The sequence below is a fragment of the Ambystoma mexicanum genome, chromosome 14 (genome assembly GCF_040938575.1).
Source record: "Ambystoma mexicanum isolate Mex_15411 chromosome 14, UKY_AmexF1_1, whole genome shotgun sequence".
NCBI lineage: Eukaryota > Metazoa > Chordata > Amphibia > Caudata > Ambystomatidae > Ambystoma > Ambystoma mexicanum.
The window spans coordinates 586001609-586145787 of NC_090940.1; positions in this window are offsets into that span (position 1 = coordinate 586001609).

Consider the following 144179-nt stretch of genomic DNA (forward strand, 5'->3'; position numbering starts at 1 on the left):
CGGACATGCTGCTTTTTGTTTTTGATTCCCATTGTCATTTGGTTATTTTTAATTCCATTTATGCTGTTTTTAATACATTTTTTTCATCAAACTTCAATGTGTAGGAGCATCTCATTGGTTTCATGCATATCATGATATGGGTTTTGAGATTCACTGACACCCATTGGGTGTATGTGAGGGCCATGTGTTCTTTTCCAAACTTGCTATTGGGGTTCTATCATGTCATTGCCATTTCTAAGTGGGTGGATGCAATACTCGAGTGGGTGTTTTGCATTTGGAGGCTGACCATAAGGGCCAGGGATCTAGATTGTGATGACATGTTGGCTGAGGGACATGTGTGGGGGCCTGCTGGCAGGTGCCCCGCAATGCTGGGTGGTGGGGGTGCAGGGGGACATGAGTGGGACATGAGTGGGGGCCTGCTGGCAGATGCCCCGCAATGCTGGGGGGTGGGGGTGCAGGGGGACATGAGTGGGGGCCTGCTGGCAGGTGCCCCGCAATGCTGGGGGGTGGGGGTGCAGGGGGACATGAGTGGGACATGAGTGGGGGCCTGCTGGCAGGTGCCCCGCAATGGTGGGGGGTGTGGGTGCAGGGGGACATGAGTGGTACATGAGTGGGGGCCTGCTGGCAGGTGCCCCGCAATGCTGGGGGGTGGGGGTGCAGGGGGACATGAGTCGGACATGAGTGGGGGCCTGCTGGCAGGTGCCCCGCAATGCTGGGGGGTGGGGGTGCAGGGGGACATGAGTGGGACATGAGTGGGGGCTTGCTGGCAGGTGCCCCGCAATGCTGGGGGTGGGGTGCAAGGGGACATGAGTTGGTGATCAGTAGTGCAAGGAGACATGTGCCTTTGCTGGGGGGCATGCCCATGTTGGGTGGGCTGCCTGCAGGACATGACCAGGGATGCAGGGTAGTCCCCTGTGGTGTGGGCTGCCTGCAGGGGCCGTGGATGGTGTACAGGGGACACCTGGGAGGACCCACACTGCCAAATCACATGTAGGACTCCCCGGCACCCATGAAATACACGTACCCTGCTGAAATCGCGTGTGAAAATTCTCGCGCACCCCTGAAATACACGTACCCTGCTGAAATCGCGTGTGAAAATTCTCGCGCACCTCTGAAATACACGCACACGCTCCCCCAGGCCCGATCGCGTGTGGAACTTCTCGCGCACCTCTGAAATACACGCACACGCTCCCCCAGGCCCGATCGCGTGTGAAACTTCTCGCGCACCTCTGAAATACACGCACACGCTCCCCCAGGCCCGATCGCGTGTGGAACTTCTCGCGCACCTCTGAAATACACGCACACGCTCCCCCAGGCCCGATCGCGTGTGAAACTTCTCGCGCACCTCTGGAATACACGCGCCCAGGCCAATCGCGTGTGGAACTTCTCGCGCACCTCTGAAATACACGCGCTCAGGCCAATCGCGTGTGGAACTTCTTGTGCACCTCTGAAATACACGCGCCCAGGCCAATCGCGTGTGGAACTTCTCGCGCACCTCTGAAATACACGCACACGCTCCCCCAGGCCCGATCACCTGTGGAACTTCTCGCGCACACCTGAAATACACGCACACGCTCCCCCAGGCCCGATCACGTGTGGAACTTCTCACGCACCCCTGAAATACACGCACACGCGCCCAGGCCAATCGCGTGTGGAACTTCTTGCGCACCCCTGAAATACACGCACACGCTCCCCCAGGCCCGATCGCGTGTGGAACTTCTCGCGCACCTCTGGAATACAGGCCAATCGCGTGTGGAACTTCTCGCGCACCCCTGAAATACACGCACATGCTCCCCCAGGCCAGATCGCGTGTGAGACTTCTCGCGCACGTGTGTTCCCGAAACCCGTAATACACGTTCCCCGCTTTGCGTTTGCTGTTTGCCAGTCCGGTAAACTGGTACAGGGTTGGCACAGCCCTTTGCGATGGTTTTGCGATCTTGATGGCTTTTCCTTGCGCAAGGGCGTTCTTGGGGGCGTAACTGGCGCTGCTGCAGGGTCGCTGCGCCACTCTGCGCCACGTCTGCTTTTGGAGGCGAGAATCCATGAATATGCTGTGCGCGGAAATTGATTTTATCGCACGCGGCTGGCGCAGACATTCGCACGGGCACGCTGTGCGCCAGCCGTGTGCGACACTTTTGTGAGGAATTCCATGAATCGGCCTGTAAGGGCGGTAGTTGAACAACATCCAGTAACTACCATTTCTAGATGTTTTACCGTGCCACCAACGAGTTTTGTTTGGAAACTGTTTTGTCTGCCTTCTTTTGTGTGGTTGTAATTACCAGCTTACAAAAGGATTGCTGCTTGTGGGAATAACCACTTGCATGAAGTACTGCATGTGGTAATTACCAAAATGGGGAACAACAGAAAGGTCTGCTTGGAGTCAGTCCGTTCTGGGCAACCAGTAACTACCACATACGGTAACAGTAAAATGAAATTGCAGCATTACCAGAGATGGTCGAATTTGTGCAGCCATATCAACCCGTCTATTTAAGCAACTGGCTTCTAGCGCTGCTTCAGAGTCACTTTGGAGTCTTTCAGGAGAGGGTGCAGTCTGATATCCAGGTGGTGTTTGAGAAATGCAACATGTTTCTTGGGAGCAAGTCTTTTAATTACAAACCAACTCACACTAAATAAGTGAGCAGGCGCGTTATAAATGACTTATCCTATCATATATGTAGGCTTCAAAATAAATAAATAAATATATATCAAGTCTGAAATTGGTGGCTGGGGATTTGGAACAGAAGGTACATCGCTAGATCTCTGTCTCGTGGACAATCTTTGCAGCAGCTAGAAGCCCCTGAACTAGGATCTTTTAACCCCTGAACGTCTATGCTCGCCCGGTCTTTGTGTTGTCATTTTGTTTCATTCATCAATTCATTCATTCAAAGACCCTGGCCGGCAGCAATTTTGCTGGCAGAATTCCAATTGCATTTTACCACTGGCGGCATAACAGTTGCACCGGCCGTTTCACATACACCACTAGCAATTATAGAGGGTTATAAAAAATAACCCTGACAAGCCACATATCTTCCACTATTATTAGCAGCTGTGATGACACAGGGCGAGCAGCTATTTACCTTCTGTAAATGGGAAGGAAAACAGCAGCCATAATACATTCCATGTTCAGAATCACTAAAGCCATCTTTAATGATGTGTTATGTATGTAGCGCCTTAATCCAAAGTAAACCCATATTTACATACAATATCACCCAATCGCAATTGGTACTCATGTATCGACCTCATTAGGATGAAAGTCTGAGTTGGCCTTGCCGAGATTCGAACCAGCGACCTGCAGATCTCGAGCAAATCGCAGCAGCGAGCGCTCAACCTGCCGAGCTATTTTACCGACTAATGACGACCTAGTGGAACATTTAACAATGGCCGTCTCTTTGCAGCTGTATTGAGACCAGCTCAGAGTTCATTCTATTTTGGCAAGTATTGTTTATGTTTATGGACAGCATTTTTTGTCTGTTTGGGGATTGCTGGCCATAATATAATGATCACTCTATGCATCGCGCCCTGAAACACTTGTGGGCAGTGTGTCTTTCACTGCAGGTGATATTTCCTCAATGTCTGTTATGATTACCATGGTCTCTGTGCCCAATTCCTAGATCACATTGTCTTTCAGCTCTGCAATCCCTTCCGTTCAGTGTTGGCAGACCAGGAACATATGCCCTTTTCAGAAAATGTATACCATGCACTGCGCCACCTTGCCGTCCCTTACTGAGGGTGACGGTGTGTCTATTTTATCGGTGAACATGCTGCTTTAGACTGTTACCCTGCATAACCCCCCGTTTTTGTGCTTCGTTTTTTTACATTTGAACATGTGTTCTTCAGGATGATTTTAAAGGCACGTTAGCTCTGAGATGTGATCATGTATGTGCACTATGCTTTTTAATCTGGCTTAGTTTATGTCATGAATTTACCTCCTCATTGCACTATGCACTTTAACAGCTCAAGTTGCCAGCAGGGCTCACATTGTCTCTGACGTGGGCCACTCACAAAATGTGCATTCATGTAACTTAATCACTGTTTAGCCAATGCTTCCCATTTAAAACGAGGCTCTATGTCTCACAAATATGGACAGCTGTGATTTTAACTCCCCATGTACTCTTTAGTGTGGCTATTTTTTCCTACCTTTAATGACTAACTTTGCACGTTTTAAAATGGCCGATTTCTTCACAGTGAATGCTGTAGGTGCCATACGGACCATGGAGTCTGTGTACACCTTTTAATTTGTCATGTGAACGGGGATTTCATTTTAGTGTGATCAAGTGACTGGTAGGGGACGAAACGTGTTGCTGGCTGCCTCCTAGCCTGTCAATATGTTTACAATTTGAAACCTTAATAAAGAAGGCTTTACTACAGAAAGATACTGCATTTTGTTTACATTTTGCTGCCTATTTTGTGCGACCCGATGTTGTTGTTATCTCTTGTTTTCTTTTCTTTCCATACAGATATATATAGGCCTAAGTCAAGGTCAGCATATCAGTCTAGGGTGTACTGGTGATAGTGAAATTTGACCAACCCCACCAATTTCGCCCTGCACAGGGCGGGGTCTGGCCCTGCGCTATCAGTAGAGGCGGTTTTGGGTGATTGACGATTTTGCGATTGTTGGCTCCAGCTCCACAACAATTGGTGAACAGAAATGTTGGCACAAGGTCAGCATTACAGTCTGGGGTGTACTGGCGATAGTGACATTTGACCAACCCCACCCATTCACCCTGCACAGGGTGGGGTCAGTATGTGCTATCAGTATAGGCAAATTCGGGAGATTGCCGATTTTGCGACTTTTCCAAAATTGGTAAGTTAGGACACAAGATAGGCATACCAGTCGTGGGTGTTCTGGCCATAGTGAAATTTGACCAACCCCACCCATTCGCCCTGTACATGGGTGGAGCGGGTTCCGGCCCTGTCCTATCAGTATAGGTGATTTGGGGAGATTGACGATTTTGCGATTTTTCAAAAATAGGAAGTTATGAAACAATAAAACATACACAATGCTATAGCAGACACCCACGCGCATGTCCGCTACAGACCCATGCAATACCGGGTGGTACCGCTAGTTGACAATAATGGCAAGTGGTTTCAGATATTTAGAAGACTCCTAGGAAACACTGTTTTAAGCATACCGAGACCACCGTCCCCTCGCTTGTGGGCACCCTTTCCTCTGAATGCTTTGCATTTATTTTAATTCATAGCTTTGCAGCATTTAGTGAAATGCATAGCTTTACAGCACAATTATTATAATGATTGCTTCTTTGATAGCCCAAGACAAGCATAGTTGGCAGAATTTGCCAAACTAAATGCCTCCTGCCAAGCGTAATTGAGAAAAAACATTAAAAAGTGAAGCCAACCTGATTGAATATCAGATTGCCTCATCTTAACTGCATTACAGGTATTTGGAGCAGGCTGTTTTAATTAGCTGCCATTCTCCACCGTGCAGCTACTCTGCATTTGCCCTCATCAAGATTTCATGGGCACAGGCCATTCCACTTAGTTGTATGAGACGAGGATGAAGCACTTTCCAGACCGTTCCAACTTGTCGATTCAGCCGCACTGAAAAGGAGCTGACGTCTCCTATCAGACATGCTCTTTTCAACGTTTGATATGACTCCACCCTATACACGAAGTGGCAGATATCGCCAGGTCAGATTCAAAACACGCTACAAAAGAACAGCTGCGTTTACTGGCCGTGTTTGTGGTTTCTGGGTTAATTGCTTCGTCAATGCCTTCTGGATGGTCGCTTGTTAATTTAAGACTGCACCACTGCTCTGATATTGTTCTTGAGAGTGACAGATGTACTATTTACGGTAAACAGTGAACAGGTAGCCAACACAAATGTAGTCGGGGGGAAACATTTGAGGTGAGAATGCAATGGAAAGGATGCCAAACAAAAAGCAGTCAATAAATGCAGCTGAAAAGAAGCCACAAATGTAGTGCTGACAGGGTTAATTGTTAGTATTAAAGAAAGAATAGCGGGGTTGTGAATAGGGTTAGGACAGGGGGTAGGATAACGACAGGGGTTAGAGTAAAGAAGTTGGGGTTTGGTGAATCGTTGGGGTAGATTCAGGGTTAGTGTTAGGGTAGGGGCTTTGGGAAGCCTACGGCTAAGTGTACAAGAAAAGGATAGGGAGGTTGGAGAGGGCTGGTGATGTTGGCGTAGGATAACCTTTAAGATACACCTAATAGATAAGGTGCAGCAAGCATTAGGTAAGTGTTAGAGTTGCAGTTAGGGTAAAGCTAAGATTCGTATTAGAGCAAGGGTTTGGGTTAGGGCACGGGCTATATCATTTGTGGCAAGCTGTGATGGAGTCGGTTATAGTCGGTTATAGGGTCACTGTTCATGTTCTATTTATTTGTAATGGGTAACATGCACATAAAATGATTCAGCTTGCTGCTGGGCTAGCGTTCTCTAAGAGTTCCAGGTAGAATAAGGGTTGTAATTAGAGCTAGGGGACGGTTTAGGAATGGAGTAAGGGTGATTGAGGAGATTTCATTAGCGGTTTGGGTCATATTTAGGGTTACAGCCCTGAACGTCTGTGTTTTTAAAAATATTTTTTTGCCGATCTTGTTACTGGCAACATATTCGCACTTTGGCTTGCTTGTTTTGAATGACTACATTTTTGAAAACGCCTTTTTGCTGGCTACATTTTCACATGACTGCATTTACCTGGGGACATTTTCACGTGTAACCCAATTTACTTTATCACACCAAAAAACCATCTCATGAGTACTTGTAGCCACTATTCTGGCCACAATTATCATTGATCAAAAGGCTAATCTACTAATGCCACCATGTGAGATGCTCTCTAGTGTCTTCTCGCTGTGCTCTTAAACCAGCTTTCCCTACAACAAAAACGTGATGATGGAGCATGACGTTGGAGAAGTGCAGACGGTGGAGGCATTGTACAGTAAGCCAGTGGATGACCCCATCAATTGGCAAAAGAGGAAGATGTCAGTCAAACTTTTATAATGTTGGTGATGGAGCAAATGTGCAGGCAGTTCTGGAGGATGCAGACTTCATTGGCTAAAGGACTTGTGGGCAACCACAAAAGAGGCAATCCTATGCTGGACATACTCTCCACCCTATGCTGGTGGATGAACTAGAGTTTCAACAAACTCTGCAGCTAGGAGCAGATTTGTGCTTCCTAAGAAGCTATTTGTACTTATTCATAACACAAGCATGCATGTGGAGCTGGTGGTGTGTGTCATGTAGCATGAAGCACGTGCCAAATATCCAATCTACATGGCAGGTGATTTCTACTGCATTTTCAAGGAGGAAACCCTGGAGGAAGAATTCTTGAACCCTAAGGAAATGGGTCCTTGACCTCAGCCTTCCATTCCTTTGCTCCAGTACCCCAGCACTGAAAAATATCATGGCCAGCATTCTTTCGACTGACTAACCACTCCATACCCTGCACTTCTGAATTAACTGTTGTGTCAGGGAGTACAGCCAACGACCCCAGGGTGCACGGATGGTAGTGCAAGCTCCAAAAGTGCCTTTGAAGGAGAAACAAAGACATAAAAGAAAGTAACCTCACCTATGTGAGGCCTAACGCGCACCTGCAACAGTGCTTCGTTAGGCAATATCCCAGAGGAGAGGTAAGCTATAAGGGGCAAATCATATACCTGAGTATACACACATAAAAATAACAAATATAACAACATTTAACACTAACAAGTAAATCAGTATGGGGACTAATCATCGTAGCAAAATATTGTAGGATTGACACTAAATGAAAGGAATTAATAATACATAAACTAGGCCTCAAACCAAGCTCAGTCATTTCAGACGCATAGGAATCATCTTGAATTAGCAGAAAATATCATCTGGCCTTTATAAAAGAAAGCACATAAATACCAAGGCAGTAACATTCAACAGTTGGGCTGAATGCCACACAGTGATTGGTCAAGGCTGTTCGTAGAATACATTCTCAAGGTCTGAAGTTCGGCAGAAATGTCATGATAAGACAAAATGGAAGTACCTGTCCTTTAAGGTTAGAGACAGGCATTGCACGCGGACTGGTTAAGACACATCAACTTAGCTTGGTGCCCAGGTATGTGCACGAAAGAAATATAACAAGTTATGTTCTTAGCCAGTGCTTTGGAACTTAACACTGTGAAGGTCGCAATTTGGTGGGAATTAAACCATGGGCAGTGAAAAGCATGTGCGTTACGAAAGTATGATCATTGAACAATACTGCCCCCTGTAGGAAAATCCTCAGTGCAAGGGTCTTAAGCCACTAAGATAGGAACCTTGCGAGACATCATTGCCAATAGAATAAGATCAATTAGGCACTGATGGTCTTTCACAGATATTTGAGAAACCCTAACATTACACAGGTCAGCTCAGAAATATGTTTATATTTTTTTGATTTTCACACAAACATTTTATTGTAAATAAATAAAGTCTGATGCCTTAGTGCCCAGTTCATATGGTTAAAGACATTTGGCCTCATTACGGGTCCAGCAGTAACCCTGCTGCCGCAACCAGCGGGTTGCCGCCAGGCCCGTAATATTTTACCAGCGCCTGACTTCCTGGTGCCTCAGGCTCATTACGAGCCCGGCGACCCGGGAATTCAGGCGCCGGCAAATTGTATGTCCCCATTCCCATAGGGTTCTATAGGACTCTATGGGAGTAGTGACACAGAAGCACTAGAACCGTTAGTAACGGTGCTGGTGCTTCCGTGAACAGTCTGCCTACTGTGCCGCAGCGCCCGGCAAGGTCAGACCTGGCGGGCACAGCAGCCACAGAAGGCAGACCTGGAGTTTGTCGATCCGGAAACAAGGGTGCCAGTGAGTTTACCTCCACCCTTGTTTCGAGACTGGCAAACCACAATGAAGCCCAGTGTCAATGTTGTCATGCGCAAGCCATGAGAAAGGAAATCATAAAAGAGAAGTTAGTCATGTTTCCAATGAAGAGTTGCAATTTTAACTGTCAGTTGAATGGTTCAAAATGGTGGGAGCAGTAAGCCCGATGAAGTCTATGGCGGAAGATGTAAAGTTATCATTTTTGTTCCCACACTGTCACACCTCACATAGAGGTTGGTTAAACCCCATCAAGTCACTCACTCCAAAGATACCCCACCATGAATTAGACAATCAGAAGCTAAGTTTGCATGATACAAGATTAAAAGGATAACATCCAATCAGCATCATGGGAAGGAAGATGGTCCCATTGTTGATTCATTAATAAACTGAAGTCAAGGTAAAGTCACGAAGGGTAGAATCAGCCAATACTGCTTGGTATTGTATAGATTCACCTACAGTGTAAATGACAGTGCCCAATCACAGGCTAGGAATTTGTGAATAACCTGTAACATATGTTATCACCTCACTTTTGATTATCACTATGAATGCATCCATTTTCTAATGTAATATTGAATGTCTTTTTGATTATCCTCCAGCCCGGGCTGTGTGTATTAAACTTTCTGTTTTTCTCACATCTCCTGCATTCATTTTTGGCCCATTGGATACATTTTTATCATTTGGATGTGGGAATTGCCTTACATTCAGACAATGCTCCGACACATAAACCCTTGACATGCATTGCCTATGACAGCTGCACCCACAATTGCTAGGGAATTTGGTACCCCAGTAACCTGAATCCCTCCATGCACTTCCATCCCGGTGTTGCTCACTGGAGTAGCACAAATCCCTCGCTCTTTGACTACAATTAAGAAAAGCACTAGGGCTGGGTTGCCCAGCTAGCCAATGAAAGCATTCATGTGAAGGATGTGCTGATTTCTTTAATAACAAAAAAAAAACTGTCCGGATGAGATATTCTAATACTGTTCAAATAGTTGCTGTGGTAAACCAGAAGAAGGACTCAGACCAGAAGACACAGGCCCTCATTACGACCCTGGCGGAAAGGGGTTTACGCCAGCGTAATGCATGGCGTACCTTTCCGCCTTACTACGAGTTCCCGTAGCGCCATGGTGCTTTTTTCGCCTGGTTTTTCCGGGCGGAAAAATCCATGGCGCTACGGGACCTGTTGTTAATTACGCCACCGAAATTTACGGTGGCGTAATTAAAGCCTTCCCCACTCCCATTATACCCTATGGGGCAGAAATGGGAATGGGGAAGGGTAAATGGGGATTGGGGACTTACCGCCCCGCCAAGGTCGGAATGGGGCGGTAAGTCCGCCAACCCCCATGGCGGAGTTGGCAGCTTTGCGCCATGGACCATGATGCAAATTGCACCATGGTCCTCCGCCAGGGTCGTAATGAGGGCCACAGTATTTAACGAGGTCTGTTAAAATTAAATGAACAACATCCCTTACTATGCTTATTGCTAAAGGAGGATTCCCTGCCTACAAATCTAGACTAAGTTGCTAATTAAAACAATAAATACAGTCTTCTGTTCAAGCCTATCTCTACCTGACCCTACCACTAAAAAAAACCTAACATAGTTAATGCAGACATCGTAATAAAGGGTTTTTAACTTCTGCCATTTCATGAAATAAAACAGTTTCAATAAACAAGCGCCTCACTATCACTACCCTAACGTGGATTTCCCTGCTTATAGTAAACTAAAAGGGAACACTCTAACCAAAGGATCTCTAAGCCCTCATGCTTATAAAACATCAACACAAATAGGTATAATATGGCAGCTCGATTCAACAAATGTATACAACATAGAGCACTCGCTTTGACATCTGTCCAGAGCCTGGTGATGCAGTTTTGAATCATGGCAGAGCCAAACTCGCCTTTCATCCTTCCGAGGTCGATAATGAGCACCACACACTGTGGGTAATAATAAGCAGCGCTCAGATATCTGAGGGTTTGTAACACTAAATAAATGCTATATTATTATTATTATTATTATTATTATTATTATTATTATTATTATTATTATTATTATTATTTGATTATTAAACTGATTCATATTATAGTCAATGTAACTTGTCATGGACTAGGCAAACTCCCCTTTCTCATATCCAAACAAGGTTCTTTTCACAGTTCAAATGAAAACCAAGGAACTATGTAGAACACATTTTTATTAACATTTTCAATATGTGAGGCATTAAACGTAACGTCCCATGCTCGTAGTGTTCAAGCGTGCAACAGTGTGGTTCCATTGGGTCAAGAGCGTATACACAAAGTTCTGCTGTTTCAATTAATTATTTGTCAAAGTCCAAAGCTCTCACTCCTCCTGGAATAAGAACTTCCCCAAAGTATCTTGAAAAGGAAAAGCAAAGAGTTTTCACAGCTCCTGGAATGAGAACTCCTCTGTATCTCTGGCAACAACAAATGGTTTGATCAGAATGATCTGCTTCAAGAATGACTGCGGAAAGAATTGAAACTTTGTTCTCAATAAGCTTTCACAATTCTTCCCTAATGCCACAATTTAATCTGTTGCTTTCCACTAGTACCACTCTTCAGGACTTGCTCCGTCTACTACCTGGCATAACCTTGCACCAGCTTTCTTCTGGGCAATCGCATCTTGGCCTATGGGTCTACTCGCTGCCTGCCTACTTCGTTAGAGCCACAAAATAAGACTGCTTCAATGGTAACTTTTGCAGTAGAACAACAACCACTTCAATGGCCATCTTTGGCATACACAGGTCAACAGCTTTCAGGGAATAGAACATTTAAACTTTTCCTTGTCAGGAGGTCTACGCAAACAATGCTCATCTCCCTCTGGATAACCACCTCCAGAAGGGCAGCCCGTTTGCCCCCTTTCTTTCCCTTCTGCATCAATACTGAAAATAATATTCCGGATCAAGTATTTTCCTGCTTCTATTTTGGAGGTAGCAATCTGCATCTACCTCAATCACAATAATAGGTATCCCCAAACCTTAATGGTAACCTTCATAACCTTGGGGCTCCTCAACATTCCCCTCTTGTGTTTGGCAAACTTTATTGTACTGATAATGCCAGTATCTCAAGCTTTCTTGGATTGGCTAATAGTGGTATGCCTGTGTTTCTTTTATGACCTCCCCACCAGGATGTTGGTGTTTGACCACGTTCACACCTTCGTCCCTGCACCTCGCTGAGTTTAATATCAGCCAATTTTGCAAGTCTGCCACAACTCGGTATTCATAAAATGTGTTAGCTTGCCTGTATAAATGTGCAATGGTTCGGTATTTGCAGGATTTATTAGCTTGCCATTGTAAATGTATAAACGTTTGGTCTTGGGGGTGCTTATCAGCCTGCTTTTGTGTGTTAACAGCAGTTTGGCACTTGTAACATTGTTTATTCAGCCTTTCTCTCTTGCGAGTGATCTCACCTTTGCTCAACATGTGACCTGCACCCGAGCGCCATGGAGTCACTTGTGTGGCTAAGACTCACCTGGTAAATCGCTTCCTGGTGCTCCTCTCTGCAATCTCCTTCTTGCTTCAGTCACCGCCACCTGTGTGGCATTGATTTGGAGTTGCTAGGACTCCCGAGAGTCTCCGGTGCAACTCTGGTACCTCTGGACTGCTTGCACTACACCTGCTTCCTGCTGCAAAAGCTCTGCACAATGTAGTTTTCCTAGGTAAGCGTTTCCTTCACAGGCTACCCACTGGGACCGCTATAGCTTAGGACGATAGAGGCACAGACCTTCTCAGAACTCACAGCAGCCCAGCTTCTCGCAACCCCTCTATTCCTGTCTCCTGCAGCATTCAGGCCTGCACTTCTTCTGCTTCTCCTGTTGCTTGTGCTTCTTCTGCCTCTTCTTCTCTACTACCTGCACCTGGGGGGCTTTTTAGGCCTCCCAGTACCCCTCAGGTGTAGATCCTTCTTGTAAATTTGTTGACCACTTCCACATCTTAGTTTCTCTGTATCCCTCTTACTTGTCCCAGTACTAAGGGAATTATGGGACTTGGAGTCCCAAATGAAAGAGTTTGCTTTCTTTGCTCTTTCTGCATTTCATATTTGATTTCCACTTTCTACAACATTTAACAAAGAGATATTGCAAGAGTCAGTCATGAGGCAGGTTTAAGATGAGGAATATAGTTCTTTGCTCTTAAGACTCCCATTATTATACAACATCCTCTTATTAGGCTTTTGGGAACAAGGGAAATGTATAACCGCATACATTTCTTTGGTTATAACCGGATGTTTGTTACTATTACCACCGCAATGTTTGTAGCTGAATTTTGTTTCCACTCAGAAGGTTTACTTGTGGAACAACAGTCCTGATGGCAAAAAGCCATTACATATTGTGGTATTGGTTGGACGTCCTTCTGAAAAGAGGCTAAATATTGTGTCTCATCCCACAGGTATCCCTCACTCTTCTGACCCTATTCTCCTCCTGGGTGGTCCTCCCGCAGTACAACACCTCCAAGTTCTGGATCAGGAAGCGTCTGCCTTTCCCTGGTCACTGAGGAGGATACTTTAGGTAGGGTTTCAGTGAGGGATCCATTAGATCAAATACATTTTGAAATGCTGCCCTCCGCATGTAGCTGGCTCTGCCAAGAAGCGAAGCCCCACCTCCCCCTGACATGCATAAGTCACAGGTTTGCCTCTGTGGATCTCTTCCCCTCCATACATGGCAAATTGCCTTCTTATCCATATCTCATGACCAGGAATGGGCCTGTGGCACGGGATCAGCTATCACATTGCCACAGTGACCAGCATTGTCTTGAGCCAAATGTCTGTAAATGTCATCAATATTGTTTTGAGTCCCTTGGTTAAATGAAACATCATCTTCCTGAATTCCCATGTATGCAGCTATTGTTTTCTTTACAGGGAGTTCCACACAGGAATGGGAGTCCTTTTCCACCTGGGGCGTGGGGGTGTGAGACACCCCCAATAAGGTCCTGCTTTCACAAACCCCTAGGGAGGGCTTTGCTTAGCAGGCTCAACTTCATAGCCTCAAAGAGGGTGGTTCCCCACTCGGAAAAAGCGGCAAACACAGGTCAGTTTTTTACATTATCGGCATTGGTTTTCTAAAGCTAATTTTGATTGGTTGGACCACAAGACCTCCCGGAATCTGAAGAAGGCAATTTTCTATGAAATGATAAGATCAATTAATTTATCAGGACACAGCTATGGTGTTACGCCTGCCCACCAACGTGCACCCACTGTCACTTAGTACCAACCCTTAGTGAGAGAAGCCTATATCCCATTGTCCTTGAGTCAATATACAACATGACTTGAATCGTCTCTGGCTTTCTAAGGAACACCACAAATCCCCCACCACCTTCATGAGTGCATACCCATATATTACGTACTTCAACTATTATAAAAGAAACTGATGTTAAGTCACTGGAGCCAATATAAGTGAATAAATCAAGAAATAAAGAGTAGAACTCTGGTGTGTTCTTTCTTGCCCCCTGTCTGTAAGCATGAGTGCTAGGGTCCAAACCTGTGGGAAATAAAACAAAAGGTCACATTGCTTGACTTGACTTGATTTTACTAAACACCAAAGGCACAGCAGCTGTGGACGATATGACTATGTGTACACAGATACACGTGGACAGCTTACCACAAAAGTGCCAACAGTGAGAGGAGTAAAACATGGTTACTTGATTGCTCCAGTTTTATTTATCTTATATAAATGATATGCCCAAATATGCCAAAGAAGTCCCCAAACATACCTCTGCCATTAATCGAAAGCCCATCCTGATCCTTCTATACACAGAAGACTCAGTTCTTATTGCACGGACACCTACAACTCTTAGAGCTGAACTTCAGGCAATGGCATCCTATTGCAACACTAAATGCCTAATTTTGAACAAATCCAAATCAAAAGTCATGGTTCTTAATAAACATTATAGTAGAAAATGCACGTTAAGCTAGAAGGTGAACATATCGAGGTAGTAAACATTTTAACCTATCTCGGTGTACCCATAACATCAAACCTTTTCTCGGAAAGACCAGGTGGGGCTTGCAAATAGAAAAGCATCAGTGGCAGGAAGAGCGATCATCTGCTTTGTTCACAAACACATGGTCAATTTCGGTGATAAGGTCGAAATGGTTTATGGAATGAAGTTCAGTTGTTCGGTAGCCTATGGTGCTGAGCTATGGAGCCTAGATAAAAATGTTACCAGAGTTGTCATATGTGAGCGCCAGTTCTGGAAATGGCTCTTAGATCTTCCTGAAAGCTTTTGGAATGCTGGTTTGTAGGCCGATGTGGGCTTTGTGGTGAACCAGAAGAAGGACTCAGACTCAAGGACATGATTTCAAAGGCTGTATTTAACTTAAAAGAAGAGTGCCTTGCTTTCCCTATTGTTAAGGGGGATTTCCCTTCCTATAACCTAAAGTAAAGGTGCTCTTCTTACGTCAAAATAAAAGTTGTCCTCACTGCAAAACCTATGAACTAATTGGCCTTACAACTTTAAGAAAAAGTAAAAGTAAGCCAGAGCAATATGCTCTCAGTTCAGGCTACTTTAGTCCAGTCCCACGCTGGTGTCTCAAGGCTTCTTCCTAATGCTGTATCACACTTCCGATCTTTGTGCTTGACAGTTAATCAAAGAAACGTTCCTCAGTCGTTCCTTGGGCTCCTCAAAGAAAAACTGAAATCTTTAAAGAAACGAAATGCCTTCATGTTCTTAAATGGAGACATGCTACCTTAATCCGTCTCCACCAGTTAGGTCGTTCTCTTTCTCCTGATTTTATTCAAAGGATGTCTCCAAGTTCCCTTTGGCTCTGTTCTTGATTTAACTGACTGAACCCTCCAGGTTCCCTCTGATTTATAGGTCAAACACTTTCCATTTTCCCAATACAGTTCTCCGGACCACTCTGGCCCTATGTCTTTCTTAGCTCTTGGGACTGTTTCTTTGGTGTCTGCCAATGTACAATATTCAGGTTTTTAGGGCTCATGTAACTCTCCTTGGTACTCTCTCTCTCGGGGTTCGACTGGCTTGTATGTGGTTTTAGGCCACTTACTTTTCATTACCCTTTCGTGCTCTGATCGGCTCGCTTTCCTCCACCCTGGGCAACCCATGTACCTTCATTGCTTTTGGTTGTGCTCCAGAGGGGTGGTGTTGCATGGGGAATGTTGTTGTTCTTCCCTCTCTTCAGCGTCTCCATTTGGTAAACGTTTGGCTTTCTCACTCCGCCCATGGCACACCACGGCTGCATCATGGTCATGCCACCAGATTAGACTGGCTTTCTGCAGTCTTTGCCTCAGCGGTATTGCCCTTCTTGAATGCTGTCTCTCTATCACCTCTCTCCCGTGCCTTGGTCTCTCCATGCCACCGCAAGCTTCGTGGTGCAACACAGCTCCACCCCTCAAGGCCGTTCTCATGTCAGCAGTTCACCTTTGCTTAGGACTTCTCATCCTCCATTCAAGATTGATGGTTCTTTTATTATCCCTGCCATATTTCCAAGGGGTGTGTTGTTCCCCATCAGCTGTTGGGTTCATGGGGGGTTCAGCTTTACCTGGAGCAAAAGTTATGGAAGTACTATCAATATGTTTTGGCTTCCAGTCAATGGCTAGAACACCAGTATCTGTTACTCCCGTATAAGCAGACAAGGTATTTTGCACCCAGAGTTCCTGATGGGAATGGGAGTCCTTGTCCCCTCAAGGGGAGTCATTCCCAGTGAGGTCCTGCTTTCCCAAGCCACTAGCGAGGGTTTTGCTGAGCAGGCTCAACTCCCTATAATCAGAGGGTGCGGCTCCAGCAAAGGGAAGAAGGGACACATTGCCAGGATTCATCACAGCTTTCACAGACAACGAAGATGGGTGGTGGTTTATACAGCCAGGTATGCTGTAAACAATTGGGTATCCCAGTCCCGTGGGTCGGTGGACATGGTCCAAGCCTGTGGTTCTCCATACAAGAGTCGAATGTTAGAAGATCTCAACGCTTTGGGCTAAGGATACATTTTGGATCAGCTCTACCACCCTACTGCTTCACATAGGTCTTTGCTGATCAAGCTCAAACATATCCAATTGGCAAGAACAAGAATGTCTGCAGAGGAAGAGTTGGTTCACCCGGCCCATTTGGGATGGGCAGACATTTTCTGCAGCATGTGCTTGCTATCCTCCCTACCTGTCAAATTTTACCAACCCTTAGGTCAGAGCAGATACTCATCCCCTGGTGAATAATATGAAGAGATGAAACAGCACATCTAGTGTAAACATGTGTGATGCAGAGGATGAACATTTGCAACACTGTCTACTCATAGGCCCCAGCCTATGATTCTTTGAGGTCAAGATGTATCAAACCCCATGTACTCCAGAAAATCCGAATACAGCAATGCCGTTTCTTCTGGGGGACTTTGACTGAGATATTGCTAAATCATCAGCAAGTTTTATCTATGGGGTCTGGCATCAAAGATCATTTATCTAGGATATCTGTCGATGCAGGTCCTATGTCACTTTACGGGCTGCAAGAAAGGATGTTTAGGCACAACATTTTCCTCTAACTCTCCCCTTGGCCATGTTTAAATATCCCACTGTCACAGAATTCTTCATCAGGATGGTGGCTACGGTTAATAAGGTTTTAGTCTGTCCATGATGACTATTTTATTGTTGCTACGTTGTTTATTATATTTTGTATTTTTCTATAATGTATTCTTTTAAAATTGTGTTTTTCATATTTGAGTAAATATCATGTGTATACTATTATTTTATTATTGCTGTCCCGAAAGGCTAAATCAGCCAAAAGTGTAAAATAAAAATCTGGTCTGCCTGTGGGAAACTATCCAGGACCCTGCTCTTCTCTGCTTGTTCTATTGAACACCTACCTTCTCAGGAGGACCTCTAGCCAGAATGTGTCCGTTCTGATGCAAGTCTGCACAGCGCCCACAATTCCAACCATACCCAGCCAGCTTTGACAATGCTAAAGAATGCCAGAATTAGCAGGCCAAAATACTGGGAGTTGCAAAGCTTGAGTAAAAACTATGCTCCCTGTGGCTAAATGACTACAGATGAAAATAGAAAACAGTACAACCAGAGCCCTGCCACGCCCTGCCCAGCAAACCTTGCCCTTCAATCTATTATACAGTGAACATGTGATACAACTACCGTCTATAATATGCTCTGTTTGGTCATTGTGGCAGAGCTAGGGTGAATAATTGGTTCTATGTCATATTTTCGCTTTTCGCAGGTCGCCTTACAAAGAGACCAATTTTTTTCTGCCGATTTTATGCGGCATACAAATAGGGAAAATATGCCCTTGCCTTGCCCCCCAACCCCACCCTCTCTGGCTGGATACATTCTAAATCGGGGGTTCCACCTCCAGAACCTCCTTCCACATCCGCCGCCGCCTCCCTCCCCAATACAGAAATCCCTGTTCCCTAAAACACACACACACAAACACTCAACACACACACACATAAACACACGCACACACATCAAAATGTACCTGTTCTCCCGTGCCTGTCAGCCCCTGCACGCACTCCTGTACGGCAAGGGCATCACATTCTGATTTAGAAAGACCGCTCTGTGTGGTCACAGAGCGGTCTTTCTAAATCAATCTTTTTTAAAATGGTTTTTGAAGAAATGATTTATTGATTTTACTACACACTGATGCCTTTTTCATGGTCTCCAGATGCTCTGGCGGATCTGAAAAGGACGGATGGCTTAGTGGGATAGAGAAAGAAAGCACTAGAGAGCTTTGATATGCTGTTGGTACCTTCAGTTTGGTCACTGTGTGTTGGATTTGTTTTTAGTTGGTAAGGGTTAGGTGATGTTTGTTGTATGAGTGTGAGTGGGATAACCTGTGTGTAATTGGTTTAGTGCTCAGCAGGGTGTTGTGTTTAGTTGGGTGTTGCTGAGTATACGCAATTTGTGGTGGTTTTTGGTTTCTGCCGTGGTAGAGATAAGTGAGGCTCATGTGCAGTTGGCTGTTTGTGAACCCAATTTGAGTATTTCTAGTTTTTCTGTCATTGAGTTGATGTGCAATATACATCAAGTGGTGCACTCCATCCACATGCAGGTAAATACCAAAATGACATTACAAAACAAGAATGTTAAAACCTGCATTATTTTGTAGAGGAGAAGCTGCATGTCTCTACAGGAAATCCCGCCCCCCTACCTCCTATGTATTGGAAGCCTGAGATTGTGCCTTTTTTGACACCAGCAGTTGTGCCAATACCACAGCGTATATTAAAAAGAAGATACCCATTGAGACAACCCTATTGAATGTATCCCCGAAGGGACGATAATCTGAGGGAGGAACTCCCTGAAGGAATATGAAAAAGAGCAAAGAAAAAGTCTGTGATGTCATAAGAGAGTATGGACGACATCTCAGGAAATTGGCTGAAGAGGACGTATGGATCCTACAAAAAGTACCCCTCAGGTGTAGATCCTTCTTGTAAATTTGTTGACCACTTCCACATCTTAGTTTCTCTGTATCCCTCTTACTTGTCCCAGTACTAAGGGAATTATGGGACTTGGAGTCCCAAATGAAAGAGTTTGCTTTATTTGCTCTTTCTGCATTTCATATTTGATTTCCACTTTCTACAACATTTAACAAAGAGATATTGCAAGAGTCAGTCATAAGGCAGGTTTAAGATGAGGAATATAGTTCTTTGCTCTTAAGACTCCCATTATTATACAACATCCTCTTATTAGGCTTTTGGGAACAAGGGAAATGTATAACCGCATACATTTCTTTGGTTATAACCGGATGTTTGTTACTATTACCACCGCAATGTTTGTAGCTGAATTTTGTTTCCACTCAGAAGGTTTACTTGTGGAACAACAGTCCTGATGGCAAAAAGCCATTACATATTGTGGTATTGGTTGGATGTCCTTCTGAAAAGAGGCTAAATATTGTGTCTCATCCCACAGGTATCCCTCACTCTTCTGACCCTATTCTCCTCCTGGGTGGTCCTCCCGCAGTACAACACCTCCAAGTTCTGGATCAGGAAGCGTCTGCCTTTCCCTGGTCACTGAGGAGGATACTTTAGGTAGGGTTTCAGTGAGGGATCCATTAGATCAAATACATTTTGAAATGCTGCCCTCCGCATGTAGCTGGCTCTGCCAAGAAGCGAAGCCCCACCTCCCCCTGACATGCATAAGTCACAGGTTTGCCTCTGTGGATCTCTTCCCCTCCATACATGGCAAATTGCCTTCTTATCCATATCTCATGACCAGGAATGGGCCTATTGCACGGGATCAGCTATCACATTGCCACAGTGACCAGCATTGTCTTGAGCCAAATGTCTGTAAATGTCATCAATATTGTTTTGAGTCCCTTGGTTAAATGAAACATCATCTTCCTGAATTCCCATGTATGCAGCTATTGTTTTCTTTACAGGGAGTTCCACACAGAAATGGGAGTCCTTTTCCACCTGGGGCGTGGGGGTGTGAGACACTCCTAATAAGGTTCTGCTTTCACAAACCCCTAGGGAGGGCTTTGCTTAACAGGATCAACTTCATAGCCTCAAAGAGGGTGGTTCCCCACTCGGAAAAAGCGGCAAACACAGGTCAGTTTTTTACATTATCGGCATTGGTTTTCTAAAGCTAATTTTGATTGGTTGGACCACAAGACCTCCCGGAATCTGAAGAAGGCAATTTTCTATGAAATGATAAGATCAATTAATTTATCAGGACACAGCTATGGTGTTACGCCTGCCCACCAACGTGCACCCACTGTCACTTAGTACCAACCCTTAGTGAGAGAAGCCTATATCCCATTGTCCTTGAGTCAATATACAACATGACTTGCATCGTCTCTGGCTTTCTAAGGAACACCACGAATCCCCCACCACCTTCATGAGTGCATACCCATATATATTACGTACTTCAACTATTATAAAAGAAACTGATGTTAAGTCACTGGAGCCAATATAAGTGAATAAATCAAGAAATAAAGAGTAAAACTCTGGTGTGTTCTTTCTTGCCCCCTGTCTGTAAGCATGAGTGCTAGGGTCCAAACCTGTGGGAAATAAAAAAAAGGTCACATTGCTTGACTTGACTTGATTTTACTAAACACCAAAGGCACAGCAGCTGTGGACGATATGACTATGTGTACACAGATACACGTGGACAGCTTACCACAAAAGTGCCAACAGTGAGAGGAGTAAAACATGGTTACTTGATTGCTCCAGTTGTATTTATCTTATATAAATGATATGCCCAAATATGCCAAAGAAGTCCCCAAACATACCTCTGCCATTAATCGAAAGCCCATCCTGATCCTTCTATACACAGAAGACTCAGTTCTTATTGCACGGACACCTACAACTCTTAGAGCTGAACTTCAGGCAATGGCATATTATTGCAACACTAAATGCCTAATTTTGAACAAATCCAAATCAAAAGTCATGGTTCTTAATAAACATTATAGTAGAAAACGCATGTTAAGCTAGAAGGTGAACATATCGAGGTAGTAAACATTTTAACCTATCTAGGTGTACCCATAACATCAAACCTTTTCTCGGAAAGACCAGGTGGGGCTTGCAAATAGAAAAGCATCAGTGGCAGGAAGAGCGATCATCTGCTTTGTTCACAAACACATGGTCAATTTCGGTGATAAGGTCGAAATGGTTTATGGAATGAAGTTCAGTTGTTCGGTAGCCTATGGTGCTGAGCTATGGAGCCTAGATAAAAATGTTACCAGAGTTGTCATATGTGAGCGCCAGTTCTGGAAATGGCTCTTAGATCTTCCTGAAAGCTTTTGGAATGCTGGTTTGTAGGCCGATGTGGGCTTTGTGGTGAACCAGAAGAAGGACTCAGACTCAAGGACATGATTTCAAAGGCTGTATTTAACTTAAAAGAAGAGTGCCTTGCTTTCCCTATTGTTAAGGGGGATTTCCCTTCCTATAACCTAAAGAAAAGGTGCTCTTCTTACGTCAAAATAAAAGTTGTCCTCACTGCAAAACCTATGAACTAATTGGCCTTACAACTTTAAGAAAAAGTAAAAGTAAGCCAGAGCAATATGCTCTCAGTTCAGGCTACTTTAGTCCAGTCCCACGCTGGTGTCTCAAGGCTTCTTCCTAATGCTGTATCACACTTCCGATCTTTGTGCTTGACAGTTAATCAAAGAAACGTTCCTCAGTCGTTCCTTGGGCTCCTCAAAGAAAAACTGAAATCTTTAAAGAAACGAAATGCCTTCATGTTCTTAAATGGAGACATGCTACCTTACTCCGTCTCCACCAGTTAGGTCGTTCTCTTTCTCCTGATTTTATTCAAAGGATGTCTCCAAGTTCCCTTTGGCTCTGTTCTTGATTTAACTGACTGAACCCTCCAGGTTCCCTCTGATTTATAGGTCAAACACTTTACATTTTCCCAATACAGTTCTCCGGACCACTCTGGCCCTATGACTTTCTTAGCTCTTGGGACTGTTTCTTTGGTGTCTGCCAATGTACAATATTCAGGTTGTTAGGGCTCATGTAACCCTCCTTGGTACTCTCTCTCTCGGGGTTCGACTGGCTTGAATGTGGTTTAGGTCACTTACTTTTCATTACCCTTTCGTGCTCTGATCGGCTCGCTTTCCTCCACCCTGGGCAACCCATGTACCTTCATTGCTTTTGGTTGTGCTCCAGAGGGGTGGTGTTGCATGGGGAATGTTGTTGTTCTTCCCTCTCTTCAGCGTCTCCATTTGGTAAACGTTTGGCTTTCTCACTCCGCCCATGGCACACCACGGCTGCATCATGGTCATGCCACCAGATTAGACTGGCTTTCTGCAGTCTTTGCCTCAGCGGTATTGCCCTTCTTAAATGCTGTCTCTCTATCACCTCTCTCCCGTGCCTTGGTCTCTCCATGCCACCGCAAGCTTCGTGGTGCAACACAGCTCCACCCCTCAAGGCCGTTCTCATGTCAGCAGTTCACCTTTGCTTAGGACTTCTCATCCTCCATTCAAGATTGATGGTTCTTTTATAATCCCTGCCATATTTCCAAGGGGTGTGTTGTTCCCCATCAGCTGTTGGGTTCATGGGGGGTTCAGCTTTACCTGGAGCAAAAGTTATGGAAGTACTATCAATATGTTTTGGCTTCCAGTCAATGGCTAGAACACCAGTATCTGTTACTCCCGTATAAGCAGACAAGGTATTTTGCACCCAGAGTTCCTGATGGGAATGGGAGTCCTTGTCCCCTCAAGGGGAGTCATTCCCAGTGAGGTCCTGCTTTCCCAAGCCACTAGCGAGGGTTTTGCTGAGCAGGCTCAACTCCCTATAATCAGAGGGTGTGGCTCCAGCAAAGGGAAGAAGGGACACATTGCCAGGATTCATCACAGCTTTCACAGACAACGAAGATGGGTGGTGGTTTATACAGCCAGGTATGCTGTAAACAATTGGGTATCCCAGTCCCGTGGGTCGGTGGACATGGTCCAAGCCTGTGTTTCTCCATACAAGAGTCGAATGTTAGAAGATCTCAACGCATTGGGCTAAGGATACATTTTGGATCAGCTCTACCACCCTACTGCTTCACATAGGTCTTTGCTGATCAAGCTCAAACATATCCAATTGGCAAGAACAAGAATGTCTGCAGAGGAAGAGTTGGTTCACCCGGCCCATTTGGGATGGGCAGACATTTTCTGCAGCATGTGCTTGCTATCCTCCCTACCTGTCAAATTTTACCAACCCTTAGGTCAGAGCAGATACTCATCCCCTGGTGAATAATATGAAGAGATGAAACAGCACATCTAGTGTAAACATGTGTGATGCAGAGGATGAACATTTGCAACACTGTCTACTCATAGGCCCCAGCCTATGATTCTTTGAGGTCAAGATGTATCAAACCCCATGTACTCCAGAAAATCCGAATACAGCAATGCCGTTTCTTCTGGGGGACTTTGACTGAGATATTGCTAAATCATCAGCAAGTTTTATCTATGGGGTCTGGCATCAAAGATCATTTATCTAGGATATCTGTCGATGCAGGTCCTATGTCACTTTACGGGCTGCAAGAAAGGATGTTTAGGCACAACATTTTCCTCTAACTCTCCCCTTGGCCATGTTTAAATATCCCACTGTCACAGACTTCTTCATCAGGATGGTGGCTACGGTTAATAAGGTTTTAGTCTGTCCATGATTGTTGCTACGTTGTTTATTATATTTTGTATTTTTCTATAATGTATTCTTTTAAAATTGTGTTTTTCATATTTGAGTAAATATCATGTGTATAATATTATTTTATTATTGCTGTCCCGAAAGGCTAAATCAGCCAAAAGTGTAAAATAAAAATCTGGTCTGCCTGTGGGAAACTATCCAGGACCCTGCTCTTCTCTGCTTGTTCTATTGAACACCTACCTTCTCAGGAGGACCTCTAGCCAGAATGTGTCCGTTCTGATGCAAGTCTGCACAGCGCCCACAATTCCAACCATACCCAGCCAGTTTTGACAATGCTAAAGAATGCCAGAATTAGCAGGCCAAAATACTGGGAGTTGCAAAGCTTGAGTAAAAACTATGCTCCCTGTGGCTAAATGACTACAGATGAAAATAGAAAACAGTACAACCAGAGCCTTGCCACGCCCTGCCCAGCAAACCTTGCCCTTCAATCTATTATACAGTGAACATGTGATACAACTACCGTCTATAATATGCTCTGTTTGGTCATTGTGGCAGAGCTAGGGTGAATAATTGGTTCTATGTCATATTTTCGCTTTTCGCAGGTCGCCTTACAAAGAGACCAATTTTTTTCTGCCGATTTTATGCGGCATACAAATAGGGAAAATATGCCCTTGCCTTGCCCCCCAACCCCACCCTCTCTGGCTGGATACATTCTAAATCGGGGGTTCCACCTCCAGAACCTCCTTCCACATCCGCCGCCGCCTCCCTCCCCAATACAGAAATCCCTGTTCCCTAAAACACACACACACAAACACACATACACGTTTTACCTACCTTGTGGGGACTATGTGTGGAAACCAGCCTTGTGGGGACTAACCTTTCCCAATGTTTTAAAAATATGCTAACAGCAGAAATATATTCAGAAAAAAATGCTAATATAGGATCCAGCTTCAAATGTGCAAAAATGCTAATTTTTAATCGCGTGTCCGGTACCATCTCTGTGGGGACCTGAACGCGTGTTACCATCCTTGTGAGGACTTAATTATTCTTATTTGGAATTGAATGTATCCCTATGCAAAAGCTAAATGTTTGTTTCATAGGCATCTTTGCAAATTGCACAATTCTATTTCTACATATGTGTACCTACCCACACCGTAGGTATACACAATAGATGGATTGTAATGGTGGTGTATTTTCCATAAGAACCTCACTAAACGTTTCCTAAATCTGGCATGCGACCATATTACAAAAAACTCAGTGTGTCAGAAAGGAGAACTGGGGAACTGAAATATTAGGTGAATGGCTCAGCATCACACAATGTGGTCAGGTGGAGAAGCAGAGATTTGAATACAGGTTTCATTGTTTCACAGTCACCATCTTGTCCACTGAAACATCTCTCTATGATTGTCTGATGACGAATATGTTACAGTCCCCATTAAAATGGTGTTTGATGTTGGTGATGTTGAAGTCTGAATACAGATTGTCTGTCATGATACTGATTTCAGATCCTCACAGAGATGGTTTGTACGAATAATCGTGTTTAAGACAGCATTCCTATGTTGTTTTATAATACTGTTGTTAAAGACCACACAGAGTTGGTGTGTGATTAACATGATGATAAAGTACTAATACGCATGGTGTTTGATGTTGGTGATGGTGAAGTCCCAGCAGAGATTGTATTTTGTGATACTGAAATCCAGGTCCTCACAAAGATGGTATGTGATATTTATGTTAAAGTCCCCACAGAACTGGTGTGTGTTTATAATAACTTTAAAGGCCCCACAGTGATGGTATGTGATAATAATGATATTAAAGTCCCCACAGAGATGGTGTGTGATTAGCTTGATGCTAAAGTCCCCACAGAGATGGTGTGTGATTATCTTGATGTTAAAGTCCCCACAAGGATGGTGTCTGATTATCTTGATGTTAAAGTCTCTATGGATGTGGTATTTGATGTTGGTGATGTTGAAGTCCCAATATATATTGTATGTCATGATACTGATAACCAGGTCCTCACAAAGACAGTTTGTGATATTTATGTTAAAGTCCCCACAGAACTGGTGTGTGTTTATAATAACTTTAAAGTCCCCACAGTGATGGTATGTGATAATAATGATATTAAAGTCCCCACAGAGATGGTGTGTGATTATCTTGATGCTAAGTCCCCACAGAGATGGTGTGTGATTATCTTGATGTTAAAGTCTCCAGATATGTTGTGTTTGATGTTGGTGATGTTGAAGTACCAATATATATTGTATGTCATGATACTGATCTCCAGGTGCTCACAGAGATGGTGTGTGATATTTACATTAACGTCCCCACAGAGATGGTGTGTGATTATCTTGATGCTAAAGTCCCCACAGAGATGGAATGTGATAATAATGATATTAAAGTCCCCACAGAGATGGTGTGTGATTATTTTGATGTTAAAGTCTCCAGATATGTTGTGTTTGATGTTGGTGATGTTAAAGTATCAATATATATTGTATGCCATGATTCTGATCTCCAGGTGCTCACAGAGATGGTGTGTTATTTACGTTAAAGTCCCCACAGAGCAGGTGTGTGTTTATAATAACTTTAAAGTCCCCACAGTGATGGTATGTAGTAATAATGATATTAAAGTCCCCACTCAAATGATGTCTGATTTTCTTGATGTTAAAGTCTCCATAGATGTGGTGTTTGATGTTGGTGATGTTGAAGTACCAATATATATTGTATGTCATGATACTGATGTCCAGGTCCTAACATAGATGGTGTGTGAGGTTTATGTTAAAGTTCCCACAAAGGTGTGTGTGATAATGATGTTAGTTTCCTCACATAGACAGTGTGTTATTTTCATGATGTTAAGGTTCCCATAGACATTGTGTGAAGTTGGGGATGTTAAAGTCCCAATAGAGATTCTGTGTCCTTATACTGATATTCAGGTCCCCACAGAGATGGTGTGTGATAATGGTGATTCTAAAGTCTCCCTTAAAGGTAGTGTGTTAAAAATAGGACATACAAGTCTCCATAGAATTGTGTGGGTTTGGAAAAGGGGTGATGATGACATTGATGATGTTACAGCCTAGACAAAAATGTTTTCTCTTGGTTATGTTGCAGTCCCAACCGAGATTGTGTTTGTTAATAAGGATGTTGAAATCCCCACAGTAATTCTTTGTGATGAAAATGGTGTTACAGTCCACGTTGGGATGGTATGTGGTTATGATGATGTGAAGGAACCCACAGAGAGGGTGTATCGGCCCTCACAGAGCCAGTGTGATTGAAAATGGCAATGTTGATATCCCCCCAGATACCTTGAATGTGATAATAATATTGTTAAAATTCCCTCTGAGATGGTGTGTGATAGTAATGGTGATCAGGTCCTCAAATGAATAGTGTGTGATAATGGTAATGTCAAAATCATTGCAAACATGGTGTTTTAAGTTTTGATTTCTCTGCATTGATAGCTTGTGATTATCTTGATGTTAAACTTTCAACAGAGATTTTGAGCGAGTTGAGGAGTTCTGTGTCACAAGAGGTATGGAGCGTAATAACAGGAAAGAAGAGAACAATGTAGTATAAGTCAAGATTCAGTGATCCACTATCATCAAATGAGCAAATAAACCATATCTACTACAGAAAGTAGACCACATATTTGTAGCACTTGTTTGATGTTAGTTACATTTCAAAATAGATATACTATGTCATATTAGTGATGTGAAAGGATTATGCACAAAGAGAAAGCACCAACACCTTGAGTTAAACTAAGTTTATTTACACAGCCAAAATATAAGGAAAATAACAACATATAAGTTAAGTCTCTTGAATCACAGTCTCGGGCTTAAGAGTTTCCAAGCACACTTCTTCACCTACCACAAGGTCAATGCCAAGGTTTATTCATCTGGCTTTAATGGGGTTCCCACATTCTGCCAGTAGGCAATTTTGTTCTCTGATCTTCTGTCTGTAATTGTTGCCCAAGTAAACAGGTACATGTGGAGTGTCTCAGATCAGATGTGGTCAAGAAACACGGGGTTGGAGCACCTCTCGGATGGCAAGCCTTATTCTCCTGCCCCTCATCGTTACTCCTCTGCTTAACCATTACCTCCTGATTACTGTGCAATGGTCTCATTCCCCCTTTCACCATGGGTTTAACCCCTTCAGACTGGGATTTGCCCCTACCTCCTGCCTTGGGCCAAGATCTCCCACTCTGTCCTTCATAGGCTGTATAACTATGCCCTTTGTTACCTCCTCCAATGTTTCACTTCTGCCTCCTCCTGATCACCAACTTCTTCCTCCATCTCCTGTTGTACACCTCCAACCACTTCTTGCTCTTCATCTTCAACCGCTTTCTTTTGTTCATCTCCAGCCATCTCATGCCGTACACCTCCAGCCAACTCCTGCTGTTCACCTCAAACCACACATGCTGTTATTTCTCCTCCTCTAGTGGCACTCCCTCCTCCAATTTTTCCAAACACTATCCAATGGGTAATTGGCTGAAGTCCTGTGATTGGGTGTTAAATGATTGACCTGAGTCAAATGGGGACCTGGGAGATTGGGTAAAGTTTGAATATTACACAATACCCATCTTCAAAACCCTTTCACTTTGTGTGCCACACTGCAGACATCCTGGATGTGGCTGTTCTCCAGAGACCAGGTTTATGAGCAGTGAACAGGCATATCAATGGCAAACAATGACTAAAAAAAACATTGGAGCATGGCACTGGTTTCCTGTCAGCTTGTGGCAACTTTGTGTTGCAGGAAACCATGTGTGGAGCCTCTTGAGTGAACAAGCTTTCTGGACAGATGTCAATGAGAACTGCAATATTGTAATGTTTACATTATTGGTCTGTGAACTGAGTGCATAGTGTCAAGACCTTGTGGTCCTTCATGTGTTATTTCCTGTCTCACTATGTCAGAGCCTACAAAGTACTCTGGCGCTTGAGGCAAACATCTAAGAGCCCTTTCCGATCTGGATATCACCACACATGAACATGAAAGAAGTTCCTCTCTGGAAAAGGGATGCCATTGTCCGTTATTAATGGCATGAGGTCCTTTCCTTGAATAGAAGGATGCTTGTCTCATGCAGAAGGGTTGTGACCAAGCAGTTCAGGCTGGACTGACCCTTTTGGTGTGGGGCCAAGCCTGATTTGCATTTGGCTTTCCCTTTTTGTAATGGCTTGGCAGGCGAAGAACGATGTTCTGGAGGGTTGCCCGAGAAATGCCAGATGTTAAGATTAACTCTAAACCTTCCATCACCCCTTTTGTTCTGCTATAGTTACCGTGAGTGGGACAGGTACGCCCAGACATGGGTCTCGTGCCTGTTGGGCCTAGAGACCCAAACAACTCCTCGCTGATGAGACCCAACACGGCTGAAACATGTTTGCAGATGCTCGTGGTCTCGTGCAGAAGGGATGTGACCAAGCCGTTAAGGCTGGACTGCCCCCTTTGGGGTGGCACCAACCCCGATTTTGCATATGGTCTTTCCCCTTCTGTAATGGCTTGGCAGGCGAAGAAAGATGGTCTGGGGGGTTGCTCAGAGCAATGCCAGAGGTGAAGGTTAGTTCTAAACCTTCCAGCCATCACCCCTTTTATTTTGCCATGATGGGTGTGGGGCATGATTCATTACAACATACTTCAGACCAAGAGCAAGTGTTTGCTTCATCATCAATCAGATCTTGCTGTTTAAAATGTTATAGTTATGAGACAGTTAAGTTGTTCTTCTTTATTCCAATGGTGTTGTTATGCTACATCTCACTCGGCCTGTGGTATTAAGACACCATGGTCCATTGGCCATGGAATGTGGCCACTTTGCAGCAATTAGTGATTGGGACTAATGTGTATGCTCCTCTGGCTGTGTTCTAGCAGACATTTAGAAAAGAGTTCCTTGTGTCCCGCTTTTTTATTCTGACAAGATTTACTCATGGAATTTAACCACAAGTAAATATCTCAAGATTATAATTGTGTTTTCCGATTGCTATGAGAATTGCCACAACCTGGCTTAATTATACTTTTTTACAAGACTCCTCAAACTTTACATGTGCACACATCCTCTTTTATTGTCTACCCAGATCCATCCTGAAGGCAAAGTGCCACCAGGCTATCTGCCAATATCATTTTAAGAATGTTTAATCTTGTGATGCACATCCAATTCCTGTGAGAACCCTGCAGTTTTTGTGAAGTGGCAGTGGAAACAGTACATACAAAGCAACAAAAAAGTTAGGAACTAAACATATTTCATAATCCTCCTTAATTTCCTAACTCACCAATTAGACCGGTTTCACCCTCTCCTCATCCACCCTGAAAGAATACATTCCTTTACTTCATTCCTAGTAACATTGTAAGCACATTTCTTTTTCTGTCTTTGCAGGAATTCTTGCGAAAATTTCTCACACTGAAGGAACAAATGTGTGACTTTTCATTTCTGAAAAGTCTTTCTTGCTTCAACGCACCACGGGAGATATTCTGTTATGTTATGTTATTTTGCATTTATATAGCGCCTTATATACCATTGATATGGGCTGAAGGCACTGGTAGGTTGAACGCCCTTGGGAACCGAAGTTCAGATCAGTAGAGAGAGAGTCAACGGTGCGTGTGAGCACCGGGTATGTGTGCAGCTGGTGCGGTATTCGTGTAGTAGCTGCTTCTTAGCGGTAGGTGCGGTGGTTGAGAGATCAAGAATATGTGATCGTTCTGGCAGGATTTATCCAGACCGAGTGTGGCTGCGTTAGGCCTGAGGAGAACGCCTGGCTGGGGGGTGCGTAACCAGCAGTGTTTGCTTAGAATGATGTGTAGTAAGCGGCGGATGTTGGTATGAGAACAGTTATACCAAATGGTGTCATAGTATCTCTGTGTTCTAGTTGAGTGGTGGTGTAAAGAAGAGAGTAAGCATGGTGGTGAGATATGATGGGTTATATGCTTTTTCAAAACGATCTCTGCATTCCAAACCATACTATATACGTCACGCAATTCTATGCGCTCCAGTCTGTTCCATGCACTCCTATCCACTCCATGCATCCTAATCTGCTCCAGGAACTCTGGTTTGCTCGACACACTCATGCACTCCAGTCCGCCCGCGCGCTCCAGTCCGCCCCGCGCACTCCAGTCCGCCCCACGCATTCACTCTTGTCTGCTCCACGCATGCACTCCTGTCTGCCCCACGCATGCATTCTTGTCTGCCACATGCACTCCACTTCACTCGTTCCATCCGCTCTATGCATTCGGCTGCTCTATGTACTCATCCGCTCAACGCAACTCTTCCGCACTATCCGACACGTCCGTTCCACTCTAGTCACTCGTTCCCTCTAGGCATCCGTACGCTCCAGGCACTCGTCCTCTTTATGCCCTCACACGCATTCGGCAGCTCTATGTACTCATCCGCTCAATGCAACTCTTCCGCACTATCCGACACGTCCGTTCCACTCTAGTCACTCGTTCGCTCTAGGCATCCGTTCGCTCCAGGCACTCGTCCTCTTTATGCCGTCACACGCACTATGCTTTCACCTGTTTTGCTCACTCACCCGCTCTACGCACTCGTCCTCTCTACGTACTTGTCCCTTCTACGCACTCGCCCCCTCTACGCACTCAGCCCCCTCTACACTCTCAGCCCTCTCTACGCTCTCAGCCCTCTCTATGCTCTCACCCCTCTCTACGCTCTCAGCCCTCTCTACGCACTCTGCCCCTCTGTGCACTCTGCCCCTCTGTGCACTCTGCCCCTCTGCGCACTCTGCCCCTCTGCGCACTCTGCCCCTCTGCGCACTCTGTGCACTCTGCCCCTCTGTGCACTCTGCCCCTCTGCGCACTCCGCCCCTCTGCGCATTCATCTGCTCTACGCACTCATCTCCTTCTACGCACCCCTTTTTCATATGCACTCTTTCGATCATATGCACTCGTCTGTTCTATATACTTGTCAGCCCTACATACTAGTCTGTTCTATGGAGTCCTCCACTCTATACGTTCTTCCGCTCAGCTCATCCATCCCACTACGCTCATCCATCAGTTCCCGGCACTCATCTGTTCTATATACTCATCTACTATGCATGCATTCCGCACTCATCGGTTCTACATGCTTATCCGTTCTGCGCACTCACATGGTCTATGTAACTCCTCCGCTCTAGGCATTTGTTCGCTTTATCCCCTCGTATGCACCATACCTTCATCTGCTCTATGCATTCATCCACCCGACGCAATCACGTTCTCCTCGCACTCGCTCGCTCCCGGAACTCACCAGCTCTCCACGCACATTTGCGCTCCACGCGCGTCCGCCCTCGACACTCATCCGCTCCCCGCACTCATCCGCTCCCCGCGGTCATCCGCTCCCCGCGGTCATCCGCTCCCTGCACTCATCCGCTCCCCGCACTCATCCGGTCTCCACGCATTCAATAGCAATATGCACCCATCTGCCTTATACAGTCATTCGCTAGTACGCAGTAATCCTGTTCTATGCGCTCTGTACATCCATCCGCTCTGTACACCCATCCGCTCTGTACACTCAGGCGCTCTGTACACTCAGGCGCTCTATACAGATATGTACAGATACAGGAGCACCCCAATATCCATATTTAAACAAAATACTGGATGGATTTGTACCAAACTACCACGAGGTACAACTGCATTGCTTCCTGCCCAACCTGTTTTGTATTTTAAGCAAATCCATGGAGCTCTTTGGGTTCTGAGACTGTTTAATGCAAAAGAGGAAAAGCACCCCTTTCTTCAATGCTTTACATCTTTTAAACCGTTAGATGAATTTGTAAACAACTTTAGGGGGATGGTGGTAGGAAACATATTTGGAAAATTTCACACAGATACATCAAAAGAGACAAGCGTTATTAGCAATCTAAGCCGATGGATCTTAGGGTTCACCCTTATCTTAGGGTGACAAACATTGCTGTAAAAATTATATACAGTTATGGTGAACCCTAAGATCCATCCACTTTGCAAAAATAATATTGCTAATAACTTTTAACTCCTATAGTATTTGTGCACTTGTAGTTCCAGAGAGAGAGAGAATTTTTTAAAAAGCATTTAAATTAAATATACCATTACTCACATACTTTTGTATGACTTCTTTCTCGAAGATGTCCATAATTATTTATATACATATGTATAATGATGGGAGAATTGTGTGCATACCGTGATATTTCCTGCGTGTCCCGTGTCCACCCTGAAACACAAGAGAAGGTACTAATGCTGGAATAAGATCAAACATTGTTTGTTGGTAATATTCAGGGTTGTGAGTGACAGAAATAACCTCTTGTGGACTGTGCAACACACTGCCTCCTTGTTCCTTGTGCAGCTAGCATCACATGGGGTAAAATGTATTACAAAAGTATCTCCAAAGATGGTTTGTGACGGTACTGATTGGCATGCTGATTCAAATCTCTATATCTAGATATTAGAATCAATCAATGGGATTGGTTTCTCACATTTATCCACAGATATTGGCAGATACTTAAGTCCAAATTTAAAACATCTCTCACAACATAGAAATAGTAACTATTCTTGTGCCAGGTACTTATTTAACATATTCTGAAAGATGATAATATCAGAGCATGGGAGGTTTGATCCAAAGAAAGTGATCACATTTTCTGTCCCTATGTTTCAATAATTTAATTTTGAAATAGCACCTCCAACCATGTTAATCCAGCATCTGAGTGCTGCCCAACAGATGATATTATTTTACCCCAATCCCATTGGGCTCAATTTATCAACAGCAGTAATATGAAAGGTTAAATCTGTCCTGGTGGGATTCAAGCCAGTGACTGCACATTTTAAACAGATTTCAAAGACGAGTGCTTAATTGACTGAGCTTTATTCCCAGCTTACATAATAAATCAAAGTTTATGAATATAATATGGAGGCTTCTAAGAAGTGTTTTTAGCAGCAGAATGAGACTAGGATTTGGATATACATATCAATGACCTTTGTTCTTTGAATACAGTTGCTCACGTATATCTATTACCCCAATGTTCTTTGTGAAGTGGTTTTAGGAGGTTTCTCATAAACCCATTTTTTTCACGTGTCCATTCCCAAATGGACCTTTCTGGAAAAAAAGATGTCCTTTGTAATAAACTGACAATTGTCTTATTTTGACCGCTTAATTTAGTACATTTAAATGCTTGCTTCCTAATTCAGTCCTTTTGGCTATTGCTTCAGACTTACCTGCTACTCTATTTATCATTAAGAGTCATTGAATATATGCATTATTGATGTTTATAAAGCACTAAGTACCAAATACCTCAGAAAGAATCAAAGAGGGGAAGATGAAAAGTAAATAATGAGAGCTCTTATCATAGTTAGAGGTCTACACTGAAAGAGGATGAATGTCATTTTGTGAGCTGAGTATATTGAGTTCCTTCCAAAAGATAGAAGAGTCTTGCTTATACGAAGTAGCTATCAATTTAGTAAGGCTGTAGGTGACATCGATGAGAGCTGTTTCTGTGCTTCGTCCTGGACGTAAACCTGTCTGGCAATCTCCAGGCTAGTTTAACTGCGCTAAATGCTTTCTTAACTGAAGGGAGGCAATCTTGTTCATCATTTCCACAAGAAATTAATAGTTGAAGATAGGTCTGTAGCTCGCACAGTCAGTAGGAACTAAACTGTTTTTTTAGAAGGTTATACCAAGTCAAGGGTACTTTTTTTTATTAGCCTTAGAAAAATGATAAACTGTCATTCTTTCCTTATCTGGACCTGTATGTATGTATGTAGGTCATTAATATAGTGTGTACCTATTTTAGGGAGTGGAGCATAGTGGAGTAGGATCATCTTGTCAGTCTATGGCACTCATTGGTTGGTTAAGTGTTCCTTGAAGAATAGGATTTTTAGATTTATCCAGGAATGCAGGAGAGAGGGAGCCAGACTTATGTTAGCAAGAAAGTTGTTCCAGACTGTGGTAGCATTGCACGAGAATTCTTCTTATCTGGTCTTCTCATTCCTACACCTCTTGTATTCCAGTCTGCTGATATCTTGGCTTCTGGTTTAACATTGACACCCTGAGAGGGGGATCTTTGTAGCGAAGTATAATGTTGTTTTGGAGGTTATAGCTTTGTAAGTGATGTAGGCTGTCTTGCAGATGATGCAGGCTTCAGGGTAGACCAGTGTAGTTCCTTTAGAGTGGGGTAAATGTGGCTGAATTTCTTCAGTCCTGCAATGAGTCAAGCAGCAGCATGCTGGACGGCTTTCTGGAGCCAGAATAGCGGTTGGGACATGGGTGGGGGTGGGGCATGGCAACCATCCAGGTTGGTGAGCACTAGGGCCTGGAATTTGTAGCTGATGTCTGAAGCAGAGATGAAGGAGCTGATTTAATGTGAGCAATGCGGGATACATGACACACCCTTAATGTGACAGATTAGGTTCTTTGTAGATGTGTTTTTTACACTTGACTCCTTTCCTGAATATGACCTACCGTGGTCTGTGGGCCTTGATAGTTGGATTTTTCCATTGTGTTTGTGATTGCCAGCCATATTCTACAGGAAAACAGGCAGTGTAACATTCATTGTGGGATGTCCAACCTGCAAATGAACAATCATGTACTCATAAGCATGAACGTTGCTGCCAACCTACAGTAGTCAGATTCTTCACCCTGCATGTAAGCCGTATTAAGGATACTGCTGAACGTCTCCTCCCAGTAAGTCACTTTAGTGGTCTCCTTGTGGTGGAGTGCCAAGAGATCACAGACCATGGCCTTAAGATAAATTCACTGTTTCTTGATCTCCTCTGTGTTAGGGAGAATTCTCCAGAACGGCTAATTTCCTTTACCTGTTGAGTGCCTCAGCAGCTTTGCTGGATTTCTAGGATACATTTTTTCACCTGGTCAGAGTGTGAGCCTTTTTCCCACTCATACATTTGTTTTGCTGTGTGTTTTACATTTTTGTTTTTTGTGTTCATAGACTCTGGAGTCTCCCCTACTCCAAAGGCATCATCTTTTTACTGTGTGTCACACAGCACCTTTAGTGCAGTGACACAGGGTTGTCTTTTTCAGACTTCCCACTCTAAACTCCATTTTATGGGACTGACTACTGTCTCCCAGAACATGTAAAGTTGCCATTGACCTTATTAGTCTTTTTATATTCACAGACCCAGTACAAACTATCTTACATAGAGTACTGGAAAGGGTTAATAGTTATCCCTTTTTGTCTGTTTCTCAGGGAACGTTATTTCGTTCCCCTTTCTTTAAGATTTGGCTGGTGGCAGTGGAATCTACCCTATTTTTCTATGTAAATAGCCTTGGTACTGTTTTAGGCTAAGTTAGTAGCCTCAAACTTAAATCCGCTGGACCCCTTTTATTTTATTTTGGTTCCAGCTGGGTTTATTCACCATTTCTTTTTGTAAAGGTCATTTACTCTGCGCGCCAAACCAGGTTTGGTTCCTTTGTTCGCAGTCCTTTGGTGGGCTTCAGCACAGAAGCCCTCCTTAGGCTTCTGAATGTCTGAGGGGGACAGGATGTGAGGGAGGGGTTTGCGACTCCCTGCACAGGGTCTCCTTGGAAACCCATGTCGCACTCTGTATGATTGGCTGTGGTGACTGTCCCACCAGGAAACCAACCGTGCTGTGTGATTGACAGCCAGGCTGTGTGAATGGGGGAAAACTGCATAAAAACCAGGTCTCTGGGACTGAAAGGCAGAGTCGCCACTGGATCGAGAGAACCGAAGAGAAGCTGAAGGAAGAGGACCACTACCATGACTGAACCTCCAGGTGAAGCCCTGCTGCGGTTCCGAATCGTCAAACTTCGACGACAGAGAAGATCTGCAATGAATCTTCTTCTCTTGTCTTCTTCCCTTGAGCTGGTGGGACCAACCAGTCCACCAAACTCCAAGCCAGGCCTCCTTCCTCAGGTCGAATTTTCTGTGCACAGCTACAGTGAACCGGATAGCCAGGAGGACCGGACCCTGCTTGGGTTTTAAAGAGCGCACCTTTTATTTGTTGCTTTGCCCTGCTGCTGGTTTCTTCCCTGGGCAGTGCAGGACCCTCCATTCTTCCTTCTTCGTGTCAGTCCGACAGTCGCTTCAGGAACCGTGAGCCTGCAGGATCTGCCAGGAACTTCTGCCTCAGCTACAACGTTTCATCCGACCGCGGTGAAAGTGTCTAAAATCTTTTGCCAATTCGAGGGCTTGTCCTTCTCTACTCTTTCAAGTAACTTTTCTTCTGACCAACTTCGTTTCGAACTTTTGGCAAAGACTTAACCGCAAACTACTCTGAACTGTGTGATCCTCTGCAAAGACCCTGAACCACAGACATTGGCCCAGGCCTATTGATTTGAATCCTCATTGTAGTAAGCCTTTTCTAGATTGCCCTGCCTACTCACTTGTTGGTGCTGCTTAATTGTGAATAACCTTGTCTTTCCCTCCCTTTTTAAATTACTGGAGTGCCATTTTGCTCACACTTCGTTTTGAGCTTAACTTGTCCAGCATTCATTGAGTGTGGTGTAGTGTATTAAGATTGTGATTTTCTACTTCTTTACTTTAGTGAGCTGTTTTACAAATGAGGTGTACATAAATGTATATTCTTTTACTCAGAAACCTTGAGTCAGTATTTGCTTGAACCATAGTAACTGCTGTCCTTTGTGTAACTTCTGATACTGCTCACTTTCCTCTTGAGATAAGTCTGGCTGCTCAGCCATCGCTACCACTTTACTGTGTAGTACAGGCTTGTACCAAAGGTGAATTTGTACTGTCACTTGTAGTCTTAATTGTGTGTGGTGTTCCCAAAGGGTACTGCATATGATTCTGCCTAACACTCTGCACCCCTTGGCACCGTCCCAACTGCCACCACCTTTTCATGCAGCCATATTCAGATGGCAGACTTCCTCTGGTGTGTGCTTTTCCACCTTGTGCCACAAATACCTCTAGCACATGAGCCACATCTTCCTAAGTCATTACAGTGAGCTCTCATTCAGTAAACTTTGGCTTCCTTAGCCCAATTTCTGAGATTTTGGATTTGGTCTTGTCCCCTGACATGTTTGCTGTGGATTTCTCCCATAGATGGCATCAGAAAATGGGTGGTTATTCAATGGATTCTATTTTTAAAGATGTTTGCTGCTCAGCTTCCCGTTTCCAATGGAGGAATACCAAGGGTTAATGTTGAAAGTTCTTGGAGGAATTACCACTCAGTAATTCCTCCATGTACAGCTAGTGGTAACGGTAAATCTTCCAATTGATACTTATTCCTCAAGAAGTAATTAAAGTTACTGCCAGGCCGATTGTTGCATGCCCATGGGCCTGTAAAACAATGGTAATTCCATTGGACACTTAGGTGGGTGGTAACAATAATTACATTTGGAAGAATTAACACCATAATTACTGCTAATATTGTAATTAAGTCCTATGTAACAATTTGCAGTCATTTGTACATTCCAAGTATCTAAGTAGATTGGGGGGAAGGGTACAAAATCCTGGGACCAAAGACAAGTAAAGTGTGGCAATAATAGCGAAAGTGCACAAGAGATTCTGGGAGAACAAAACAGGGAGAGGCAATTGGAGAATAGAAAAGATATTATGAAGCAATACGTTTGTCATGCATCTATAGATTTTATGTGTGAAATTACTAGTAAATAGGAGGACATAAGATGCCTGGCGATCAGGACACAAAAATCTTTATAAAAAGGTCTGTAGTTTTTACCTGATAAACAGGTAGTTTTCCACATCTCCAGGTGCCATGGGTAAATCTTTCACAGCGCTGGCAGCTCTACTGGCACCGTTAACCCCCTACCGCCTTCCTCGTAATGAGGCCTATAGGCTTGACCGTGCAGTGGCATAATGAGCCCCCACCAGGGGTATCCAGACCTTATTCTCCTGGAGGAATGGAAATTAGAGCGGGCAAGGAAAAGACGATGGGAACGTGTGAAGTAGATCTTTCACTTTGACAAAGTCGAATCAAGATACAAATCATGTTGTGTGCACTATTTAAATAGGTGTCTCTCCACATTATGCCCCTCCGTGGCCTCACTCGACCTCCATCCCCCACTGGCACCTACCAGCATTCGAGCGCTGCATCTACCATCCAGCAACCCGCTCCCACCACCGACCACAACACTAAGTTTTGATCAGGGTGGCCGCCACAGGACTGCATCGCCAAGCCTCCCCTGCTGGAATGTTCCAGAAAGCTGCTTCTGCCTCCCAGTATTGCCGTTGGCCGCATCATCGACGTAAAACCAGCTTCCCAGTGGCCACATTGTTGCTGTGACCCCACCAACTACCCCAGCCCCGACATGAGGCTCTCCCCTTTCTGCCCCTCAGTGGCCTCACTCGACCTCCATCCCCCACTGGCACCTGCCAGCACATGGGTACTGCATCTTCCATCCAGTAGCCCGCAACCACCACCGACAGCAACCTTGTGAGCTTTGAGCAGGGCGGCCACCACAACAATCCATCTCCCTGCCTCCCCTGCTCTATCACACCAGACTGCTGCTCCTGACTCCCAGCACCGCCATTGGCCGCATCATAGCTGGAACCCCAGCACCACCATTGGCTACATTGTCACCGGCAAACCCAGCTCCCTGTTGGCTGCATTGTTGCTCTGACCCCCCCCCAACTACAACCAGCCCTGTGGTGAGGCTCTCCCCATTCTACCCCTCTGTGACCTCGCTCAACCTCCATCCCCCGCTGGCACTGCACATAGAGCAACCCACTCCCACCACCGACTGCAACACAATTAGTTTGAGCAGGGGAGCCGCCATAGGACTCCATAGGACCCCATCTCCCAGTCTCACCTGCACTGTCACTCCAGACTGATGCTTCTGCCTTCCAGCACCGCCAGGGTCGCATTATTGCTGGAAACCCAGATCCCCATTGGCGGCTCCCCATCACTCCTACCATTTTACCTCCTACCTTTGGGGCAACCCTAGCCCTGGGGTGTTCCAGCAAAGGTCCAACATCTAAGAGACATTATTCCAGTCTTCCTGCAGCCTCTTTGCTTACGAGCTATTGCTATACTCTACCCTCCAACTGTTCTATAGGTTATACCTGCACCTCTCCCCTAACCCTACCATCACCATGTTCTGCTCTTCCTACCCATTCCTCTGCTTCCTACATCTCTCCTCTGCCCATTACCAGTTTACCTCCCTCCGGATTCCCATCACCACATTTGCTCGACATCACCCCCTCCTCTCTCTCCTCTGCTCTCCCTATCCACCACTCATCTCCTCCCTAATCCCAAGTACCCTCCCCTTCCCCATCTACCGGCATCATCTCTTCACCTCCCAATCTCAACATCTCTATGGTTCTATGTCTCACTCTCTTTCTATTCCTCTCTGAAATGCTCAATATGTCTGCAACAAAACTTAGCGCTGATTTCCTTCGTTCTCAATCCCACTCTCTTGACCTTATTACCCATCATTGAAACCTGGATCTCTCCCTCTGACTCTGCTACACTTTCTGCCCTTCATGACGCTGCATACACCTTCACCAATTCTCCTCGCCTTACTGGTAGGGTGGTGGCATAGGACTTTTCTCTTCCAACAAACTACCCATCTCCACCACTCCTCCATTGTCTGCTGTCTCTCCCTCTCTTGAATTCACATTATCCACTACCCCTATGGAATTCATGTTATCTCCCTTTTTTGGCCACCTGGCCCACCTGGTCTATTCTTTGATCACATCTCCTAGCTAATTGGTTCCCTCTGCCTAACCACCACCTTAAACATTGGTGACTTCAACCTATCCTCTCTCTCCACTACTCTGTCCATGAAATTCAGCCTTGGCCTCTCCAGCCATGCACTAGTGTCTCCCCACAGCTTTCCTGCACTAGTGGCAACTCCCTCAACCTTATTCTCATCTCCTCCCAACTCTCTGCCTCCAATATCTCTGACCACTATCGTCTTTGCCTCTGTCTTCACTACCACCTTCTCCTCTCTCTCCCAACCCACTGTTATGATTACCAAGCACAGGTTTCCCTCCTCCAAACTCTCATCATACCTATCCGGCCTACAACACTCTCTCTCCTCTTTTAAGGACACCGACCACTGACAAAGCCTTCAATCATTTTAACGTGGCCCTCCATGCTCCCTTCTCCTCTCACTTCCCTCTATCAACAATTACTCCTAAAGCCTCCCTTCCTCGTCCTTGCATTACACCTTTCATTTGCATCTTGAAAACAACAATGAGAAAAAAACCCTTACACTTGGCAAAAGACTAGCATGCCATTTGATCTCCAACTCTATCTCATCTCTCTCCAAAGCTTCACCTCTACTCTCATCACGGTCAAACTTGATTTCATCCCAATCTGCTCAACCTAAGCTGCCCCAGAGATCGCTAACATCTATTCTCTCTCCTCCCAAGCCCTGCTTCATCCTATCTACTCTATTTGCTACTGATCTTGCGACCTACTTTGCCTAGACAATTTCCACCATTCAAACTACCTAACTACGTATCTGGCCTCCTCCCCCACATGTACTTCTCTTCTACTCCCCTACCCTCCTCTCCCGCCATCATGTTGTTCTTCACCCCCACAAATGCAGAAGAAATTCCTACCCTCCTCTTCAGGTCTAATCCATCCTGCATCTCCATCTGGTCAAAGTCATAGCACCAAATGTTACTCCACTATTTCCTTCCCTCTACAACACCTCTCTAAACCATGCCAGCTTTCCAGACTCGTACAAGTCTGCAACTGTCATCCACATCCTTAAGAAACCTGACCTTGATCCCAACTACTCTCAGATTGGAGAAGATTTCTCTGGTATTCAAATTCGCTTTTTTTGATTCTGTCATTAAAGGTCTCTTTTTTAGCCTGAATGATTTGTTTTTTGTAGCTGTTAGTGAGCCCAGTGAGAAGGTCTTTGTTATGGGGAGAGGGGTTTTTTCTCCAACAGGCTTCTGCATGTCGTTTCTCTTTGCGTAAGGCTTTTAGGGCTGGGGTGAACCAGGTGTTCAGATGGGCAATAGGTTTTGATTTAGTGGGTTTCAGCGGCGCAATGGCGTCGATCGCCGAGTTGATGGTGTTGTTGTACAGGTCGACTAGATCGTTAGGGTAAGAGGACTGGCTAGAGTGATTAGTGATGGGTTGGAACAGGGGGAGAAGATTAGTGAGTGTTATATTTTTTTTGCAGCGGGTGAGGGCCGGTGCAGTATGAGGGTGCGCGTACAGCCCTAAATGCGTAATCGTAGCTTCAGGAGGAAGGGTTCGGAACACGGTAGTGTACTCACAGATTTTTTGCCAGTGATATTGGTCGACGGGCCGGAGCATGGTTATGTGAGTCCATCATGGCAGCGGGCAGGGACCTTGCAGCAAACTTCAGGGAGCAGGATCAAGGGAGCAGGCCATGCTGCGCCTCCCATGCGCCGAACAGGGCGCTAAACAGGGCCTTTGTATGGCCTTCGGGCTGGCCGCCGGCGACTGCACCTGCCGGCGGATGTTTTCGGATCAAAACGAGGTTCAGCCTCGTTGTGGTGCCGCTCAGCGCCCGGCATGAGCAAGTCAGGCACAGTATGGGGACAGCGTCAGGCAGGCCCTACTCGTCGAGGCAGCAACTTGCCTTGCAGCACGCTAGGTGCACGGATCCTCTTCTGGGCTGGGGGGGCTCCTGCCCTCAACCCTCTATGAGGATGGCTGAAGTGGGGGACCTGCGGCGCAAACAGGGCCTTTGTATGGCCTTCGGGCTGGCCGCCTGCGACTCCGCCTGCCGGCGGATGTTTTCGGATCAAAACGAGGTTCAGCCTCGTTGTGGTGCCGCTCAGCACCCGGCATGAGCCTTACCCTTGCACTATGGGCCTCATTATGACCCAGACGCTAAGTGTTTAACGGCGCTGTAAAAGGCTGCAGCGCCGTTAAACACTTAGCGCCTAATTACGAGGTCCCTTTGCGGGACCCGACCTTAACGGCTGGTTTTACCAGCCGTTAAAGTAGGGTGCCGCAAAGGGACCTTGGTGCTAAGTATGGTGCCGCAATTTGCGGCACCGTACTTAGCGCCTTCCCCATTCCCATTGAGCCCTATGGGGCAAAAATGGGAATGGGGAAGGGCCCATGGTGAATGGGGAATTACCGCCCCGCCAACCTTGGAATGAGGCGGTAATTCCGCCATTCATCATGGCGGACCCCGGCATGGACCATGGTGCTAATAGCACCATGGTTTAGCGCCGGGGTCGTAATGAGGCCCTGGGCCTCATTACGACTCAGGCGGTAAGGGTTTTACGGCGGCGTAAACAGCGCCGACCCTTACCGCCTGAGTACGAGGTCCCTTAGCGCCATGGCGGACTTAACACCTGCTTTTAGCAGGTGTTAAAATCCATGGCGCTAAGGGACCATGGAGTTAATTACGCCACCGTAATTTACGGTGGCGTAATTAACGCCTTCCCCACTCCCATTATGCCCTATGGGGCAAAAATGGGAATGGGGAAGGGTAAATGGGGATTGGGGACTTACCGCCCCGCCAAGGTCGGAATGGGGTGGTAAGTCCGCCAACCACCATGGCGTAAACGTAGTTTACGCCATGGTGGTAAAGTCACGGCCCAGGCGGTAACTTACCGCCTGGGTCGTAATGAGGCCCCCTATGTGTCCAATGGTCACAAGGCAAAGTAACCAAAGCAGTCAACAAATGCACACACCAATGTAACAATGTAGCTCTGTTCTGACAGGCAGCACTCATGTATTCCATTGCTTGGACCACACACATCTCTTTCAATGCACCTCAACCTTGAAAAGCTTTGCCATCTAATTCTCTGAAAACATATCTTTTCTACTTGTCCTGTATGTTACCTACAGCATCTGTACATTTTGACACTGAGAGCACACACAAACACAGCTCTAACAACGCACGCTGCTCGTCATACAGTGTTCCCCTTCCTGATATCCCACGCATGCTGAAAGGAGTCTATGCCAGATACATTTGTATAATGTTTTCAAATAGACAAACAAAAATGACAACTAAAGAGTTGTGTGTGATTACTCCCTGCAACTTAAAGCGTGTCATTACGATTCAGCGCTTTTCCTTTGAAGCAGGTCAGATTTCAGAAATGCTCTTCTGAAACTTCGGAAAACCTAATGAAAACATCGGCCGTTTTCAAACAAAAGCAAGATGCATCACGTCTAGTAAAATCTGCAAGTACTGAAACTGGCAGGCCACTTCAGAGTGACCCTTCCTGCCCTTGATTGATCTGCTGGGTGTGCCTCCTTGGCAGCAGACAAACTCAAATTGTCATGGTTACCAGGCAGAGAGGTGCGAATGGTAGCTGGTCAAGTTCTACATGACAAAGGCTTTGAGCTTTGCGCATATCACGGCCCCATCACCCACCCTCAGCTTCTCCTGATTCTGCAAGCCAGAAAGCGCCATGAATGAACTTCATGAAAAGGATGTAAAACGATTGCGATGTACGGCATGAGTTTAAAAACAATGATTTAATTAAAAGTCAAGTACAGTATTTAAAGTATTCAAAACAAAACCACATTTCACATAACATATATTATGGTACGCAAAAGAAATTGATCTTTTTGCTTCTTTTCAGAGATAATCATCTCCCAGCAGCAGCATTAAAGTTGTAATCCAATCCAGTGGTGAAATGATGAATAAATAACTAGGCATAAACATCATGAGTTGGGGGTAGCCCTTAAATGCTGCAGTAATGCTATTACCGCTGCATTTAAGGGTCCGCCCAAACATGAGTCTGGCAGCTTTTACCCCCAGCTATAAGCTGGGGGTAAATGCGCCCAAAAAATTCCTATTTCAGGCACATTTAGCGCTGCGCTATTTGCGCGGAAAATTGGGAATTACAGTTACCGCCCAACCCGTGATCCGGGAGTATTACAGACAGAGGGTTGGGCGGTAACACAAATACAGTTGGGCGGTATTCCATTTGGGATACCGCCCAGCTCGTGATGAGGCCCACACTCTGAATTTGCAATCCCACACTTCACATGTTCCTTAAGAAAGGCATGTTTTTTTTAAACGAAAGCCATAGCTCTCAAGCTTTTTAGTATCCTTGGCAGGTGAAAACACTTATGATATGACATTTATAACGCGCCTACACACAAGTGTTTTTGGTGCCTGAGAGTCCATTGAAGTGGCTTGGCAGGTAAGTGAACTGATTGAATGGTGGGTGACACCCGTCAAAAGCATGTGAGTTGAAAGCTATGTTAAAACATACCTTGCAACAGCATGTTTGTTTAGTAAGTGGCAGTCTGAAATACACGTACCCAGCCCATTTGCGTGTGTGACTTCCCGCGCACCCCAGTAATACACGTACCCAGCCCATTCACGTGTGAAACTTCCCGCACACCCCTGAAATACACGTACCCAGCCCATTCGCGTGTGAAACTTCACGCGCACCCCTGAAATACACCTACCCCACTCGCCCATGGCCTAACGCGTGTGAAACTTCACGCGAACCCCAGGAATACACGTACCCCACTCGCCCCGGCCCTTTCGCGAGTAAAACTTCACGCAAACCCCAGGAATACACGTACCCCATTCGCCCAGGCCCTTTTCACGTGTAAAACTTCCCGCGCACCCCTGAAATACACGTACCCAGCCCATTTGCGTGTGTGACTTCCCGCGCACCCCATTAATACACGTACCCAGCCCATTTGCGTGTGAAACTTCCCGCACACCCCTGAAATACACGTACCCAGCCCATTTGCGTGTGAAACTTCCCGCACACCCCTGAAATACACGTACCCAGCCCATTCGCGTGTGAAACTTCACGCGCACCCCTGAAATACACGTACCCCATTCGCCCATGGCCTATCGCGTGTGAAACTTCATGCGAACCCCAGGAATACACATACCCCACTCGCCCAGGCCCTTTCGCGTGTGTAACTTCCTGCGCACCCCTGAAATACACGTACCCAGCCCATTCGCGTGTGAAACTTCCCGCGCACCCCTGAAATACACGTACCCAGGCCATTCGCGTGTGAAACTTCCCGCACACCCCTGAAATACACGTACACATCCCATTCGCGTGTGAAACTTCCCGCCCACCCCTGTAATACACGTACCCAGGCCATTCGCGTGTGAACTTCCTGCGCACCCCTGAAATACATGTACCCAGCCCATTCGCGTGTGAAACTTCCCGCACACCCCTGAAATACACGTACCCAGCCCATTCGCGTGTGAAACTTCCCGCGCACCCCAGTAATACACGTACCCAGGCCATTTGCGTGTGTAACTTCCCGCGCACCCCTGAAATACATGTACCACGCCCATTCGCGTGTGAGACTTCCCGCGCACCCCTGAAATACACGTACCCAGCCCATTCGCCTGTGAGACTTCTCGCGCACCCCTGAAATACACGTACCCCACTCGCCCATGGCCTATCGCGTGTGAAACTTCACGCGAACCCCAGGAATACACGTACCCCACTCGCCCAGGCCCTTTCGCGTGTGTAACTTCCCGCGCACCCCTGAAATACACATACCCAGCCCATTCGCGTGTGAAACTTCCCGCGCACCCCTGAAATACACGTACCCAGGCCATTCGCGTGTGAAACTTCCCGCCCACCCCTGAAATACACGTACCCAGCCCATTCGCGTGTGAAACTTCCTGCGCACCCCTGTAATACACGTACCGAGGCCATTCGCGTGTAGAACTTCCCGGCGCACCCCTGAAATACACGTACCCAGCCCATTCACGTGTGAAACTTTACGCGCACCCCTGAAATACACGTACTCCACTCGCCCATGGCCAATCGCGTGTGAAACTTCACGCGAACCCCAGGAATACATGTACCCCACTCGCCCAGGCCCTTTCGAGTGTGTAACTTGCCGCGCACCCCTGAAATACACGTACCCAGGCCATTCGCGTGTAGAACTTCCCGCGCACCCCTGAAAAACACGTACCCAGACCATTCGCGTGTGAAACTTCCCGCGCCCCCCTGAAATACATGTACCCAGCCCATTCGCGTGTGAAACTTCCAGCACACCCCTGTAATACACGTACCCAGGCCATTCGCGTGTAGAACTTCCCGCGCACCCCTGAAATACACGTACCCAGCTCATTCGCGTGTGAAACTTCACGCGCACCCCTGAAATACACGTACCCCATTCGCCCATGGCCTATCGCGTGTGAAACTTCATGCGAACCCCAGGAATACACATACCCCACTCGCCCAGGCCCTTTCGCGTGTGTAACTTCCTGCGCACCCCTGAAATACACGTACCCAGCCCATTCGCGTGTGAAACTTCCCGCGCACCCCTGAAATACACGTACCCAGGCCATTCGCGTGTGAAACTTCCCGCACACCCCTGAAATACACGTACACATCCCATTCGCGTGTGAAACTTCCCGCCCACCCCTGTAATACACGTACCCAGGCCATTCGCGTGTGAACTTCCTGCGCACCCCTGAAATACATGTACCCAGCCCATTCGCGTGTGAAACTTCCCGCACACCCCTGAAATACACGTACCCAGCCCATTCGCGTGTGAAACTTCCCGCGCACCCCAGTAATACACGTACCCAGGCCATTTGCGTGTGTAACTTCCCGCGCACCCCTGAAATACATGTACCACGCCCATTCGCGTGTGAGACTTCCCGCGCACCCCTGAAATACACGTACCCAGCCCATTCGCCTGTGAGACTTCTCGCGCACCCCTGAAATACACGTACCCCACTCGCCCATGGCCTATCGCGTGTGAAACTTCACGCGAACCCCAGGAATACACGTACCCCACTCGCCCAGGCCCTTTCGCGTGTGTAACTTCCCGCGCACCCCTGAAATACACATACCCAGCCCATTCGCGTGTGAAACTTCCCGCGCACCCCTGAAATACACGTACCCAGGCCATTCGCGTGTGAAACTTCCCGCCCACCCCTGAAATACACGTACCCAGCCCATTCGCGTGTGAAACTTCCTGCGCACCCCTGTAATACACGTACCGAGGCCATTCGCGTGTAGAACTTCCCGGCGCACCCCTGAAATACACGTACCCAGCCCATTCACGTGTGAAACTTTACGCGCACCCCTGAAATACACGTACTCCACTCGCCCATGGCCAATCGCGTGTGAAACTTCACGCGAACCCCAGGAATACATGTACCCCACTCGCCCAGGCCCTTTCGAGTGTGTAACTTGCCGCGCACCCCTGAAATACACGTACCCAGGCCATTCGCGTGTAGAACTTCCCGCGCACCCCTGAAAAACACGTACCCAGACCATTCGCGTGTGAAACTTCCCGCGCCCCCCTGAAATACATGTACCCAGCCCATTCGCGTGTGAAACTTCCAGCACACCCCTGTAATACACGTACCCAGGCCATTCGCGTGTAGAACTTCCCGCGCACCCATGAAATACACGTACCCAGCCCATTCGCGTGTGAAACTTCCCGCGCACCCCTGAAATACACGTACCCAGGCCATTCGCGTGTGAAACTTCCCGCACACCCCAGGAGACAGATGGGATGTGAAGTGGGACAGACATGCTGTGGGTATTGTTTGGATTTTTATCCACATAATGACCACCTATACCCATGCTAGTTCGTATCACCATTCTCACCTACTACATTACCCTCCCCATCTAAAACACTCTTCACACAGGATCTCATTCCACTAGCTTTGTGATTTTATGGCGAAGCCTATGTTATTATTTAGCCAACTTTTGTAAGGTAAAAGCATATTGGCAAATGAAAATCAGCTCATGATATCATTAAAAATGTCTTAAACTAGTGTGCCTTCATAATCAATATGTGTGTCCTTGCATCTGTTCCTTACACTGAAGTCCTGTTGATGGCCAGCATTGGTGAAGCCAAACGTTTTGGCTCTTGTATGGGCATTAAATAGACATTTACCAGGCACTGTCATAATATGTTAAAGGATATTTATACCGCGCACTATCACCACCCGAGTGGTCCTCTGGCACTCTGGCACTCTGGAGGATCTAAAAGATAAAAGGGGGTCAGTTGGGGTACGTTAGTAGGACAAAGTTAGGAGAAAGAGCAGGGAGCTTTGATGTGCTGTTGGCAGATTCAGTTCGGTTAACACTGTTCGCTGAGCTTTTTGGTGTGCTATCGCGTCGGTATCCGTTGTGTGCTGTTGTGTAGCTATGTGTGGTTTGTTTGTTGTTGTAGTGAAGTGCGTGTGGGATGCTGTTGTTTAAGAGGTATGGTTGTGTGTAGTTAGAGTTTGCGATGTGTATGCAGAGGGGTGAGGTTTTAGTAGGGTTGGTTATTAGCATTGTTGTCTGAAAAGAGGCACACTCGTTTTGTGTGTCTTCCAAGGTTTAGATAAATGTCTTCCTTACAGTGATCTTGTTTCGGGATGACACAAAGCTGTCCCAAGCCTCTCTGTCCATATGTCATGCTCGTCTGTCTCTACAATTCTATAGCCGTTGTTACTCAGGCCAGCCCCCCCATACCAAATTGCCAACACCACAGAAGCCACATGAAAATGTCTGTAAAATTGCCAACCCTCTCAGACAGAGTTTAAATAAAAGCACCAATATTCAAGGAATTCCGTATCATTCAAATAACCCCTGTGTGGACTTCAAAATCATCAGACATTGACATCATCAGTCATTAGTGTTTTGAAGACACCAATATCATCACCGCTCCCCAGCACCTAGGTGACTTTGATATCTTCAAACCTCATCCTTATTTTAATAAATTATGTTTATTTACCTACATGCTGTGGTGGTTATAAAAGGAAATTTAGCAGCATAGATAAATTATAAAATGTTCAGTAAATTCTGCAGCACTCCATTAATATGCAATCCATTCTTCCATTAACCTACAAACTTTCAAACAGTGCCTTCCCATGCAGTTCCAAACCTATAAGTCCTATAAATTATACATTACACCTCAGGTAGTGCCTCACATTTTCTTTCTTCCACACTCCTTAGACGACAGTATGGTGAAACTGACTACACAACGTTTTCATTCCAATGTGGGCGTAATGTCTGGGGGGGGGGGGCATTTCCTGCGTTAGTGAATTTCATTATGCTAACACCTCACTGGCCTCTTTCAAAACGCTATACACTGCTCTTTGCAAAACTTCAGTCTCAGCTAACTTCCATCTCTGTAAGTCCCCCCACCATGCCTCAATATTAGGGCCATCGGCCAACTTCCAAGTCATCACAATCCTGCACTTAGCTAGCACACAGATTAGGTATTGCATTATTTTAAGATGTGCTGTTCCTCGCCTGCACAGAAATAAACCCAAGAAACGGACCTCCGGGAGCCATGCATGCATGTCTATTCCACCTGTGGTCACCCTATCCGCAATCCCCAACCAATATTCCCTGATTACCGGGCAAGTCCAGAACATATGGAGTATGTCTGCATTTTCTTCTGCACATCAGGGGCAGTGCTGCCTGTCTGCTCCTTTAAACCGGGATATCTTGTGAGGGGTCATGTATGCTCTGTGTGTGACATATAGTTGCTTGAGTTTTAATCTGGCATTTCTTGAAATCTTTTTTATATAAAGCAATATCCCCACCCATTCAGCATCAGAGAATATCCTGTCCAAGTCTGGTTCCCACCTAGTCCGCACCCCAAGATCAGGTGCAAGGTTCTTGTTCAGGAATGGGTCATGAAGTCTAGAAACTATGGGCCGCTGTCTGACATGTCATACATCATCTCCAACACAGTGTCCCCCTCTATACCACTGTGAAATCTAGGCCATCTACTCTCTCAATCTTCTGAGTTAAACTCAAGTGTAAAAGGAATTGGCCCCTGTATATGCCGAACCTTTCAACAAGTACGGCAAACTTAGTCAGCTTTCCCATCTAAAGCAAGCCTTCAAGTGTAGCCACCCCATTGGTCTCCCAGTACTTCCTGATGTCCTGCATACGTTTTGTATACTAATTGACCTTTTCACAATGGACCTCTGGAGAATTGACCTCGGGAGAATTGACCTAATTTAGAAGGTCAATTAGGACATATATGCAGGTGGAATCCCCCCGCGTGTGTGTGAGTGGCTCAGCAGTCTTTCTCCTGATTGACGGTGTGCATTTTACTTACAGTTCACGTCAAGGACTTCCTGGGGCTGGCGGTGAAATATGGTATGTTGCCTTCCAAAGTTTATTGCGGTTCCCTTGCGGGACCGCCGCGGACAGGCGCAGACAGGCCCTTAATGTTGCGGCCCTTGCTGGAGCGGCCGGCTTCCGCCTCCGGTTCGGGTCTGCAACAAAAATAATGGCGCGTGGCCAATCAGCTGTGCTGGGCGGGGAGTGGAGGGATCAGCTGTTCTCCGATGAGAACATGGCGGCCATCTTTGTATGGCTGCTGCGGGCCTCTTATCCGGGTGCTGGGGCCGTGGTGCACGGGATCGGGTCGAGGGAGAGTAGCTTTCCAGGATGAAGGGAAGGCTTCTTCCCGTGCTTGTGCTGAGGTGCACCGCTGCGAGGCTTCGTGCGCGGCGATGAGCGCACGTTGTTCCAGGTGGTGCCCCGGGTGGGGGGGCTCCTGCCCTGCCCTGGGTGGCTGCCTGAGTGACTGGGACAGGCGCAGACAGGCCCTTAATGTTGCGGCCCTTGCTGGAGCGGCCGGCTTAAAGGTGTCTTGTGCATGATACGTTACATTGTATATCCTATATTTAAAAGCATCCTAAATAGTTATTTAATTTCAGACTCGTGTAAAGGGAATGCAATGACTTCAATCCATAAAACATGCTGCTCACATGGATGATCTTTTTAGACCCTTTTATGAAACCTATCCTGGCAGAGTTGTAAGTGTGAAAAAGTAAGAATCTTATCCAAGTATAAAAGGCATGTTTGCAGAAGCGCTTTTCCACCATTAATTTTATTTTATTTTATTGTTTAAAGCAGAGACCTAGCTCGAGAGCAGCACAAGGCTTCAGGACAGATTGCCCCGGAGCAGACAATGCAGGCTCATAGGGGTCTTCTAAACTGGTTTGCCAATGTATCATCAGAAATTCATAAAGTGGAGAGAGCCACTCCCTGGGCCAAGTTAGAATCTTCAAGTATCTTAAGGGATCGCTTTATAGCATAACTTTATCTCGCCACTTAAATAAATACAAAGCATGGATTTTTAAACATTTGTTTATCTGTCAGGTGTCCCTAATGAATTGGGTCAGGACTATATTTTGCCCCTCATCGTGTCCTCTTTTCCTGGCAGGTTTGACAAAATATGTGCTACAGAAACATGCAATTAACTATAGTTTATGAAGGCTTATTATATGCGGATGCACCTATAGTCAATGTATACCTATTATCTTGCAGAGACAACTATGAATATAGGTAGAAAGCATTCTAGAATATTGGGATCAGATGCTGCTCATTTAAGAACGTACCCTCAGATACCCTAGAACACAGTTTTGTAATACCAGCAGACTACAATGTTGACGCCTTATTATCAAACTTCAACCAAACCATGAAGGAATTGATAGACATAAGACACAGAAAAATGCTGCTGAAAAACACATAAACCCAAGGACCGCCTCCCTTTAATGGCATGATGTAGTGCATGCTGGGCATTCACCAATGAAGCTAAAACTCTGTTTGCCATGGCTATCATGGAAGCTGCTAACAGGAATCAAGCCCTTTTTGTGCCAGTCAAACACTGTTCCAAGACATTGACTTACACAGTAATTGCAGTTTCCACAGAAAAATGTAACAAAATTAACACATTTTCCATCACCAACATATATAAAATCAGGTAACATACCGCTCACGGTCAGCCTCATGCAACACAACCCCAGACATCCTTCACAACCCTTAATCACAAGGACTATACTGATACTCTTCCATCATCAATATTGGCCTCATACAAGGACCATCCTTACCACTTCCATCATGAACTAGTTCTCAAAATCTGCCCTTACCCCAGACTCCAAAAACACAATGCCTCACTTGAGCTAGCCAATTTCCAGAGCACCTTAAACATAGGGTTAATGTGCCCAATCCTCAGAAACCCCACTCTAAACTCAGACAACCTTACTAAATACTGACCAATCAATATCCTTTGTGTCATTGGTAAAATCATAGAGCAGGCAGTTTCCAATCAACTCTCTAATTGGATTAACCAATATGGCCACGTACATGATTACCTATGTGGTTGTAGACCTAGTCGCAGCATGTAAACTGAGACATCCAGGTCATACAAGATGATTTTCCAAATCATAAATAAATATGACTCCTGCCTCTTGGTTTTCCCTAACCTCTCTGCCACGTTGAACATGGTTGACTATTGCAAACGTACAAGCCTACTCTTAGATAGAATGTGGTTCATAGGTACAGTCCTCAACTGGTATGTCTCCTAGCTCTTGGAGAGATACATAGCAGTTCAGATGTGTAACTTCAGTCCAACCATCACCCAGTCACCTGAGGAGTTAGGAGAGCCTTAGTCGCAACCACTCATATTTATGCCTTGTTGCATCTGGAAGGTATGACTGTCAATCATCTAATGCCTGCTGTACCCTACTCTGGCCAGAATTCTATTATTTTTTCCAGGGTTATTTGACTAATTGCAGGTATCCGTCCCTTTGCCCCAAGGGGGAGCCCCCCTGTGAGACTAGGGAGATGTTCCCATACTGCAAGACCCCCTAGGGGGTCGAGGCAAGTGCCCCCTTTGGGGACAAGGACTCTCATTCCTTTGAGGAACTCCCTAGGCCCTCTAGCATGGCTGCATACATGTTAGATCAAATTGTGTGGCATCTTTACTGTTGGCTAAAGGCAATGCAAAAAAGAAACCCATTTGTAAGAGAAAAGGAAGATGTCTCTTTAAGAAGAGACATATATTACCTGGACAAGTAGGAGAGAAGGAGGAGAGCCTTGTGCTCAGGGAAAGCCCCCTGACATCATTACGCCTTGTGGAGGTCAAGCAAAGGCATGTCGCGGAGCCTGCAACTTTTAACTTGGCAGATAACGCCAATACAAGACGCCAGAGGCATGGCGTCTGCAGATGCAAGGAAAACATTGTGAAGAAGGAAGAGGAACAATCCAGTTTAATCCTTACTTAGAAAGAATTTTACAGAAACTGGTGGAATCCATTGGGCAAAATTGGGATACAATGATACCCAGGGCCCTATTCGCAGTACAGAAGACCCGTCAGACTTCCCTGGGGTGTTTTCCCTTTGAGCTACTCTATTGAAGGGAACCCAGGATGTTTTGGAAATGTTGAAGAAACCTGGGAGGAGAGCGAGGAGGCCATCTTACCCATTTCCCAAATGGCCCAGAAATTAAAAGCGCATATGGCGTCAGTAAGGGAAATTGTAAAAAGACACTTAGGTCAAGCTCAAGAACAGCAAAAGGCAGTATATAATAAACATGATGTAACCCGATCCTTTTCTATCAGGCAATCAGTTTTAGTTCTCCTTCTGACAGTGGATAATAAGATAATTTCCTATGAAGTCCTAGAAAAAAAAGTCCCCTGTACTATCAAATCTCCCAAGCTGGTAGGCGTCAGAAAACTCAAGTCTATCTTGTTAATCTCCTGAAAGAATGGAAAGTAGATCCCAGTGAGAAAGCTACAGTCACTATGGCACCCCTCCTTACTGATCCAGAAATTGAGACCCAATTGATTTGACCTCAGTTGCCATTATCCCACGAAGAGGACCTAGGCGACTTACTGGCTCAATTCCCTTAAGTGTTTTCAGAACAACCAGGGAGGGTCGATAATTTGTTCCATTTCTTCCTCACACCAGCAGGGAAAACTATCAACCTAAAGCCTTACAGGATCCCTGAGGCCAGAAGAAACATTATTGAACAGGAGATAGAGGAGATGCACAAGGCTGATATCACCGAGCCCTCTGAGAGTCCTTAGTCCTCCCCTATTTTCCTAGTTGCCAAACCTGATAACTTGTGGCAATTCTGTATGGATTTTAGGAAGCTGAAATAAATCTCCATCTTTGACGATTATCAAATTTCATGCATTGACGATTTAATTGAGAAGTTATGGACAACCAAGTACATTTCTATTTTCGATTAAACAAAAGGATACTGTCTGGTCACCATAAATTTAGCACACATGGAAAAGACAGCATTTTCAACACCACAAGGCCTTTTCCAGTTCAAAGTCTTACCCTTTGGATTACACAGAGCTCCTGCCACCTTTCAACAGCTCATAGATAACATACTGAACCTATGCACTGCTTTCTGTGGGGGGTCTCCACTGTAAAATATCTCAGATACTTTGTGGGGAATATTCTAATCCAACCTCAAACTGAGAAAGTAAGTATGCAAAAAAACACCAACCCCTAAAACCAACCAGGATCTCCGATGGGTCTATCCAGATATAACAGAAGGTTTATCCCCAACTACTCCACCCTAGCTGCTAAACTGACAGACAGACTAATAAACTCACGCCCACAGAAATTGGATTGGAGTATGCAAGACCAAGCAAGTTTTGGAGGGCTGAAGACAATTCTATATCAGGAGGCTGTCCTTAAGACGCCATACTTTAATAAAGAATGTATTCTGCAATCAGATGCATAGAAAGTAGGCTTGGGTGCAGTGTTCTCTCAAGGGTATGAAATAGTTGAACCTCTGGTCTTATATACCAGCCAAAAACTCTTTTCCAGAGAGCAGTCCTGTGCCACCGTGGAGCTCAAAACACTAGCCATAAAGTGGGCCATCGCACATCTGAGGTACTACCTCAAAGGAAGGAATTTCAGGTTGCTTACTGACCACCCACCATTAACCTGGATGAGCCTGAGAAAAGACACTAACCCAAGAGTAATGAGATGGTTCCTGGAACTCCAAACATTTTGCTTCACCACAGAACATCGGAAGGGGAAAGAACAGTGGAATATGTATTTTCTAAATTGATTCTCTCAAGAGATGGGGGATCCACCACTGTAAGGGGAAGGGTATGTGACAAATCACAGGTATTCATCCCTTTTCCCCAAGTGGGAGACCCCCCCACTCTGAGGCTAGTGATGTGAGCACACACTGCAAGGCCCTCCCTAGGGGTTGAGGCAAGTGGGACCTCAGTGTGAGAGACTTCTACAACAGCACCAAACCAAGCCCATAGAGACTTCAATATTTTCGCACAACTTCACTGTGAAGATAATCCATATTATCACAAACTATCCCTGTAAGGTACTTCAAAATTACAAAATATTGGCAATTTAAATATCCTCACACACCATCACTACATTGACCTCTGTATCGCCATTGCACCATCCCTGTGGGGACTTTAATATCATGACACAGCAAACCTGCAGGGACTTCATTAGAATTGCACATAATGTTGGGACTATTCTCATTATAATCCCAACTCATTCAGTACGTAAATCAGTATCACACCCAATTCATGTGAAGTATATGAGGACATTAATATGACCATACACTCTGTGGAGACTTATCACACAACAGTGATGTGAAAACACACACCATCCATGTGGGGCCTTACATATCACAGCACACCATCTCTGTCGGGACTTCAATGTCATTCTGATTCCTACTGAATACTGTAGCATAACTGCATATGTTTGGTGGTTAAAGGGGGCATTTTCCCATCAAGGAAAACACCTTTTGATTCACAAACAAGATACTATTTTCAATGTAAGGAAAATAAATCCACATAACCCCAATTGCTTATTTGGGAGTGGCTCACCCTATTGAATTGTGGTTGTTTCGAATGAGTTGCTCTGTATCAATGGGGATAATTCAATATGTGCATCTGGCTGGCTGTGTGCCCAAGGCTTAAAAAGGCTGGGTGGCCATTTGGGCTCAGGAGAAAACTGAGTTTGATTGTGGTGAGATCAGTTGAAGCAGTTGTACCTATTGTGCCTTTCTCACCATACGTTGTTGTTACTGCCCTCATAAAACGTTTGGGAACCATACAAGGAGAGAATGAGGAAGCAGCTTTGCAAGGGTATTGTCCCTAATGAATTTAGAAGGTGGTAGGTGGGTATGGGGAAGAGACCACTGACAAACCCTACTCAGTCTTCCTCCAGGTAACTAAAGCCACTGGCCTAAGGGTCCTGGTAAGATGGACTTCCTGGTCTCCATGCAGGTGTGGCTCAGATAATGAGCAGCATGGAACTGGCCCACCACAAATTATGGAGGATCAAAGCTAGCCCTGTGATAAGACTGAGTGCTTTCTCAGCTGCGGCAAGCCGCAAGTAAGTAAACCAGGTTTGGATTTAACTGTCAAAGGGAAGCATAGTTTCCCTTTGACACCTTTCAGTACCCTAGTAGGCATGCCCAATGGGCAAAACTGATAAGTGTTATTGTGTGGCTAGACTGGCCTGCATTGGTGCAGCCCACCTGAACATCTTTTCTTATTGTGGTATGGCATTTTGTGCCAGGCACCAAAGTTAAAGGATCATGATCAGTGTTATTATATGGCTAGATTTCCCTACATTCGTGCAACCAGTCTGCAAATAGAAATGCTGTGGCATGGCATTTCTTAGTGGCATAAGGAGGTAAGCCAACATGAGTGTTCTTAAGTTGACATAATAGCGTACATTGGTGAAGGCAGGCTGGATATAGTCTCTTATTGTGGCATTGCATTTTTTACTGTCACAGCTAACAGGAGTATGTTTTTTATCTGGTAATACTGGCATATATGTGTTCAGTCTGCATGGACTTGTATGGGCACAGCCAGCATGAACATTTTTTTAAACTTGCAAATATTGTGCACAATGGCATCATGGAAACGAATTGGAAAATGCTTCTGTTCATTGTTGGTGACTTGCAGTCATTGGAAGTGTTTGTGTGTTACTATACAACATCTATTGCAAACTGAGTGTCTTTTTACCCTATTTGTTACAGAAAGTGTGCTGTAAAATGCACTATTTTAGACTATTATATAAAAAATGTTTTCAGGGAAGGAACTCACACGAGTCCCCCTTTGTTAGTTCATGCTCCATCGCTATACTCAGTCACTCCACCATATTCCAACATACACCTGTCCAATAAAAAATTCTTACAAGCCACCACTGTCCCTAGTGTACCCACTAGCTCAAGGAACAGGGTCAGGACCCAGACTTTTTCACAGTATGAAGAAAACTGTTGACAAGCACCAATCTGAATAGTATTGTATTAGTTTATTACAAAAACATGATCACTGAGGATAGAATCAAAATATTTCATTGCAAAATCTAAAACGTAGATAACGCTGACATTTACTTGCAGCTTTCCCATCCTTTTCTCTTACCTGCGCTCATTTTCTTTCTTCCAGCAGATTAAGGTCTGCATACCTTTGATAGGTTCATGGTATGCCACCCCATGGGCAAGCATATGTGTTCTACTGTGCATACCACTGTGCTGGCAATTTGGCACAGTAAAAACCATGATAACATAACATAACACATAATGCCAAAACCTTGCATATTACAGTACATACCCATTCTGATGTGCACCCACCCGTGCCATCCAGTGCATCCTTCCCTTCAGTGCTAGGATTCCCAAAGCTCCGTCATTGAGTGGATCCCCCATTTCTATAGTGGGGGGATAGTCTTACCATGCTGAATGGAAGACAGTTGTAGACGGGCTCAGCAATATACGTTTATGACACAACTTTTAACTTTAAAAATGTAACTCACCTCTTACCTGTCTACAGCAGCCCCCACTTGCCTAAGATCTGCCAACCAATTCTAGAAGGGGCCAGTTATCTTTTAATAGAATGGACAACTGTTTTGGTCAGAGTGGGCCAGTTTCATTACTACACTAGTCTTAACCAATGTTACTAAGCAAATATGATTTCAAACATGTTAGTTGCAGCATATCTTACCAAAAGGACCACCTTGGTTAATACACAAGCAGTCTGTTCTGGATAGTGATGAATTGTAATGTGTGATTGTGGCTGACTTTTTCATTGGTGCCTGGACTAATTGTATGCCCCAGTTTGAACCTGCCTTGGTGCACCATGGTGGGAAGTGGACTTGAGATAATAATGCAAAGGTTAGGATGGGAATCCCCAAAAACCTATTGGTAAGAAACACAGGGATATGACTTTTAGCAGACAGAAAAGGAAACGCAGACAGCAAAATGCTGGTGTACGGTTTGTTTAGTTGATCTTAAGCTTTTTCCCTTCTCCCAGTACACCAGCGGATTTTTACATTTGTATATACAAAGGGGTAATCACACAATACCATTTACATTATTAACCTACCTAAACAGCTGAATTACTAAAAACAGTACAGAAAAGAGTCCTTTTAAAATATAAACAGTTCTTCCAAAATATAAAAATCCTTAAGGATATATGTAAAAGTCTCCATACAGTGTGCTGTAACTATGTTTAAAACAACATTACTTGGGAGCCAGCTAGGCTAGGGCTGTCACAAGGTATTTTCTGCTGTGCGTATGTCTCTTCCTCTGTGGCTTATGCCAGGTGCAGCCCGGCATTGATGGCAGCCTGGGGGCGGGGGCCCAAACCAATGCTCCACCCAGGCTGCGTCTGCCAGATGCAGCCCCAGGAGTCTCAGAGGCCCGTCTTGGCAGGGAGCAGGCCTTAAATCATTACACAGCGCTCCCCTCTCTACCAGAGAGTGCCATGCCTGACAGAGGAGGGTGAGTGGGGGGCAATGACTGGGGGTGCTCCCCGCTCACAGAGCCATGTGGAGCCAGGCCACGGCAGTGACAGGAGTGCCAGGAGGCAGTGGTGGGTTCTGGCACTCCCCTAACTGTCTGGGGAGAATCACCCTTTCAGGTCGTGCCCGCAGAGGTGAAAAAGAACTATCAAAGGTGCAGGGAGGAGTGCTGCTCAACCCTCCTCAGTGAAGGTTGAGACCAACTGTCCCCAAGGCGCTCTGCTCACGCCGCACACCTTTTCCTTTTTTAAAGAATCCCTGTGTGGCATCACATGTGGATGTCTTTTACTCTAATTTGTTGCATGCTTCCCCCCCATTAAAATATCCTCAACCTTGAGGATAGTCTTGACCTGAATTATGAATCTATCTAGCTAACAACTAGCTCCACACACCCTCCACTCTGCATCCAACCTGAGACTGGGTGATCTGCTCCTCACTGTTTCCTCCCCTGATAGTTTGGAGTTCCCTTTCCCACCCTCCCCCTCCGAATACCCTAACAATAATAATAATAATAATAATAATAATATAAAAATAATTGAGCCATGATTTATATCTACAGTCCACCTGCCACAGTACCCCTGAACGCGTAGACGCCTGCACTAAAGAAGGAAGAATGGAAACCTGAGGATCAGGCAATGGGAAACTCACATTGGACCCCTGGTGAATCCGAAGTTAGTTTCATGACAGTCCTGCTCTCCCTGGTGGCAGGACAAAGATCAGCCGGGGCCTCATCTAGGGTTTGTCCATGGCCTGGCGATCAACCCTGTACCAACTCAGGGTCCCTATATTCCAGTGGAGGAATGGGTAAGGGATCCCTACTGCATCCAACTTAGCAGGAGCGCAATGTGATCAGGAATAGTCTCAAATGAACACTCTCAGATTCAGGTTCACGTCCTCTCCTCTCACTGCTGGTGTCAGCTAAAACTCATCCTGGACTTGGAGCAGATGGTTCCGGTGCAAGGTCTTGATGTTTCTTGGCTGTCCTCCTAACCACAGTCAGTAGACAGGCAGCACTCCCAATTGATGCTCAATGATGAATGGTTGAGACTCCCACGTGTGACTCATCTTCTTCTGTCCACTCTTTCCCAGGCTGTGGATCAACACACAATCACTAGGCAGAACACTTGCATCAATGTGCAAGATGAAAGGCAACTGAGGATCCGTGTAGCCCAGAATTGGTTTGAGGATTCGAGGAGCTCAAGTAGTGAGGGGCCGCTTCTCCTTGAATGCCTCCTTGCATTAGTCGGTCCACCTATCATCAAAGGGCTCATGTGGATTGTGTAAATGGTCTGCAGAGTTGATGGTAATCCTGCAGCTCATCTGGTTAGGCAGGTATCCTTTGATGAGGACAACAAGTGGTCGTGCGATGTTGGCAAATCCCACAGCAACTCTACATAGCAGTTAAAGAATTCAAGGAAACTCTGTGACTCCTTCAAGTTCTGAGGTCTTGACCAGGTGAGGAGGGCTTCCGTCTTTGAGGGATCTACAGGAATGCTGTCTACAGCGATAATGTTTCCGCTGCATTTGATGCTTGTCCAGCAACACTGGCATTTGTTCACACTGACCTTTAGCCTTTGCTCCCTTAGGCGATCAACACCTTCATGAGCCCCTTGTTGTGTTCCTCCAGGGTCCTTCTGAACAAAATAAAATCATTCATGTAAACCATTACCTTCAGGTGGCTCATGTGACTGACAGTCTTTTACATGAGGTGTTTCCTGAGGAATTTGCACAATCCAAGCAAGCAGGAGACTGCTGTTTTCTCAACATCCACCGGATGCATTGGGATTTGGTAGTACCCACTCCGCAGGTCCATGACCAAAATCGGTTTTCCCATCCTGATGTCCACCTAGAACGTCACATAGGACTACCATTTTAATACCAATATAGCTCAACATACGAAATATTTTCCATAGCCTTTACTGATGGAACTAATGACAAATGTTGCCAGTACTTGTAACATAACCATATGTGTTTATAGCTTGCTTGCCACTTCTTTGATATATGAAAATACATGCAAATATCAATCTAATATTGCAGCCGCGTTGAGCATAGAACTGGTATTTACTGCTTACTGTTATTTCTACGCCTTCCCACAATTGCTGATTCTTGTGCATGTGAATGTATACTTGCATGATCAATATTTAGGGAGTCTACTTTACTCAATTCTCGTTAGGACACCCAATATCCAGCCATATGTATTGAGTGATCTTAGCCTTGGTCTCCACTTGCTAGGATTCTTTGCCAAGAAGGACCCTTTTTGGAATATTGACTTCTTTGCGCCTAATGGTTGCATTCACCATACTATAGCCAACCTCTTGATACCTATCCACCATGATCCTGATTGATCCTGATTGAGCCCTGCTTTTTGCCTACTGTACTGCTGTAATCCTGGGCGAGCCCCACATTTGCCTTTTGTATTACTGTATCCCTGGGAGAGCCCTGCATTTCCTTATTGCACTATTGTATTCCTTGGTATTCCTTGGTGAGCCCCGCATTTGCCCATTGCATTGCTGTATTCCATAGGGTGCCTCGGACTGAGCCACTGTATAATTGTACTGTTTGGTGGGCCCCACATTTGCTTACTGTACTGCTGTATTCCTGGGTGAGCCCCACATTTGCCTATTGTATTATTGTACTAATGGGCGAACCCAGCATTCACCGAGTGTATTGCTATATGCCTGGGAGAGCCCCACAGCTGCCTATTGTATTATTGTATTCCCTAGTGAGCCTCGCATTTTGAGCCCTACATTCCTGTATTCTATGGTGAGCCCCGCATTCGTCCATTGCATTGCTGTATTCTATAGTTGCTTCGCATCGAGACACTGCATTGTGATACTCTATTGTGTGCCCAGCATCTACCTATTGTATTGCTGTATTCTATGACTATTTCTAAAGGTTTTATACTGCCATTTGAACCGTGCCCCTGATTGTGGGACAGCTCTACTGGCACAGTAGCATACCAGATAGCATGTCATACACATCTGCTTCTGTATCGTTTTGAATTACACCTCAAATGCTGCGCTACTGCTTCTGCAAACTTTACTGAGCTGTATCTCACCTGCGTACTGTATACCCCATGTTATCACCCCATGGGGAACATCCCCCCCCTTATATCTCCCAACCACAACATGCATGTTGCCTGCCTCCTCCTAGCCACCTTACTGTTCAGTCTAGCTCAGGCTCGCCATCACCTCACGCTGACCCATCATTCGACCTCAGAGCTTCCCAAAGTCACAACCATTATGACCCTGCCCCCTTCACTAGGGATCAAACCTTAGAAATTCCTACCTTCCCTTAACACCAGCTCATGTCACCTCAACATCAGACCCACAACATTCTTACCTGAACTGTCCAAAACCCCCAAAGCCTCTAAGGTCAACACCAAACCGGATACAGTAGCAACCCTAACTCCAGCACAATGAATTAATCTATATGCCAGGAAATGCACTCCTAACCAACCTTGCTCTACTATGGTCAGAAATGACAGGCTCTGCTAGACTTAACAATAACATTGCCCAACAGTCTAACCTGCAAGACAAACCTTACACTCCTAACTTGATACATTTCACAACCTCAAAGACACCCAAGAAAAATAGAGAGTCTCTAGAAAAAATTTAAAACAACCCCCCCGCCCATGACTATCCCCCAGCTAAAAGGAGGTCTAATCAATACCATGCCACAGGCATAGTCTATCTAATCACCACAGGTGACCTAGACTTCCTAGCTGTATCCAAGTCCTGGCTACTTGAAACAGCAGGCCCCTCCCTCGTGTTGGCCGTACCAGTCAACTTCACCATTGTGAGAGTCTCGTTGCAAAGGGGGTGGCATCGCCTTTATCACCAAATCTAGCCTACGGCTCAGAGCAACCCCCTCGCCCACTCTTAAGTCCTCTGAACTACTTACAGTTAAACTTCCCACGTCCAAGACTAGCACCCTTACGATTCACTTAATATACAGACCCACTGGCCCTATTGGTACCTTCGAAAAAGACGTCATGACATTACTTTCAGACAACATCAAGCCCTCATCCCGAATCTTGCTGCTAGGTGATTTCAATTTGGGTTCTTCATGACCCTAACCATACATGAACCAAGGCACTACACAACGTCTTAACTGAACTGGGCCTTACTCAAAGAGTCAATCAACCTACTCACGAGACAGATAGAACTCTTGACTGGGTAGCGGACATCAATACATAGACCCCCATATCATCTATCCTACCCTTAACTTGGACAGATCACCTTCTCATCTCCTTCACCACTCAGACCAAACTGATAGTGCCTCCCCTCCCTACAAGGAGCAAACAAAATATAACTACCGACAGGCTCTTGCCTCTCCTACTACCAACCTTGAACACCGCTTCAGAATCAGCAGACCCAGCCGAACTAGTTGAAATGTACAACGCCACCATGACCTCTGCGCTAGACGCCATCGCGCCTCTCAAACTGCGTAAAGGCAAACCCAAAGCCCCTCTCAACACCTGGTTCACCCCACAGTTACAAATCATGCACGCAGAAAAAAGAAAACTCGAAGTTTATGGAGAAACCTCCCATGAAAAGAAAATAAACTCCATTTAACCGAATCAGCAAGTAAATACAAAGCTGAAATCCTTTCAGCTAAAAGAGAAACTTACAACAACCGGATCAGCAAAGCCAGTTCCAACGCCAAGGAAATCTTAACGATCCTAAGGGAACTGGAATCCCTCATAACCCCTGAAGATCCCTGTATCAAGGATAAAATATGGTGCAGAGACATACAAAATGCTCTGTAAAAAAAGACACCCTCCAAAAAAAGATTGTAGCCATAAGTCTCAATTTTGCCAAACCTGACTCAGACCCAGAACCGGCAAAACCCCAAGTGAAATGCACTCCTGAATTCAAATTCTCACAAGTTACAATCATAGAGGTAGAAAAAACCATCACATCTCTCAAGCCTTCCAGATGCCAAGGTGACTTCTGCCCCCCCTCAAATAATTAAAGAAGCTGCCAGAGACCTTGCCCCATTTATCTCAAAATCAATAGATGCTTCATTTCGTACCTGCAAATTCCCAACCAACCTGAAGGACGTCTGGGTCATACCCTTGCTAAAGAAAGCCTCCCTACATCCAACCATCCCCACAAATTACAAGCCAATTACCACGGTCCCATTCCTCATTAAAATTTTAGATAAGGCGGCCTACCTTCAGATCCAGCACTTTCTGAAAACAAATAACCTCCTAGGACTCAGACAATCAGGCTTCAGACCACTTCATGGTACTGAAACCGCCCTGATCAACCTAAAAATGCAAATTGACTTACTCAAGGACAAAAGGCAATATGCCCTGCTCCTCCTACTTGATGGCCGCCTTCGACTTGGTGGACCACACTATTGTCTGCAAGCACCTTTCCACTGTGGCTAACGTCTCGCACAAAGCCACTGATTGGATCCAACCCTTCCTTAACAGGTCGATGAGGGTCTTCTCTCAGGCAGCTGCCGCTGACACCTCCCCGATCACATGCAGTGTGCCTCAGAGATCTTGTGTGTCCCCCATGTATAATATATTCACTAAACCGCTATTCGACAAACTGGACCGTCTACGGATCATCTACACCAACAATGCAGATGATACCCAGATACTACTCCCCCTATCAGGCGACTACGACCGAGATCTAGCCTTCCTAAACAACACCTACCAAGTCATGGATGGCGGTCCATGGATTATGCCTGAATGATGAAAAGACAGAAATCCTAATCCTAGGTGCTCCAGCCCAACTCAATAAACTCGATGCACAATACTCTGCATTTATTATTGATGGCATCACCATCAAAGTGGCTAAAGAGACTAAAACCCTAGGCTTCTACTTAGACTCCACACTGAACATGGGAAAACAAGTCAACGCCACTTCATCCACCACAGCGTACAATTGAAAGCCTATACATGCCTGCAAACCTTACTTATCCACTAAGAGCAGCAGCACCCTAGCGATAGCCCTAATTATGTCGAAACTCGACTACTGCAATGCCCTCAATGCCCGATATTCCTCTTCACATCTCGGGTCGGTTTCTCACCTGAGAAGGGTCTCAGGCAGATATAGGGTCCATGTTCCGCTGGTCTCATGATACCCTCATTCAACATATGCTTGAAAGCATTTGCCATGGAGGAAGAGTTCAGTATGGTGCCTCTATGCTCTGGTGTAGAACTGGTGCATGCTACACCCAGATGAACTAGGGTTGCTTGTTGGTGCAGCTATGATGGCACCTACAGTGGTCACTGCAGGGTGAATGCATGCAGTGTTGGTCAAGGAAGGGCAGGGCAGGGCTTGAGCTAGGCATAGGTGGTGTGGATGGTAGGCTAGCCTTTAACACTGGCCAGATGTTTAATACCCAAAGAGGATAGGACAATATTGAGTCACACCTGTGGATGGTAAGGGGCAATGTCTCAGCATCGACTTTCTTAGGGCCATGGCAGACCAGGATACTGGTCCTTGCTTGGCCAAGGTCTTTACCCAGGCACTTGACCTAGCCTCTGAGGGACTCTAGGGACACCGGCATTTTGAGCACCTGTTGTAGGGGTGTGCTCCATGCAACATCACCTATAATGTATTAATGGTCAGTCTTAAACCTCTCACGCTCAGCCCAGCTAGCTACTGGAACCCGATTTATGAAGATGGTGCCTGTCTATCTGCTGTGGTGGCAAATCACAATTATTAAAAGAATATAATCAAATCCTTTTCCACAAATGTGCACACCTGGTGCCTTCCTGGTTGCCGCTCTTTTTCACCACTTAGCAAGCCCCGCCCACCTGGTGCCTTCCTGCTTGCCGCTCCTTTCCCTACTTAAGGAGCCCTCCAGCCTCTGTTCCTTTGCAGCTGGGGAGCAGGTGCAAGTGGATCTAGCTCACATGCCCTAAGCCCCGCCCACCTGGTGCCTTCCTGGTTGCCGCTCTTTTTCACCACTTAGAAAGCCCTGCCCACCTGGTGCCTTCCTGCTTGCCGCTCTTTTCCCTACTTAAGGAGCCCTCCAGCCTCTTTTCCTTTGCAGCTGGGGAGCAGGTGTAAGTGGATCTAGGTCACCTGCCCTAAGCCCCGCCCACTTGGTGCCTTCCTGGTTGCCGCTCTTTTTCACAACATAGCAAGCCCCGCCCACCTGGTGCCTTCCTGCTTGCTGCTCTTTTCCCTACTTAAGGAGCCCTCCAGCCTCTTTTCCTTTGCAGCTGGGGAGCAGGTGTAAGTGGATCTAGGTCACCTGGCCTAAGTCCCGCCCACCTGGTGTTCCTGGTTGCCACTCGTTTTCACCACTTAGCAAGCCCCGCCCACCTGGTGCCTTCCCGCTAGCCACTCTTTCACCACTTAGCAAGCCCCGCCCACCTGGTGCCTTCCTGCTTGCTGCTTTTTTCCCTACTTAAGGAGCTCTCCAGCCTCTTTTCCTTTGTAGCTGGGGAGCAGGTGTAAGTGAACCTAGGTCATCTGCCCTAAGCCCCGCCCACCTGGTGCCTTCCTGCTTGCTGCTTTTTTCCCTACTTAAGGAGCCCTCCAGCCTCTTTTCCTTTGCAGCTGGAGAGCAGGTGTAAGTGGATCTAGGTCACCTGGCCTAAGTCCCGCCCACCTGGTGCCTTCCTGGTTGCCGCTCTTTTTCACCACTTATCAAGCCCCGCCCACCTGATGCCTTCCTGCTTGCCACTCTTTTCCCTACTTAAGGAGCCCTCCAGCCTCTTTTCCTTTGCAGCTGGGGAGCAGGTGTAAGTGGATGTAGGTCACCTGCCCTAAGCCCCGCCCACCTGGTGCCTTCCTGGTTGCCGCTCTTTTTCACCACTTAGCAAGCCCTGCCCACCTGGTGCCTTCCTGCTTGCCGCTCTTTTCCCTACTTAAGGAGCCCTCCAACCTCTTTTCCTTTGTAGCTGGGGAGCAGGTGTAAGTGAACCTAGGTCACCTGCCCTAAGCCCCGCCCACCTGGTGCCTTCCTGCTTGCTGCTTTTTTCCCTACTTAAGGAGCCCTCCAGCCTCTTTTCCTTTGCAGCTGGGGAGCAGGTGTAAGTGGATCTAGGTCACCTGGCCTAAGTCCCGCCCACCTGGTGCCTTTCTGTTTGCCACTCTTTTTCACCACTTATCAAGCCCCGCCCACCTGGTGCCTTCCTGCTTGCCGCTCTTTTCCCTACTTAAGGAGCCCTCCAGCCTCTTTTCCTTTGCAGCTGGGGAGCAGGTGTAAGTGGATCTAGGTCACCTGCCCTAAGCCCCGCCCACCTGGTGCCTTCCTGGTTGCCGCTCTTTTTCACCACTTAGCAAGCCCTGCCCACCTGGTGCCTTCCTGCTTGCCGCTCTTTTCCCTACTTAAGGAGCCCACCAGCCTCTTTTCCTTTGCAGTTGGGGAGCAGGTGTAAGTGGATCTAGGTCACCGGGCCTAAGACCCGCCCACCTGGTGCCTTCCTGGTTGCCGCTCTTTTTCACAATTTAGCAAGCCCCGCCCACCTGGTGCCTTCCTGCTTGCCGCTCTTTTCCCTACTTAAGGAGCCCTCCAGCCTCTTTGCCTTTGCAGCTGGGGAGCAGGTGTAAGTGGATCTAGGTCACCTGGCCTAAGCACCACCCAACTTTTAAGCCCTGCCTCTTCTTTCCTGCTCTTAACTCTTGGATCAAGGGCATCTCTCGCCCTGGCGTCCAAAGTGAAGGGCAGTCAAAGAAAAGGTCAGTTCCTGTTTGGACCTGTTCGGTCAAGGGGGATCCAGGGTCCGACCCCCTGCTAAGACAGCAGGTAAGCATGCACCAACATGTGTTTACACCCTCTGTCCCCATTTGCCATCCCCACCCTCTCTGGTCCCCCCGTGTTGTTCCCTTGTGCCCCCCTTCCTGCACACAGGAGTCTGTCCTGATACATTCTAGTTTCACCATCACCGTCTTGTGGCCAATGCTGGATTTGACTTTTATGGCCTTCATTGATTCATGGTGTGTCACCCTTTCTCAGCTCTCATGCTGGACTTACTTTGCATCTTGTACTCATGGTGCCCCTGAATCATGCTGTTCCGTTCTTCATCTTGTATCCTGGCTTGCAACATTATGTGTTACTACTGACTTCTGCAATTGTATTCGCTCTCCCCTCTTGCTTCTCCACTCTTTTTGACTGCTTACTCTCTGTTCTCTCCTCCCCTCCCCTCTCCCTTTTCCTATCTCCTCCCCTCGTCCCCTTACTTTCTTCTATGCACTTACTCTATCAGAATTGTCCCTGGACCTAGTATGATAGCAAACTCGCCTATCGCTCTCCCATCCCCTTACTGTCCCACCCCCTCCAGCACTATCTGAAACGTTGTTAGGCCTAGTATGATAGTCGCTTGTTTTGTTCCTCCCCTCCCTTCTGCACCCCTCTCCCTCACCTTTTGTTTTCCTCCGACTCTACCAGAAATGCTGTCAGGCCTAGTACGGTAGTCGCCTGTCTGTTTCCCTTTCCTTCCCACTCCCCCCTCCCTTCCTTATTTATGTCTTAGCACTATCTGAAATGTTGTCAGGCCGAGTACGATAGTTAATTTCACATCCTTACTTTTCATGGCCTGCAAGAATGTCGTCGTATTTTCCCTTGTTCACTCCCTTGCCTTGAAGCGCTTTGAAACACATTGTGTATAGGCGCTATATAAATAAACTATCATATCATATCAAAAGAAAAATTTAAACTTACACTAGAAATATGTACACTAACCCAGAGAAGAGAAAGAGTAGGTATGCCTAGGTTGGTAGGTAGGGTAGGATAGGTATAGGCACACGAGAGGTGAGCTCTGCAGGGCCTCCAAGAAATGTAAGGGGGGTGATCTTGCCGTGATCCACCCATGCATCCGCATAAGATTTGGTGGTGAAGGTCATGATGGCTAACTTCCAAACCACATTTTCCCCCTTTTGTCTCCTGACAGGGGGAGCAAGGGACTGGATGCTTAGGGGCACAAGATATTAACTACGGGCATCCTTGCCCTGAACGCACTAAATGCACCCTGCACCTTGGCCAAGTTATCTTTTGAATTTTGGGCCGTGGTCTCTGAAGCAACAACAAATCTCCTAAATGGAGTTGAGGGGCAGCTTCAACGTGCCGGTAAATAAGGACAATCGTGAATTTCATGTTAAATAAATGGGCACAGTGAAGTAGGTGAAATGTGGCAGACGTTTGGCAGAAATGTAAAGGATTCACCTCCAGCTATGAACTGGAGCTAAATCTGCTGACTTTCTACCCATTTTCAGTGAAATTACTGAGGCAGAATTACTGCTGCCAAAAATGCCCCATAGAGTCCAATGTGAAAAAATGGGAACATACTCCGCCACCACCACGTATAATCCAGCGGTAAATCTTCCAGACCAAGTCAAAGTAACCGAAAGTCCAGTGGATTTACAGACAGAATACCGCCCAACTCGTAATGACCCCCATTGTCAGGTGAGATTTTATTCGATTTCTGATTTGGTCATGTACTAAGCAGAGTTTGATGTAACGTTACCATTACATGAGTTCAAATTAACATAAAACACACTCAGGCCTATGAATACTTTCTTAAATTATTACAACATCTTCACAAAACCTCTCTTTTACTTCCTTGAAGCATTATATATCTGTAAGGCATGTAATGTGAAAGAGCCCACATGAAAACTTTAATATCATTATACATCTTCATTAAGGAGACTTCAACATCATCACACACTATCCATGTGAGGACTTCAATATCATCATATATCAACCCTGTGGGGACCTCACCATCAGCACACACCATCCATGTGAGGACTTCAATATCATCACATATCATCCCTGTGGGGACCTCACCATCAGCACACACCATCCATGTGAGGACTTCAATATCATCACATATCAACCCTGTGGGGACCTCAACATCAGCACACACCATCCATGTGAGGACTTCAATATCATCACATATCATCCCTGTGGGGACCTCACCATCAGCACACACCATCCAGTTGAGGACTTCAATATCATCATATATCAACCCTGTGGGGACCTCAACATCAGCACACACCATCCATGTGAGGACTTCAATATCATCACATATCATCCCTGTGGGGACCTCACCATCAGCACACACCATCCACGTGAGGACTTAAATATCATCACATATAAACCCTGTCGGGACCTCAACAACACACACCATCCATGTGAGGACTTAAATATCATCACATATCAACCCTGTGGGGACCTCAACATCAGCCCACACCATCCATGTGAGGACTTAAATATCATCACAGATCATCCTTGTGGGGACCTCACCATCAACACACACCATCCATGTGAGGACTTAAATATCATCACATATCAACCCTGTGGGGACCTCAACATTAGCACACACCATCCATTTGAGGACTTAAATATGATCACATATCAACCCTGTGGGGACCTCAACATCAGCACACACCATCCAGTTGGAGGATTCAATATCATTGCATTCCATCTCTATGGGACCTTGAGCATATTTACACACTATTCTTATGGGGCCTAATATGCCATGACACACCATCCCTGTGAGGACCTCTTTGTCATCAAACAACATCCCAGTGGGGACCTGAACATGACCACGCACCATCCTTTTGGTGGACACAGTACCATCATATCAGCTCTATGGGGAGTTCAGCATCATTACATACTATTCGTATTCACATACCTTTGTATGGCCAATTGGGTGCATCTGTGGCTTCATTTGCATCACCTGAATGCATTTTCCTTCGCCTTTTGCATATTTTTGGTTAAATCGGCACTATTTTTGGCAGTGTTTCGTTCAGTATTTTAACCTGAAGATAGGATGGAATTAGCATTTTTATTTCCAGCTCTAATTTCACTGGAGGATTTAGCCCCGGGGGAATTATCACTGGTTTTCATTGCTTATTCCTCCAGTGCTAATTTCTTCAGGGTTAATTGCACCAGAGGAATTAGCGTCCATTTTCAATAACCAGTATATCAGCAGATTGATCAAAGTGGCGGAAATTCCACTACTGCCACTTTGACTCTTAGAGATGAACTTGTAATGAAACCAAATTAGTATCAATTAAACATTAATCCTGTGAATTGTTTGTATAATCAGATAAATTGTGATGCCAATATTCAATTAATTCACATATCAGACTATAGACAAGATGACATCAGTGCACATAATGCCTTGTCTTCACAGTGTGGAATTCAATATCATCACACACCACCCCTATGGGGACTTCAACAAAATCACAGAAAAATAAGGAAGTAAAGTAAGTCACATTGTGATTGGTTTGTTACAAAGTAGCCAATGCTTAAAATTAATCTGGAAGTGTGTTGTGCAATGAGGGAAGACTTATGTTGCGTATCCATTATATTCAATTCTGTAAACATACAAAATACACAAAAAATAGCTTAATTTCGTTATTTTACATTTAAACGCAGAGTTCAGGCCATTTAAAACATAATTGTATTTGTGTATAAATGGTTCCCATGAATCTGCTGTCTGCTGCCTAAGCATGTAGGGCATCTGATTTATCAAGTGTGTTTAAATTCCTATCCGTGTGTTGATGACTGCAATACCACACCCAGCCTGCGGGGGCAGAGCTGAGTAAAAAATCAACACACCAAAATAAACACAGGTCCCCACAAAGCCATTTTTTTAAAAGTTCTAAAAATTGGCACAGATGTCTTTTAAGTTGTTTTAAGTCATTTGGAAGGCATTACCATGTGGGGACTTGAGTTTAGGTCCCCACAGTGAAATCAAGTCCCCACAGCGTGTGCATGTTTACACACCCAAGTCCCCACAAGGATAGTAACACAAACTCACTCAACACACACACACATAAACACACGCACACACATCAAAACGTACCTGTTCTCCCGTGCCTGTCAGCCCCTGCACGCACTCCTGTACGGCAAGGGCATCACATTCTGATTTAGAAAGACCGCTCTGTGTGGTCACAGAGCGGTCTTTCTAAATCAATCTTTTTTAAAATCGTTTTTGAAGAAATTATTTATTGACTTTTACTACACACTGATGCCTTTTTCATGGTCTCCAGATGCTCTGGCGGATCTGAAAAGGACGGATGGCTTAGTGGGATAGAGAAAGAAAGCACTAGAGAGCTTTGATATGCTGTTGGTACCTTCAGTTTGGTCAATGTGTGTTGGATTTGTTTTTAGTTGGTAAGGGTTAGGTGATGTTTGTTGTATGAGTGTGAGTGGGATAACCTGTGTGTAATTGGTGCTCAGCAGGGTGTTGTGTTTAGTTGGGTGTTGCTGAGTATACGCAATTTGTGGTGGTTTTTGGTTTCTGCCGTGGTAGAGATAAGTGAGGCTCATGTGCAGTTGGCTGTTTGTGAACCCAATTTGAGTATTTCTAGTTTTTCTGTCATTGAGTAGATGTGCAATATACATCAAGTGGTGCACTCCATCCACATGCAGGTAAATACCAAAATGACATTACAAAACAAGAATGTTAAAACCTGCATTATTTTGTAGAGGAGAAGCTGCATGTCTCTGCAGGAAATCCCGCCCCCCTACCTCCTATGTATTGGAAGCCTGAGATTGTGCCTTTTTTGACACCAGCAGTTGTGCCAATACCACAGCGTATATTAAAAAGAAGATACCCATTGAGACAACCCTATTGAATGTATCCCCGAAGGGACGACAATCTGAGGGAGGAACTCCCTGAAGGAATATGAAAAAGAGCAAAGAAAAAGTCTGTGATGTCATAAGAGAGTATGAACGACATCTCAGGAAATTGGCTGAAGAGGACGTATGGATCCTACAAAAACCAATGATGGAAGTAAAAAGTGAAATGAACTTTTTTAATATGAAAAAGAAGATTACACATTTAGGAAGCGCTGAAGAGTATCAACCGTTCAATAATTGTACAGGCTGCTGAAACGCAAGGTAGACTAAGTCATCATAGAAGCTGGCTATATGTAGTAAATAGAATGCAGGTGGAGCCGCCATTGTATAGGAGCTGGACATATCATGCATTTTATTAAGCCAATACCCATGAAGAAGAAAGGGAGAATTGTGTCACAGCAAGAGTAAGCTGAAATCGTGGCGCTGCATGGCGAGGTTGTCTGGCCTGGAGTCAAGGCTGAAGCAGCCAAGGTGGGCTATCTATGCTGGAAAGGAGTGAACATGCAAAGGATGAACCATCCTTTGTTAAGGTGCAGAGAAAGAACACCAAGAGAGCCACATGTTATTCATTTACAGCATTTAAGACGTGCAAAATGGCTCAAATCGTGGTCTCCTGTCACGTAAGCCAAGGGTGAAAGTAGAGTCGAACTAGGAGTCCCAGACCACAACAGTGAATGCCTGCACTCCCATGTATTCCCAGAGACAAGGATACTTTGCAAGGCCAATTTCACAGACAAATTTCATGGCCGAAGGCTTGAGTGATGAGAGATTCTGGGCTAATTGGATGGGGAGGTACAGTCAGGTCCATCTCCTTGCATCTGGGTCTGGGCTTACGTGCTGCTAAAGGAACGAAGGTTCCAGACATTACACAAGCGGGCCAACCAATTAAAGAGGTCCATATAACGAAGAACCTTATAGTTTAAAGACCAATAAAAACATGTATCTAATGGTTTTGAAGATGACTATGTAATGCCCACCTGACAGTGGGCAGCCAATCACAATCCTAGTTTCTATATAATCTGTACTTAGATTTCCTCTTAAGCCTATCCCAACCACCAGTAGGTTTTTTATTATTTGCCACTGAGAATGACATCACCTCTGAAATGTTTTTAGTATAAAGTCTATGTTGTGTGAAAAAGTCGCAGACTTGTATATCTGTTGATGTTCGTTGTAACTCCGTTTTTTTAGATAATTGCTAATAAAACAGTACTTTGCCATCTTCCTGAGTTGGTTGGTTATTTGGACTCAGAGTTATTATGTCAACTCATTCATTGCATGCATGTTCGTAAAGGGCCATATGCGCTATTTATATGTACAAGTGTGCTTAATATCAAACTATAACAGTGGAACTATAACAGTGGAAGGATAATTTAAAACACCTTATACAGTATAAGATATTGGGATGAGTGTTCTATCTCCAGCGTGTACAATATCAGTGAAGCCCACTGAAAAGATAAGGACAACTTGTTTAGAACATTTTGCCATGGAACATGTGTTACTTACCACAGTGTGTGTCTTGCATCATCCAAAATATTAGGTTTCATGATCCCAGCACACTCCCTCACAACAAAACAGAGACGATACAGCCCAACCCATGGCAGAACACCATAGGCAAGTTACGACCTGGGCATGACACAATATTTTGACGTAATCGACCATGGCGGACAGTATTTCTTTAGTGTTTACTGCACCTTCATCTGAAGCACAGTAACACCACTGTTATTATAAGGAGGCACTGAGGCTCCTGCCTGGGTAGGGTTATCGAATGCAGGACCTGGAAGAGCGGTCAAATGAGCACACAGTTGTGTAGCTTTACGAACACCCCATACAGCATGTTGTGTGAACAGTTTTTGCCCCTGCCCATGTCTTCTCTCGCTCAAGTCCTGTCACTGTCCATTTCTCCACACCCCCATGTCTGCACTTTCCGTGGCAAACCCCTTACCATATAGTGTACTGTGTCTCTTTTAATACTGGTTCTGCCAGTGTAATGTATTTAAATGTACCGAGCACTTACATTAAAATTGTTAGTCGCATATTAATGATATCATGTTTTGTATAGTATTGTCCTATAACCATTCAATTCTTCTTAATCCTTTCTTTTGTCTTCATTCGGCGCTTTGAAACACAATGGGCCTCATTGCGCGTTTGGAGGCAGCCATGGAGCTATTAGCTATTAGCTCCATGGCTGCCTCCAAACCGGGCTCCATTACCGGGTTTCTGCAATGAGGAATAACCGGGTCATTCCAACATAGGAGGACCCGGCAATTCCTCCTTGCAGGAACCATTCCCCATTCCCCCATAGGGCTCAATGGGAATGGGGATTGAGGTAACAACGGCCACATTACAAGTGTCCCGTTGTTACCTCCCTCTTCCCCTCGCGGGACCCCGAAAATATGTCTGGTTTTAACAGACGTCTGATCCGGGTCCTGCAAAGGGAACTTCGTACTCGGCCCTGATGGAATGAAGGGGGCCGGTCCTGTACCTGCCCCCTTCATTCTGTCAGTGCCTGGGTCGTATATGTACTTGATGTATGAGTGCCTTATTGAAGAAGGTTAGAATGCACGAATAAGAAGTACTGCCTAAATGGCGGACACATTTTGTCTGTCCTTAAATGCAGTACAAAGGTGATTATTAAGATGAGAATCACCTGCATGTTTATTGTATGAAATCATCACAATTAACGCTTATATTATTCTATTCTTAATTGATTACTGTGTCTTTGATGTTTTATTTCTTCGGTAATAGTATATGCCTCTTTTTCTTTATTCATTTTGTTGATTGTGTTTATGTGCTTTAAGTTTTGTATGGAACTAAATGCACAATAAAATAATAAATACAAAAAATAAGTGCCTTATAAATGCACACGAAATAATTAAATAAAATGCCCCTGTCTCTCCAAAATAGACCATAACAAGTACACATTAATTGGTTATACTCCTTGTCTAACAAGTTACTATTTTAACCTTTTTCTTCTTACAATTTGAGATTATATGTAAACAACAGTCTATGAACTGCTTGATAAACTATTGGTCGTTGTTATATGATACTAAATTGCTTGTTTCACATAATGATATTGTAATTATAAAACCTAATAAAAAATAAAAAAAATAAAAAAGACAGTTCTGCATAGATTCCTGCGGTTCGGTCTCCTTGGGTATCCATTGAGCCTATGACCATGAAGGCCCATGCTGCAAAGCAAGTGACCAGGTTAACACCACTCCTCGGTGGCATCATTAAGATTTCTCAGTTTTATAATGCTCAATCAGTCAAAATGAAGCTAAGGGCTTATGAAGCAAAGACTACTAGCATTGCAATCTATGGAGCCTGTGTATGAGGGTTTGACACACTGGTCATTTCCAAATGGAGCACAGCCTGGTTTGCAAGAGGTTATTGGGGCACCAAAAGTGAGCACCCTATTGTGCTGCCCATAGATAAATGCATGCTATTTGTATTGAAGGTCTATGCAGGATTGGCCCCAGTTGTGATGTGCCTTGAAGCCAGTATCACTATTAACAGCTCTTTGGAGATATTTTGGGGGGTGAGAGAGCACAGAAAGTACCATGGTTGAAATGTGTTAGCTCTTAAATTACTAATGCTATATATACGTCCATATAATTAAATGTTCCTGCCCACCGGCTGAGAAGATGGCGAGGTTCTTGAAGAAGAGATTAATGAGCTTCCATGAAGCTGTGCGCATCGAATTAAAAATCAGCAAACAAAGGGAATAGAGATCATTTCTATGAATTGACTCCTTATTTAAAACTTAGAGTGCAGGTGATGTATGAGGAATTTAATTTACTCAAAATACATGAATAGCTCTCTGTGTAATATGGCCGGCACCTCAAGCAGGATGTGCCTATTTTGTACAGAAATACTCGAGTCTTTTACACATTAGATATTTTTCTCCTCCATATAGACCCTCTAGGGAAAGGTTTCATTGACTGATTCTACCAGAGTTAGAATTGAAATAATTTAGACCAGCACTAATTTAGTTATTTTGGGCAAACACACTGAAAGTAGCATGGACACTTTGTACATTTCTTCAGGGTACATTTCGCTATAGCAATACATCTGTTTTTAAGAGCGATGATCATTTGGAGTTTAATTGTGTATTAGTACCCAACGAGGGTCAATGAGCTTGTTAAAAGTTAGCTCATTTGTCCTCGCCTGGGCCTTAGCTGCCCCACAAGGCTGTGGCGTCCCGAAAGTTCTTTCCCACAAGTGCACGCCATGGAAAGGGAGAAAGAACTATGTGTAGTCCCTTTGCCCCTTTCATGGTGTGCATTTTGGAGGCCATTTTGTTTGTTTACTTTTTTCGTTCATTTTAATAGCTGCCATAGAAAAGGAGAAGCGACTACATGTAGTTCCTTCTCACCAATCTGTGGTGGGCATTTATCTTTGCTTTCTATTCGCAAGTCGAGGAACGATTGCAGTGCTTTTTCTCAACAGGAGAAAAATGGCTCTTAGTACCCCGGTATGACATGCCGGGGCAGTAATGGCAATTTAATACTCGGAAGGGGGGCATTACCTGTAGGGTAATGGCCCCGGGGGCATTACTGTACCGGTAATGCCTCCACTCCTCAGGTTATATTGCCTAATTTCCAATCAAATTAGTATTTGCAGTATTGTATTGCAAATTGTTATGTGATGATGTATACGCCCAGTGTCTACTCTCCTGGTTGCTTGTAGATACCTTATACTGCCAATTGCCACCCCACACACTCCCCTTTTCTCTGTTTCCCAGACCAGGTTCTTTCTTTCCTCGATGATTGTAAAGTGCTCTGTTGCTTCCGGAAGTCAGGTCCACGCTCAGTAAATACTCTAATATTAAAGATAATGTTATTCTCTGGCAGTCTTCGTCTTCTTCGTACTGAAATAAAGATTGCCTAAACTGTGTCTCTCATCTGCCCAAGTGGTGGTTCATAAAGAATAATTGTAGTCATTAAAATGGCTACTCGATACAGTACTTGGAGTATGTTTACTTTGCAGTGGAATCCATCTAATACTGGTTGAGAGTATGAGATGTTTGGAAAAATGCCTGCCACTTAATTAGACAGCTAATTTTGTAATGTTCTTTAATTGATTGATTGCCTAGCACATGAACCAGGTATGCAGAGCATTAATGTGATATTTATGTAGTCGATCAGTGCCACCCCATGTCCTTTCATGATGAAAAACATCTACACATTTGAACATGTGCAAAGCAAACCACTGATTAACATAACTTATCTCAGGGACACCCATAGAACCCTGGCAAGATGTAATACATGCAAACGATCCAGAATTTGGGGACAAATGTGTCAAGTTTGGCCTTGAATCCCAAATGGAGATGAGCCAGTGGCTGAACTCTCAGAATGTGCAACTGTGTTCCTTTCGTGAGTGGCAGGCTCACAACCAGGCCAGGCACCAACAGGGGGGCCAGGTCCCCTAAGGCCAACCCCTGTCCCCATGTAGAAAGGAGGCCTTGTTAGTGGTGTTTTTTTCTTCCTTTTTTTTGCAAAAGGTTGAATGTATTTTAACCATCCGCAATAAAAAAAAAAGTTAACCACCTCTGGGACTGGGGAGGGGGCTGCTAGGTTGGGTGCAGGCAGGTAGGATTCAGCGATTAGCATTCTGAGGGGCTGCACTTCAGGAGACCCGGTCAAAATGTCTTTGCTTGTGTTGGACATTGATGTGTGCCCCGCAGCCATGAAAGCAGGCATGACCAGGGAGATGGGGGGCCATTCACACATATAAGTAAGGAAGCACACTTGCTCAAGCAGGCAGACTACAACTATCTACCTATCAAGTTGATTTCTGTAATGTAACTTTTTTTATGCGTGGGAATATGCCTGTTCTTCCCATCATGCTTAATAAGATGGTTACATATAGCAAACAATACATGGCAGGTTGTGATGCTTGGACACAGATTTCTGTGCCAGGTGCATACATGGCTGAGGAACCAGACAAATTACTTTCACTGGAACACAAACCACTGCAAGCATTTTTAGGCCTTGTGGTCCAGCAGTTTGGACAGGGCTGCTCACATTAGTGGCATGGAAGCCAAGGCTGGTTTGCAAACAGCACTATGGAAGCCTGGCCAGAGCAATGCCAGTGGTTAATATTGATTCAGAGACTTACATCCATCAGACTGAGGGCCCTTACAGATTACATTCAAAGTATACATTCTGCTGCATGAACTACTTGAGTATAAGTGAAACAATAAGGTTGGTAGTAAGAAAAATTTAAATCTGGAGGGGAGAGTGTTGTGAAGTCAAAGTGATTTGATGTATGGCTTTGAATTAGGATATTAGGTGTAAGCCAGAACGATTGCATTGGACCACAGGCTGGAGAAAGGATGTTGTCGAGGGGCAACATTTTATTGACCCATTTGGCCGTTTACCCATCCATTGCCATGTTAATCCTGATGGTATTCCCACCAACTACCTACCCCCTCCCTGCTGAAACATACCCTCTTGGGAACTCTTTGAGCTAGGTTTGTCACAAAGTAATATCAAACATGGTGCTATATTAGGCCTGCTAGTGTTATATCTAAGCATTCTTTTGAGTGTTGAATGACTTAATTGTCTCAGTAAATGAGCCCCTGTTGTAATAAAACAATCTTTTAACAATGTGTTTTTTCAGCCAGTAGATTTAAAAGCAACATGGGTGTCCTCACATCTGTTCCTTGCACTGCAATCCTAAAACAAGCAATCGCAAAGCCAACCGTTTTGACATGTGTATACGTATTACACTGGTATTTGCCAGACAATGACTTCCCAGGCCTAGTTAATCACACCATTTTCTAGATGGTCCCACCTTTTTGCCAGGTTGTACCCTTACGGCAGTGCCCGGCAAATGCCTTTCCCATGTGTAGTCAAAAGCCGAAACCGATGGATTTACCAATGCGTGTTGGTTTCAGTTTGTCTCCCTAAGTGAAAGTCTATATGCCCAGATGTGGGTGCATTGTCTGCTATGTCTAGGGAATCAAACTGCACCTCACTAAATTGGTCCAACAAGAACCTACCTGAGCATATCAAGGCTAGGGTGGCATGTATGAACCAGTTCTGATCTTCTTCTCATGCATACTTAGCATTGGGTTTCTGACCTAAATAGTATACATCTTTGTGTGGAAGCCTAGCCTGTCCGGCCAGAACTTGTCATGACATGAACAGATGAGTACTGCCTTGATAACATCATGCTGTTGGAGTAACAATTAACAATGTATGTATGCAAACAAAATACATCATGTGTATTGTGGGACTTGTTTGAAAAGTATGACATAACTGCTGGGTGTTTAGGCAGTGCCAGAAATAGTTATTTACTGTGGAATCCCACCAGTGACAGAGTGGGGCGGGACTGCAGGATTGTCCCTCCCCCCGCAATAAACATTTGCCTCTTAGAAGATTGGTCATGAAACCTTGAAAATAACACAAGAAAAAAACATTTCCTATTATGTTTCTGACAAAGTATAAACAGTGCACATCAGTTAAACCTAAATAAAGGTATTGAAATGTATCCTGCAGCGTGCAATCAGAGGTGGACTTAAAAGTCAGACAAGGGACAAATGCCCATGGGCACCCTTGCTCTGCCGTTCTCCTTTCAAAGTCAGGCAGGGCTGCACAGTCCCTCCCAGTGAGGCCTTATCTTTTTAACATGTCTCAGCAACAGATTATTTAAAACAGGAAGTGATTAGCGATGGCATAAGGTATTTTTTTTCTGAAAAAAATATAAGCTTTTAATAAGCTATGTAAGTGTGATTCTTGGGTGATTGGAAATTATTGGGGTACAGAACAAGCTGTGTGAAACAATGATTTTGTAATGCATTTATTTCACTTTGTGTCTGTATGATATTTTTTTGTAAGTTCTCATTAGTTTACATTCTGGAGCTTGTAGGCTTTCATTCAGGATTGGGAAAATAAAGCTACAATCAAATCATGTTACTGCCACTTTTTCCTCTCTGCAGGATTGTAGCTTTATTGGTAAAAGCAAGCCAATTCCAAATTGTTAATTGTGGGTGAGATTTAAAATGTTTGAGCCACGTAGTGGAAAAGTGAAGAGAAAAGGCAATTGTGCCTATGTTTTGCTAGTTCATTTTCCAGTGCTTTGTGGAAACAATTCAAGTTGCCTGTAGGGGCCCTTTGCAAAGAAATGCAAACAGCTGTGGTCCCCTGCATGTAATGTAGGATTCAAAACAAAATTACTGTAATACTCTTGTTCCTCAACCCATTTCAACAATGGTGTACACATTGTCGGGTTCTTTTATCATGTAACGTGTGCATTTTTCATGTAATCAGTATGAAAATTAGTACTTTTATCTTACTGTTTATGATTTATTACACACATTTAGATAAGACGTTAGTAAAGCAGGAAAAATAAACTAAATAAATGGAAAAAGAAAAGTAAAGATGAAAATCGAATACAGAAACGTCCAATAATACACAACATTTCATTTCCATGGCTTACAATCATTTATATAAAAGTATACAATTCATAACAATAACATTTTTTTCCTATACATCATGCCTATCAATTCAAGTTTAATTTACATACAGAGTAGCAGCTATGGTGAACAGGGAATAAGTAACATTTAAAATTCTGTAAAAAAAGTGACATGTTTGCAAAGACTGCAGTTTATTATTTTATGTATTTAAAACCAAACTTCAATACATATTTGTACCAACTTGAGCTTGTGTGGTCAAGAACCTACATTTCAGTCTAGACGCAAATTCTGGCTTTATCACTTGACCAAAGTGTGTAATGCTGGGGAAATCATTTAATCTCACTGTGTGTTTCCTGGCAAAATTAGGAGCCCTTAGAAGTGATTCAGTTTGCAGTATAAGCAATTAAAAAAAAGCCCCACTCATGGTTTAATAGATGGGCAGCACAGGGGTCAGGGCCCACCAAACAGCCACACACACACACACACACATCTTTCTTTAGAAAATATAAGGCCACATGTATTGAACAGAATTGTGACATTCAATAGAAAAGTAAAGTAAACATGTCAAATAAGACGTCATCAGGTACAATTGCATATTATGAACAGTATGTAAAGAATATGTACCAGCAAATATGCATAGAGGCGGCAGAGGAGCGGTGGGCGATCCTCCCTAACGCATCCAACCGGGAGTCATACCAGAAGTCCGGAAATCTTTCAACCTGCACTGTCTACCTCCTGATCACACACCACTCTCCTGCATGCCAGCACTCCCACACACTCTCAACTCAATTAAAATGTGCTGTAAAATTGCAACAAAAAATGCAATTTTGTGCTTCAAAATGTCATTTTGTAGGAAACAAAATATCATATTCCTTGCTTCAATATTTATCGAGGAGGAGGGAGGCTGCCTTTTACAACAAAATGGCTGGATCACAACTGCACCTCCTCCGTGGCTTGCTCGGAGTAGCCACAGTATTCAGGGAGTTATTGTTGAGCGCACACCAATTTAGATGGAATAAGGACTGCAGGCTTTGTTTCTCAGCCCTCGCAGAGGACGTGGCATCATCCTCGAATCTCGCCAGCCAGACCAAGAAGACATTGTAGGGAGGTGGGAGTGGTTCTATATGGCTATGGTCGTAAGGGGGAGCTGAGGGGCGGTGACAGGGTATGAAAGGGGAAGGCGGAGGGGATAGAATAGAAAGGGGAGAGCAGATAGGAAGGGAAGATAGGTAGATTGATAATGCCACACATTCTTTCTGCTTCTCTTTTGCTCTGTGCAGTTTTTTCTTATATCTCAATTATAGCATTATGTTGAAAAAAGGTAAAACACATTTGTCTTAGGGCATGATTAATCGGGATTAATCGCTCAGACTTAAGGTTTCTGCAGTATGAAGCTTTCATTTTTCATGCTTTGGCAATAGTTTTCCTTATGGAGATGGGGAGTGTATGGAAGATGAAGTGAGTAGCGAATGGAAGGTCAGGGTAGTGAGGGAGCTTATGGAAGGAAACAAAAGAGCAAATGGAAGAAGAGAGCAGAAGGCTGTGGAAGGGGCACTGGTGAGCCTGTGATTTTGTAAGGGGTAAGCAGGTGGAGGGCGAGAGCAAATTTCCCATTTGACTAAATTGAGTGAACCTGGAGAAATCACCTTATGTTAGCAAAACTTGGTGAGGTATAAAGGCTGTTTCTAACAAGAGTCATACCCCTAAACACACAGTTCCAATAGTAGAAAATGACAACTTAAAAAATATGTAACCTTTGTTGCATTCATGAGAGCCTTTAACTATTCCCTCCATAAGCTCCACAGCTATGTCCCACCTACCCGGGACATTTGGTCAGCCTTGCCCAAGAATCCCTTTGTCTTAAATGTGCCCCAGAGTGCAATCCTAATAAGCATCTTTATCAGACATTCTGGTAGTCTTGCGGGTAAATGTGTCAACCCTGGTGCAAACAACCTTGGTATGAATCCAGGCTTCTGCGCCTTATAAAGCAGTCTAAAAAACGGAACCCATATAATGGTGCAAATGGATTTTTCCAGAACCAGGAAGACATTTTTTGCCAGAACACTGTCTGAGAAATCTGGTTTAACGGCAGCAGTTCTTTTTTTAAGTTAACTCTTACACACCGTATGGAAGTTGAAATACCCCTGATCACAATCCTGGCCCACCCAAATAAAGGTTCTTGGAGTGGTGCCTGCATGCAACATATCCTAGAATGACAAGAGATCCATAGCAACCTGCCAAAAGATTTTGTTGTCCAACTATATTAATCTTTTAAACAGTCTTATAGACAAGCCCACATCTGGCCTCCAAGCATGGGAGTCTCCGGTTACTATCCTGGTGCTTGTCCCATGAAAAAATTTAAAAGATACATCTTTGTCAAATCGCCCTCATGAATTCCTGGTCTGATGGAGCACATCTGCAGCACATGACACTTCCCAACACTATGTGCTGGTAAATATCTAAACTGCTTCACATAGACAGTCTGTTTGATTGCAAACATGTTTAGAATAGACTGTATTCCCTGCAATACCAATCTATGGCCCTCCTTAATTATCCACAATCAGGCGAGCTATCAAAAAACGTTCCGTCTCCCCCTTAAACAAAAACCCAATCCTCCATCTTTGACGTTTTCAATCTATTTCTCATCCTCTTATATTTTCACTACTCCCTTAACACCAGAGACTACTTTCCGATCCTCTTATTTTTCCCTGCTTTTTTATCTTCATGTCTACTCCAGGCAGGGTCCAATAAGCTGACCTCCAGAAAGGTCAGGCACTCTGGGACCACTATGGTGGTGATTTATCAGAGTATAACAGCCCTATTATACGGTATCATCATATTACTTCACCAATCATTACCGCAAAGTAGAAAACATTGAATCATTGAAAACAGATTTATGTGAACATATAAAGTGGGGGTTGGGTTGGGGTATTCATTAAAGGGGAACTGTGGGGGGCTCCACCTGCATTCATTTTCACATACATGTGTTGTACAAAATTCATTGTTTTTGGATTCACAGTCATGGGTGCATTGTTTTCTCGTAGATCCTAGTACACAACATATACCATAACCTAACAAATCCTAACAAAACAGTTGTTTACTGCTCTGTTTCAATAGTGTGGGAAAACATGGAGATCCAATGCAAAACAAACAGACAACTTCCCATACAACAAATACAATTAATTTTTAAGCATTTTAACTTAAAGACTCATATATGTAATTGAATGCACACAATTTGAAACAATTAGTGATTTTATTCAAAATGTTATACAGAATGTAACCTCTAATATGACATTAGACTTTGGAATTAATGCAAAACATCAAGTACACATGCATCTTTCATGGTTTCTCAATCACAACAATAAAATGACATGCACACTATCTAACATACTTGCAACTACCTGTCAGAGTCACCACATATACAATAAATACAACCATAGATGTACAAGATAACTTAGTTGTGCAAACAACACAACATTGTGTAAAATAACAACCAGTGTAAGCATGTGACTGTGTTCAAATCCAGCCTGCGTGAGGGGTCGGGAGGGAAGGAGACAGACAACGGTGTTTGTTGTCTCACAATTTGTTTTATTTAACTCAAAAAGGGTTTGAGAAAAAATGCCTCACTAGCCCTAACTCAATGAGGGGGTTCCCTGCCTCAACAGAACATATGAGTTCGTCCAGTGTCAAAATGCCCAAACATGTTTCACTGTCATGTGTCCAGAAACCCTCACACTCTAAATGCTGCTAAAGGTGAAAAAAGGGAAAGGTAATATGTCCCTCAGCTGTTCGCCTGCAGCGCTGCAGATTCCAAATTGTAAGTTCCAATTTTATACAGGCTGTTCCACAAAGTGCCAAGGGGGAAAATCCTCTTCCCCTTGCCTTCTTCCCGCAGACCAGGAGGACATTTCCCTCCTCTTAGTGTCCTTGTTCCCACCTGCTTCAGTTATCTTTTCTCATTGTGGCACACTTGGTGTACTCTCCTGCCAAATGTACACACTTTAGTTTGATTTCAATGATGATGCACTCGGTTTACTCTTCTGCCAAGTACGTCACTTCCTTGTGCCCTGCTCGATTGAGTCAAAGCCCTGGAATCCTGTCCTGTCACGGACAGTTTTTTTTTGTTTTCTTTGCTTTGTCCGCGATTCCTGATTTTCTTTGCGTGCAACATACTTGTTTAGCACATTTAATCCCAAACACCACTGGGGCGAGGAAGAGTTGCAATGCCCTTCAATGCCTCAGCCCAAACCAAACATCTTTGACGTTTGGGCACTTCCAAGTAGGTTGGGTTTGCCGTCCTACCCAACAATGCCTGGTTATTCCTTTAACTATTTTGTATCGCTCAGGGTTGTGTGGGAGTACCTTCTTTGGGGTTAACATACACCCCTCTCTGGTCTGTTATTATTTAGTTCAAACAGTTTCAACCTTCTCTCCTCATGAGGTACCTGTCTGGGCGTCTCTGCAATGCAGCTGGCATCCACATCCCCCAAGTCGGCAAAGTGGATCTTCAAGGAATGTTATTTTCCCTCTTGTGTGCGTGGCACGGGTTACACCAGCTGTTAAAGGCTTGCTCCTATAGAGCTTCCCTTCTTTGCTTCAGTGGGGTTGCTGGTCGCGTTTGGGGGTCAGCAGGGAATATGCTTCGTTTTCATGTAGGACAGGCAACACCAGCTCACGCCCTGTGCGTGCACCATTTCCAGACTTGGAGACTGTTTTCCCCGCTCTCTGCGAGGTTGTGTGTGATGCTGCAGGCAGACGCCGTCTGCATTCAGACAGCGCCTCTCCTCCTCCAAGGGAGACGACGAACCTGCCTACAATGCCGCATCTCCATACCACTCTCGCCACTCTGCAATCTCCTGGCTGACAGTTTGCTGTGTCAGATTTGTATAATCTCAAAAACAACTAGAACGTTGAAGATGCTTCTCTCGTTGTTTCCTGACATCCATGCACGGCCTCCTCGTTCCAGTACTACTACTCCCTGTAGCTGTTGTCATATTACAGTAGTACATATAAAAACATGGGATTTGAGGTTTTGAGTTAGGTGTTGTTTTGGGAATTAATAGCAATTGTCTTGGTCAGGGGAGTTGCTAGGTCTGGAAAAGACCCGGGGCTAAGCTGATGTCGGTACTGTTGGGACTGGGGGCTAGCTAGTCTTTTGGCTGTAGCTCCTGAGATTCTATCCGGGGCTACAACCAAAAGATCAGGGACTATAGCCCCCTTAGCCCCCCTCTAGCAACGCCCCTGGTCTTGGTATTGCTATGGGAGCAGGATCCCCTCTTCCAACAGAAGTGCTGAGAGTTTCTGATTTGTCACAGTGGCCTGATCCGTAAGTATAGTATAGTGTGCCTGACATTATTCTGAAAGGCTATAGCCTCTAGCTGCGGGGCTGGGGCCAAATTCATTAGATGCAGTCTTTGGTATCCAGTGATTATAACGAATCCAAAACAGAGAATAATATTTTAATCAAAACAATTACAATGAAAAAACATCTATTTTTTAAATCTTTTACATATGGAGTGGCGTGAGGGGTTAAAACAGGGGGAGAGCGGGTTAGGGTGGCGTTAAAATCGCAGGGAAATGGAGGGGTTGGGTGGACCACCCAAAATAAAAAAAATAAAAAAACAAATTCCTTGTTCTTTTCATTATAAAACATTTGTTAAAAAGTATTCTCTGAAAAAGCTTTACAAATAATCACATAGAACTGCAGTCTTTTTTCAGAGAACTCAATCCCTAAGGGCTTCATTGAGTTTTGTCTTCAGGGTTAAAATTTGTGACATAAACCTAGCCTTCATCAGGGCGACAATAAACTTCAGAAACATTAATGGTGAAAAAGACAGCTATCCTTAGGATCCGATAAAGATAGGTGAAACATCCTAGCTGACATAGCTCTACAGAGGGGCAGCCAGGTGAGAATGAGGGGTAACTCTCATACATTTGTTTCAAACATTCGCTTCTCCACCTAGACTTGCCAACCCAGCACAAATCCCTAAACCAAGTTTCCGGCTTACTGTTAATTTCACAGTAAACACATACTGTGGCATCCACCAGGAAAACCAAACACAAGGGCTTTCGCTGGTTTACGTTAAAGATGTGTCAGATCTCATTGTAAATTCAAGGATTTAGTAGGATTTTCTGCAGAGCGTGTTATCCATGTATCCTGTCTGGTTCTGGAGCGGATGATTGATGGTTTGACTCCCAGGAGTTGCCTGGGTTTGTTACGAAATGGCTACAATATCGGACAAACAGCTTATTTCTGACAGCCATTATAGTGCACTTGGTATGTTATGGTCTTCTGTGACTGCGGGGAGGGAGGCATGCAGCTAAGGGAGAGTGGGTGTGAGGATGCAAGGTGTGAAGTAACCACCTCCAGGCGAGGAAGCAGACATTGCATGAGAAACTGTATTCTTGAATCATCTGAGATTAGCATTTTTATTAAATAATTATTATTGTGCCTTCAGTCTGAACTAACCTAATTTGTGTAGATTTAAACTAAAGAAAGAAGGTGGTATAGGCACTCTTTTACAATAAATCTCTTGGTAGGTGTTTTGTTTCATGTTTGCCTGATGGCACCTCTTTATCCGTAGCCAACCTTCATAAACCCAAGAGAAATCATTCACTCGCCATACATCGCCACATCATTCTAATGCCAACCATGTTGATTTGTGTGATTTGTTACGCTATGTTACAATGAATTTCCTCCTGCTACAACTCTCTGATGGTCAAACATTTCTCCAAGCAGAGAGCTAGTGGCAGATCCCTCTCCTCAGCTGGCTCCCTCCTACGGAACAGTCTCCCCCTCTCTCTTCATCTTGAACCGGACCACTTCAAGTTCCGCACACAACTCAAGACCTATCTCTTCTACTCCTCCTTCCCCCTCCCACTCCCATGATAACCGTCCCCTCTGTCACTGAGATTGGTGGCTTGGTCCCTCAAAAGTCCAATAGGATCTGGCCTTGTCCAATCACCACCACCACCCCCTGCAATGCCTTATGGGCCCACACCCACCTGTTGGGTGGTTTGCCTCTGCCTTGCACTTATCTGTTGGGTGGTTACCTCCCCCCTTCACTTAGAGCATCTCTGGCCAGGCACTTATCTATTACCTCCCCTACAGGCCCCCGTACTCCCCCAGGAAACCCTAGTACCCCACCCCACCCCCCTTTTCTCTTTTCATTGCACTTTCACGCTCTGAATATCGCAAGGCCAAGTCGGACGGCTTTTTTGTTTCTATTTATTTATTCTCAATTTTCAATGATTATTTGCTCCCTTGTTCCCTTTGCATGCCTTGTGGTGCTTTGAAGCACTGTCTTGCTGTCGCTGTATAATCACCTTATGAATATCCAATAAATCAAATTATAAATCAATTTCTATAGCACCGCTCTCTCGTTTAAGCAAAGGACCAGCTTTCTAAGAATTCTAAACAATGGACCATGCTTTATAATTTTGTCCACGCAAATTTCCAACCCTAAATGGAAAACTCCATACAGTCAATAAAATAGTTTTCTGCAATTAGATGAGATAGTACATATAGCAAGGACTAAAAGCCAACAAGAGAAATGGATGATTCACTGGATCAAATGGCAATTCAAGTTTGTCATTGTCCTGGCACAGGAGTTCTCAAGAACAAGGTGTCCGTGAATGATACAGTGAGACTATCTGAGTCGCGCACCATTTCTATGGTGGTGACCTGTTAGGCTTCAGGCCATCTATCTGCACTGTGTTAACACCGGTAAATCAAATAAACCCCCAATACACACTATGGGCCTCATTAGGACCCAGGCGGTAAGGGGTTTACGGCGGCGTAAACAGCGCCGACCCTTACCGCCTGATTCCGAGGTCCCTTAGCGCCATGGAGCTTTTAACACCTGCTTTTAGCAGGTGTTAAAATCCATGGCGCTAAGGGACCATGGAGTTAATTACGCCACCGTAATTTACGGTGGCATAATTAACGCCTTCCCCACTCCCATTATGCCCTATGGGGCAAAAATGGGAATGGGGAAGGGTAAATGGGGATTGGGGACTTACCGCCCCGCCGACCTCGGAATGGGGCGGTAAGTCCGCCTACCACCATGGCGGAATTGCAACCTTAGCGGCATGGACCATGGTGCTAATAGCACCATGGTCCTCCGCCAAGGTTGTAATGAGGGCCTATGTAAATTTACTTTACAATGTATTGGATCAAGCTCCTAGGTTCTATCGTACCAGAATCGGCAGCCGGGTGTTCTAAGTGGCTGCTGCTCTGGAACAAGCTTCCTCGTTCCCTCTGTGCTATAGATAGTCACCCGCTCTTCCATCACCATCTCAAAATTCATCTATTCTAAATGTTCCCTCCTGCAATTTGCTGCTGAGACTCAGTTTCTATCTAGCGCCATGGTGCCTTTGGGTGTAAGCTGCGCTTTAAAAGTTCAAGTAACATACCATTGTAAATAAGGACGTAATCCCTACAGTAAGTCAATTCAGATATCAAGGTGTAGTTGTTAATTGATGTGACTTCAAAAGCATTTAAATTCATGCAGACGTTTTGTTAATTCAGAAGGTACACGTTTTCTATTCGTGGAATGGACGCTCAGGGTTGAAAGAGTCCCTTTGCAATGTAACCCATACATGAATCCAGCCTTCTACATGTGTGTGCTTGTTTTTGTCAATTTCTAGCACCATGCCATTAGCCATAAACTATGGAACCCTTCTTGTAAACAGAACTTGATCTGGAAAAAGGTACAAATGACAGCTCTCTGAGTCTACTTAAACAGCTCCTAGTGGTTCTGATAGTGGTTCTGATAGTGGTTCTGATAGTGGTTCTGATAGTGCTCCTGAACACTTTTAATACACATTCCTGCATTGGTTAATCAGCAAGTTAAGCACTCGCCCACACTTTGCAAGTTGGAATCCTGGTAGGGCTTGCGCGACCCTTCTTTGTGAGTTCAAATATTTGAGTACTATTGGTAGTAATTAATTGCACATGTCAAGTTTTAAGAAGTGTCTGCAATTGGGCTGGCACAGTTATATACAAATGTGGCATTATAAAGTGTTTCAGCAGGTGGTTTTCCTTTCTCTTTGTGACCTTAGTTTAGTTTAGTTTATTATTTGTAGAGCGCACCTAACCCTGAGGTATCTGAGTCCTTAAGCTTAGGTAGTTGTTACAAATACAATAACATTGAAGCATTTGACAAAATGGCTCGTTGACATGTGTTACATATTGGCCCACATACAGAGATCTGTGATGTATACAAAGGCGATGTAATAACAGAGAAGCAATTGACAATTGGAAGTTGACACGTTTTACATATTGGACAACAAACAGGCATAGGAGGTGAAAACAAAGAGTACTAAGACAAGAGCCCAGGCAGGACAAAGGACCCCCCTGCACAGGCCAGTCGCTAGCCACATAAGCAGAGGCAGTAAGATCAGCACTACAGACGAAGAGTAAGGCGGAAATGATGAGTGGTGGAGACGGTTGGAACTGAGTTTAATGTTGCTGGGCGAGAGCCATGCTTTCACTTTAGCTCTAAAGGTCCAGAAAGATGGTTCGGCCCTGTGTGAAGGGAGTACCAGCGCTTCGCTGCTAGCAATACCTTAGTGGCTGCTAAGGTATTGCTGTCCTTTTTTTTTAAACCTCGCAGAATATTTGTACAAAGCAGATTGAGCTAGGCCCAAGACCACACCACGATTGTGATTCTGGTGTGAGTTATGAAGAAGTTGCTTTAAATGTGGGGAAAACTAGAACTAAACCGCATCTTTACAGAGTCTGTGACCGCTCGAGGCAATACACGGAGCCGCAAAGCAGAGAAAAGTGGGCAGAATGGGGGCAAGATTGGTGAGGAAGGAGGAGCATGTGGCAGACCTGCTTTACAAGGAAGGATGAAGAGTTGTTGCTCATTTCAGGAAGGGGTGGTCAAATTGAGCATGAGCTGCTGATGCCTGAAACCGAAGCCATGAACAAGAGCAGCGCAGTGCTGTGGAACTGGCAGCCGGGCCAAAAAGGCAGCTCGAATACGCCAGCAGTGTAGTTCACATGGAGTTGCCATTGCATCTCCACGCCGGAAGGGCACAGCACAGTCTGAGGTTTATGCACTCCTCCAGAGATGTGTCGGGAGATCTGCAGTGAAAGCCCAAGCACAGAGGAGAGATAGCAGTAGGAAGCACCAGTACAATAATTATATATGGGAGCAGGACTCGACCTTGAGTTCAATGAGAGTGGGAAACAGAGGAAAAGGCCCTGGAGTCAGTGGAAAGGTGAATAGAGGGAGAACATCTAGTGGGTGTAATCAGGAGAGTCTCTTCCTATAGACCATTAAAAGAGAATACAAAAGCGGAAATGTTGATGGATGGAGCAGGGAGAGACATTACTAGGGAGATTGGAAGGATAACCATATTATAGAATTATAGTCAACATTCCCAAACATATATGATAAACCAACTGAATGGCTCATTTCTGGATGCTGGAGACAGCAGTTAGATATTAAGAGATTTATCATCCAAACACCGAACAAGCAAGCATTGCATGTTGGGAGTAGATAGGCACTGTCCAAGAGCTCTTTGATAAATTAATCAAACAGGGGACTCTTGCAAGCTGTGGATTTCAGTTCAAATTCCCAGATATAGTTGATAGTGAGATTGATTTCACAAATATTGCAGACTGCAGTTTGAAGTCAATGATCCCAGTTATGTTTTGATGCGGTGAGGTCTGGGGCATTGCCCATTGGAAATCTAATTGCCCTTAACCACACACATTTGTCCAAAGGAATGGAATGGGACACTCTCTGGTAGATCGCAATGGTAGCATGATGCCCCAAGTTAGCAGGTTCAATTGAGAAGGACACTGAATAGAATTCTTGTCTGGTGGGAATTGAAGTCTACGTTTCCAGTTACCTTTAATAAAGAGATTGGAAGGTTGACCGCTCCTTATTTGGAATTGAAATGCCCTTCCCTGGGCACATTTGCTCAAACTATTGAAAGGAGACCCATTGCCTGATTGGAACTGAAGCCCAAATTCCCAGTCATCATTAGTATTATTTTTTACTTCTTTTAACCGGCCACGTGCCAGTAGGCCCCAGGGCGTACACATAACACAACATACAAATGTACATAAAAATGAGAAATTGCAATAAACTAAAAAAGAAATTGATGAATAGAATGAGGAGAACCACAGCAGGTTAGGAATTGAATGTCAAATTCCAAGTTACAATTAATAGAGAGTAAAAGGAGACACATTGCATGCTCAGAATCTAATTCTAAAAACCCAGTGCTGCTGATGAGTTGCCTCCCAATTGTGGCCCGCATCCAAGGTCGTGCCTGTTCACCACCAAACTCCACACCTCTGACCCCACTCTGGAACAAAGTCGTTATCACCCTGGATCTAGCCACCTCCCTCCTGAACTCATTCCCAGTACTCTCCCTCCAAGAAGGCCCCCCATCAAACTCTTACACCACTGGATCTCTAACGCCATTGTGCCCTCACTGCAACAACACGGCCCTATCAGAGATCAGGCCCCACACTCAGGTGGCACACCGCCAACCTCCAATCACTAATAACCCTCAAGCATCCACTGGAATGGACCTGGAGAACCAACCCAACCGTCCGAAACAAAACCACCCTAGCAAGTCTAACAAAGGCCTACAGATTGGAAATCATAAAAACCAAGAAAGCATTCTATGGGAGCAGAATCTAGAAATCACGCAACCCAAGCAAGGAACTGCATAGAATCATTTCTGAATTCAATTATCCAGGCTGCTCTAGCACCCTCCGCCCAACTCCCAATCCCTATGCAATGCCTTATCAGAACAGTTCCACAACATCGCTATCGACAGACACTACGCCATCATCTCTAAATTAGAAATAACGCCCCTGTCCATTACCCGTCCATCAACGATTCCCACCCTCCTCAAAAATATCCTAGCTTCAACCTGTGCAGGCAGTATTGCATTCACAATCCTTAACCACTCCCTAACATTGGGAACCTTCCTGGAATCCTTAAAAACCTCCTACATCAAACCCCTCCTCAAAAAAACAATGCTCGATCATCTCCTCCCCCAGAACTACTGGCTCATTTCTAACATCCACTTCATGGACTGCACAGCATACAATTAACTCGGTCATTTCACTAAAGCCAACAACCTGCTTGACCCTGCCCAATCTGGCTTCACACCGCTCTGAGGAATGGAGTCCTCCTTAGTATCCATTTGGGATGAACTAAAAAGAACAGCAGACGTGTAAGGATGTGCTGTACTCATTCTCCTTGACCTCTTTGCCGCCTTCGATACCAATGACCACACCATTCTCCTAGACAGGCTACTCTCTTTAGGAAGAAAAGACACTGCCCTCAGTTGGATCTCCTCTTTCATCTCTAATCGCTCAGAAATCATGGTCCTCCACCCTTTCATTTCTTCATCCCACCCAGTGCTGAAAGGGATCCGACAGTGAGCATTCCTATCGCCCCTCCTCTTCAATATCTATGAGCCCACTCCCCACACTTATCCGCTCCCAAAATCACACCTGCTACAACTATGCAGACGATACCCAGATCATCCTTAAATTACCAAAATCGCCAGGCTCCGAACTGTCCAGATCAGTCATCATGCCTCTAGGATATTGACTATTGGATGACGTCCAACCACCTGATCCTCAATCCTGGGAAAACAGAAATCCTATTATGTGGGAAAACAGTGCTCCTTCCCCAACCCTTTACCTGGCCTCACTCCCTAGGCCCACCGCCTCCCGCTACATCCCCCAGCAACCTCCACCCTAGTGAAAAACCTTGGATGCACACTGAACACAGATTTATCCCTCTCCCAACACATCAACTCCATAACTAGAACCAGTTTCTTCAACCTATGTTGCCATACCTCATCTATTGTCATGATCTCTGCTTCCAAAAGGTCAGGGTTTTCCCAACTCCCTTGGAAGCAGATCCATAACCCAGGTTCCGAGTGCCAACCAGTCCCAATTGGGACCTTTTGGACCCAGTCCTGGCGCCAGTGGCACCAGGCTCATAAATATGCCCAGTCCCAGCGCTGGAAGCGCCGGGCTCATAATGCTTGGGTGGACTTACCTGCAGCAGACCATGCTGCTTACTTGCCTGCCAGTTGAGCCTCTGATCCTCTTCTGTTTGGAACTACTTTTCCAGTTGGGTGGGGCTGGAGCCACTCCCTAGATTTAGAACACTGGAACTCTTCTGGAAGGCAGGAACTCTTTTCTTACCAGGAACTCTTTTCTTACTTAGGCGTGGCTGTGGAAGGAGACACCTAAGCACTACAGGAGGCTATTTAAACCACACCCGGTGGATGAATCTTAATTTGCGTTATTCTGCACCCTCTGCAGCAGGACGCTCATCGTGTCTTCTGCATCCAGTCCTGGGCCTAAGGAAAAAGGCTTACCATCCTGAATCCAGTCTTCAGCAACACCTATAAAGACAAGAAAGAACAGGTTAGCATTCCGGCATCTGAAAGGCAAAGGCTTACCATCCTGAATCCAGTCTTCAGCAACACCTATAAAGACAAGAAAGAACAGGTTAGCATTCCGGCATCGGAAAGGCAAAGGCTTACCTACTCTTCGTGCGCTCCGGAGGTCTTCATACTGCATTCCGGCATCTGAAAGACAAAAGCTTACCAACTCTTCGCACGCTCCGGAGGCCTTCGGCGCTGCATCCGCATCTGAAAGACAAAACAAGGTGCGTTTAAAGACATTGGGGAACTTTAATACTCACGTGCCATTACTCCTTTCCACATCTAATCCAGTGGGTATTCCGGCACCCTGCAGCCGCTCCGAACTCGTACCTGCAAAATAAAAAGACAGTTAGAGCGCATCGTGAAGCAGGCAACAAGCGCTTACTCACGTGCTTCCAGGCGCTTCTATTCATCACACGGGCTCCATCTTCAACTCACTTCAGCCCGTCATCCCCGGAACCCTGCAAAACAAGAGACATCATTACTAAAGACTTTAAAAAGACATTTGAATGACTCGAAACTTACCGTTCGTGCAGTAAACGACGGACAGCAGTCCTCTGAAGTCAAGAGGCCTGCGCTACCTATCCAGTGAAGAAACTGGCTACAGCACCCTGCCCCGAGGCAGATGGAGAGCTCGGCATTCACTTACCTAAGGTGAGAGCGTTAACCTTTGGGGTCTACAGGAGAGGAGAAGAGGAAAGAGATAGGGACACCCCAATAACCCCAGTTCATTAACCCCATATTTTCTATCTGCAGACATCTTACTCTACACGTCAGGCATACAGTCCACAGAGGTCCAGCCCAAAGAGCCAACCAGGTGCTACACATCACCTTTGAAGATACGGTAGTCGCCCAGTCAAGACCGGCGCCTCTGCGAGAATCAGGTGAGCGTTACATCTATCCTCACCATTTCTCTGCCATCTTCTCCATTATATTGTCCCGCTTAGACTATGCAAACTGCCTTTACCTATGCTCACCAGCATTTCAGCTAAGGAAATTGCAAAGCATTCAAAACACTGTGGCCCGCCTGCTTATCAGCCTCCCTCCCAGAGAACACATCAGCCCTGCACTAAGAGACCTCCATTGGATCTCTATTGGTCGATGCACTACCTTTAAAGCCATATGCATCACTCATAGTGCCATCCACAACACTGGCCCGGAATTCCACCAAGACAGATTCACTCACTACCTCCCTCCAAGGACACTGAAATCTGGCTCAGCATCTCTCCTCCTCTCGCCTACATTGCACCAGTCTAGGCAGTTCTTCCTTCTCCGTCCAAGTGCCGATCATCTGGAACTCTCTGTCCCTGCACATCTGTAACCTTTATAATTACTTGCCATTCAGAAAGGCCCACAAAACCTGTCTCTTCCCTTCCTCCTCTAGAAACCTTCTCACACTCTCTACTGTTGATACGCACACAAAAACACAGGTCCGAACCCAACAACACACCTATCCACCCAAACCTTCATTGATGCTGGCAGCGTTCGCAGATACACACTGTGATGATTCTGCCCCCATTCACCCCGAGATGCTTGTACATCACTCGCCTGTCCCTCTGGGACCTTCTCCCACTGCTCAGGCTCGTAATCTAGGGAGCCCACAACTGGCGAGACCAACCAATCACGTTGGATCTAGGAAAATGACATTGAAGATGAAGTCCATCCGAGTTTAAGGTATTTATACCTTGCACCATGTCTGTGGACACAAGCCGCAGGCACATACCCCATCCATGCACTATAGAGTGCAGCTATGGCCATGCACATCCAGTCTAGCAGCTCATTTAACCGCCCACACTGAAGGCCCTGATCTACCTCAACACCTCTGCCGTTAGTATACAGCAACTACCTACAAAATATATTGGTCTAGCTGGGCACACTTTCAGTCTCCGGCACTAGCACTCTATTCTATAGCACCAACAGCACTCGCCCACATGCCTGACCTCTGGGCTGCTTACTAAAGTCTAGCCAGACCACCTAAGTTCTCACACAGCAAAATACACACACGCATCTTAAAAATTAACTCTTAGAATCTCCCACACAAGGATTCCAGTCCCCTAGGTCGTTCCAACCACAAAGCACATTGAGACCACATGAATTGGGAAAGGATGCTATAAAACGATTAATACAATAAAATATCTTTCAGACCAGACCTTTTATGTTTCTTCACCTCTCAGACATGAACTCCTCATTGAATCTGTCCTGCGTTTTTAAGTAAATGTTTCTTCTTTTTACAATGTTCTTCATTCTACACTATGTGCCAGTCTTCTAGCTCATCAATCCTGGATGCTTTTACCCCTCACCCCAGTTAATCCTTCAAAAACCGGCATTATTTGCTTTTCTTTGTCTGTCCTTTTACCTGTGCAACCTCACATCTCAATTCTCTAACCTTCATCCAATCTTTCTTGATCAATGTTTGTGCAAAATATTGGTAATTGTCTCATATATTTCAAACTGCAAGTTCTGCTCATTTCTTTTCAATATTGCCCTTTACTGACATTTCACACTACTTGCATTCATATTACTTCCCTGTTTGTTTTTTTCACACTGAGATTATTCCTTGGTGTTTCTTGTTGGTCTTCCAGCCTCTGTTTTGGCAACCCTATTATCTGTTGTTAATTTCTCTATTCATTTTTTGTTTCTTATAACTCTCCAGTCCTCTGTATCCTCATTTGCTTCTGTACGTTGGCTTACATGTCTCTCTCATGTACCTCTTTACTTCCTTTGCCTTGTTTACAAATGCATCTATGGCTGGCTCTTCTCTCAATCATTTTTCCCCTCTATATATACTCCATCACAGTGGGCCTCATTACGAGTTTGGAGGCAGCCATGCCCTTAACAAGGGCATGGCTGCCTCCAAACTCAGGTCTGGGTCCGTGGTCCCTGAATGGGGGAAATACCGGGCCATTCCGACTTTGGAGGGCCCGGTATTTCCCCATTCAGAGAACCCCGACCCGGACCATCCCCATTCCAATTTGAGCCCTCATAGGGCTCAATGGGAATGGGGAGCATGCTAACAACGGGCACATTAATGACAGGCCCATTGTTCGCATGCTTGTCCCCTTGCGAGACCCGCAAAGGACATCTGGCAAAACCAGACGTCCAGAATGGGTCCTGCGAGGGAACCTCGTAATAAGGTGGCATGGGGTTCACGGCTCCGGCACCTTTACCGGCTCCGTTAACCCCTTACCGCCCTCCTCGTAATGAGGCTCAGTCTGTTTATTCAACATCTCAATATATGTTGCCTGTTCTTGGCTGCAAGATACATTGCAATGAATATATCAATACTTTAACTGGTGTGGAACCCCAATCTTATATTCCCCTAATTATACAGCCCCACCTGACAATTCTGGGCAGAAACAGGTGGTTTTATCAAAATTCAAATGTATTTAAATTATGAAACTAAAGGTGAAATTCTGACATGGGTGTTTGCCAGCTTCATTCCGGGGAAGTCACTACAATGTTACACTATCACGGCTGCTCTACAGAAACAAAATGGCCTGCCTGCATTTCTCTCCCTATTTCTCACACACAAACACCTATTTACATAATCAATTTTGTAGCTATATTAATTTCTAAATTACAATAGGGCTGCTAACTTCAATATTTAAACACTTCCTTTGCATCAACCCATTTATTTCCAAATTACACATAGTTACATTTCCATACAATGCAGACACTTTTCTTTCCCAATGACACCAATACAGAAAACAATAAAATAACTGTCTCATACTTCTCTTGTATATGTGGCGCTGAGGCCTGCTAAGATGTGTGTATGTGTTTGCAGTTTACAATATTCTTCTAATAAGTTGCGTCAGAATTATGCAGGTTCTGGGTTAGGGAAGTAATGCTGTCCATTTAAAATGTACCAACTATTTTGACTCACCAACACCATTCACAAAATTAATGGGAATCGAAATTACACAATTAAACTTGCCCTCTTTTCTCATTTCTTATTAAATAGCTTCGGCCTTCACAGAATACACATGATCAAAGATTTGTTCATTAGGCCACAGTCTGTGATGGCACTTCAGGAACCCATTACACTGTCTCTGGTGGGAAACATTCCCTATTTTACACAGCGCTTGCCAGGGAAAGCATTTTTATATGTATTGAAATATAATATCCCTCAGCCTTAAATACAATGAAATCACGAGGTAACTTGCCCTAGCAAACCACAATATCCTATTCCCTTTCTCTGAATAATAATTGTCCAACCCCTCACTGTATGTGCAGGAATGCTATGTTTTCTATACACACAATCCAGTCTCACTTGGCCTTCATATAATGAAAGGCAGAGTGCCTTTTTCCACTTTTATTCTAAGGTATTCTGTTCGGAACAGTGCCCCACTAGTGGCAACCATCACCTGAGTTTCCTCTCACTTCTGTTATTAATCGGTGCAACAATTCCAAGGGACGTATCAAGTTAGATGTGGGGAGTGTTCATACTTCCATTTGACATATTTTTCTTTTGAGGCATGGAGCCAAAAGAAATCTTCACATCTTACCTGGGATGTTTAGCCCCCTTCTGGTGTCTTCGATGAAGTCGAGACTGCCCCAGATTTAAGTTGGTCCCAATCCCTCATTGGTATGCCCCATAGTTTGGCACTCCTATCAAAAACACCCCCCCCAATCTTCATTGGATAATTATTATTACTACATTTTTGACATGAGCAAAGGAGGTGCTTATTTCACTCCTACATTGCTGAATACCTTTTCATTTTTCTTCCATAATTCAGGACAGCAACTTGCAAACTGCACAAAACTAAGATTATTGGAATAAATGATTAGAGACACAGGTCTAGATATGCAACATGAATATCTAGTATATACGGTCATTTTAGGAAAATGCATTGCTTTAGTAATTAAAAATCATAGACAATGCAAATGTGGTGCTAAATCAAAGAGGAGACTCTAATCTTCGAAACACACTCAGTCTCATGTGTTCTATGTCTTCTTATTCTAGACTTATGATTCTGACACCTTGAACCACCATCTGATGTACAGGTGCATTATAAATGACCAATACATAAAAGAAAAATGCACTTCTACATCTAAGGTCAATGGTATATATAATGTGCTAATTTAAACCAAGGGAAAAAACATGATGGGCCATTAACTTCGGGCCTCATCCTCAGCAAAAAACACTCTTTGTGAGGCCTTGATTAATGATTAATCGGGCATTTTTGGCGGGCCCTATTGTTCCAATTGCATTTGTCCCGTTAAATGGTTGAGGTTTATGAGTAAGGTCAAAAGGGGCCAGCTAATTAATACATTTGTTTTTGAGGTTTGGTCATAACATAGCATCAGGCCACTTTAGGTGTTAATCTTCTGTGAAGTCCACATATTTCATATTTGTGGTATTTCAATTTGTTTTTATAATAGAATTCCCTGGAAGATTCCCAAATGTGGGGAGCTAGCTTGTTCCAAGTTGAAACTCTGGTCAACTTGAAGTTAACACCATATATGGCTATTGAAATCAAGTGTTATTTAGACCAGTAGAACTAATGCTTCTCTTTTTCTTCATTTGTAATTGCACTTGTTTGTAAATTCAGCATTACTTCACATTATTTGAATGTAATGCATTACAGGCTATGATCCAACTATCGCAACGTGGTGTGGCATTTAAAAGCAAATAGTAGGTGAATACATTGTCTCTATGCATTGTTTTACATATATATTTCTACAATGAAGGCTGGAATCACGACTTGTTGTTTCATGTTGCACACTTGGGCTTCTACTTTTCCAGTGTGGCAGGCCCAGTTCTCCTGTCTTCATTGCTGTCTCACAAGAGCTCAAGGAAGCTAGTGACTGGCGAAAATGATTATTTATTTAAAATATGTATTCTTTTGGTGCCTCTAGCTTTATATTAAGTCAGTCTCCATGCCTTGTGTTAGATGCTGTCCTTTTAAAAATACATCAACTAATCCCCTCCTTTGTTGGTGCAGTAGTTGCCCAATACAGTTGAACAGTTGAATCTTAGGCTTCACACCTGAGAGAGCAGTGCAATTTTGCAGGACCTCTCACTTTGAATTCAGGCAATCCTCATTTGCCTTTAATTCGCTACACACTGCCCCCATGCTGAAACGTGTTTTTCTGCTTTGTGACTCTTTCGATTCCAGAAAATGAGAATTTTGAGATCTGTTTAAGAAACATGGCTCGTCTGTCGATGACAGCTGTTCCTTGTGTCATTTTCACCACAGCGTCTCTTTTAAGAATTGTGTAGGCAAGGAAAAGGGTGCAGCATAGTACTAAATCATGTTTGTTTTTCTGAAATATTGCACAGATATTTAGCAATCCATCATTCTATGTCAAGATGACATATGATGTTTTCTTGAAGGTATTACTCTGAAGCATAGACTATTTTAATGTTTTATGGTTCTATATTACCTATTTCCATGATTAATTCCTAAATAAAGAAATTGTCAGTCCCGCAGATTTGATGATTATCTGGATATTTGTACGTTTTTTTATTGTTTTGCCCTGATAGTATGACCTATTATCCTGTCATTGGAGGCTCAGGTAGGTACAAAAGATTTGCCTGAGTTTGAAGTCACTAGATCTGGCGTTGCAGGACCAGCAGTTTTCAGGGTGATGTTAATTGGCATATATATGAGAAGGCTGTAATTATACAGCCGTCTTTCTGGGCCCAGTCTCATTCATACTATTGCCTTCCAGACTCCTTTTGTGTTGGAAGCAAGTGTATGTGCTGGGTCCAAGAAATTCACAAGGGTTTTCTCAGATGTTATTAATACTCTGTGAGGCCTGCCACAGTGGTTCACAATATGTTGGTTCAGAAAGTATGTAAACAAGGCCTTCAATTGGTATTCTCATGGGGCATCATGTGAACTTGGCTGCGTGAATGGCTCAATGTTGTTCAGTGTTTGGACTTACCCGATCATTTGGAACTGAAAAGATTGTATTACCCTCTCTGCCAAAGACCTTGGTATGACAAGTTACTCACTGTATGAGCAGGGGTATACTGCACACTGTGATTGTTATGGAAGCATACTTCCAGCTTTGCACTTAAGCAGCTTTTTTGTGGTGTTGTTGAATCCACATTTTACACCTTAGTCTAGTGGATGTTGTCATGTTGCTGTACACTTGACCAGGCGTCGTTTTATAAAGGGGAGCTATGCCACCTAAAAAATGCACATTCATAAATAAGAGGTTTAGAGTTGATATGACATCGAACATGCTACTGAATACACGTTGCTTTCAGTATGCATTTGTCTGTATCCCCAGGAGTGCACAGCAGGGCTGAAAAGTGCACATAGGGTTAATCCTGAACCTAAACGTTTTTGTAGGCATACACGTCCCTACTATCATTTTCCATTGCAACACTTATTTAGTGCAAAGAAACCTCTTTACTCATTGAATTAGGTGTTATTTGTAAGTATGTAGCTCAGCATTAAATGTTTATCTTGATATTTAGTTTAATTAGTTTGCAAATAATTGCTTAATCAGGTTAATATTTGTTTTCCACACAAAATGAACAATCTTGTAGTATGGTTAACGTCGAACATTTACATAATTCATTTCTCAATGATTAATATATCGTCACTCATGTATTATCATGTAATTTACTAGATGAAAATCAAATAATGACAGACATTTAAAATGACTGTACCGCAATTATAGAAATGCAAATTGCGACACTGATGGAACATTTCTTTTCACCTCTACAAATGCTGCCCTACAAAGCAATGAGCTGACTGTTTGATGCGGGGTCTCTTAAAGTTCACAAACAAAAGGAAGTGTCTCTATTCAAAAATACCACTTCAAAATCAGCAGTGTATGCTGCATTGGTAGCAGAGAGCCCACTTCAAAGCTGTTTAGACAAAAGAAACACACAACTTATCTTTATTGTTTGTAAGCTGAATGTATCTTTCTGAAATATTCATACTACAGATATAATGCACACAGCTTTAATGCTGTAAAAATGCCTGCCGCAAACATCCTTGGAGTTCATAAATGTTTATAAGGCTCGGTAAAGATACATCATGTCAATAGAAGCCTTGTGTATTAGTGAGCACAAAGCAGTATGTGTACTGTGACAAATCTGGACAATGTGTCCCTTCTCTCCAGAAGGGGAGCCATCTCTTGTGAGGCTAGGGAGGTGAGCCCTATGCAAGATCCTCCATAGGCATCTGGGCAATTGGTACCTCACTGGGAGTGACTCCCCACTTGGGGACAAGGAATCCCTGTCCAATGAGGACCTCCCAGAATCAGTGGTTTCTTAATCTGATTTCGCTGATTTTACAAGGGATTTAAACTGGCCTGGATGAAATCACCCTTGTATAATTGCATGGCAAAAAGTAGAATATTTCCTGATGAATATAAAATAGGCATGCAGCGATGTTGATAGAATTTACCATTTTAGAAAATTGATATTCACAGTGTTTCATTTCTGTAAACTGATCTTTCCTTTTTAAACCATTTGCAATTATGCCTTTCCTGCATTCACATTTTAAATAACAACTTAGCCCAATGTATTTGTTCATATATTCTGAATAGGAACACATTTCATGTGACACACCTAAAAGTCACATGATTCTCTTTTAGATTCTGGATACAAAATAGTGGTGTTTTGATATGATTGGTCATGCACAACCCAATAGAATATTTAATTCAACATTTTGACCTTTTTCAAATCATACTTACTGATTGATTATTATTTTTTCCTTCTAAATGTGATTGCTTATGTTGACACATCATTTTGAGATGGATTTTCTAGTAAAATACCTGAGCACATTTTCTAGAATGGCCATTCATATCTGTTTTCTACGGATGGATGTTCGTGCCAATTGAAATAAACATGTTACTGAGACAAAATTAGGCATTTCTGCAGTTCATCCATTCTCCTTGGAGCCAGAAGTTATTTGTAGTGTTTTAATTGTGAATTCAAATTAATTTTGAGTTGGGCACCTGCATTCCTCTGCTTTATTATTAGAAATAAAAAAAAGAATATTCTGACGAAAACAGCCTCTTTACTGTCCGAGATTATGGGATGGGATTGTTGCAGTAGGGGGTATTAAATATGTGACAATTCTCTATAACCAATGAACTACTATAAAAATGAATCTGCATTCCTTAGACATTTCACTGCAGTAGACTCAGCAGAGTGTTGACATCAGGTGATTATTGACAAGTTGCATCATCTAGGCTTCCTCATGGTCTGCTTTCATTATTCCATCTTGCATCTTGGGATTTGTTTCCGAGTTATGCAAAGAAAAAGAGCAAACTCCCATCTTGTTTAGAAATATTGGCAGCTGAAGGTATACCAATTCAAATATTAAGTGGCTTCCAAGGCTACTTACCAAACAAACAGTCAGATGTGGAATCCCATTCATCCAGCATCCAAGGGAGGCAGACACCACTTAAGTAGTCTCAATTACTTCTTCCAGATGTAAACTATTATGAGACTCCAGCAGTCTCAACAGCAGTGCGCCACGCCAGCCTCTTGAGAAGTTCTTTCACTGAGGTGAGAGGCAGAGGAGTTGCAAGGTCTGGAAAAGATCTGGCGCTACGCTAATGTTGGGGCAGTCTGGACTGGGGGTGAGCTAGCCATTTGGTTGTAGCCCCTCAGCTTCTATCCAGGGCTGCAACAATGACCTGGGGCTATAGCACCTCCATATTCCACCAGCAACAACTCTGGTAAGAGGCATCAATCTCCTTGGTTCTCCACTGCTTCTCTTTTGTCTGCCAGGAAGGTTCAGGAGCTACAGCCTTCTGACCAGTCGTGTCCCAAACTGGAACAGAGTTGCTGACTGTTTATCTTTATTTTTTATTAACTGGAAGCTTCTGGTCCATGGCTACTACGATATTGGCTCGCATCTTTTGCCTCTTAATTTCTGTTTGTCCACAGGCTCTATTGGATTTTATGAGAGTATAGTTCCAGAACAAGAACTGTTTAAAAACCCTAGCCACCATTTGGAATTCGAATTCTCGAACCAGCAACCCAATCAGGCTTCTATTTCCCCTCTTGATGTTTTAAAGGTTGAATGATATTGAATGAGATCAATGATTGTAGAGAGAAGATTTCTGTTTTTTTTAATAAAAACAGAGGGGGCTATAGAGAGTGCAGGGTCATCCCTAATTCGGAGTAACCATGATCCAAAGTGCTGGATTTTTTTTGTGTGGTATGCACCATTTGGAAAAACTTTTCGATGGTTTGAGCTTGAGAATATTATTTTACCCATACTATGGGGATTGTAAAGGTTTCATCAGACCCGGGTGGGGAGAGTAATTGTAGCTCCAATGTACGTTTGATCATGTCATCTTACTGCAGCAATTAGATGTCAAATAACAAGTGAGGGACACAAAACATTTTAAAAAGCAATGAGGGAAAAGTGGTGCCTGGCAGTACACAAAAGAACAAGCCTAATTGTTGCTGAAAATTAATGTAGAAGTGCTACACTGAGTTTGATCTGATGATGTTCGCATAATGTTCATTTGAGCCAGCAAAGAACAAAAACATATCCCACCTCACACAATGAAATACCACCAGTAATTCCAAATGAGCCCAGGTGGCAAGACCATCTTGGTCTACTAGTCTAAAGTGGTTGTCAAAGACATTCAAGAGGACTGATTGTCAGGGATTCAAGATTTAGGAGCAATATGGGTAAAAAATAGGTTGAAGCAGTGTCTATGTGGAGATAAAAGCCCGAGTTAGAGTCTATGTGGTGTGATGAATCCAACAGAATCATCAATATAGTCCCCACTGGTGACCTCCTATCATGTGGCCAGGGAACAACAGTTTCTACCTGATCCTGACCCTGGCGGTGACTATATGAGGTAGGCCCACATGGGAGAAGACTACTAGCAGGGGAGATGATGTGACTTAATTGGATGAGCCGTGTTATTCCCCCCCTTCCGTATGAAGAAGACCCCTCTATTCTCCAAGACCTTTATGGCCTATTGTCAGATGTCTGTTCCCTCTTGTAGATGTAGTAAAGAAAGATCCTCCCAATATTCTTTAGGTGAACCCCCCATTTATGAACTAGGCACACAAATCTCCAACAAAACACCTTTTGCTTCTGAGGTAGACTTATGTGAAATTGTCCTCTCATGTAAAACCATTGAGAAAAACCATCTAACCGCTATATATATATATATATATATATATATACAATTGACTCCCACTACCATAATCACCTAAGTACTGAGACAAGGATGATGAAGGAGTTGGTACAAGGTAAAAGGAGCTTGAAGCCCAAAGTACAAACTAGTTGTTCCACACAAACACCTGTTCCCAGGACATTTAAAGATGGCAACTGCACTACTGAGTGTGGCAGACAGGGAGAAGACATTGGTTCCAATTCAGAAGCTTACGAGTGCATCAGGCATGTACCAGTATGTACCAGTATGGCGCTGCAGAGGAGACCACTGAGACAGAAGGAGAAACGCAGTGTGTAAGCAGGATGTGCTATGGCGACGCCAGGAGCCGCAAGAGAGTTCCTGGGCACTCGGCAGCTCGAAGGAGCAGTGTTCTCCATCCCGGGATTTGAAGGGAAGCAGGCTTGTGAAGGCAGAGCTGCAAAGGAAGCTGGAGGATATCTGCACAATCCAGGGTGGGAAGCGAGCAACAGAGCCACACACAGAAGCATAAACAAGACTGGAGATGTTGGAGATAACTAGTGAGTCGACACAAAGCAAGTAGGGACATCTTGGCATTTCGGCGACCACGCCAACTGCAATTTGAATGTTATAATACAGAAACTAAAAGAAGGTTGTTTGAATGCAGAAAACACAAAGTACAGATCCAGGCCCCAATAAGATACAAATGCATGAGATGTAAATGTGGGGCAGAGTTTGAACAAACATTAAAGCAGAGAGAAATATCAAGCCAAGAACTGTATATACAGTTTTTAGTAATGTAGAGCAATTGTGAACCCCATAAGATGTCCTGGCAAGGAAAGGATTCCGGACAATAGAAACAAAATAGACATCTTGGCAGGAGAGTACACCAGGCAGTTGGAAATGCATGAAAAGTCCTGGCAGGGGGGAATACCACGTGATTTGCAAAGCTGCAAGAAAAACTAAAGAAGGACAGTGTTTTATAGACAAAGGAGAAATTTAAAGAAAGACTGTTACAGAATCTGTTGCTTAACAGTACCATTGTGAACCAAGGAAAGACATTGGAATCCCATTTAAGAATCCAAGGGAAGGGAAACATCCTCTGGATCCAAGGTTGTTTACCTTGCAGAACACTTTTCGTTTGAGCTATTCTGGTTTGGTTGTGAAACATTGTCAGGGTAATTCATAGATTTCAGCGCAGAGGCAGTGCACGCGAGCAGCGCAGAGAACATACCGCAGCGCCAGTAACGCCCCCAAGAATGCCCCTTGCGCAAGGATAAGGCATTGAAATCTCCAATTCAGCGCAAAGGGCCACGCTAACCCTGCACCAGTTCACAGGGCCGGGACAGTGCATTTGGGTGGTGCTTGGGAAGTTTCACTCGCGATAGGGCTTGGGCGAGCGGGGTACGTGTATTCTGAGGGGTGCGCGGGGAGTATCACTCTATAGGGCTTGGGCGAGCAGGGTACGTGTATTCTGAAGGGTTCACAGGGAGTATCACACGCAATAGGGTTTGTGCGAGCGGGGTACGTGTATTCTGAGGGGTGCGCGGGGAGCATCACACGCGATAGGCCTTGTGTGAGCGTGGTACGTGTATTCTGAGGGGTGCGCATGGAGTATCACACGCGATAGGCCTAGGGCGAGCGGGGTACGTGTATTCTGAGGGGTGTGCGGGGAGCATCACACGCGATAGGCCTTGTGCGAGCGTGGTACCTGTATTCTGAGTGGTGTGCGGGGAGTATCACACGCGATAGGCCTTGGGCGAGCGGGGTACGTGTATTCTGAGTGGTGCGCAGGGATTATTACACGCGATAGGCCTTGGGCGAGCGGGGTATGTGTATTCTGAGGGGTGCGCAGGGAGTATCACACGCGATAGGGTTTGTGCGAGCGGGGTACGTGTATTCTGAGGGGTGTGCGGGGAGCATCACACACGATAGGCCTTGTGCAAGCGTGGTACGTGTATTCTTAGGGGTGCGTTGGGAGTATCACATGCGATAGGCCTTGTGCAAGCGTGGTACGTGTATTCTTAGGGGTGCGTTGGGAGTATCACACGCGATAGGCCTTGGGCGAGCGGGGTACGTGTATCTTGGGGGTGCGCAGGAAGTATCACACGCGAATTGCCAGTGTGGGACCTCCCAGGTGTGCCCTCTCCCCCCTCCCCAGGCCCTGCAGGCAGCCCACACCACAGGGGACTACCCTGCACCCCAGGCCATGCCCCGCAGGCAGCCCATCCACCTTGGGAATGCCCTGCAGGTAGCCCATCCACTCTGGGCATGCCCCCCAGCCAGCCCACATGTCACCATGCACCAGTGAGCACCGATTTATGTCCCCCTGCACCCCCACCCACCTGGCAGTGAGGGGCACCTGCCAGCAGGCCCCGACTCATGTCCCCCTGCATCCCCACCCACCTGGCAGTGAGGGGGACCTGCCAGCAGGCCCCGACTCATGTCCCCCTGCACCCCCACCCACCTGGCAGTGAGGGGCACCTGCAAGCAGGCCCTGACTCATGTGCCCCTGCACCCCCACCCACCCGGCAGTGAGGGGCACCTGCCAGCAGGCCCCGACTCATGTCCCCCTGCACCCCCACCCACCTGGCAGTGAGGGGCACCTGCCAGCAGGCCCCGACTCATGTCCCCCTGCACTCACACCCACTTGGCAGTGAGGGGAACCTGCCAGCAGTCCCCTACTCATGTCCCCCTGCACCCCCACCCACTTGGCATTGACGGGCACCTGCCAGCAGGCCCCGACTCATGTCCCCCTCCAACAAGTCATCATGATCCACAATTATGGCCCTCATGGCCACCAAAATCCCAACACATGCCACCCCTGCCCAAAGAACCAACCAACTATTACATCCACCCCACATTGAATTGCCCATTAAACGAAACAACCCAAAAGGCATGTATGTACATCAACACATGTCCGTCACACACACACACACACACACACACACAATGGGTGCCAGTGAATGTGAAAACCCACATCGTGAGATGCATGAAACCAATGAGAGAATACCACACATTGAAGTATGAAACAAAAATGTATTCAACACAAAATTAAGTGAATGAAATGAAATCACACAATAATGGAAATAATAAATATAATGCTTCATGTTCCGAAATGAAAAAAAATATGAAATCAGAATCCAAAGAAATCCAAATGAAAATGATTCCAAAATCACTGTCCAACAAAGCAAATCCAAACGGAAAGAAATAAATAAAATCCATTGCTCCATGGTGAAAAATAAAATAAAAATGACAAAAAATCCACTGTTCAACTACATACAAATAACAAATCCAGGGTCCATGAGCCCAACCATTGAAATGAAACCTACAAAAAATACTACCTAATGAAGAACTATCTACAAAAAGGTGGGGCATAGTCCAAGTGCCCCAAATGAAAGAAAAACATAAATGAAACCTAACACTAACTAACTATATACAATGGTGGTGGGCAAGTCCTACGGCTCACTTGCCGATTTCCCGGGCCAGGGCATCATCGAACTCCTTTTCTAGGTCCTGGAGATGGGCCTGTTACATAGCCCGAGGTTTCGCAGGGATGACGCCATGTCCAACTCCAACTCCCTGTGAATTGCCTCGAGGCACTCGGCCTGCCTCAGCACCCTGCGCATGGAGTTTTCCACCCTGACCATAGTGAGCTGTGCCTCTTCTGCCCGCCGCCGCTCCGCATCTATGTGCTGGCCCAACCGCTGCCACACGGAAGACACACCCAATCGAGGGTCCTCCTGCCCTCCGGCCAATACCTGCCACTCTGATGTGGATGGCCCCGAGCCATCATCGCTCCCACCTTGAGCCGGCTGCTGCTGTGCCTGTGCCCTGGCTCTTGATGCCTGCACGTCCTCCTCCTGCTGGGGTGCAGTTGTTGGTGTGGCCACCCCTGCTGGACCTCCGACTCCCGACTGTGGCAGGGATGTGCCCTCCACGAGCCTGGCCACTGGGTCACAGGCAGCTCCACAGGCTACCCAGGTGATACATGGGCCGGAAGATGGCACGGAGTACGACTGGCGCATAGGGGGTACAGGTGAGGAGGGGGTCGGAAGAAAGGTCCAGCAAACGGAGGAATCAAGTCCTGGTGACCCGTCCCAGTAGGTCGATGCGGTCAAAGAGGCATCCGAGATGACGTGCAGTGTCTTCACGAAAACACTGCAGGTCACCTTGCATGCCCGTTGACGCAACGCCATCCCAGCCAGGACAGGCTCAACCCGGTCCCGGATTGCCATGTTCGCAGGGAGAGGAAGGCCAGTTGTTGTGCGCTCATCCCCTCCCTGAAAACGGGTCTTGACGTAGGCATCCCTGCTGGAGCTGGATGATGCAGTCACAGGATCGGGGACAGGATTACACACAGGCACCTCCACGGCAGCCTGTGCTGCCTCCTGTCCCTGCCCCTGGACTGCACCACTAGCACCAGTGGAATTCCGCCCTCCAGACCCGGTGTGTGACTCTTCCACAGCCTCCTCCTCAACCAAACCCCCTACCAACCTTGTTGACTCCGTGCCATCTTCCTCCATCGGACCCTGTGGGGTCTCAGCTGCCCCTTCTGCTGCCGAGGAGTCCACCTCCAACCTTCGCCTCTTGGAACTACTCTCGGCAGCTGCGGCCACGGACGCGGCACCAGACTCCTCACTCCCCGACGAGATGACAACCTGTGAGGGGAGCTGGGCCTTGTGTCTCCGGCTGGCGGTGCGATCCCTGCCACTTTGCTCCACAGCACCGTCTCTGCCCTCTTCTTCAGTTGACACTGCAGACAGTGAGAGATAGAACACAGGCATCAGGGCACAGTACAATGGTCTGATACACACATTACAGTTGTACATGAGTGGCAGTGTCAAACTTCAAACATGGCATCACACTCCCCAACACACATGTCATTTCAACTCACACACATGAGCACAACAGGAAAGTTGCACCAGGTAGCACCATCCATACACAAAGAACAGCATGAGCTGCTGAAGGTGAGCCTGACGTCACATACAACACAGGGAGTGCAGAACACATGCACACATGCCACCACACATACATGCATCTGTACATCTCCAACACCTGTCGCTGTGATAACAACCCCATTCATGTCACATCTGGCAATCAGCCTCTTACATGTCAGTGTCACATGCATCCATGGTGTATCACAGTTGCACACTTGTCAAATACACACACATGCAAATGTACATAGTGCAGATACATGCAGGTAGAAGCAGCATCCATGTGTGACACCACAACCATGCCACAGTACATACACAGGATTTAAAAATGTGTGCACCCACACCTGCATTTGCCAAGCATGCTTACCAAGACATACACCATAGATGTGTCTCACACATGAGAGGACTCACATGCAGCAGGCTCATTTCTCTGTACATACACATGCATACATGGCCCTACACAGACATATGTACAACCTGCACACTCCTGCCACACCTCAACATGCACAGCGTCCAATCAGTACACATGTACACTTACCGCTCGACTCCAGACGGGTCTGCCTCTCAAGGACCTGGAGGTGGAGCGCTGGGTGTATACATTCCAGGACCCTCATTTGGTTGTTGGTTAGGCGGACCCGGCACCCCTTGGCACCCGCTGCCTTCAAGAGGCACCAGGCCTTGTTGAGGGTCCTGGACCTGAAGTCCTCCCAGCGCTTCCGGACGTGTTGAATGTCGAGGACTGCCACTCCATCCTCGTTGATAGCAGTCATGATGTCCATCCAGATCCTCTTCCGTCCTTCATTGTCGGCGCACAAACTTCCAAAGAGGGCATCATACTGCCCCAGGACTTGCTCCACCAGGATACCAACTTCACTGGCACTGAAGCTGGTAGCCCTCTGCCTCTCTGGCTGGTGGTTGCCAGTGGTGCCAGATGGTGTTGTGTCCCACATGGCAACCCCAGAGGCAGGTGTGGGTGGGCAACTGGGTCCTGGGGCTGGGCTGTGGACCGATGGTATCCCAGTCAGGAGTCTTCAGTTCTAGCAGGGGTGGTCACAACAACTGCACCCCTGCAGATGGCTGACGTCCAGGCTCCAAATAGCAGGGCACATGGGCAGCAGGCAGGCAGGCAGCAGCAGATGGCAGTTGGGAGCGTGCTCGGGGCTCTGGGGAGAAGGAAAATGGCCTTCTGGGCAGGAGCGTGGTCTTCCATGTGTTGTTGCGTGGCCAGCTTGATACGGAGTGATTTGGCACGTGAAAAAACTGCACGTCAGCGTGTAATTCGAGGAAAGGCCCTTAGCGCGTAAGCGCGTCTGTGACGTGAAGTGCAAGGGCGTTTCCCTCAACACGGGTGCATGTTGATTGCACACGTGCAAAAACTGCACATCCGGGTGTGACTGCGTGCAATTGGAGGAAAGGGCCTTAGCGCATACACGTGTAAGTGATGTTGCACGTGTGGGCTGGTTTAAAAGGTACACGTAGGACACCATTTTCTTGTACGTGCTTTTTGTGGAGAGCGAGCGGGTGATTCTGGTACTTCTTGTCAGTTCACACGCGATAACTTCACAACGGTTCCAGTTCATACTCCCTGTTTACTCAGACAGCGTTCACTTCTTCTTTTGGCGGGGTTGTTGCCAACGCGCACATGCGCGTCTTTTTCACATTCTTTTTCCAGGCAGACGGTGAGTCGCGCACGTATTTCCCAAATGTGGTTGCCCCCGTGTGTCGCGTACCCATTCGGAGGCCATTGTAGGCTGCGTGTACCACTCGTACGCTTGTTTTTGTGTTTCTGGGTTCTACAGCGTAGTGCAGGTTCATTTTTCCACGCACATGCTCTATCAGGAGTTGCGTGCACGCTAAATATTGTTTTTGGGGTGCGTGTGCGTTGCGTGATGCATCATCTTCCCCCAGGGGTCACAGACAGAATTGCTCGAGCACCATCTAGTACCCTACCCCTTTCACCTCAATTGCCCAGGACAATTGTTTACTGCAACTCCCATACGCACAACAACATCAGTGCCATGGTTGGGAGGCGACCAAGCAGTAAGGGAGGCAAAGGTGGCCGAGTTCAAAGAGGTGGGTGCGGTAGGGGACGTGGCCAGGATGTGCAGGGTGGCCCAAGATGCCAGTGTGTGGAAGACCAATCAGGGACAGAAAATCATCAAAAAAAACTGGACAACTATCACACTTGATCCCATGATGAAAAGACTTTTTCCAGAACCCCCACTTTTTGCCTACAATACAAGTAAATCAATCAGAGAGCATCTGGTCAAAGCAGATTTTTCAGCTGAAAGACAAACTCAGGAAAACCTCAAAGGAACAACACTGTGCCGTAACTGCAAAAACTGCAATAACCTAATCAAAGGTAACATTACCCATCCCCATAAAGTGTATAAGATAAATCTCCATCACTCGTCAGCACCTAAATAATTCAGAAAGTGATTTGAAATGTTCTATCAGAACGAGAAGGCAAATCCAAGAAAGGTATGCTCCTCTACACCACTGCTACTCCTGTTTGAATGTTGAACATGACTGTTGTCTTCTGTCATGTTAAAGAGACCAACCATTGATGTATCCATGTGCCTGACATCACTGCATCAGTGAACACTGGATTTGTTGCAGCATGTGGCACATGTGTGTTTTGTCACACTATTTTGCATGTTTTATCTCATGATGTCCATTTCACATGGATGGGTGACAGTAATTATTTCCTACCATATGGCTGTACTTGTCAAATGTACCATGGCTCTGCTACGTGCCATCTGTGTGCTGGCATGTGTCATGTATGTGTATTGGACATGCCACTCACAGGCTAATGTGTGATGTCAGTGCTATCCAGCATGCAGCACATGTGTTGCTTTTCCATCTTCGAGTCCTCAGTGTCTGCTTTTTGCCTCCCCTTCCAAATCATTGACAGTGCATGCATGCCAGGGTTATTGTCATGTGGGACATGTGTCATTTATGTACTTGATCTCTGCCTCGTCAGGCCTATGTGTGTGTGCTATGGTGCTCATGCCAGTTTCCATTTGTTATCTTTCATGTTTTTGCAGGTGATGAGGCACTTGATGCTGTTGAGGAGGAGGAGATGGTGCAGACCCAGGAGGAATCACAGCCACAACCGGGCACCAGTGGAGGATGTGGGGTGGTGGTGGGTGAAAACACATTTCTCCTACAGACCATGCTGTCCACGGGTGTCTCTGGGTACACCTCGGAGACCTCTATGAATCAGGTGCTGAATCGGACATTGAGACATATGTGCCGTTGCAGGTGAGTGTTTCTGGCAGGGATGCTGGTCTGTCCAACCCACCTGCACCGGAGGTAGACCCCTCTATGGGGATTTCAGTGTTGGAAAGTCCGCTGGGTTGGTTACGGATGCAGGGTCACACTCCACAATATTTGCTCCTGTTCCTGGGCCAGCAGATCAAAGGAGGAATGCAGTCCTGCAGCCTTAGGCAGTGCCAGCACAGCAAGGTGCATATCGCCTTGCCCCAAACAGGAGTGGTGCCGCCAACGCGGTGGCCGTGCGCCACCAGGCAATACTGTGTGGGAGAACTCAGTGTACAGTATAGCAGCACAACAGGGGGCATTGTGTGAAATGATGGCGAAGGCAATGGATAGGGTGGCCACTTCCATTCTCCCCCTTGAAAGGCAGATGGAGCTCCAGCGGCAGGCAACAGACTCCATTTGCCACTCACACAGGGAGGACATGTTGGCGTCCAACAGGGACCGACGGGCTGGACTGGAGACTCTGAGCACAGCCATATCTGTAGAGTCAGAAGCCCACAGGGAAGCCCTCAGGTTAGAACACCTGTCCCCCAGAGATACTCTGGGTGAACCTGAGGTGTCCCGGAGTACAAGGGCAGAACAGCAGCTGGAGCAGCTGACACGTACACTGTCAGCTGAGCTCCAGGCAACCTGTCAGGAGATCCGGGCATCACGCGAGGCCATGCAGGCAGAAATGCGTGCTACCTGTGAGGTGCTGCATGGGGATCTCCGTACCATTATCCTCCAGAACCAAACCTTCCAGACTTGCATGCTTGCTGCCATGGAGGACCATACCAGGGCTTTGCGTGGTCTGCCTCCCATATCACGGCCACCTCCTGATTTAGCAGCAGAGGGTGATGACAGCGACAACAGTTCTCCCACTGTAGCGTAGCCGTGCAGGCCATGAGCCCATGGAGGTTTTTTTTTTTCTCTCAACATCCACGCATGTGGGTGTTGGGGTGCACCATGTACCTCGTCCCTCCTGGTTGCCCCCCGGCCATTTTTTATTTATTTATTATTTTACAGTGTGTTGCTTTGTGTGGCTCCCATAGGCATCCAGTGTGTATTCCAGCTGGGCACATGCAGACTTGTCCTGTCTTTGGGTTAGATGCTTGGGTTCCTGACACACACACCCCTTCAGCTTCCCTTTTGCATGGGCTTGCAAAGGGTGTGACCAAGTGACAGTAACTTACACAGTGACATTGGGCTCCCATGACTTGTGTGGCCAGTCTGTAGTCAAAACTGCGTGTACATCCCTAGTGGGGATTGTTGTTCGATTCTCCACTGCATTGTGGATTGATATTTGCTTGTGCATCCATGTCTTTATCCTTATATACATGTAGCTTCTTCATGTCTTAACAAGCCCATCTCCTTTGCAGATGCAGTTCATGTTGTATGCAGTACACTGACACATTTGCCTGAGAGCAACACTCTGCAGTTGGAAGGGGTCGATGTACTGCCTTAGTCAGGTTGTGACACTTGCACTACTTTTATTTTTTACTGTCATATATTGCCACTGTTTCATCCTGTACTGATGGTTTGTGTTGCTGGTAAGTATTTGTTCATGTGTGCTGTTTCTTATTGATTACTGAGTGCATATTGTCTGTGGCCTGTTTCCATTAGGGACAGTGCACTTTGTGACACTTGTGTCATGTGTTGTGCATTCATTTGGTTGCTTTCACATTGCATGCCATGCCATGGTGTGTTGGGTAGCTGAGATGGGTGGGGTTGGGTGACATGGCACTATTTTTATGTGGTATTTTGCAAGGGGGTAGTCGTTCATGCTGCATGAATGTGTGTCTTTTTGTGACACAGCATTGGGTGTCTTTAAGTAGCTAGGGATGCACACAATGTAACACTTCCAGGTGAACAATCTCAGGCTGGTATGGTTGTGACAGTTGACTGTCCCTTTTGTCATCATCATTGATTGTCAGCTAGTAAGTGCCAGGGCTGTGTGCACTCTGCAGGGGTGGGATTTTAGGTGAAGTAATTTGCCACAAGCTGTGTACGGGCTGCCTCACCACATGCCCTTTCACCTCCCATGCGCAGCGGCCGTGCATGTGGTTGGGGATGTGGGGGCACCACCATGTCCACCGGCATGCCCCGCTGGGTTGCAACGTTGTGCAGGACACATGCTGCCACTATGATCCTGCACAATACTGGGGGCACATATAGCAGCTGCCCACCAGAGCGTTCAAGGGAGCGAAAGCATGACTTGAGCACTCCAAATGTGCACGTCACTATGCCCTGGGTTGCAATATGGGCTGTGTTGTATCTTACCTCGGGTGGTGTGGTGGGGTTCCGAATTGGCGTCATCATGTAGGTGCTCAGAGGGTAGGCACTGTCCCCTGGGGAGGTGATAATGGCTATCATTAGTGGGGTTTTCACATTACTCAGTGTCTGACATGCATGCATGTGCAGAGGCATTTATACTCACCAATCAGCCCTGTGTCACCATGCCTCCCAGCTTCCAGGTCCCGGTTTAGGGGTGACATTCTGAATATGAAACTATCATGGCTTGACCCTGGATAGTTAGCATATACTGAAGTGATGATTCCCTTGGCATCACATACTACCTGCACGTTGATTGAATGCCAGTGCTTGCGGTTTCGATAGATGTGCTCAGTGGCCCTGGGAGGATGTAGAGCCACATGTGTGCAATCAATGACACCTAGCACTTTGGGGAAGTGTGCCACCCCGTAAAAGTCCTGGACCACGGCCTGCCTTTCTGCAGGTTTTCTGGGCATGTATATGTGCCTGCGGACTGAGGGGCGTGCAGTCATGATGGCCAACACCTGGTGTAGGCAGTGTGACTGCGTGGCCTGTGACACACCCCCCACTATGGCACTTGTCAGCTGTAATGAACCAGTAGTCAAGAAGTGCAGTACATTGAGCACCTTTTCCAAAGGGCTCAGTGCTTGCGAGCACAGGGTGGGTGATGACAGGTCATCCTCCCACTCCCTCACTAGGTCTAGGAATATGTGTGGCGGAAACCTGTACCTCCCATACACCTTGTCATTAAGCATCCCAAAAAGGCTGGACCTGGGTAAAAAAATGTGAGGCCTGGCTATCCTCCTCTTCCTGCGGTGTCCCACCACCACTGCTGCGAGGAACGGTATATTCATCATAGCGTCTGAGCTTGTTTGTTGTTTGAACGCACTTTTATGCTGCGCGGGGTCGCTTATGCCTGCTTCCTGCTGGCGTACGTGTTTCTGGATTAGCGCGCATTTTTTTGCGCACGCCTTTCCCCTGTTCGATTCCATGAATACGTGTTGTTAGCAACCGTGTGGGCTTTGCGAGCATTTACCTCCTGTACTTCCCCCGTAACTCCCACATTTTCACGGGTTGTTCCCCATTCCGCGTGTTACGCCCCGTGTCCGCCCACTTTTCTTGTGTGCGCTGAGCTATGTGCGTTTTCCCTGTGTGCGTAGCGCATGCCGTTTAGTGACATGTGCGCCCGCGTGCGCCCCCCACAAATTTAGCGCACATCCCAGGATTTACACGGGCGGATTCCATGAATCGATGTGCGCGGCATTGGCACGCGTGCGCTGCGATTTTCACGCTTGCGCTGCGATTTTCACGCTTGCGCTCCCCTTTTCGGCGCACATTTATTCCATGAATCGGCCCCTGTTTGCCAATATTCAGTTGAAGACATTTCCTTTTCACACTTTGTTGTTTAGTGTATAGTGTAAGGGTCAGGAAAGGATGTTTTGGACATGAAGATGACTTTTCAGTTATTGACATTCTGATACAGTCAGGTCCTTATTTTTTGTTTCTTTAGGTAGGGAAACTCCTCTTTAGATTAGGGCCAGAGAGGCATTTTTTTTTTATTTTTATTATTGGACTTATAGCTTATTACAAAAATGTGCCTACATCAATAAAAGAAGGCTAAGAAAAGGGAAGAAAAACAATGCCTTCCACCCCTACACATTTCATTAAACTTCAAACATATTGATTTGAAACCTTTAAATTCGACTATTGCTTCATTAATAATCCAACCTCAGACCTACTAAAAATAAGGAAACACTTTTTTCAAAAACTGAACCAGTGCAAAAATAATTAAGAATTGTTCACTGAGCAACAGCATAACCCACTAATCCTGCACATTGTAGGTTCTCGTCCTCTCTATAAAACTTCCTAAATAACAAGTCTTCAAGTCTGTTATACCTGTACTCAAGAGGGTGACATGTTTCAATTATACCATTTCTTCCCTCACACCACTAAATCTGCAACTGGTATCATACACTGATTGATAATAAAGAAATGTAATTTGCCTTGTTGGTTACAAATTCAGCCTAAATCTCAAGAAGGTATGTCTAAATATGGGGCATGGGAATTTGGTGAAATATTTTGGAAGAGAGCAGTAGCCTTTTATTTCTTGATTCAAAACTTTGAATTGGCGATGATTGTAGTTGACTTCCAGCGTCAAAATACAGTCCTTTTGTCACCGTTTTCTTTTCTACTTCCCGGTGAGTCAGCAGGGCATCTTGGTCTGTCCCCAAGTGTTCCAAGATGGAAAGACCCTTGTTTTCTCCCCTGGGGCAGGTGGCTATTATTGCCCCTTTCTAATTCATCTCTTAGAATGTAATAAGGAGCTGTGGTGGTCAGCATAATACACTTCCAAAAGAAGCACAGAGTTTTTCCAGGTCACTCTTGCAGCTAGTGAGATTAGACCTAACTTGTATCTTATGATCAACGTTGGAATAATGCGCGGTAGTCGTAAAACAGCTCTCCAAAAGGAGCCTTCCAAGGACAGCCATAACTTCTGCGAAGTGCAGAAGAAGGCCGAGGCACCATGAATTAGCTCTGGAATTGCTTTTTGGTTTTAGAAGACGAGCATCTGATTGATAGAAAACTTCCTAAATTTCCCCAATATTACCCGCTATGAGATTTTTACATCTTGTCTTTCGGTCCCACAGCCGAGGGCTGTCACAAATAGTAGCACTTACATGTGAGCCCAAGTAGATAGTGTGTGGGATTACCATAAGCAGTTCAGAGTTCAAGTGCCACCGGAATGTTTCTAACAACCCCTAACATGACCCCTTATATTCCACAAGACCAAGATGTTTGTATTTGCAATATTTATCTCCAGTTGATTGACGCTCATATAACCATGTAGTGCCTCCAATCTATGTTGAAGGCCTATAGTAAGTTGGTCGATCAGGAGCTGGCCGTTTGCATAAAGCATCCAACCCGAGACCTGTTGACCAATCGTGGGGGGGGGGATCTCGATGTTTTTAAGGCCTCTTCCAAGTCGGATAGAAACAAATACACAAGTATTGGAGCCAATAGGCACCTTGATTAAGCCTTTATACTTGGGAACTCTTTTTGCCCAGGCACCCTGCGTGTTCAGCCTAATGCGTTCCTTGGTAGAGGTATATATTGGATTGATCGCTAAGAGGATGTCCTCCGAGCAGTTCCAGGGTCCCATTTTAGACCCTAGGATTTCTCAATCTGTTTACCCACTCTATTAAGCCAACTAGAAAAGGAATCCACACTTCCAAGTTCCTCTTGATGATCTCATAAGTGATGCCATCAAGACCTGGAGTGCCTGCTGCATTTGCCTTACTGATCAAGTGCTCAAGATTACCTTGACCAAAGTAGATTAGCCAAGGCCCCCTCCTCACTTCCAGTGGTGATGGGAATATTGGCTTAGGTGGACCTCAGAGAGTGCCATAGAATTCCACCCAATCATGCTCTGAGACCCTTTTAGTTTAAACCGCTGCCTGAGGTGATACTTAAGCCCCAATCAGATGCCAGATTTGTCTGGAATCTCTACTCCTTATTGCTCAAAGCATTGTTTCTGAGTTGTTTTGAACAAAAGGGATGTATACGATTTGGCTGTGGCACAATTGTTTGTGTCCGAATTGACCGAACACTCCCCTACACACCCCGTAATTACCTTTTTCACGTCTGCTTTGTTTATGACCCTGCAGCATTGGATCCATCCCTCCTACGCGGGTCAGATCTGACGCCACAGGGTCCACTTTTTTTTCATTTTTTCTTTTCCCCATTCCCCTGCCTGCAAACATCCGGAAGAGGGTGACACCCCTACTAACCCCAAAAGCCATCACTACCAAAAATGGGGAGCGGAGGACAAACAGATCATTTACAAACGATCGAATTCGTCCAGATTTATCATATGATCGTTTGAAAACAATCAATTTCGGTAATACCAACAGATGGGCCTTATGGAAGCACCGCTAGTTCTTGTATCTCTATTTCCTTTTTTAGCTAGGAGGAATCGTTGAGCAGTACCATATTTGATGATCACTCGAAGATCCCTCCTTAGCTTTTTTTTCCAGGGACAATTTTTGATCAAACACATGCCTTGGAGTAAAGTTCAAGTTTTTCTTTTTTCAGTCTTTTGCAGTAAATTCCAGTAATAGGGGTACAAACCTGGTATCTGAGCAGCTGTTTGTCATTTGTTCATTAAAACCCTCATTGAAAGTCCCCAACTCTGCTAAACTCATTCACAGACGGTTCCTACCATGTGTAACCTCCGGCGTGTAGTGCCAGCAATCTCCATGTTGTCTCGTACACAAAAAACATGTCAGTTTCAATAGTGCATGGTTGTTGTTTATTATTTTTGACAATTTTACAGTTTTAACTTTATCTACCATCTTTTAGGAGACATAAAAATAGTCCACCCACTGTTTGCCCATTCAGCATATGCATATCTCTTGTATTCATCACATTTGCCCAGTTTCTAATGTTCAAATCATCGCTGCATGAAGCCCATTTCACTATTCCCACCCCCCCACGCCCCCAGCCTATCTAACTGGGAAATGTTCATGTCTGCGCATAAAACTATTGTGAGGTCATTGAATTGGTCATAGGCTTCATCAATAAATTGAGTGACCAAATCAATAAAGCTTTCCATCATATTAGCAGCCGGGTTCCAATAAACAATTATGAAAATAATTGTCATCTCAGCATTGGGAGCCGGCAGATCAAATTGCAGCACAGGAAACTGCACAAAAGGATTTGGAGCCCCGTGGGCCACTACTGACAACCCAGACCCAATTATCACCAATGTCAAAAGGCCCGATGCAGGGCTCCCTCTAACAATGCGGTAAGCCGCATTCAAAGAGGTGGAGCAGACCTCAGCCAACGGAGGGCATTGTAGCCATGTTTCCTGAAGACACAGAACATCAAAGATTTCACTACAAAGTTGATTATTACTAAACAGCTGTTTAAAACCATGGGTATTCCAGGATCCAAAAATCCATCCTTATTCTTTGCTGGAGCTTAGCTGATACTTATTTCTAATATGGCTACCCTCAGCTAACGTTCAACAAAGTCATTCTCCTGGGGTTCTGTGTTTAGATGAATTGTCCACAACTTTGATGTGCCTTTGCGATAGGTCATGTCAACAGTTAAAGGTCATTTTTAATCCTTCATCAGAATGTTTCGCCTCCTCCTCCTGGTTCCCTATGGTGTGGTGTCTCCTCTGGTTGATATTTATTGGGCCTCTCAATGTCACCTCAAACAGTGGCTCTTCAGAGTTGTTATCTTTGTTTGATAAGTTTGCAGTGTGAGCCACATTCCACTTTGATTTTATATAATCAAAAGGATCTGTAAATGCAAATCCCAAGGGCACAAGTAAATGGGCTGCTTCCAGCAAGAATAATTTAATTGTGATTGAGTTCAGAAGTACAAACCCCTTGTGAAAATCACCTTCCTTCGGGAACTCAATAATTTTGTTGTCATTCGTGTAAGCAAATCTAAGTAGTGGGCTGTGATGGAATAATCTCAGTACGTTTGACCTGTTGAGGATCAAGCCCTCTTTGGCCTTTAGCACACACTTCAGCTACAGATAAGGGCCCAGGGAGACCTTTCTTCCTCGGTCGTTAGACCTGGAGGTCTGTGCCCCTCGGAGTCAGGATAACCTGCCACAAAATCATATTGAGAAGCCATTTTATGAACTGCATTTATGGTCGGGATTAATGAATCCTGCTGCCCCCGTATTTTGGCTGAGTTGAATTTAAAGTCCAACCTCCTTTGGTTCACATCCAGTGTGTGTAATGGCGAGCCCTGACCATTCGAAGCATTTTTTCCATTTAGTTCCACCCTTGGCAAAGTGATCTCTTACTTACCCACCAATCTCCAGTGTGGTAAGTTTCGATAGTTATCTTTCTCTTTTTTTTCAGTTTGATTCCAGGTATGTCCTGGAATCCATTACTAATTTACTCTTGGTCATGTTCCAATAGGTTTCCAATATTCATTGGCCATTTCTAAATCCTTATGTTAAGCATATATTTATTGGTTACGCCATTTTATATTGACCCATATGGTACATTTGACACTCTGGTTTTGGGTTGCTTTGTATTGGTTACTTCACTGGATTTGGCGACTTTTCAATGGACGCTGTGCCTGGATCTAGCCATTTTCCTTAGTACCGTTTGCATTGATCCTGCAACTTCTGTCAAGGGTGCCATCTATATATTTATTTTTTTATTTTTTCCTTTGATGACTATCGGCACCACTACCGATCGGACTATTTTTCTGGCTTGACACTACTACTTTGTACTTATGGCACTGTGCTGGTGCGTGATTTGCATGGGGGCCTTGCGAGGGTGTGTGTGGCATCAACTACGCTTGAAGATGACACAGTATTGATTACAATTATGCTCATGTACATTCTCCATATCCTTGTTCTTTCTGCGATGTCTCTATATTGATCCATTACTGCTGTCCTACCCTTCTTATCGGATATGGTATGTCCCTCATTTATTCATTCATTTTTTCATTTTTCATGTTGGATTATTCGATATTTTTTCTTCTCTAATAATATGTCCCTTTTTTGTGATTGTCTCACATATCTGTTATTTAATTGTGTACCTTATATTGCTATATATGCTGATGTATTATGTTATCGTCTATTGTACATGATACTTGAATGTGGTTTAACCATTCAGCCTTGAAGACGATGCAAGTGTCGAAACACGTGTCGGCTGTTCTTCATTCCGAACCATTAAAATACTGTACTTTGATTGTTGCCTCTTAGCCTAATGGTGTTTAGTGCTATTCCATCCCCCACATCCCACAAATTGTTAATATAGTATCAACCTGTGCGGCCAGGTTGACCGGGATTGGACTGCTGCTCACACCGCCCCTTAGATTTCTTTCTTCTTTAGACTCCAATAGTGATAAATAGCGCACAGGTACCGTGTTGCGAGTCCACAATCCTTGTACCCTGATCTCTTCAAGAGTTGACTTTTTATCCAGCCTACACTTCAATATCTGATTCGTAGTCTGGGCAAAACATCACTCCTTCTAAGCATAGACAGCCGACGTTATTCTTTGGGATGTTATCGCTACCAGAGCCAATTTTGTGGACAGCACAGGAGGTTGACAAGCCATTGTCTTGCATGTCATCCGGTCAGCCTCCACTTCTTCCCCAAGTGAGTAGGTTGTCAAGTCCAAAAGATCAAGATCCTCCAATAATGCTGAGGGTTGAATCTACGCTGAAAAAAGTGCACTCTCAATTTTAAGGTGGCCTGTTGTCAAAGTGAGTTGGCCCTCCTGTAAATCTGACATGTCTCTCAATTGAGCTGGTTTAGCCAAAGTTGACAAAGATGGTCAGTTGCGGGAAAAGTTGTTTGTGTCGTGGGACTTTTATGTTTTTAAATGAGGTATGTTCTTTGACTTTTTTTGCTACAGTAGCTGCCTTTGGACCGTGCATCCAATTTTCCTTTTCCTTCTTTTTTGAAAAATTGGGAATGGAGAGTAAGGGACACAGTTCACTTTCATTGTGGTTTCCTCTCTCAGGGGTTTCAAAGACAAAACAACCTAAATTGCTCTCCTTGAACTTAAGACAGCTTTTGAAGGATCAATGGGTGATGTCGACGTATTAGTGTCGATATTAAGTTGCTGCAAGGGAGGGTTCCGTTTCTCCTGCTTTAAAGGCTCCAGATAACTTGTCAAATCTATTCTACAGTCCTCTTTTTCTTTCATAATTTCAGCTGTAACTTTTACCCATGGGTCTGCCAACTTGGCTGGTGGATTCTGGGTTAAAGAGGCCTGATGGAGATCTAATTCCGCTAGAGAAGAAGGTGGAATCCTTTGGAAATGTTGCCCTGTACAGTCTCCAAAAGATAAACCAATATGTGTCTTTTGTTAGCAGGCACGAAGCCCAATGCTTCATGTAATTTTGTCTTCACATACGATGAGGTTACTTCCTCATTGTCAACCCTTGATTGAAGCGATGTAACAAATGATTCAATATAGATCACTTTTGTTCGAATCGTGGTTAGAAGAGTAGCATGATCCTTAAAGCATTCATTTACTGACTCAAACAGATTTATAAATGGGGGTAAAGTGGTAATACTGCTGAGGTTACATTCCCTTGGATGTTGGAGGTGATAGGGGTAGCCAAGTGACCCGGATCCTGAACGTTCTGATGGAAAATAAATCATCTTCTAGCGTTGACATGGAAGAAGATTTTACTGGTTGCTTTTTTGGAATGAATGATGGCAAGTCAGTAGAAAAAGTGATTAGCCAAGAAATGATTTCAGGAGCCTCTTGAGGGCTGTTGTTTTTGGCCCTTGTGTTACCAGCGGGCTTCTCTCGCTTACTCTGGAGATTAATGGTAGCCACTTGCATGGTTGCATTTTCATCTTTTAGGCTAAACTTATTGGAGATCTCATTAATCAAGTCTACATTTTGACCCTTCACCTTATCATTCAAATCCTTCTTTTTACGGGCTATGTTTCTAACCAGTCTTGCCACTAGCATCAAAGGGTCACCTATTTTTCCCAGGCAATCTTCCACCACCATAGACATCTGAGGTGTAGGAGAAATAACCCCAATCACCATGTGTGGGAGTGGAAGGACAGCAGGGCATAACCCTTAAATCTCAGCAGTTGGATTTTCATTGGAAGGTGCTAAACACGTGTCCTCATGATTGCAGCAGTGCATAACTTCTGATTTGTGCACGCAGCATTCCCAGAATCCACTGTTTGAAACTGCGGGAGGGTTGGAGAGAGATCCGCCACCAAGATCTGTGCATCTGTTAGGTCATTGGAATTTTTCCTTAAGCGAGAGGAGTCGAACATTAGCAAGGATCAGTGAAGTTCATTGCTTGTTTCAGTTGAGTTGTCGCTAAGGTGGAGGGTAATTTATTTTCCTTCAAAGCCCTCAAGAGCCTGACACATTCAACATCAACTGTCGATTCACCTACCCACATTTTGCGTCTTTCAAAGCCATCTTCACAGAGACTTGCCACGCCTTGTTGAGTGAGTCCGGGGGAAGCCTTTTAGAGTTGGACTGATACCGGGCATTTCTATGACTTGATCAAGACTTGCTCTCCTTCAAGGGATGGGATTTGTTGCTGCATTCTTGTAGAGGTAGACATTGGTTGTTGAATCATATTACGCTGTTAATTAATTATTCCCAATCATGAATGCAAAGCAGTGGAGACATATCACGTTGGCGTTGCACTTATTCCCCAACAGTTGTGCAGTATCACTATTGCCCAGAAATAATGCATGTTACCAGTCACCTGCAGCGGTTTAAAAAGGCCTCCTTTCCCCCCACGGAGTCACGGATGTCACGGGGAACACGGAAAACACTCCCGGATACTCTGCGGTGCGTTGCGTCCAAAGGTTTGTTTTTAATGAATTTGGTCCACTTTCAGAGTAGAAGCCAGTGAGGACAGACTCAGCACAGCCCAGAACAATTGCAAAACAGGAAAGCAGAGAGACTCCACACAGGAAACACTCCTGGAAACTCTGAGTGGCATTTTCCCAACCAGTTTTCATTTAAATAAATGTCTTTAACCAAAAACATGACAACTTTGTGTCCGGCTTTCATTTCTGACCCCCCACCGTGGTCTGAAACCGGGTGAGGGGTGTTTTGCAGTGTTTGGATGAACTCTCATTGCTTTCTTTTTCCCTTAACAAGGGTTTTATGACACAGTGGGCCTCATTACGAGACTGGCGGTAGCCATGCCTTTATTACAGGCATGACTGCCGCCGCAATTCATTTTTTTTCCGCCACCCTGAAATTGCTATTTACTGGATCGTTACGGCCTTTCCAGACCCGGTATTTGCCCATTCCTGGCCTCTGGAAAAAATTCTTCCCCATTCCCTTTTGAGCGCCATAGGGCTAAATGGGAATGGGGAAGCCGGAATCACAGGCACCGTTTATATCAGTGCCTGTGCATCCGACATGGTGTGCTCGCGGGTGCCTTTTCTTCCACCAGGTCAGACCTGGTGGCATGAAAGGCACCCGCGAGCACAACTCAGAGTTTGCCAGTCTGGATACAACGATACTGGCAATCTTACCGGTACCGTTATATCCGGACCGGCAAGCTCGTAATGAGCCCCATTGTTTCACCACTTAATGATTGTGGCTTATCACTACTCCGTTGTGTGGTGTAGATTCTAAGTTCTGAAAGAGAGTTGCTTTTCAACCGATTCCATAACTGAAAACAGCAATACTTAGTCACAACCTTAAAAGCTATAATCATTCATCGCCTGAAACGATCTAGAGCTACTTGTTAAGTATAGCGTGTATTGACTCTAGTTGGATTATATTGGGAGGTCAGTTAACATATTGACATTAAATCTTTTCTTCTTACCTTGGAGGGAAGAGTATTTCATTAGTTGTATAGTTAGGAAATGTAACTTGTAGAAACATATGACTCTCGTTCAGGGGGTTGTTTCATGCATTTTCAGCTGTCCTGGTCTCGTTGATTCCAAAACAATCCTTGAAATTTAGCGAGCACTGTTTCTGTCCTCTTATGTGACTACGCTCGCTATGGGCCGCTCTTGGCTTCCAGGCGGGTGGTTTCTTTTTCACCTACTATCATGCATGAGGCAGTATCAAAATCCAATAGAAGGATCATGTTCTTCTCACTCTTACCTCTGTCATGTTGTGCTCATTCAGAGACACTGCCTTGGCACATGGAGGACTCTGCCATCTCCCTATTGCCTCCTGTGGGAGGTTTCCCTGCCGGAGGATTTAATCTCTGTTTCACCATCGTGATTAGGGTCTCTGTGAGTTGCCTATTCCTGAGACTTCTGTACCATGATTAGTGGTTTACTGGGGTACTATACGAGAAGGCTTGATGGCTACTAATCTAGTTGACAGGTTTAAGGTTGCTTTGTTTCTCGTCTATGGAGATAGACCACGTCAAAAGGAAGGAGGTACAATCAAATCCAGAAGAGTGTAAATATTTTTCTGATATGATATGATATGGAATTTAAAACACGCCTATACCCAAGTGTTTCAAGTATTAATGTAGTTGGACGAAAAGGCACGTTAGGTATTTAGGGTGGGCTAGTTGCAAAGGATTTAGATTAGTATTACAATGTGTAACCTGTGAAATATGTCAAGACAACGGATATCTATGAAACTATGGAACTGAAGATGGAGAAGTCGATTTCAGTGAAAATCTAAATCTTCAACATCCATCTATTCTTCATTGTCAAAAAAATCAAGTTTAAGAATTCTGAGAAGATCTCTGATAGTCTATCTAGGTTCACTTCCCAAATTCCAGTAGGGCAGCCATCCAGTTAAAGGGCCTCATCACGAGTTGGCCGGTAACGCCGGCACTAATAGCGCTGGCACCATCTACCTACCGCCAAACCCAACGGCGCTATTAGCGCCGGATCACGGGTTTGATGGATTTGGAAATCCCCTTTCCCCATTGAGCCCATTCGGGAATGCCCCATTCCCCATTGGGCTCAATGGGGAAATTTCGTGCTCATACCGCCGGCGGATTTCCCGCCGGCGGTATGATTGCAAATTTTCGGCGGATTTCCCCACAGCTCAGAGCTGGGGAGAAATTTGCCAAGGCCATGATTTGGCAGACCCTTAAATACGGCGGTAACAAAACTACCACCGGATTTAAGGGTTATCGCCAAACTCGTGATGAGGCCCAAAGTCAAAACAGGGGAGTGGCAAATCCCAATTGAGGGTGTTCAAGTTAGACATCAATACTCCTTCCGCCTCCCCCTTTGTCATCCTCCCTAGAGGCTCAGTTTGAGAATTTACAGATGCACTTGTTACGTAGATTTTTCAGATTTTGTTCCATTGCCCCCTTTTCATTTGCTGCTCACTGAAGGGGATATGTTTGTTAGCAAGCCTTGGGTATAGACAGATAAGGGGCTGATGGGATATTGCATTGCCCGAGGTGGTTCATAAATGAATCCTGACACTAGACCAGATGCCAACCTGCAAATCCATCAAGGAGATTTTTAGGTTCCCTGAAAGATTATAGTGTACTGATGATAACTATCTCCCAATATCAAGTGAAAACAACAAATGGCGATTGGTCAAGTGTGCCTTTCTTTGAGATAATCTAATAAGGACCTCTTCAACAGATGGCCAACCACTGAAAGCTTCAGCGATACCTTTAGCAAAAGAGTTATTCATTGGCAAGTAGCTGGCTGATAAAGGACTACGTAAAAGCCACCAGTTTAGGGTTGGCCAACATGGCTTGACATACGAGCTCCGGAAGTGTTTCCTATGTGGAACTTAAGAATACCTGGGGTCGCTTTCATTGGCGGTGGTAAAATGGCTGGACCATGATGCAGTAGCCACGAATCATTGTGCCATTAAATTCTGATCTGTTCCATTGTGATTAAGTTACAGAACCAAGCTGGGGATACAGAGTGGTATGTACATTGCCACCTCCTCTACCTGCCCCAAATCTGCCTGCTTGCAATGTTCATGTCCAAAGGGAGACTGACAACCCTAAGGAGTCTGCTTGTATTATACACCTGCGGAAACCATAGGGTTTCATGATGAAGCCCCTCCCAGGCACATACATGGTGGCAGGCATGAATGATTGTGTAGAGGCATGGAAACCCTGGACTGCCCATATTTAGGTGCCTCTATAACACCCATTATAAAAAAAAACAACCAAAATTGCATAGAGAGAGTGGTTGACGTGCACGTGTGAACTGTCGCGGCCATGGCCGGCCAATCATCTCCCATGGCCATAAAGTTCTTAAAGAATGTGACAGCTTGTGGATCAATGAGAGACTGCAGGAGACCAAGAGGAAGCTAGCCCGTTCAAATCTCAACAGGAGTCACTGTGGCCTCATTATAAGTTTGCCCGTCCAGAAACAACGGTGCAGCTAAGCCTACCAGCACCGTTGTTTACGGGCCGGCACAGTACAAGTCTGCCTGCCGGAGAAATGTGAGAGATGACCAGCTCCCTGGTTATTCGGGGTTGGCGGCCTGTTGTTCTGTTCTGCATATATGTTTAACAATGGACTAAGAAGAAATGTGGGTACAGCTATGCAGAGGCTTGGCCCCCTCATTATCCGAGGATACACTTTCACACTTTTTTTGTCTCACTCTTGCTTTTCCTTTTAACAGTCTGAGCTATATTCAATGTGTTTCCATTCTCACTATAAATAGGAAGCAAAGAGTCAGGAAATAATGTCTGAATGGTTAACGTTTGCAAAGGCATAGCCCAACAAATTCATGTTTCCACCTCACACCATAGAAGGGGTGGGAATGGATTCAGGGCGGTTGAGAAACTGATTAAATATGTATCAGCTTTATTTTGCAGGTTATCAATCTTATTTGAATATGTACTGTGCATTCCCTCATCAATTACCCCTCAATGGAATCTGTCTTTCATAGCAGCTTTTCGAGACCCACAGCCTTTGCTGCAATGTAAACAATAGGGACACACAATATGGGTAGTCAAAGTTTTCTTAGACAATGACAAGGGAGTAGCGATGCATAGCTTTGCTCCGTGTGCTGTGCTTGGCAAAAGCTCCCAGGCGATGGATACGTTTTCTGCATTATTTTTGTGTGTGCGAAATGAAATGATAAAAGCACGAGAGATTCTAAAAACCTCCTTTAGCAAACTCTGTGGCGGGAGAGTATTTCACAGCAGACTAAAATCAAATTCAAACTTTCAAAAAAAGTTTAGTCGGATTAGATCATCCATCAAACTATAGATATCATCATATACAAAAGTAGAATCACAATTTCATAGTTTCAACAGTAAATACATGACAGTTAAAAAGAATATTTTAAAACCATATAACTCTAAACAATTAAAATCCCCTTAAAATCCCCTTCTTCAAGTACATTGCTCTTTAAAAATAAGACATAAGGTCCCAAGCAGTTGTTTCCATTTCTACCAGCAGGGGTTGCAAAAATGCCAGTTTATAGAGACAAATGCTATTACTCTTTACTGCCTGCAGAATAGTACTCCTTCTGAACGCCCCAAACGCGGGCAAATTAGTAAAAAGTGCTAGCCACCCCCACACATTGGGCAGTTTAGATCATCGAGGAAGCCTGGTCACTTTTCTGTATTGCCACTTAGCTGTAGGCAGTCAAACCTAGCCCTCGTTATGAGCCATCTGTCCTTCATTTTCGAGGCCCACACTGCTTGAGTCGGATGATCGTTCCACGTTAGCCCGTTTTGCATCTATCCCCAGATTCAAGCCTGCTTGTGTGCTCTCAATTGTATCAGAGACAGCAGTGGAGTGGGGGGAACTGAACCTCAATGTTGCTGGAGCACATAGACTCCTTTACGTACAATAGACATGGGATTTTACGCCAGTTTTCCCTGCACATGGCAGATCTGATGATAGAATTACATGAAGTAGTCTGCTTGTTGGCCCATAGTCGTAACCAGAAATTACATCAGTCAACTGCCCATTCGTCTTCCCAATACTCCATCCCTAATTCCCTGCGAACGGCTGCGCAGGGGAATGACCCAGGGAGGCCCAAGATCTGTTTAAGAATGTATTTTCTTTCCCCTGGATTTCCTGGGCCTTTGTGTAACCCCACAATGGTTCTCCATACAAAGTGGCCACCTTTGTCTGGGTGGCATAGACCTTCAGAACAGGTTTCAAGGGCTGTCCTTTGCACCTAGTTAAAAGACGGGTAATACCTGCTTTTTGCTGACTCATTTTTACAGACTGTTTTTTCAAATATTAAACACAATGTCGTTCAATAGGAGCACACCTATATAATGGTACTACAATAGACTATTTCGATGAAATCGTAAATATATTCCGGGTGCTGGGGAGGAATACAAGCCCTGACACGGAGCTCATGCAATACATGAACAAAGATGATTAGGTTGCATAAATAACCGTTGAGATTAATAATTTGGATCAGTTTGTAGGTTTAATATTTCTGTGAGTTCTTTGGCATTTGCTGGCATTGTTTATACTTTTTGTGCAACGTTTTGATCAGCATCCCCAGGTTTGTGCTCGGTGAACAGTACACCTAGCACATTAGAGGTATGCATACACCTCCATAGGATATGTGAAGAGATTCTTCAGCCACGGTCACGTGGATTCCAAGTGTGCTTTTTTTCTTGACAACATCTAAGTGCAGCCATTATTCTTCCTCCAGTTGTGTCCTTGGGGACTTATTCCAATTATCAGCGCCTATACGTTAATTGGGTAAGCATTTTCTATCAGGCTTTAGTCCAGTTACAGCAGCCTTAGACCATTTCACTATCATTTATTATGGTCTACATTCCTTGCAGAGTGCTCCTTGATCCAATTGAACACGGGCTACCTCCGAATAGACACAATTCATGGAGCTCTCCTTGGTGGGTGTCCGTATGCACCTCGAATTCATTTACTTTGTGAAGTTGCATCTTCGGCTTAACAAACTCTTCATATTATGTTGAACACGTCCTTTTTCAGGTTTATCATATATTGATCTTTAGTTTTACTTTTTGGAGTCACACCATATGTAAGCTTGGCTACACTATTCATGAAGGGAGAGTGCACTGCAGTAATAACTTGGCGCGTGTAAAGTCAAGCAATTTTTTCGGATGTTTGAATAACAAGAATACTTGCATCGATTTGTTTAAGTATATTTAAAACTTGTTGCGAAATGGATTTATTGATATATTTGTGTGTACATGTGTGATTTCCGATTACTTTGCTCCTGAGGAAGGGGTGTTTCCCCGTAATGCGTTGAGCTTGAAATCTCGTCTCATCACAACATTTTTGTTTTTCCTTTGTCATGTTGGCCATATTTTAAGTCTGTTACCTGTCTACATTAAATTGTTAACCAGAAATTACTGGATGCAATTATCTTTATTTGTAGTACTTATATTTGATTATATGTTTGTGAAAACTCAAAGAGTGTACTGACTGATTTTTTTTTAATCAATTTAAATGGTGTGCAGGGGACGGGAGTGTCTTTGAAATTAGACACTTTTATTTGTTCATGTTTTTTTTAAAAATGAGCCATGCTATTAATTTTCATTCTAAAAAATGTTTTTTTCTCGTAGTGTGAAAAACTTCAGACTAATAAGATGGGCCTCATTATGAGGTCGGCGGTAACCCGCTGGTGCGACAGGCGGGTTGCCACTGACCTCATAACACTGTTTCCGACACCTGTTTTCTGGTGTCGGCGACCGGGAAGCTAGGTGCCTGAAAATGTTAGTCCCCATTCAATGAGCTTCAATGAAGCACTGGGACAGTGCTTCCATGATGACTCTGCCTACCAAGCCCACTGTGCCCAGCAGGATTGGACCTGTCTGGCACAGCGGCCCCGGCAGGCTGCCTCGGAGTGTGGCAGTCAGAAAACAAGGGAGCTGGTAAACTTACCGCCACCCTTGTTTCCAGACCGCCACACTCATAATGAGGCCCTATGTCTTTCTGACCAATTAGCACCAAGGAAGGGTGCATTGACCACTCACCTCGCTCTAAACGATGGCTAAAACTACTGACCCAAGTCTGCGTTAAGAGTGAGCTGCCTGCTCCTTGCACCCACAGCTCCAATCTCACCCCAAGGTGCACTTCCAGCCCACATGTACCCAACCCTGGGGCCAAAGTGAGTGGGAACAGTCAGGAGAGGTGTTCCACTACTTTTATATTTTACTGCTAACAGCTCCACTTCTTTTTTAAACCATTTTCACTATCCCGGAACTGTTCTTTGCGAAGTTAAAGCACATTTCTCCACTTTACCATCGGTTATCGGTTACAGCTAAAGTGAAATCTGTTTCAACTCAATTGGCTGTCAGTCAGCATGGCTGCAATCCTTGAAAAATGTGTTGTACATTGCTCCTTCCTACCTACTCTGTCCGCCGCCAGAGTCACGCTTCCACTACTTGTTTGGTACATTACTGCCACTAGCCCAACCTAGCCCTCCTCCGTACCTCTTTCCTCCAGTGCATTGACAGACCACCGAACCAGCCCCATGCTCTTATTTTCTTCTCAGTTCTCGCATTCTTGCTGTCTCTGCCTTCCCTTTCCAAGGAAATAGACGAGGGACTTTTTTCGAAGACTCTGGATTCTATTTCCATGAACAGCTTGGCAAGTATTTTTTTTTAAATATATTTTTTAATGTTTATGCAATATTAGAAATTAGGGGATCGGGGAAGCACATAGAACAAGCTTGGTCTTCGAGGTTACTCACACAGCTTCCGCATTTAAAGACCACCCAAGGTGTCCAAGAGATCAAGCTATTGGCCTCCACTGCAAACTCCATATAGTGCTGGCTTAAGGCGGCACATACATAGGGTATGAGATCCATCACAGGTCCGCTCTCCCCATTCTGGAACAACCCAGATTTTATCCTGGATTATGACGCAAACAGGGGGGGCTAAGGCTCGTGGGTGACTCGTATGCAAATGGAAATCCATTAGTGGTCAAGGACTGTAAAACTAAATTTCAGGTGCAGGAGAATGAACGATTCCACCCAGGCACTAAAAAGCATGGGAGCAGAGAGCCTACCACACTTGAGTGAACATTAGCTGACAACATATATTCCGGCAAAAACTCGACACTGTGTGAACTATTGGATAGGTTTGATCCGCTAACCAAAGAAAATTCCACGTTACAATGGGAGGCGAATCTGGGAAAGGAAGTGGACATGGAAGGAAGGCACTTCCTCTGGACAAGAACTTTTGGGCACTCCAAATGTGTAACAACCATGGAATGTTCAGTAAAGGTCTCTTACAGGTAGCACATCCCCTTTTTAAAGGCTTCACAAAATCAACCAGTCCTATTCTCCACTATTTTGGAGCGGTAGCTCTGCGGTGGCGTCTATCCTCCACTAGTTATGGTCATGTGAAAAGTCGTGTCTGTTTTGGAAAGAGGTGCTGGCACGAGTGAAAAAAGCATAACTGGGCAGCAGATCCTATGGAATCCAGGGATTATAATATTGGGGGGAGGGCACGGGTGATGGCGTATTTCCAATGACGGGCTCAATAGCTGCACTAATTACACATCTACTAACAGCTGGAGAAAAATCACAGGAGCCCGGTATAGAAAAACCCGCAAGGCCCCTGCGGTTTTAATGTGGTGGATCGAGTGCTGGGATATGGTGATTGCAGAAAAGATCATGGCCCTAAGTCTGGAACTCACAGGGAAATGTAACAGTATTCGGTCCCCACTCCTAAATTACAGATTACGCGGAACGTGTCCCAAGTATCACATGCACACCCTCCTCTTACCGTTGGTTCTCTAATATGTAAATATGGGTGTGTTGAACAGGCCCAAAGATGCTAATGTGGTTGCTCCACTGTAATAAGATGTCAATTTCGATATTGATGCTACTGGCCTCCGGGGTGGTTTGGTGCCCGTGCAATGATGACTGTACTGTGATATTCCTGTTTGTTTTGGTCATGTGATGGTTGAAATTCTGTGATAAATGAAAAGATTTGATTAAAAAAAAAATAGAAAATGGGGGATTGATAATAGTAATACCCATGACAGCAGTTTTGATTGCCCAGATATGGCATTAGGCCCTGGCATTAAGGCCTTTCCTTTGTTCTGGGCAACATCTTGCAACTTGAGCTGTTCACAGCCGATCCTGCCAGCCAGCCGACCATCCATCGTGGATATTAATGCTACATCAACCGATTTCAATTAATATTGACCTCCTCTCAGCTAATCTGAATTCTCAGAATGCAGTTAGGAACTTCTGTTGTTGACTGAATTCTAAGGGCCTCATTACACGGATGGCGGAGAACCATGGCGCTATTAGCGCTATTAGCGCCGTAATTCCCCCTTCCACCATTGCCCTTCCCCATTCCCATTTTTGTCCCATAGGGCTCAATGGGAATGGGGAAGGCGCTAATTACGGTACCGCAAATTGCAGTACCGTAATTAGCTCCCTGGGTCCCTTTGCGGGTTGGTTTTTAATGCTTGCAAAAAGCAGGCGTTAAATCCCCCAACCCGCAGAGGGACCTCGTAGTAAGGTGGTAAGGATTTACCAGTACCGATATTTTACCGGTACCGGTAAATCCTTACCGCCATCCGTGTAATGAGGCCCTAAATATTCAGAGTTAAAATGCAGACATTGAAAAACACAAAACATTTCTCTATAATTCTTAGGGAAGGTTCCGTTCAACAAAACACTCAGGGCCTGATTCTTAACTGGGTGTTAAGTACCCGAAAAGGTTGTTAAAAGCGTTAACAACCTTTTCGGAACTTAAGACCTATTCCGAAGGTGGTGCGTTCTTCCGAAGTCGTAATGAATGTGCCACTTTCAGAATATATGTGGTGGTTACTAGGAAAGGTGGGAAACCAACCTAGCAACCGCCACATTCGAAACCTGCCACTTAAGAAAGGTATTCTTGTGGCACTCCTCCACTTTTACATGTGCGCTAAAGTGGCGCACATCTACAGTACCATTTTGGTGCTGGGATTGTGGAGGAGTGCCACAAGAAGCCCTGTTGCATTGTGTATATGAACACTTTCATATACACCAAAGTAAGCAGCTTCAACGATGAATTCTGCAACGTTCATATGCACCCATGTTCTCAGCAGCAGTTATTTTTAAATAAAAAATGTGTCGTTATCTTACAAAAATGCTGCTGAAATTTCAGGATTGCACCCATTAAGCCAAAAACAGACGCAATGCTGAAGGTGCATTGTCATGCACTAGGAGGTCGCCCAGGTCCCCTTGAGAATAGTGGTGGAGCCTGGGCGTCCTGATTTGTCGCAGTGAATCATGCTCTTTAGCACGTTCACTGTGCCAAGTTAAGAATCGAGCCCTCAGGGCACCAAATCTGGATGCCCAGGCTCCACCACTATTCCTAAGTGGGCCTGGGCATCCTCGGAGTGCACGACAGTGCACCGCTTGCATGCCATCTGTTTATGGAGACAATGGGATGAATGGAAAATCACGGCAGCACTTTCGTGAAATAATGACAAAATCGTAATTTTACGAAAGTGCTGCCGAGATTAGGTTGGTGCTGTGCATTGCAAATACAGGTATCAACGTGGCCTGGGCACACTTAACTACACCCACACATGTAACCTGCTAAACGTATGTATTAAAACATAGTCATCAATCCATAGAATAATATATGCAAAATGAATAAAATGACACAAAAGATAAACGTAGCATATGGTCCCTTTTCAAGAAATCAATTTCAAACGCATCTGTCCTCAGCAATATTCAGGCCATTCCTTTCCTTGCGTGGACTGCAGTGATCCTGGGAAAAATGTGTGACTGTGAAGCGACTCCTCCACAATACTGGCACCGAAATGCTACCGTATATGTGCGCCACTTTAACGCACATTATAAAGTGGAGGAGTGCCACAAGAATACCTGTGTTAAATGGCAGGTACCGAATATGGCGGTTGCTAGGTGGGTTTCCCACCCATCCTAGCAACCGCCACATATATTCCAAAAGTGACACATTCATTCTGACTTCAGAAGAGTGCGCCACCTTCAGAATAGGCCTTAAGTAATTGAAAGGTTGTTAACACATTCTCCGACCTTTTCGGTACTTAACACCCACATTAGAATCGGGCCCTTAGTCTCCAGGTGGTATGTTTCGATTGCCCATGCATGTAAAAGTGCTTTAACTTTAGAGAAACAGTTAACTTTTACATTACGCAGTAGAAAAAAGCTAAGAATTAAAATGCTTACCGCATAGCCAACCTAAATATTTAAACACTTCAAAATAAAACCACATAACATTTATGAACACGTTTCCAATTTCTGTAATTTTTAATAAGATTTTTATTTTTTGTCATCACCACTACGACAAGATCTTTGTTGCAAATATCACATTGTACTTACATTCGTAACAAAGGACACTATCAGTTGGCATTATGACACTTCTTGAACTTGTAGCCCTTGGCGCACAAACATTTTCTATGTGTAATGGTTAGCTATGATTTGAAGGATATCAATGCGGTTTGTGTGTATAAAGCTGTTTCTATGCTACTTTCATGTGCTAGCCTTTGAGGCGAGTCAGAAGGAGGACACAGACTCTCAATCTATTTCAGGCTGGTTTATTAAAGTAAGAATGGTGATGCCTAACTTTGCATATTGCCATGGTTGGTCCCTAACTAAGGTGCTCGTCAGTCTTTTGTGGAAGTCCAATTATAGAAGTCTGTTGTCCAAAACTCCCAAGCTGACCCTACCACTATATAAATTAATTAAGATTTGGAGAATGGCTAACTTGCCCTTAGGATACTTCTATTATCAGTCTGTAGATTGGAATAGGATCTTTAAACAGATTCTTGTGACTTCTATGATCAGTCTCTGTAACTCTTCAAATGGGTTTTTGCATTTTCCTCCTTCTTCAGGAGTCTCCTTTAGGAATCTCATATAGGTTTTACACTCCTGGTTGAGGTGCTCGGTATATCCCTGGTTACATTGGATGTTTGGGGTGGTTGGCCCTCTTGGTTTATTATAGCTCAGTTCTCTTTGGTCTCTTTGACCTTGTCACTGCTGCACTACCTTTGCCTTTTCACAGGGTATTATCATCAATGGCTCTTCTCTCTCTTTATTCAGCTTCTCAGTTAATGGCTCTTTCTTGTTAGCACATTTTAAGTTCATCGGGTTCAAGTTGAACTGAACCTCTTTTCCCTTTTTCCAGGGTATTGGGATCACTGGTTCTTCTCTTGCTTTTGCTTTTCAATAATCCATTCTTCAGTATTATCACATATTCACTTTACTTGTTTCAAGATTAACATTGTCTTATGCCCAACACTGACAAGAGTTGGTTGTAGTGTATAATGATTCCCTCCTCGTGGCCACCAATGACTTCTATCCTCACGCTTACCTTTGTCTCTGACAGAGGACATCTTCCAGAATCAGATTCCTCTGAGTTTTTCGCTTGGTCTGGGCCGCTAGTGCCTTCCCTTTGTCAGTGCATGCTTTCTCACAGTGCCTCTTCCCTTCCCTGTTTCTCTTCTTAGTACTCTGGTGTTCGGATGTGGCACTGGAACCACTGTGGCTTTACGCTCCCTGTGGTATCAGTGAAGTTTTGCGGACCATCCGTTGGGCTTCTGTCAGGCAATTGTCGGGCTTCTGCCCGGCTGGATTGTCTCACTTCAGGTTTACCATAGCTCTGAGATTATGCCCTCTACTGTTGAGAAAGTTTGAAACTCATGGTTTTTTTTATTCCTGCTTCCTGCAGGTGTTATGCAGCTCAGGGCCTTCCCGGGCCGATTTCTGTATTCCTCTTTCTCTCTCTCTCTCTCTCTCTCTCTGGCTTATCAAAGTTACATTAATCAATGTACTTGTCCCAGTAGATTGGTTAGTCTCATTTAAAAGCACATGCTCTTTTTCAGTAAGATAATGGCATCCTGCAGAGTTTCTTCATCCCAGTTTTGATGTGAAAAGGTTCATAATATTTGAGAGCATTCCAGGTAGGTTAAAATGCATACATCTTTAGGGAGTTCCTCACGGGAACAGAAGTCCTTGTCTCTCAAGGAGGGTCTCTCCCAGTGAGGTCCCACTTGTCTCTACCGCTAGAGAGGGTATTGCAGAGTAGGCTCACTTCGCTAGCCTCACAGGAAGGGGCTCCACTCTGGGGAGAAGGGACACATTTATTCAATTCATCACACCATGTAAAGTAGCTATTCAACTTAGGGAGCAGATCGTTGTACAGGTGTCTCCATCTCTGATCCTTGATTGCTTCGATTGACCGGGCTTTATGGATAACCCCACCCTACGTAACCAACTCCTATTTGAGTTCCCCGTTTTTAAATCATTTTGTATATATCTCCTTAAAACGAGGACTGTATCTGACGTCCCAGTGCCACACTTGTGGTGCCCTTAATAATAACGTGATGCAAAATGTGCAATTTGTTTATGACCCCCAAAAGAATGTTGCTCTCCAATTGCTGGAGTACTACGGCTCAGTTTGTTACAGACAATGTCAACTGATATAGAAGTTGTTGATGTTCACTACATGACTGGCAAATTCACATTGCTAAATTGCCTAAGGTTGACAGTCTGTGGTGCGGCTGCTTGCCTCCAGGCAAGACTTACACCCTGTCAATGTCTGTAATGTCTTCAATATAATTGCAGCAATTTCTTCAGTTTTAAATTAATCTACTGTGCTTCTCAGAATAGTTTTGGTCCAAATGTCTACTTCTGGATCTGGAAAATCAAGCGGATCTTGAGTGTTGATGATTGGTTAAATGATGTGCATTGTAGAGCCACTTGAAAGACTATCCTCCAAAAGATGGTGTTTTGTGTATATAGTTAAAAGATTTTACCTGAATTTCTTGAATGTTATGGATAGTTGTTGCCCTCCTAGTTGATAAATACTGGCCGCCTCCATAGCTTCCTTCCTGGATGTCTTTCCCACCATATTGGTTTTGTTGTATGTGTGTATTTGGTCTCTCTCGCTGCACACTCTGAGGAATCCAGAGATGTCATCACTCCTTCTCTGGGGAAACTCTCTTCCCATTTGGCATGGGACGGGCAGCTGCTACCTGATCTCAACCAATCCCAACTATTTATTTATTATATTTATTTATTACTGTGGATCCTATGTACTGCACTGCCCCCTCTGCCTCCCCCCTGCACTTTCCCTTCCCCCAGCCTTTCACTTGTGCGATCTCAATGTCACCTGTCCTAGTAAGATCGTTGTCCCTGTATTCTCTCTGTTCACCCTCCCTTGCCTTGTCGCGCCTTAAAACACTTGTGTATAGGCGCGTTATAAATGCCATATCATATCATAACCCTGGGGGTCGTTGACTGAGAGAGGACCATATGGGGAGGGAGAGAGACTTGTTGGAACAGGACATCCCCCTAAGCGTACAAACTGTGATGGCCTTTGTGATGTTTTTAAAAAAGAATTTATAACACTGTTTATTGGTTTTACATTATCACATAAAACAATATGAGCACAAGTATTTGAGTGCAGAAAATAACGATAATAATAATAACACAAAAATAAACACACAAACAGAAGGCAGCAGGGACCGAATGTATATCCAACAAGTCAAAAAGAATCATAGATGGTATGGCTGGTCCGGGTCTCGTAGGTATCAGAGGCGGAGGTGGTGAGGGGGGTTGGGAGAGAGAGGTCCGGGCTCAGTACTCATCCAGCCATTTCCCCCATATTTCCTGGAATGTCTAGAGTGAAGCCTCTCGCATTGTAGATACGCTGTTCCATGGATGCACATCGGCTCACTTCATTGATCCAAAGGTTCGGGAGTTAGTTTCATACGAGCCCTAAATCGCCGCCATCAGTCTTTTCCCTGCACCCAGTGCAACTGCTAGGAATGTTTTTTCAAATTTTTTGAGATCTGTCTCGCCCCCAATCCCCAGCAGTACCATTTTCGGAACTAGAAGAAATGGGGATCCCATTATGTTAGAGATCTTATTAGTGCATTCCCCCCAGAAGAGTTGCAACATGTCACAGTCCTAAATCATGTGGAAGAAGGTGCCCCATTGGCGCTTGCATCGGAGACAGGTCTCTTCCCCGTTCTCCCCCCATTTGGCAAGAGCTGTCCACGGGTAGTAGGAGAGGTGAAGTATTTTGAGTTGCACCAGCCTCAGCTTAGCGTCAATGCCTATGTCCCTGGGAAACATTATTGTGTCCACCCAGTCCTCTGGCTCCAGCCTGCCCAAGTCCCTTTCCCATTTTTCCTTCAACCTGGTAAGATCCTTGGTGCCAATGGAGTTAAGAGCTTGGTAAAGCGTGGAGGTGACCCTGGAGGGTTTCCGGTCTGGAAGAACGTTGGTTTCGAGGGGGAAGCAGAGAGGTTCAGCAGCTATGTCTGGGAACTGAGCATGTAGGGCGTGAGCGAGCTGTGCATGTCCATATCGGTCCATCGGCTGCAGCCCAAATTTTTCATTCAGGACTGCAAACTCCAGTAGACCCCCTCTTGAATTATGTATGCTATTGTGCATATTTCTCTTTTTTACCAATTCCCAAAGCGGCCCATCCTTTGTATTTCTGGGAGGTGTGCATTATACCATAAGGGTTGGGCTAGCGTTGCGTTTTTCCCGCAGCCAATGTGTTTGTGTGCCTCCTTCCAGGTGTGCCGGATGTGGAGTGGCATTCTTCCTATTCCAGACACTCTCCCTTTATCAGCGTATGGGGCCTGGCGGGGTGAGATGGGGTGCATTGCTGATATTTCTATATGGATATGTGGGAGTGTGGCATCACTGTGTAGCCAATTTATTTACCACCCCGTGTGTGCCGCTAAGTAATAGGTGTGGATACATGGCAGTCCAATGCCTCCCTCCCATACCGAATGCTATAGTGTTGCTAAAGCGATCCCTGGTTGTTTTCCCTCCCCAAAGCAAGGTGCAGAGTGTCCTCTCTATCAGTGTAAAGGTTTTGAGGGGGATGGGGAGTGGGGCATTCTGTAAGATGTATAGGGGTCTCGGAAGTGTCAACATCTTGAATAGCGTTGTCCTGCCCATTAGTGATAGTGGGAGGGACAGCCAGTGAGAGACATCATTGTGGAATTTGTCTAGTACGGGTTGTAGGTTAAGCTGTACCCAAACATGTGAAACCCATGATGGAAACATGGTATGGGCAAGGCTCAGGGATAGCAGTGTCCCCTCCTTGAATAGGGAAATACACCGTTTTTTGTTCGTTCACCTTTAAGCCAGAAAAGTTTTGGTATTCCCTAAGAGTTTGGGACACAATCGGGGAGGAGATTGCAGGGTCGACTAGGTATATGAGGAGGTCGTCTGCATATAGGAAAAGTCTATTTTCTCCCCCTCCCCGCCAGGCGAATCCGGACCAGTTTGTGTCCGTTCTGAGTCTGATTTTCTAGTGGTTTGATCGCGAGCAGGAATAACAGTGGGGAGAAGGGGCAACATTGCCTGGTCCCGAGCCGAGTGGAAATAGTCTAGAGGTTCTGCCGTTCACTCTCACAATTGCTTCTGGAGATGCAAAGAGAAGCTGACCTAGGAGATGAATCCCTGTCCGAAGTTCATATTCCTCATGACATCCCACAGTGCCTCTCATTCGACCGAGTCAAAAGCTTTCGATATCGACCGCGAGTAGGCCCAGCGGTTGTGATAACATCGGGGCCCAGTCAAGAGCAAATTGGATTCTGCGTAGATTCATGCGTTTGGACGTGTTGGGCATGAATCCACACTGGTCTGGGTGGACAAGGAATTGGATCACCCTCAGTAGTCTATTGGCTAGTACTTGTGCAAGAATTTTTGCCTCTCCGTTGATCAGCGATATGGGTCTGTATGAGGCGCAGCATTCCGGGGGTTTACAGTATTACTACTATGCACATTCTTCTGAGGTCAAGGGGGAGTGTACCCAGTTCCTTGCTCCGAAGGAGCATACGGTGCATGTACCCCATTAATGAGCCTCCTAAGCGTTGCCAGGTTTCCACTGGGAAGCCGTTAGGTCCGGGGTCTTCCCGGTTTGAACCTGGGTTAGAGTATCTTGCATCTCATTCTCAGTAATCTCAGAGTAAATCTGCTCCATCTGCTGTGCAGAGAGCCGTGGGATCTCTATTCGGTCAAGAAAAGTGGAGTGGGTGGGCGCGAAGTCTTCCACCGGTGGAGAGTAAAGTTGTTCATAGTAGGTGGCTAAGGCCTCTGCTATGTCGGAGTCTGCCGTCAATAGTTCTCAGTTGAATGACCGGATGGCCCATACATGTCCCTTGCTTTGCTCACGCCTCTCCAGCCAAGGTAGGGTCCTGCCCGCCTTATCCCCATTTTCCTAGATTTGGCTCTGGACCGACCAGTGGGCTGTCCGGGCGTTATCTAGGGCTAAATTACGTAAAGCCTCTTGTGCCGTTAATAAGGCCTCGTGTGAGGTTCCCATTTCCCCTGCAAGAAGTTGTTCTTCACACTCGGACACCCGCCTCTCCGCATCTCTGATCTTCTGGGTGTGGTTTATATGGTAGGCCGCAACCAGGGAGATGGCTTCCTCTCGGAGGACTGTTTTGTATGTCTCCCATATCATAATCGGGCAGTCCACAGAGCCCTCATTTATATCGAAGTATTCCGTGGTCTTATTCCCAAGTCCTTCAGTGATCTCAGGCAACCCCAGGTAAAATGTATTCATGCACCAGGTTGGGTCTGGCTTGTGACATGCGTCCTTTAGGGATAAAATCAAGGGGGAGTGATCTGAGATTCCCTTTGCCAATTTAGGGATGAAAACGTGGTAGATTCTCGAAAGTGTCCTGTGTGCGTTAGAATAAAATGAGAACACAGTGTCTGTGGTTTTAGTGTCCTCCAGGCATCGGACAGCCCCGTTGCTTCGACAAAGATATGTAGGGCCGTTGGGGTGCCCCTGATCCCATTACCTTTGTGTGATCTGTCAATGGCAACCTCCATAACTTCGTTAAAGTCCCCCCCTAAGGCCCACAGATCTGCATGTTCTTCTAGCAATAATTCCTGTGACTCAGCTAAGAGTTCTTTCGTGAGGGTGGGAGGGGCTTAGACTGCAATGAGGCCCCATCGTTCTCCCCACAGATCCCTGAGCACCGCCACAAAGCGGCCGCGGGGGTCTTTTCGTACTTTCTTGACCTGCCAGGGCACCCGTTTATGGATAAGTATCATCGTGCCCTGGCACCCCTTGAGAACCCTGCCTGGTAAGTGTGTGGATAGTTAGATCTTTTAAAGAAATCACTACTTGTTCCCATCAAGTGGGTTTCTGTGAGGAAGGCTACGTCTGGGGAGTGTCTGTTAAGGAAGTGGAGCACTAATCTTCGTTTGACACTAAAGCCAAGGCCATTGACATTCCAGGTCAATAGGGACAGTTGACCCTCATTCGTCCTATGCGCGTGTGGAGTATATTAAGGCATCAAGGAGGATCATGTGTCCTGGTGGCCCCCTCACCCCTGTACAAGCCCATCACCTAGTAGCCCGCTGCCTCGCCATGTTAATCTCAATGTCTCTGCTGCCGAGTAAGTGTGTAACATAAACCGTAACTGTTTGGAAGTGCCTTCTTCCATCTGTACTAACTGTATTACGTAAACTCCCCCCACCCTGTTCTTCCCCCCCAACCAGAAGCACCTGTTGCTCAAACACAGAGGGGATGGTCTGCGAGTCCTCGTTCCCCTCTGGGGCTGCCAATCCCTGGGGTCTAAAGCATAGTGTGGTGCTGGGTTTCCCCTGTCGGGGTAGCCCTCCTCAGGATTCTGCCGTGTCCGCCTGTATATTAT